This window comes from Amblyomma maculatum, unplaced genomic scaffold (assembly GCF_055883805.1).
Source record: "Amblyomma maculatum isolate TAMU_Amacu unplaced genomic scaffold, ASM5588380v1 scaffold_19, whole genome shotgun sequence".
Taxonomy (NCBI): domain Eukaryota; kingdom Metazoa; phylum Arthropoda; class Arachnida; order Ixodida; family Ixodidae; genus Amblyomma; species Amblyomma maculatum.
In genome coordinates, this window is record NW_028146744.1 from 6,939,144 (window position 1) to 7,083,322 (window position 144,179).

Sequence of the window (144,179 nt, forward strand, 5' to 3'; positions counted from 1 at the left end):
TGCTTCCGGCAAACCGATAACTTTAGGTAGATGCTTAGTGTTCATATAGAATTACAGTTCCTGAAAATCTGACGGTTCAGGCTCCAGAACTTTCAATTTTTAAAAAATTCTTAAACATTCCTGCAATAGACAATATGCATTACTAAGCATGCAAGACTGGATGATATTAAAGAACACATTAAAGAATATTTTTCTGCAGTACACCAGTTACAGGCACGCATACATTACTGCGGCCAGAATAAAGAAATAATTGCCCTGACAGAGTCAATCAAGCTATCTTCAATCAGTTCACTGAGGGAGATGTGTAGATCGCAGATATTCTCAAGGCTGTGTACGCATATAATATTCTCAAGATAACCGTACCATTTCAAGTTCCAGCTTTTTAGTTTTCACAGCTTTATTGCTTGCTGCATTCTACTATAAACAATTGCCTTAATTGTAATGTACCAAGGAATAGTTTTCATACAGTGCTCATTATAAATTAAAGATACCAGAACAACATGCACACAAACAAGAAAAAAAGAACGGGACAGAGCGCCATTCACAACTGATTTATTGTGCAGAATAAAGTACATATATATCTCACTGCCGGCATATGCGCAAAGAACCCATTGAGCATCATATAGTTTAAAATAAGATATGTTCAAGAAGCCCATGCCTCATACCACAGCCTCTTTCTCTGAGAAAGAATTTCTTGAACATAGCTTATGTTAAACTACATGATGCTGAATGTGATGTAGCTGAATGTGTTCCTTGGGCATGTGCCTGCAGTGAGATATATATGTACTCTGTTCTGCACAATAAATCAGTTGTGAGTGGAACTCTGTCCCGTTCTTTTCTTGTGTGCGTGCATTGTTTTGGCGCCTTCAGTTTATAATAAATAAACACGAACAAGCCCAATAAGAAGTTCTAGTAATCATACAGTGCATGCTTGTTCAGCTAAAAGTATTACAGTCAGCCTGCAATGAGCAATTGAGCAAGTACTAGAAATTTACTTTGCATAGGCAGGAAAATGTTATGCTAGATCTGAGTACAATGATATTGTACTTCCTTATCAACTAGCAGCCCACCAGGTATGCATTTTCCCTCATCACAGCTAATCATATGGCAATACCATCGGCAACCTTCCACGTGCAAGATTATATACAGTTAGGCATACATGGGTGATTTTATGTCCAGGTAACAGGTGTGGTGCTCGGGCAACTGATTTCTAAAAACCAATTCATAGTAGTTGTTGGTATAGAGAATAGTAATCTGCCTGAATATCTGAGGCCAAATATTATTTTCATTGCTTAAGCACACCATAAAATACAATGCTTGATGTGACTATGGGATCATAAAAAAACGATACATCTAGCATGACAGTGATTTTTCACTTTCACCCTATCACAATAAGTTCCTTGAAAAACCAGTTTAATCCTGAGCTGAAAAGTTGTTTCGCACACATTTTATATTTCAGTATCTATAAAATGTTGCTATTTTGTGAATATATTTCAAAATCAAAATTTCTTAACAGACTCACAAATTATGTTTTTTTTTTTAAAAATGGACAATATTTTGTACTCAAATTACAAGAAAGCACCAATATCACTCAAATTTAATGTGCAATACACGAAATGAGAGTTCACCTAAAATTACAAGTACAATAGCCCTGTTTACATGGACTCGACAGCACCGGGCTGAATCAGCGTTGAGTAAGCAAGGTCATCATTCTCGACCCGGCTGATGTCTACATGAACTCGCTTTCTAGTGAGTAAGTATCGTAGCAGAGCGTTGCATCGAGATTTGAAGTTATTGTGCAAGTTCTTACTCGTATTTGATCCCATTGCCTTCTACTATCGAGAGCTTCGATTATTTTTTATCGTTGATGAGCGCTAAAAAGCATTCATTTCGAGTGACACTCGTCGCCGCTCCAGAGGCTTTTTTATGGCCCAGAGTTCCCCATAACTAGACTCCCTGACTGGACAGCGTCTATATGCCTTTAGATAAGCGGGTCAAGCTAATTAACCTACCCCCTGCAAGCGAGTTAACGCAACCCGCTCCGCCGCCTATTTTACTCGACCCGACTGTGTATACATGAACCCCACAACTGATTTTTCACTCGACAGATGTACTCGACCCAATACTGCCGAGTTCATGTATACAGGGGTGGAACGCACGTGTAACAAGTAGCAATGCTGCTAAGAATCCAATCTGCTTTCTTCTGGCTCCCCATCCAGTTTTCTAAAAAAATATCATGTCTGACAAAGGAGGATATTTGGAGTTAAGCAGCTAAGCAACACAAGATCCATATGCTTGCTCTAACGCATGACTCCTCAGTGCACTTACAGTTGCAATTTGCTTGGTCATGTGGCAGTTCTCTAAACCGTCTGACTAGACATGACAATCAATAAAATAATCGGGGAATCATTCCTACTTTTATTAAGACATGCAAAAGCTTTTTGGTTGTTGACATAGCATTCAGAGACTGCGGGAGTTTGGCAGTTTTATACGTCTTATTTCGTTTGGCAGTTGCAAAGGGATGTAGAAAAAGAAATATGAGTAGGGAATATAAGGGGTGACAACATCCCTAAATGAAACTAATGGACCAATGATGCACACTGCCTATCTTAAGTGACGTCACTGGTAACATCAAACACAGAAAATCGTCCTTGAGTATGACAAATTTGAAGCCCAGGAGGTGAGTTGGTTTGTGGGCAAGTAGTTGGTAAAGGGCAGTCCCCCTGAGAGGTAGGCGGCAAGATCACTGCCACCCATTATGGGGAAAGCCCTGGCAAGCATGCAGGCAAAGGTGCACATATATAAGAGCAATAAATGTACAAGGAATGCACGCCTGAATGAGCAGCTGCACTAATAATTTCCTTTTGTCTTGCAGCCCACCCCTCCTGCACTGTAAGCAAGTCTGCTCTGTTTTCCGAACACAGAAGCATATGCAAAAACAAACAGAATGTCCTCTAAAATTTACAAAATTTGCACGAGTATTGCATGATGATCTCCTTTCTGCAAATGTCTTGCTCTAGGGTTACAGAATAAATTCATTGCAGCTGCGAATAAAGCGAGTTGGGAGCTAATGGCAAATCCCAATGGCTTGGGGAGAGAATTAATTATAATTGTCACTTTGAGCAAAGTAAATAGCCTGGTTTAGATCAAAGTAATATTACATCTACATGATTGAAGCCAGTGTAGGCAACCAGAAATGTACAAGCAGTCAGTAACTGCATATCTGTATGAACAAATACATACAGTGCAGGCAGCAGTAATGAAGGGAGAGTAGAAGGCAAATAACCTGAGCAATACTTAATGGTTTTCTTCTCTGAAACCTCAATACAGGCTTCCTGCGAATTCTTGTAATGCAAGCATAATCAAGTATGCTAAATATTCCATCACTTAAAGCACCTGCTCTCCCGTGTTACGCAAATGACAACTACTTCGTCAGTTCAGCAAGCTATGTCTGTTATTGTGCTATTACACCACAGGTTCACTCAATCATGCCTCAACTTGAAATAGTCACATACTGTTGAAATAAAGCAACGAAATATAGCACCAGCTATTAAAGCACTGCCAGGGACATGAAGGATATTATTTTCTGCATACTGTGGGCAAGACTTCTGAGCAAGTAAGCCTTGAGCTAAAAAGCTAGAAGAAGTCATATAGCATGCAATCATATAGAAAAAAGCCAGCAGAGCCTTTTTTAAAGCCTTTATATAAAGCAAAACAAAGGCAATGTGTCATACCTACCGAGGCAATGCTTCCTTACACACAGCATGTTTCATGGCAAGGCTCCCACAGTTGTTGACAGGTTATGCAGCACCAAAATGATGATAATGTTGTCTGCCTCACATTCACGCAGCACTCCTTTGATGGCAGATGATTGCTTGTGCAAAAGCAGTGCGATGATACAAGTGGAGCTGCTGGACTGCGGGCGTTATAGAGCAAAGAGCCCTAAATGCAAGGAAAGAAAGTCTCCATTAAATCGATGCCTCTAAATCATGATAAAAGCATACCACGGCTCTTCTCTGTTTAGTTAAAATATAATTTCAATTGAAAGCTGTCTCAAAAAAAGTACTAATTGCAACTATATGTTACACATGGTATAACATAGCTGTGCCAGGGCGGTGGGGCGATCAGTTAGCATAACGACCGGAAAATGCATACTGATGTTTCATGCAGTCTTGATGCTGGAGCAAAGTGTCATGGTGCGGAGAACAAAATTAAAAGCATGCACGGGCGCCAAACGTGTGCTACACAACCGACGCGACTAGAGGTGTGCACGGGCACAAATTTTGAGCCCGACCCGGGCCTCATGCTACAAACCCGAACCCGGCCTGGAACTGAAATTGTCTGAGCCCACCCAGCGCTCACACTGAAGGCTCCCGCCCTGCTGGACATGCTATAACAGACCAGTTTCAAAACCTACAAGTTGGCTTCCCTATGAGGCAGGAATTCATGCACAGTGGCGACAGAACCTGATTCAGGGATAATAGTTAGGTGCAGTACATGCATCTACCACAGTCCACGCTGCTTGGGATGCAGTTCCCCACGCACAGGCCATTGTCAGAGAAAGGTTTTCAGGCATTCTTAACACTGGAATAAAGGGGGGCGCACTGTCACCCTAGGGGTGAAGAAAGAAAATTTAGAAAAGGGACACTAACCGGAGAGGGTAATAGCGGGGCGACAATGGGCACGCGAATGATACTGTGACGAATGGGCAAGAGGTGCGGGAATTACCCTTCCCGTCAGGCGATGTGCTAGCACTGTACCCAACTATTACCCCAAAGTCTATGCCACCATTGTGCAGGAATGTCTGCCGCACCGGGAAGCTGACGTGTAGGTTTTGCAACTGATCTATTGCAGCTGAAGCAACGATACAGAAAGAAAAAAATAGGCCACAATCCCCGGCGATGCATCGCGCGACGACGACGATAACGCCTGTCGCTGCCGCTAGTGCACATCGCACAGAGCGAAGGACCTCAGCGACAGAGACGCGTTTTCAGCCTTGCTTTGTTAGCGCCGCCTCTTCGTTTAGTAAATGAGTATAGTTACGCTATATCCAGTTTCTTGCACTAAACAGCAACACTGATGAAATTTCTTGAAAAGCGTCGAGCCCCCCTCCCCCCTTCCCCCCCCCCCCCCCCCCAAAAAAAAAAAATGGTCCCAGCGCAGCGGCATGCTACTATACTGCGATGCAGACATGATTGAAAGCAGTGGCGTTTTTCTGCAACTTTCGAAAATTAGCAATATCTAGCCACACTAGCCTTTTTTGTTTTGCAATACTACCCTACCAAGCTTTTACTAAACCGTCTCCATGCGCTCATATATGCACGGATCAGACGAAATGAGCGTCTGCAGGATTTTCGCTCATACCGGCCAAGGGAAACAAACTTTGCATGCAAAAAAAAAAAAAAAAAAAACGAAGGTGAGTACCCCAAAGCCTTTTGCGATTGGCTGCCTCGCGAGCTGGTTCCAGCATCATGAGCGATTTCTAAAAACCCAGAACCTGGGCGACAGCGCCGAGCGGCAATGCTTTAGCGGTCCTCAGCTCACTGCGCATAGTGCTGCCGCGCGACTCTTGCGGTTAGCGTTTTATCGCACCAGACACGAAAATATATGCTTTTGCCCGGACTCCACCGACTCCGCCCGAGGTCACCCGAGGGAACCCGTGCGGCCGAGCCAAGTGACGGCTATACGCCGTTCCAGCCACTGTAACGCCGTGAATATCCGAAGTTGGCTTTTAGGGTTACGATGCTACGCAGTTGTTTACTTTAGGAAATCAGTACTCTGCAAAACAGCAACGGTTTAACTTGAAATAAGCTGCAAAATGATCGGAATCAAGTCGCGCATACTTGAGAACCACTTTTGAAAAGTTAACAACGTAAGAAATATGCTAAAAGAAGACAAATCGCCCTAGCACATGGCTTACGCAGCCTGCAGCAACAATGAAATGTAAGACCACGCTTGTAATTTAAAAAAAATGCTCAATCTAAGAGGCCAATATTTTGCTCCAATATACACAAACGCTTTATAAAACCTGAATGAAAAAATTTGAGAACTTACATGGAATATTTCTTGAAGAAAGAAGCATTTTCCGTGCGCGGTGCCACCGAACGTCGAGGCGAGCGAACGAGTGGCCGTTGGACGAAAGAACGGAGCGCCCTCTTTGAAACAAAATACAACTGCCGCCGTCATGCCGGCTAAGCGATTGTCGCGTCATCCTTCGAGCTTTTTAGTAATCGCTTTTTCAGCAGATCGATGGTCTCGGTTTTGTACCCTCCGTTTAGCAAGCGTTTCCTAGATGACAGGACTTGAATCTGCCTTGAACGATGCGCTGCTGTTGCTGCTCATCTATGTAGGGCTCTGTGCCAGCAGCGAAGCGCGTCGTCGCCCTGGAGAGGCGCCTAGCTGTTTTGTTTACAACACCCAAACCTGTTCAAGTTGTATTTTGTGAATGCTGTGTTCTACTACGAATAGTTTGCTCACTTTTAGCATACCAACGAAAATGCTTTCATACAATAGTGCTCAATCGAGTGGAATATTTCAATCACCCTGAAATGAGGATTTGAAGCAAGTTTGTTGAAAATTATTGAGCTAAGCATCTCAGTACCACGACTTGCCACCTCTTTATAAGCTAGTTGCATACGATTCTTACATTTTTTCTCATATATCCGCACCGTCAGCATCATTCTATCTGCTAGATTAGTCGTTTGTTGGCCCGATTCATTAGGCGCTTGTTTCTTTCTCAGTTTAGTTTCTTGCGTATATTTTATTGCCCAGGAAAATGCGGCAAAAGCACATTTCTCTATGCAACCTGTTGTGAGAGCACGGAAATGTTTGAAAGAAGTCTCCAGTCTGTTAGCGTTTGTCTTTTTATTACTGCGCAATTCCTTCCCCTGGGCGGCGGCCGTCCGCCCCTTGGACCCTGAGTGGTGCGTCGACCCGTCCACCGCTTTGGCGCACCTGCGTGGATTTCGACGCGCGCATACAACCTCGGACCTTGCTCGCATCGCATGCGGTGAGAGAGAGCGATCGGGGAACGACAGGAGTGCGAAGTGCGCGAGGACGGGATTGAGCGGTGCGGTGCGTCAGCACGGAGAGCAGGCGTTGGAAAACTGTGCGAACGAGCGTGTGCGAAACAAAGATGTGTCATTGTAATCCAGTTGTTAATATACCCATTGTACCTTTTCGTATTTTATTTGTGTTTCCAGTCTTTTCTTTCACATTTTTTTTCGCTCTAATGCTAACAAGTCAGTTTACATGTGGGTATCTTCTCTCCATACACAATATTTGTAAAAAAAAAAAAAACTACCTTCCCCGCGCACGCCTGTAACTGTTCCACCACGGAGGTAGTTAGAGAATAAATAAGCTTTGATACCGAATTAAGCTTAATTGTAAAACAACGACTGCTTTATTTAGTTTTTGAACTCTACAGTTATTCCTTCTTGCCATATGTAGCGCAAGCTTTGTATTGCAGTGAATGACGACGGATTCGCGAAATTGGGGGTGTGAATAAAAGCGGAGAAACGTTACAGACTTCTTTTTTTCGCACTTGTGCGAAAAAAAAGAACAAACAAACGAGAAATTCTAAAATTATGCTATCCATGCACTTGGCATGGCGTCGAATCAAAGTTGTTCTGCTTAGCTGCCGCTCTTGTATACTGGCCGCTACACGAAGCTATTTTGTGTTCCTATGAAATTCAGTGTGACAAAGCCCCCCGTGGATATATTTCGCGTTTCAAGTTCTTGTGAAATGTGGAAGCCGGCCCGCCGCCGTGCCGTGGACGACTCTATAGCTGGCTCTGCGATCATTTTTGCCACTGCAGTGATTTGAATATTCGTGGCTTGTTTAGCAAATAGCTGGCGTACTCGTTTGCCGAATGAGTGTTTCAAGATAATCATAGAGCATTTACCAGTACCGTATGTGTGCGATATTCCATCAGTGATTAATGCGCCATGGTCATTGCAGTCGTATTTTTGATTTTACACGTATGGAATGGTCTACTCTTGCAAAGCCTAAGACGTCAGTTACGCTAGCTGCACGTATGTCAAATAGGTATATGAAAGAAATAGAGCCTTAAAGTATAGCGGCTGACGCACTGCGTCGTAAATTCCCGCCCGGGCGGCGGCCGTGTGCACCTTGAACCACACGTGGAGCGTCAGGGCCTGCGTCTTGGATTGCATCGCACAGCGTGTAACCCGACAACCCCACCTGCAGAACGCATCCACTCTGGCAAGTCGGCGCCGCTGTTGCTGGCGCCGTGCCTCAATGTTTTTCTTCCTTTGTTTGTGATGTTTTCAATGCACCCTAGCAAGCAGCGAACAGAGCGTCCATATTTCGGCGCGAGTGAGTGCCCTCAGTGGACTGGAACAGAAGTGCGCGGTGTGCCGTCAACAACAGCGGACGCTTAAGAAAAAACAAATGTGCGAACGAGTGCGATGAAGAAAAGTGAAACTGTAACCCAGTTATTTGTTTCAGCATAACCTTAATATTATTCATACTGAGATTGTACGTGCAGTGTTTTCTCTCCATTTTTTTTCTAATACATCACTTCTTAGAGCGACAACGAAGCAGGAAGCGTCGATACGATTTGCCATATGTGGGAACGTTCATGCATGTGCGGACCGACGTTTAATTTACCGCTCAATAACCCAGCTTTAATTTAGATCACCATTGTTAAATCGTTTAAGCGAAAGTATGTGCTGCGATGCTTCGTATTCGTATAGCTTGAACGGCCAAGTGTATTTTTAAAGTGTATTTCGATGGAAGCGCGCTCGCCATAGTCGATCTGAGTCACGTACGAGCCTTAATAGGCCGACGCTTATCGCTCATTAATTGCATCGCACTGCATGCGTGTCCTGCGGTAATCGTCTGTTTGAAGCCACTATTGTTAAAACTGATACACTCGGGAGCAAAGAAATTTGCTAAAACTTTTGGAATTCTCTTCACCCAGAGCAGCAGGAATCGCCACGGGAGCAGCCATGGAAGAACCTAGACCATTGCCGAATAGAATACAAAAAATAGCAACCATTGCCTATGCACGATATATGACATGTCGTTTTGATTCTTTCTAATCTCTCGGTCGGCGTGGAGCTATTTATCGCCGCCGCCGCCCGGACCAGCAAACGGTGGTGAACTTATTTGATGCCATTGACCGATCGTCGGTCTCATCCAAATTCGTCACAGTATACATGTGGATTGATTACAGTGCCAGCTTAAGTCAATGAAGATCTAGTGTAAAAGAACATGGTGTAATCCCAAGCAACATCAACAACAGCTAGGTGGAATTAAAGCAAACACGACGGAAACCAGCACCGCGGAACTATAACTATTTAAACACGAGATTTCCGAAGCATTAAAAATTGCAAAGGTAACTTGAAAACATCGATTATAACAGCACAGTTAACGACTCCAAGTATTAAATGAGCCTGCCAACCGCAAAAGCACGCTACTGCGGTTTCCCACGGAATATTTCCAGCCACATGCTAATTTGCATCTAATATTGACCAGTAGGTGAAATAGACAAGACAATGTTGACTAAAATGTATGCCAATGCATCTGGCGGGACATGGTAACAGAACTAACAGTATTGTCCAGCATATGCCATATAATAGCCAACGTCAGTGGAGTAATGGCTAACGCTGTTCGATATAGCCATCCTTATGAAAGGGCAATGCCAACACCGTTGATATGTAAGGTATGCCAGTGTATATCTGACATTGGCGGGCCATTGTAACAGAGCTGACATTATTGTCCAGCATATGTCGAATATTGGCCAACATCACCGGACTGACGGCTAATGCTGTCCGTTATAGCCATCCTTATCTCATGGCAGCGCCAACACCGGTGATACGCCGGATATCCAGGCCCATCGTTGCCATCCTCGTATAATGGTACCACCGATATTGTGAGGGCGTCGGATATGACGGGCCAATGTTGTTATCATTATAAATAGGTACTAACAATATTGGTTACCAATGGAATCCTCAGGGCCAGTGTTGGACGTGTTATAGAATGGCACAACCAATACCAGCCATAAGATGGCAGCGCTGGGCCTACATAGGGCTGATCTCTGCCAACTCACTGACAATATTGGCCCGGGCTGTTGTGCTGCCTGGGGCCCGCCATTTCAAGGATTGTCTACGACTCGTGTGTGAGTGCATGTATAGCAAGCAGCGTGCGTTTCGCAAGTACACAGAGTGGAGTGCCCTGAGTGAAAGTTTGACGGAATTCCTTTGGAAGGTGGTTCTACCTCTGTTTCCACGGAAGAAGAAGATGAACAAAGATCAGCAAGGCAAGGTATTGAATTTCGCTGATGAAGATATACCTCTAGGTATTGATAAGATGCTGAGGCTGGGTCCTAAACATGCTTTTGAACCTAGAGTTGATGAGGCTGAACAGGTGACCATGTCAAGCTGTATTGCAAATAGAGTTGAAGATTCTAAAAGGTCGCGGTGCATCCATGAGTGCATGCATGTGCTAGAGCACACAAAAGAAGGTTTAAAGGAGAAACGGTGCCCTATTAACTATATTGCTAAATGGATGGCCTCAAGAGATCTCAGAGTTATACTATCAGATAAAGAAGGGTATTTTACTATTTTTTCTGAGAATCAGTTTCAAGAAAAAGCCGAGGCTGCTGTTGAGAAGAATTTCAAAAGGTTTCCTATGGAAGCGACCAAGATAAAAGAGAGGGCTATGGCTCTTCTAGGTGATCTGGGGCTTGAACGGATACGTGAACAGGTGAAGAAATGCAAGCAACTACATTTGGAAGTATTCTTTTCGGCAAAAACCCATAAACCAGATGTTCCGTTCAGAGCCATCGTATCTGAGAAGAGCACGTGGCCGCACCTGGTGTCCAAGTATTTGCAGAAGCTCCTTTCCTCGTTGACTTTATCAGACCCTCTAAGGCTACCTAACTCTGAAGCCCTTGTCGTGTTCCTCAAAGAACACAACCCAAGAAATTGTGTCGGCTTCAGCATGGATGTCAAGGATTTATATTATAGCCTTCCCCATGACTGCCTCCTTAAGCGGGTACAAATGTGCATTACAGAAGACAATAATGAATGTGACTTCATTGACGCCTCAGGTGTTAGTGTTGAAAGTTTCCTTGAACTTTTGAGGTTCTACCTGGAATCCACCTTCATAGGATGGAAGAACAAGTTATATACGCAGAAGGCTGGAGTATGCATTGGATCGAGTGTTGCACCGGTCTTGAGTGACATCTTCTTAATGTACGTGGACAGACACCTGAAGGATAACTTGGAGGGCTTGCATTATTCCACCTTCAGGTATGTGGACGACTTTTTAGTATTAACAGACCGTGAGGGATTCAATCAAAGAATGAAGGACATTATGGATGTTTTTACTGAGTGTGGATCTGGCCTGGAATTTACTGTTGAGAAACCAGTGGACGATCAGTTACAGTATTTAGATATTTTGATTCAATTCGGTGATGATCATGTTTGTTGGGAATACAACCCGAGATCGATGAAGCCGTTGCTAGGCTCCAATTCAGGACATTCGAAATTAGTGAAGAATGGGATGATAAACACTTGCTTATTAAGTGCGTTGACGAAATCTTGTTACCACGGCATGGGCAAGAGTTTTGAAAGACAAGTGAAGCGAATTGCAAAGGCCGGTTATCGCGAGTCAGTTATTATTGAGGCCAGTTGCCGGGTACTGAAGAACCTTAAAAGAACGCACAGACTGAAATCCCTGCCCAGCATGGGTGAGAGGAAGAGGAAGGTTGCCGTGGTACCGTATGTGCACAGGATTTCGCATGGCCTCAAAAATGTAGGCAAGAGGTATAATGTGGACGTCGCACTGACCGCCCCGCTCAAGATGAAGAGGATCTGCCCGGCTGTTCAAAGGGAAAGAGAAGAGAAGAAGCAAGAATGTGGGGTGAAACATAGAAACCCCTATGTTGGATGCAAGACAGGTGTTGTGTATAGGCTTCCACTCTCTTGTGGAGCCAGTTATATAGGACAAACCGGACGGTGTATAAATAAGAGACTACAGGAACACTGTAACAACTTGGAAATTGGAAAGGACAAAACGTTTCTAGTATCCCATTGCCAGTCATGTGAAATAATGAAGAAGGAGACGAAGAAGTGCACTCCTAAGTTTGACAGTGTTAAGATTTTATATCGCCACAAAGAGAAGATAACGAGAGAGATAGTGGAAGCGTATTTTATTTCAACGGACAATAAGTGTGTCAGCAAGACGTCTCTTGCGCTTTCAAGCAAAGAGGTGTCTTTTTTAAGTGATTTTTTAAAGTAATTTTTATGCAGCAGGTGAACCCAGGGGTTTTTCACGTGACTGTATCGTTTTCTTCGTGTTTGTTTTTCTGGGCCTTGGAGTAAACGGCTTAGGCTTAGTTGTGAGTCAGCGCATGTACTGTGGCTTTCTTGTTTCTTGTCCCTTGTTTTCGTGTTCGCGCTGTTTATATCAATACTGCTTAGAGTCCCCGTCTGTTCGTAACACTTCAGTATGGTAGAGTGCAGATGCTGCATTTTAATCAAACTGATAAGCACACAGGAGAGAGTGCAGGCAACCATTTCATCTGCGGGCCCATTAGGAAGACTACGTATTCAAACTAATGTTAATTGTTTGGCTGGAAAACTGGTTATGATGAATTTTGAGTTTTGCATTTGCTAAATTTAACGAATGATTTTCGTATGAAACAATGCATGCGCAGGATAGTCGATGGAACGAAAGCTCCAGGCAGTGCACGCTATTCTTCCGTGCAATCTTTGCATCCCAGCATGCGGAATTTATGGCGCAGTTGAGAGGTGACAGGTATCTCGATACGGAGGAGGCTGAGCAGCAATGTCAGCCCCCCTCGAAAAAAATTTCTGGCTACGCCACTGTGACTTAGTACCTGTTAAGTAACCATTGGTGGTGGAATCTGTGCATAGCCCTGGACTAGTTGTTTCAAATACCATGAATCATTTTGGAACGTAACGTCTTAACGGTGTAGTGACACCAACATTTGTGCTGTACCATTGCGTAGTAAACAGCGCGTCGTGATTCTGTATGTGCAGAACACGGTGTCAGGAGCGAGAAATGCATTCTATATTTATCGTATCATTGTTACGCGGCAATCTCAGTTTTGGTACGCAGTGTCCAGATTTTAACTTAAATTAGAAGGCATAAAATAGAAATGTCACGTGGAACAAAACCCGTGATGTCAACGAGTTGGCGCGTCGTCTGCTTATCATGCTTGTCTCTCATGGCGGAGTCGTATCGCGGAATCAGTTCGTGAACTGCGGTCCGCCAACATGATGTTGGCATCATATTGGCGATCCTGTCACACCGCGCCAACAACTCCGGAAACGTGTCGGGCGTGCCCGCCAACAGCTGCCACAAATGGCTTTCTGACAAGTGGGCAACACCGTTTGGCACCGCGAAAGCGATTGCCCGATGCAGCGCTGTTGTCAGGAACCACTCGCTTCGTTCAATTTCACCTAAATTCTTGTGCCATTCTAGATGCTGGAAAAAATGAAATAGCGGACAGGCCTCCCTTTAGTCTAAACTTGTTTTGACTATGGAGGAGGCGCGAAATTGCTAACGGATTGTTTGTACAGGTTTCGTGCACTGTTTTGAGCGCCTCTTTCATGTGCAGATTCGGTGACTGTAGAGAAACTTCACCATTTTTAGCGGTTGAAAACACCATCGAGTATAGGGAGCTTGCATTAAACGATGCATGCTGAGTAATCCGCCGTGTTGTTGTTGTTGGCGGGAGATGACGCAGCACCGCACTTCCAGACAGCTTTTTCTGCATGTAAAAAATGACCGCTATATTTACGCCCAAAATGCCGTAAAAAGTGCGATGGCATCGCCGTAAACGAAAAATACGGTACGATGATTGTATATTGTGCCGCACGCCTCCAAAATGAATTGAGGAAGAGAAGGAGGGAAGCTTTAGAAATGAGGAGCAGCTTCAAATGACCTTGACGGGCCTAGTGCGGTCCGCAAAAGTCGTGTCGTAGGGCCCTCTGAGGGTAAAAGCGTATTTGGTTCCACATTTTGTCATGCCTACTTACAGGTTTTGTATACGGGGCCGATGTGCCTCGAACAGATAAGTACAATGACAATAAACATGAATATATAGGAAAGAAAGGGGGATTATATGGGCTTGGGTGAGACCACGTTCGACAGACCTAGCGAAGGAAAATACCTTGTATTGGCGTTTCGGCCGCGGGATCGGCCTTCGTCTGAAGAAAAGAAAGGCGAATTTCGAACGTATATATCTGCAGTAATTGCAGTTTTTATAGATTCGGTGAGTCATGGATGAGTTAGCGTTATTCGTAAATTTGTATTCGTGACTGCAAGCTATTATGCGCCCCTTCCGTTTTTTAGTACGAGAGCGCATCTACCTATCGTGGTTTCGCGAATGACAATGTAACATGAGCCTACAGCTGAACTCTGTGGGGGGTAAGTAGGCATGCAACGCCGACAGTAATACAAAATTTAGCAGTGGCCTTGAAGGACAGCAATGCATGGTATAAGAGTGCATTGAGGTCCCTCCTAGAAACACCTCCACTCTCAGAATTTATGTGGCCCACCTCAAACCCGACCTAGCTAGCCCACCCTCAATATGAACTTGACCCTCCCCCCAAATTGGCGGCCTACCGCCAAATTTGAGTTTGATTAAGAACTACTGAGAGGACGAAAAAGATGTCCTGTTAAATTTAGACCACCTGGACTGAACATGAAAACATTGCATATCGCCTTCATCGAAACGCGGCCGCTTTGTTAAAAGAAGTTGCTTCTTAACACGAGCACTGTAAATGTATTTAAGGAGCGGAAAGAAAACGAACTCTAGAGCTGATTATAAGGAACCAATTTAAGCAAACGGTGAAAAGACATAATGAAAACAAACAGCGCTACACACATGGACGGAGGTGAAGAACCGGACTTTTGATGATGCCGCGCGGCACCGACGTGCGAGCCTTAAATGATCGCCGAATGCCGAGCGTTTGCCCCAGGGGCATCACTGAACTGTTAAGTCGTGGTTACCCCATACCGCCTCTCCTGTGCGGTGCGAAAAAAAAATAAAACAAAAAACACAGCGCATTGTTTCAGCGGAGCGCATTTGTAGATGTAGATGTACCAGCCTAAGCTGTGCTAAAACCTGCGATAAGGTTACGGTCGCCACACAGCGACGGATCCCTCTTTTCTGCAACCGGTAAATAAAGCAGCGTTTTGTTTCTCCCAAATGAAGCCATGAACGCGCTGTTTGAGAAAACGAAACCGCGCGCGCCAGCAGCAGACGCAACCGTATCTGCTCGCTTCCGCTCGGCGCGCTCCCACGGCCACATCGCCGACGGCTTCGCGTGACTCGCGTCAGCCTTCAGGCATGCGCATTGGCATTTGCGCAGAGCAGCGCAACGAGAACGTGCCCGCCAAATACAGTCGTTGGTGGCGCCATTTTGACAAGGCAGTCTGCATTGACGGCGCTGATTTAAAGTCCACGTTTTTTTCGCCACCTGCAGGTACGTCGCAATGTTTTGACAAACTGAATTGCTCGTAGTCGCATCGGAATGGTAGTGCGTGCTCGTGAACTGTAAAAAAACCATTTCGTCTCCCTGGCTTATTCGCATCACTTGTGCACTACGCCACGAACATTTTTTCTTGCTTTGGGGTTGCGCCACTATATACATTTCTTTTTTCTGCTTAGGTGTGCGTAGACTTGCTACGCAAAATTATTTTGCTCATAATGTTACAGTGCAAAATCCATTTGTACCCGTGCGCGTTAGTTGAAAGTTCACATTGTGCGAATATCGCTTGCCATTGTTGAAATTGTTCTCGAACTAGAATTGTGCAAAGCTGTTTACTTCTTTGAGTTTGCTGTTTTTAACTGCCGGATAGTTGTGCCCAGTGAATGGTGTGCCAGCAGCGTTAGAAGGGTTTATTTTCACGTGTGTTCGCGGTTTCGGTAGCGTTTCGTCGCGCTATTTTTTTTTTTTTTTTTGTTGTTGTTGTTTTTTAAACTAGCTTGCTCGCCTGTGTTGTCCCATAACCCGAAGACAAACTTCTGTCCTGGTTTGTGTTGGCTCTCCGAAGCTGAAAAGGGGCTTTTGCAGGGACTCTATTTATATATATAGAGAGACATCGAAAACATTTTGTTCATGCGAGCATGTTTTCTCCCCAATATCGAAATGCGGCTGCCGCATTAGCTCTCATGACTTGTTCCTACACGAACGCCTTATATGCATGTGATATCTATACTGGGTGTTGGTTTGGCTATCGCTGGCTAAATAATCGCTAATGTTAGGTAGCGAAGCATATTGCATATTGTTGCATTTTGCATACGGTCGTATGTTGAATACTGTACTCCTCAGCTATATTTTTCTTTCCTTGAATAATTTTATCTCAGAATGTACCAAAAACTCTCATTGTACAATTTACTGTCCAGCTACGTTTTTGTTTTCCTTTTGTGATCTTCAAAAGTGGAATGGCTCGTGCATCGCAAAAAAAAAAAAAATACGGCCGATTTGAATACTTAATCAAATATGAAGTAGGTGCATAGCACCGCTTATCCCCGCTATACCTCTCATGCATACACTTCAGCCATTTACACTCTCTCCAAAATCTTCCCTCAGCTCACGCAAGAGGTGGCCAGCAGTCACAAAGACAAACAGCGCCGGCGGTTGCTCGGTGGCCAAGAAAATCGCGTTTAAATATCCTTGTCGCAGCTTGATTTTTTGCGAGCCTCTAAGCGGCGTGTACCTTTCTGGCAACATGCCTTCGCTTGCAGTAGAGCATCCCGTTGCCCTGGAGTTTCTACCGCACGTTTCTTCCTCTTCGCTTCGGCATCCATTTCACGCCGACGCTCAGTGTCTTGAGCCGTTTTGTGAGCGCGCTCGGCACGTTTCCCGGTTCTTCGTGCTTCTAAATTCTTGCACCGTTTAGCTGCAACACCAGATTCAGTCGACTCACGTTCCCGCTGCCTTCGTAATCGTTGTGCTTCGGCACGTCGAGCCCGGCGAACCTGCGCCGTAATGCCAGAGGGACCGGCTTCGTCCATTGCGACGCGAAGCAAACGCACACACGCTTGTGCAACACTGTCCTGGGACGGCCGCCACCTCCGCAACTGACACACCCCTCTCTCACTATCGTACTCTCTAACTGGTCGCATCATGCTGTTGCTCCGCCCCTCCGCCCTCAGTGTTAGATCGCGGGATGTAGGCGTCACCACTTTCCCTTCCTCCTCTCAAGTTCACAGAGAGATGGATGGACAGAGAAAGAGAGAAGCTTCTACTACAGCTCCGCGGCTGCTCCACCTCCTCAATGCTGAGACGCGCGCGTAGCCACCTTCTCTTTCTCCGCTTCAAGTTCACGAAGAAAGAGAGAGTGAGCGGCTTCAGATAGACCCCGGCGAAATCCGTGATTGCGGCTAACTAATAAACGTTGCCACGGTTTTCGTGCCCTCCAATTTCGTTTGAGCGAACAGAAATCAGTTGCTTTGCCCATAAATTTGGGCGTACATAGGTAGGCTAGTTGGTGAAACATTTGAAAATTAAAAATCGAGCAGACATCGCCTTGCTGTTACCGCACGGTGTCATCACCTCCCTCTGTCCTGTGTATGCTGTGGTTTTTAATTTCCAATTGCTTTGCTCCATGCCCACCAAATCAGGCATCTGTGATATGAATGCCTGCTTATTACAAAGCAGCAGCTTTTGCTGCTGTTTAAGTCACATTGAACTAAACGGTACGTTTAAATAACATGAGCATTGTACATCGAAATGGTTTCCTATGCCAAATGAACCACACAAGCTGATCTGTATTCTTCAACAGTGCCTCTTCAATTGCATGGTTAGATGGCTGTCTGAAGTGCAGATTTGCTTGCCGCCCTCCTTTTCTCCTTCTCCTCCTCACAGTGCAAATATATTTATTGCAAAGCTTTTAAAAAGAGAAATTGCTCTGCAGGTCTCACACCAACAGTAGATATGTTACAGCGTAGAGGTTAGAAAATATGAAAACATTTCTGCATTAATTTTGCAGCTACCATCTATTTTACAGTGTATTGATGCAAAAATGAGAAAATTGTGCAATGAACATTTCACACCCCAGTGTGTATTTTACGGCAGAAAAGCTAGAAATTATGAAAACAGTGTAGCGTAAACTTTACGGGCCTTCGTTTAATTTACCACAAAGTACTGTGTGATAGAAATGCGGTGTCTAGTTTTTTCTCGGGTTATTGTTATATGAACAGGATACATACCGTATACTAGGAGTGTAGAGGCCACAATTTTTTTACGGCAAAATTCTGGCAGCATGAGCTGCCGATAACTTCACCTTAAAAACAACGGTGGATTTTTACAGCGTGCGTAATGACCGCAAACGATGCTGGCGCGATCGGACAGGCGGACTGTGGGTTTATCACTATTCAAAAAATGCGCCTGCATGAGTTCGAGAAAACAAAAAGTCCCTCTTGCGACGCAGACAAGAATGGCTCGCACGGGCCAGCAGACGTCAGGTCAACGCCAATCCGGTAAGTATCAAACTAGTTGCCAGGACTAGAAATCATGAATGTCTGCGATATCGATGGGCGGCAATAGGTCCAGACGCATAGTGCAGTGAGTCATGCGCGCGTTGCTTAAACGGGTCCGCGCCGCACTGCTTGGCATTTCTTCATAGCTCGCCCGATTTTTCGGGCACAGCATTGACGCATCCGTTCCTCAGAAATCTGAGACAACAGCCGCGTGTTTGATTCCTGGAGCATCGAAAACGACAAGACACTCGTTCAATTCAGCCTAGCATCGCTGCACGCCGTCTGCTGTCAAATATATGGTGGAATACCCAGCATGCATCGCTTCATACGAGTGCCCTATAGTATTGCTATAATTACTGTAATCGACTATTGCTTCCATTACAGGACACGCGTACAATCACCATGAGGCGTCGGTGTCCGTCGCACAATGCTGAATTCGGCCGTCGGCGGTACTTGTGCACGGCAAATCAGATCGTTTCAGGACGGTCTCCGAACACATGCCTTATCCAGCCTATTTTACTGAGAGGTGGACTTCGTAGTAAAGCTGTGAGGAATTACTTTCACCGTTGACCCGTTTCCGAATGCCGTCCGGCGACAACGACTATAGGCCTAGTGGCGAGTAGGGCAGACAGGCATCCAGCAGCGGAATTTGTCGGCTAGCGCCTCCACGGGAGACGCCGGTGCCGAAACCTCTGCTCTCGCGCAAGCATGCTGCTACGACTATAGCAGTCAGTCGTTAGGATAAATTCGTGTTTTTTTGTAAGAACGTCGAGTCCTACATCCACGAGCAGCGCTACTCTGCAGCGCCGCCCGGCCACTCTTGTCTCATCGGCTATGGTGACCGACAACGCCATCCGCCGACCATCGGCGAGAGAATTCACAAGTTTTAGTGAATAAAAATAGCCAGCAATACAGTTTTGGCTAAAGTGTCGTTAGAATGGTGCCACACTGGTACGCGCAATGAAGGACAAGACAAGCGACAGCAAGGCTGTGAAAGGTCGGGCTGTCTCTTCCGTCGAAAAACTGCAATGACGTCACAAATGCCTGATCATGTTTTTTTCAAGTGAATTTAGGTCACAGGCAATGAGCTAGCGATGGGTCGAGAATGCAAGAGCGAGTGTTCAAAATGGGATGAAAAAATCTATAATTTTTGTGAGTTTTATACTCTAGTGTGACGATCTTCACACACGCAAGCGCGCGCACAAAAAGGTTTCCACATCCTTTTAATTCGGCGTCTGTGCACCTTTAAATGGCCCCTGAAAAGCTACTTACGGTAATATTCTATATTGTTAAGGTTTATTTACAGAATGGTTCTGCGCCTTAGCCTGATAGCTTCCTCTTCTTCCACTTCTATCCCGGAGAGCCTCTTTTTGCACTTTGTTCTCTTCTGTTCGCATGCCTGACATTTCCCCCTTCGCAGACGAAGCCCCTGGGCTGTCAGTCAGAGTCCCGAGCGAGAGTGGCAGCGCTTCATTCTTGCGACATGAACTACCTGTGTTTTCCGAGAGGGGCGACCTTGGGAACATTGGCGAGACACGACGTAGTTCAACTCATTGATGCGTTTGAGCACAATAAATGGGCCTGTGTAGTACGACAACAGCTTCGCGGACAAACCACGCTTGCAACAGTGGTCACGTTAGGCAGACGGCCGAATTTCGGGGTTATGCGACGCAGCTTTAAAGTTTCGAACATACGACAGTGCTTGATCACGGCCGTGGGAGAATCCTAATTTTCTTTTGTAATTAAAAAGTTGTATACGTCCACCGCGATGCCCTTTAAGAGGTGGCCAACTCTGTCTTCGTCGGACATGCTCGGATCCACCGCTTTGCAGAGTTTTAAGACCTCTTCTATGTACATTGTGCATGTTTCACCAGGCGCTTGGGCTCGCTGGAATAAAGTCTGCTCAGCGCATTTCCGTTTTGCCGTGGTATCCCCGAAACAATTTCGAATCTCCTCTTCAAAACGCTCCCAGCTCGTTAAGGACGCTTCATGGTTCTCAACGCTTCATCCCAGCAATTGTACTTGCTCACCCGCTGGTAATTTTTTTTTTTTGTACGCAAACTTGCCATAAGGCATATTATATAAACTCATGTAAATGGTTTTCCGCGAGGAACCGGAGCAGGCTCCCGCTCTTAGCGTTGTCAGTGAGCCATTTAGAAAAGTCCTCTTCCCTTGTTGTGGTTAGACCCACTTCGCGCAGAATCTGTGTCCTTGATTCCCTTGTCCCTGCACAAGTCCATAGCAGGTGGCGAACATCCACTTCTGCAGCTGGTGTGGAACACTTTGGGCATGTGGTGGGTCAGATGTCAGCTTGCGGTTCCCATCGGCATTTAACCGACGGGGTAAGGGCCGCCCCAGCTCTTATCCTTCTAAGGGAAACCTCCTCCAATCTCGTTAAGTTACGAGGGAGTGGGAATGTACACGGGGGAATGAGGGCACGTGTACTTTTCCTTAAAGAGGATGCTAAAATGGAAACAGCGGAGCGGGCATCGAAAGGGAGCCTGGTGGGGGGCGCATTAGTGTGTGGAACTTCGTGTGTGAGGTGGTCAACTTTTCTCTGCTCAGCGTTCTCAGCATTGTCTTGTGTCCAATGTATCTGGATGCTTATCTTTGTTTTTTTATTGAGTGCGTGGATTTCCTGGGTAACACATAGCGTCTTCGTCACTTTCTTCAGTTGTTTTATGGCGGCTAAGGAGTCTGTATAGATGTGGGCTTCTGTTATCGAATCTATTTTATTTATGGCCTCCATAGCATCGCGGATTGCATAGAGTTCCATCACAAGCGGGTCCGGGTATTCTAAAAGATATTCTTTATGTACCTTTAGTTCCCTGTGTGTTGGACTAGAAGCTGCTATTCTACCGCCATTTTCTATAATTGATGCGTCCGTATATGCAATTAAGGTACCTGGAAGTGCATCAACCAGAGGTCGAGATGCCAGCTTTTCTTTGCGACGAAGCCGAGTGGTCTTGTTTGTCGTGATAGTAGTGAATTCCCACGGAGGGGGGTCAGCCATTGGTGGTGTTCGAACTGCCACTTCGTTGTACAAGGATGTTAAGGGCGTAACGTACTTTCGCTTCATATCCCTTGTTGCCTCTCGTTGTTCAATTAATTCTGTCAACGCATTTATCTGTGCAAACTCTTGGAGAATAGGGATAGGGGTAAATTTTGGTAAGGCCGTGATAGTGCGCATTGCGTTTCTATTTATTGTTTCCAATTTTGCCCATTGCCGCCTCGTGAGTCTTTGGAATTGGGCCTGGTATAGTATCCTCGGCTGTAACACTGATTGTACAAGACGTCTTGCCATGTCCGCTCGAGCTCCTCCTCCCCTAGACGAAATGCGTTTTATCAAGTTTAAGGAAGTCGCAGCTACTTTTTTCACCTTATGAAGCCATTGTGTTCCTTTGCCGGATTTGTGTATTTCTAGGCCAAGAACTCTCAACTCGTCCACCTCTTCCAATGCCTGATTTCCAATCTTTAGGGAGACTCTTTGCGTTGCCAATTGTTTTCTTCCATTCTTGTTGGCAACATGAATGTAACTGGACTTTTGAGGTGATAATTCCAGGCCTGCACTTTGCACGTGCTCATCTATGGTATTTAAAGCCTCTTGCAGATGCCGATTCTGTCTCTCAATTTGTTTATGAACAGACCAAATCGTGACATCATCTGCGTATATCATGAACCCCACTTCTGGTATTTTAGCTAATTTCGACGCCAATGGGATCAGTGCGATATTAAATAATAAAGGTGCTAACACTGACCCTTGTGGCACGCCTCTGTTCGAGGTGTAATTGCCAATTTGTTTTCCGTTTATCCGGATAGAAAACGTCCTGTCCTTAAGCAGATTATGTACTGCTTTTATGACCTGCAAGGGAATGCCCATACATTCCATGTTGCTAAGAATCTTGGCATGTAACACGTTGTCGTATGCCTTCACCATGTCGGTAGCCACTACAGTGCGCACTAGGTGGCTATAAGGCGACACGTGTATGACCTCTTCAGCGAGCACAGCCAGTCCATTTTCTGTCCCAAGGTTTGTTCGGAACCCAATTTGGCGAGCATGGTATTTTTTATTACTTTCCAACCACCATGACAGGCGGGTGGCTATCATCTTTTCATATATTTTGCAAATTGTGGGTGTTAGCGAGATAGGCCGCAAATATTCTAGACTTGTGGGAGGTTTCCCAGCCTTTGGTATTGTTACCACCACCGAGTGTTTCCAGCCGAGTGGAATGTCTCCTCCTTGCCATACCTCATTTACCACATCCAACAAGCCGTCAACTGCGGCTCCTTCTAAATTCTTGAATACTTCATAAGGAATATCGTCATGTCCAGGCGCAGTTTTACCATTCGCTTCTTCTATAGCAGCCAATAACTCCAATTTGGTAAATGGTAATGTTATTCCTGTTTTATCAACCGCATCCACTGTCGGTGAAGGCGCTGGATAATGTGCGCGGTTCGGGAAGAAAAGGACAGCAGCCTGATCTGCAAACTCCTCTGGTGTAAGCTGTAATGCGAGTCTAATACTTTCTGCATGATCTTTAACCTGCCGCCTCTTTTCCATGCCATGGAAAGTCCTCCAGAGGGCCTTGTTAGTCGTTCCTGAGCCCAAACGACTGCACCACTCATCCCATCTCCTATGAGCCAGCTGTTTTTCATACCGGCGTGCCTGTGCCGTCACTCTGTTTACCTCAATTCTTCTTTGCACGTCTTCAGGATGGCGACCAGCCTGTATCTCGGCCCGCTTTCGGCGTGCCCAAAGTTTTAGTAGGTGCAGGTCGGGAGTTGGCTGATCTTCGTTCACTGTAGTTGTATTGGTGTGATCCTTGAGTACCGTTTGAAGGGTGGTAACGAGAGTATTCGGGCTAACTGAATGCGTTCGAGCATCCTGCCGTACACCATCCCAATGTGTAACAGACGCTTTCTTTCAAATTTTCTTCATATGTCCCAAATTAAGACCAATACTAATGGGGACATGGTCACTACCCCACGCATCTAATTCCGCCTGCCATTGTGGTGCACCAGGGCCCTTCCACCACGTCAAGTCTGGTGAGCGTGTTTGTGTTGTAGGTAGTGTTGCGACTCCTGGATGATTTAGCAGTGTAAATTCCATTTCTGTGAAGGCGGTATGAACTTGATCACCCCTTTTAGAATCATAATCATATCCCCATACGGTGTGCGGAGCGTTAAAATCTCCACCGATTAGTATCGCAATTCCAGGGTATGAATGGCGAATATGCTTAACCCATCCAAGATTAAGTACTGCGTTTCTTGGCCGAGCGTACACGGACACTAATATAAGGGGCGTTTTGTTCGGACGCGTGAGTACAGCAACTACTTCCTGCTGAGTGTTGCACCACTTGCTCAAGTCAAGTTGCGTTTGGGGAATGTTGGCCCTAATATAAACGGCAGCTTTTCCTGGTGTTTCGGCCTCTGCTCTTGCTCGTTTATCAGGGATAGAAGGACACTGGTACCCTATATATCCTGTTATTGAATATAACCTATTGTGCTCCTGTATCAAGAACGCCCATTAATGTAGCTTGCCGTACAATAATTTTGTATTTATTTCCCCAACTTTATTAGAGAGCCCTCTGCAGTTCCATTGTGTAATCTGTTGCCACTTGTTTCGGCTACTTCTATCCATGATGTAAGCTGCTCTGAATGAGGTGTGTCAGTTGCGTAAGTGTGTCCAGTACCGCCTTCCAAATAGGTATGTTATCGGCAGGTTTACAATTCGGAGCATCCACTAACCTTGCTGTCGTACTGCCTGCAAGCGTTTCTTTCTGTTTTTCTGAGCTCTCCTTTCGTCGTTGGGCTATATGTGCTTTCTTTTGTCGCAGCTGTGCAATTTGTACTGAAAGCATCGCAATTTCTTTTTCTATTGCATCCTGCTGGCTTGTGCACTCTGTAAGGTCCGGAAAATCATCAGTAGTGAATGCCACTGTGCTCCGTTTTGTGCGTCGTCCATGTTTTAGCGTAGAAGCAAAAGATGCACTGTTCTGTGCAACCACCTCAACAGGCTCTTCTTCTTCTAGCGGGTCATCAAACAGCTCTTCGGCCAGAGTTGCAAATCTGTTTTTAACCATTAACGGTGCATATTGTTTATGTCGTCCAGCCCTTGCTAACTCGAGCTTTCGCTTTTTTGTCAGACACTGAGATGAAGTGATATCGTGATCATCAGGTTTGCATAGGCCGCATTTGAATTTCGCTTCTCCAGATTCAGTTATGTATTCGGGGTTAACTCCATATGGACAAGATTTCTGCATATGGGCTTCTCTGTAGCACCTGTAACAGTGAACCGGTCTAGGTTTGTACGTTTTTGGTCGCACTATGCGGCCGTTGTAGTAAAATCTGTCCGGTAGAGTATCTGGTCCCTGTAATGTGATGAGAAAAGTGCCTCTGTTCCCCATACGACGTGCGGCTAACACAGTATGTGTTCCTGATATTAGGTCTCTGGCCACCGTCTCCGGGGAATCTTGTAGGTCTAGGTCATAGAGGACACATCGCTGAGTATTTGGACCTGACGCAAAATACGTCTGGACAGGAAGATACTCCTCTGTCGTGGTTGGAATCTGTGTTACTGTGGTCATTTTGCGTGCATCCTCAATGGTGGCTAAATGTACTGTGACAGTATTAGATGCCCTGTGGCTTACAAACCCCTGGTAACCTGTGGTACCAAGCGCTGCGTCTATTACTCTCTGCGTTGTTCTGGTGGGTATCTTAGTGATATCAACCTGCACTGTAGGTCTGATATGCACTCTGAAGGATTTCTGCAAGGCTGGTGTTGGATAAGCAGATGCTAGCTTATCAGGGGCGGCCCTTACCTTCTTTGCCGGTGGTGTGTTGACTGGTGGCCCAGGTAGTTTGACCAGCCGGGGTGTCCGTTGAGAAGCGTTAGTGACGACTTCCTGTTGCACATCCATAGCCTGATGTGTATCGTTTAGCTCGGGTAGCGGCCCGAGCGTTGTCCTCGTATTCGAAGTAATGTCTACGTTACTCTGTGGCCAAGTGCTAGCTCCAGGTAAAGGCTCGTTACCGCAGCCTGCCGTTGTGCTTGCAGAAGTCACAGCGACTACCGGAGGGTCCATTGGCGTCCCCATTCTTGCCATATTATCAGAGCTGCGGCTCCGCGGAGTCCCAGTAGGCCTAGCAGCATGGCCGCGTCGGCATTTTGCAGCGTCTACCCGGAGGGCTGTGTCCTTGATGATCTTCTTGCCACGCACGGGTTGTTAGGCCTTTATGCTCTTCTTCAAGAGTTTGATGGCCGCTGTGTGGGCGCGGACTGCAGACGTAGTTCGAAATCTTACTGGACACGATGTAGCCACGGTGCTCAGCACGCTGGTAATTGGTGAGCCAGTCGTCCACGTCTTCGCCAGCCTTGCCAGAAAAGGTCCGCGGCTCACGGTAATGCTGCCATGCGGGTGCCGCTGGACCTGGCTGCCGTGCATCGCCGTCTTGAATCATTGTGGGTGTCAATGGGGGGAGCCCAGCGAGTCGTCGGCTCGAACGAGGTAGAGAGGTATCCGTGGTGATCTTTCAGCACCTTCCACCACACACCACACTCGAAATATGACAATATGAAGACATTAATAGACATTTGCAGGGAGCGTATAATTTACAAACAAAAATTCCGATTTCACTGCAGAATATGCATTGGAGAAATGCGTAAGCCTACGCGTTGCTGTTTCGTGCACGAGTGACAGATATTGCGCCTTTCCTTACCTGTAAACCAATTAAAACACGGCGGTGAAGAAGATCCCCAGGTGGTTTAAATTACTCCGTAGCCCTCCACTACGGCTCCTCTTTCTCTCTTTCCACTTTCACTCCCACCTTCCTCCCTTCCCTTACGGCGCGGTTGCGGTGTCCACAGAAAACAAGTGAGACAGTTACCGCGCCTTTCTCTTCCTATAAATAAATAAACACGGCGGTGAACTTACATGCGTTCAACGGAACACTGGTTGTGGTCGATAAGAGGTGCGCGATGTACCGTGTGCAGCAACCTCAGGCTTCGCATTTCTGCACTGAGAAACGTGACCGAAAGCTGAAAACATAAGCCGGAAATTGGCTGGCGGCCGTCTCGGCTCCCAATTACACACCTAATTGGTGCTAAGTAAATATCATAGAACGAGTTTTATACTGTAGGGCAAGCTCCCTTCCTAGGGCTAAGTCAAGATAGCCGCGTGCAAGTCCTGGCTCGTTCAACTGATGCCGGCGTCTCCTGCCTTCGTGCTAAGAGCAAGTCATCTTCACAATCACCCCCCAGGAAAATAGGGAGCCATCCTGGAGATTTAAGGAGACAAAATACGTCTCGGTTGAAGTAGGGCTTTAAATGAGGGACATGAACAGTCTCACGCCCATGTCGTCAAAGATATGGCGAACGCATGATGGGCTCAGTTGTAGTTGATGGGTGAAGTGCACTCAAGGACGAGGCAGGTTCCTTGGTATTTCGGCAGCAGCTTGCAGGAGAGGCCATATGATGTGCAACGCACATGTAGCCAAACACGGGCTTGCGGAAGAAAGCTGTCGGCGGCGTTGGCGGCGTCAAAAAGATTTTTCTCTCGCCCGTGGTCGGAAGGTGTGAACGGGCGGGCGAGCTACCTACAGTCCTCAGCGTGTCTAGAAGCTTCAGATACGGTGGTGGATTCAGAATAATTGGGACCGTAAAGAAGTATGTTGTCGGGTAGGCAAGGTGGTCAGGTTCATATAATATGAAAAATGGCGAGAATCCTGTAGCGGTCTGTGTAGCGGTGTTGTACGCATGCGTTAAGAAGGGTAGCAATGTCTCCCAGATGGAAGGTTGACAGCCATGTACTATGAGATGTCGACTAGTGTTGGGTTGAATCTTTCGGTCGCACCATTAGACTGCGAGCAGTAGGCCGTAGTAGCGCGATGTGCGATGTTCCATTGCCTCAGTAGGGACGAAACCACTTCAGATAAAAAATACGCGACCACTGTCGCTCATCAGTTCCCGCGACGATCCGTGACTAAATATCAAATTGTTTGAGATGAAGGCGACAACATCGCGTGCCGTAGCAGCAGTTTGAGTGACGGCTTCGGCGAGCGGGTTAGCTGATCTACCGCTACAATGAACCAGCGGTTTCCAGCTGCGGTGTTAGGAAGCCGGCCGTAGAGGTCAATGTCGACTCTGTCGAAACGCCTGGATGGACAATAGAGAGACGCATGGGACCGGTCGAATGGCAATAGGCCAGCTTGCGGCGTTGACAATCAAGGCATGAGCGGTCGAACTTTCAAACGTGGTTGTACATTCCTGTAATAAAGCAGGCGAAGCAAAGTGTAAATCTTGAATGCTCCAGCTTGAGTGGCTTGCGGGTCAATGGAGATATAAAGCGAAGATTTCAATCGTAAGTGTCATGGAATGACATAGCCATTTGCGGCAGGAGGAAAAATATATTTCGGTGGTATAAGAGGTCATCACGAATTGTGAAGTGAGCAGCGTGGCAACAAATTGGACAACTTGAAAAGGTCGAAGGGTTCGAAAGGAAGGCGAGAAGGGACGCGATCCAGGTATTTCTGGGCTGCTCGACTGCAGTGTTGTTCAAAGGCAAGGCACTGCATTCGATGGAGAAATCTCAAACACTTTCAGTGGGCAGAGGGGAGAGAGAGAATGCGTGAGCGTCGTTATGCTTCCTTGCTGATCGATGCATCGCACGAATATCATATTCCTGAAGCCGAAGGCCCAGCGAGCGACGCGGCCAGTGGGAACTTTAAGGGAGGACAGCAAACAAAGTAATGGTGGTCCGTAACGACTTTGGATTGTCGGCCGTACACATAAAGGCGGAATTTCCCTATTGCCCAAACTATGGCTAGACACTCCTTCTCAATTACTGAGTAGTTTAGCTCTGCTTTCGTTTGGATGCGACTCGCGTAGGCTAAAACATAGTCAACACACCCGCGTTTATGTTGCGCTACAATAGCACTGATACCTACGCCGCTGACATCAGTGTGGATCTCAGATGGAGCATCAGGGTAAAAAGGCTGCATTACGGCGGTGAGGTAGCAGTTCGCGCAGTGTGCTGAACGGTTTTATTGCAGCGCGATTGAATGGCGGTGCACGGTAAGCACCGAACGACGACGCGAAGATGGTGAGCGGCAACGAACAGATGGATGGCATGTGGAGTGCAGGGCTCAGAAGTCGCGGTTCGGGTAAAATACCGAGGAGGGTTGTAACCGTACACTTCGTGGTCGGCTTCGTCAAAAGAAGACATGACGCCTTCGCGGCAGAGGCGCATGGCATGTACAGTGATGCCGAAGGTGTAGCAAATCGGCAGATCTGTCGTGTTCGCAATGGTTGGAAACGGGGGCGCGAGTAAACTGCTGGAGCGCGAAATACTCGAGGGGGAGATGGAAAAGAAGTAAACACTGACGGTGGCTCTCCGGCTATTTCAGCATAAGTAAGCGGCGCTGTAACAGGAGGCGCAACAACAGCAGTCGCGGCAAGGGGAGGTACTGCAACGGGAGGCTTGTGGCAAATTGACGGCATGGCCCCTGACTTTGCTCCCGGATTATGTGTTGAAGTGTCGGTGCCATATTTAATGGTGATCTCGGAGACAGCGGAAGCTACGACAGCTGCCGAGAGACCTCCTTGAAGAGAAACTACTGGGTCTGGATCATGAGAGAACTGCTGACTTCTTTCGTCCCGTCCATGTTCAGTCTAGGCCTGTGCTGAGCGGAGCAAGAGAAGACACGCTCTCGACGCAACTCGTCAGAACTGTGGCACAGATTGACAATCTGGCTGACGGAAGTGGGGCTCTTGGCCACAAGCACGTGAACGGCATCATCCTCAATACACTTGGGCGCATGCCAGATGCGGTCAGGCTGTGTCATTTATGCATTGATGCGCCTTCATAGGTCGATGACGTCATCAATGTAGCTTGTGAAGCTTTCACCAACCTGCTGGGAGGTAGAGCGAACGCGCTGCTCTGGGTGAAGTTTGCGCATGGCCGGATGCCCGAAGTTATTAATAAAGGCGGTCTTAAAAGAGGAGAGAGGAGGAAAGAGGAGAGAGGAAAAGATAGTCAAAGTAGCCGAGGAGTTCTGTACAGATCTCTACAGTAGCCAAAGTAGTCAGGACCGTAATGAGATTGGCGGTAGGGAAAAACAGTCAGACGTTCCACCAGTGACGAAGGACGAGGTCAAGAAAGCACTAGAAACTGTGAAAAGGAGGAAATCAGCCGGAGAGGATCAGATAACTACAGATTTGCTAAAGGACGGGGGGGATATCGTGCTAGAAAAGCTGGCCACCCTGTATACGCAATGGCTGGTGTCATCGACGGTACCGGAACCATGGAAGAATGCAAACATTATCCTCATTCACAAGAAAGGGGACTCTAAGGACCTTAAAAATTACAGACCAATCAGCTTACTGTTTGTTACGTATAAGGTATTGACTAAGGTAATCGCTAATGGAATCAGGACAACATTAGACTGCAATCAAGCAAAGGATCAAGCAGGGTTTCGGAAACGGTACTCTACTATCGATCATATCCATACCATCAATCAGGTGATAGAAAAATGCTCGTAATATAACCACCCCTTATACATAGCATTCATTGATTACGAAAAAGCATTTGACTCAGTTGAAACCTCGGCGGTGATGCAGGCATTATGAAATCAGGGGGTAGACGAGCCGTACGTGAAAGTGCTGGAAGATATATATAGTGGCTGCACAGCAACCATAGTTCTGCATAAAGAAAGTAACAAAATTCCCATAAAGAAAGGTGTTAGGCAAGGAGACACAATCTCCCCAGTACTATTCACAGCTTGTTTAGAGGAAGTATTCAGAGACTTGGAATGGGAGCAGTTAGGAATAAGTGTAGATGGAGAATACCTCAGTAATCTGCGATTTGCTGATGACATTGCCTTGCTAAGCAACTCGGGGGATGAACTGAAAATAATGATTGATGACCTAGACAGGAAAAGTAGAAAGGTAGGCTTGAAAATCAATATGCAGAAGACTAAGGTAATGTTCAACAGCCTCGGGAAGGAACAGCAGTTTACATTAGGTGGCGAAATACTGGAAGTAGTAGGCGAATATGTCTACTTAGGACAGGTAGTAACCGCAGATCCGGACCACGAAAAGGAAGTAATAAGAAGAATACGATTGGGATGGAGCGCATTTGGCAAGCACTCGCAGATTATGACTAGCAGCTTACCGGTATCGCTCAAGAGGAAAGTATACAACAGTTGCATCTTGCCTGTACTCACCTATGGGGCTGAAACGTGGAGGCTAACCAAGAGAGTTCTACTTAAGTTGAGGACAACCCAGAGGGCTATGGAACGAAAAATGGTAGGGGTAACATTAAGAGATAGAAAGCGTGCAGAGTGGGTCAGAGAAATAACTCAAGTTACCGACATTCTCGTAGAAATTAAGAAGAAGAAATGGACACGGGCAGGACATGTAGTGCGAAGAGAGGATAACCGATGGTCGCTGAGGGTAACAAACTGGATTCCAAGGGAAGGAAAGCGTAGCAGGGGGCGGCAGAAAGTTAGGTGGGCGGATGAGATTAAGAAATTCGCAGGGGTCAAGTGGATGCAGCTAGCACAGAACCGGGTTAAGTGGAGAAATATGGGAGAGGCCTTCGCCCTGCAGTGGGTATAATCAGGCTGATGATGATGATGATGAAAGAGGACCAGGTTGCGAAGTCCGATTCGCGGTTTTTGAACCAGAGGTTCGCAACAGCCGTCACGTAGAAGACGACATCTGTCAGCTTCATGCTGCCGTCTCACTGGTTGTGAGCTCTCACCCGGTCGTAGGAGTGCAGCCAGTCCTCCAAATCGTGGTCGTCCGTGGCACTGAAAATGGCAGGAACCCGTTGACGAAGCGCACCGTAGCAGGCTGCGGGAGGCGGTGACGAAGCGCTTGGTTAGATGGCGTCAGATGCGATTGTGGTACCAATGTTACGACTGCATGGCTGTAGAATCAGTCCTCGCACACTCCACCAAGAATATAACGAGCTTTATTGTGGTGCTAAGTCGCTTACTAGGACTAAGTCAAGATAACCGCTTGCATGTCCTGACTCGTTCAGCTGGTGCTTGCGTCTCGTACCGGCGTGTTGGTGCCATTTCACCTTCTTCTTTGCAATCTAATTAACGGAAATCAACAATTTTGCCACTTGGACATCATACCTTGACACTCTACCGGATGGTATCATTCCTTTTGCGATATAATGACTAGTTTTTTTAAAGCTCAGACAAGGTTACGCCATGCGAAGCCCACCTGTACATAGCCATACAATGCTTACGCATTAATATGGGTGCATGGCGTCCACTCGCAACCACGCGCGAACCTCCCTGCAGTCTCCTATGGAATTCCTGGGCGCACCCGCTCATTGGACGCTCCCAAGTTACGCGGCTGGGGCGAGACCTGATGGGTGCTGTCGCGACTTGTTGACTTCTTTTTCTTTGTGCCAGCGAAGGGAGAGTTGCAGGTAGACAGGACGAGCATCCTTCTCAATTGCCCATAATGGTAATAAAAGTGCCTTTTGCGTTGCAATTTTGCGTTGCAATTTTGCGTTGCCGCGACGATTGATGGAATGCCTATTGCTCGTGCGCGTTTTCATGGGCCCATTAACACCAAACCTGACAGAATCCCGCATTGTGGACATTTACTTATGTGGCATTGTTGCTTATCCTTTTTATTTGTGGTGCGCAGTAATATGTTTATCAAACGCCAAACATTATGATGGTGTCATTTGGGAGCTGTTGGGGTTTGCGAAGCTAAACATATTGATCAGTAATGTATAGCACTTTGATAACCCAGCTGACATGCTCCATGCAGGTTGCGTCGTTTCTCTGGCCGCTGTCATCAACTATGTTTGAAGAGCCCGAGGGCAAGACGGCCATCTTCGTGGCAACCATAAAAGGCCAAGAAGGGGCGTGGCGAGTTCTGCACGCCGAGGTAGAGTGTCTTCGCAACAAGCTTGCACAGGCTGAGGCAGAGCTGCAGCAGTTGAGCGACCTTCCTAAGCATATGCAGGTAGAGTGTTCATTGAAACTTCAAGTTTTGCACTGCTGCAGGAAGGGAAGATACATTGTGGGGGATGCTTTGTGTTGAATAGACTTTGAAGGCTCCGCCTTCTAGAATACGGGTCCGCGAGCCATGGTCTCGCCCGACGAGTGAAAAACCGTCTTTCTTAAAAACACCGGTTTATCCGGATCAACAGAAAAGTATTTAATAAAAAGGAAACAGCATTGAAAAAAAACTGCGCTGAAAACATGTCGTCGAAGTGGGCGACACTTCCATAGTGCCCAGCGGCCCATTTGAATGTAGCGCACAAAGTGGCCGGCCGCCACTACGTCCGGTCTTGCTGAAAGGCGCGCGATTTGAATGCTAGCATGCGCTGCGCTCTTCCCTGCCCTTTTGGCGCATTATTTTCGTTTTACATGGTCTGCTAGTGTTTCTATTTATGTTCAGCATGCATAACAACATGAAAAATAGATTCCCAGTTCTCTAAACTGGCCATCAACGCAGCTGCGCCACAGACTTTGCAAAACAGTATTGCAGAAAAGACTGCAAGTGCTCTGTGAAATGAACATTTATTTTGCTCCATATAAAACACATGAGAGATGCAACCGATGTAGACGGATGCATTGACAAAACGTGGCATACATTAGGCGATCTGCACTGTACAGAAAAATAAAACTGCACAAGGCGAGAAACAGCACTTAGGTGGAGACAAAAAATAGCATAACGTTGATTTCCGAATTAAGGCAAATGATATGTAGCAAAACAGGCATTATACATAAACTACACAGCCCCGTCGCGACTACCATAGCAAGGGTAACTTGTATTGTTCAGGGCAGAGAGGAGTACTGACGCTTGGGGGAAGGCAGCACCGCTCACTCGTCGCATCTGCCGTGCTTCGTCTGCAGTCCGTGGGTCCATGCAGTGCTGTTGGAAAAGGAATGAACATGATGCAGAAGGTTGCAATGAAATCTAAGGCCACTGCACCGCGCACACATCGGGGCATGCGGGGGCGTACTGAAGACTTGGTGAGCAGCAGTTATGGTCCGGAACAGAAAAGCTGTCATTCGTAAAATTGATACAAAAGCTACTCTTGCAACGTAGAGGTCAAGAAATGCAGGCTAACCGAACCTATCTGAAAATGCATTTCTACAGCGAGTGAAATAACAGCCACTAAACTAACAATATCCCTCAAAAGCACTGAACAGCTGAAGCAATGAAGCTTGTAGCATAATAAAACATTTCTCACTTTAACGTTGTTCCGTTCAATGCAACGCGACACCACGCAAAACTAACCGTTCGTAAAACCGCGGCCTGGCCTCACCGCGGCCGTCGAGCGCGCCATGTTGGCTTGCCCTTCATACGCGACTTTGGGAAGCGCAGACCACCGTGCTGAGCTAAACTGCGCGAAATGCCTCGCACTTTGACAAGAATTAAACATATCTTACCTTGCGGTTGCCCTGTTAAACGCGACACCACGCAAAACCGCCTCACGCGATGTCACGTCACCGCGCGCCTTGTCATGCCTGTTAGCTAGCCCTTCACGCGCGACTTCGTGAAGCACAGTCGCCGCCGTACTGAGCTAAACTGCCTGAAATACTGCGCAGTTTGACAAGCAAGTCAAGAATGCAACATTTCTTACCGTACCGCCCCTCTGTTAAACGTGACACTTAGGAAAACTAGCCGTTCGGCAAACCGCGTCAGGCCTGGCGGCATCGGCCGGCTAATACGCCATGTTGGCGCAACGGCGTGCCTTGGTGCCTTCACATGCCACTTTGTGAAGAAATATACTAAGAAAAACTACAGAACTACAGAAAAGTACTAGTTCCGTAGTTTTTTTCGACTGGGCTGCGTCGATGGCACCTGGATCGATTCAGGCAGGACAGTTAGTGACTGGGTCAGCTCTCCCGGCGCTTGGCCACGTCTGTGCGGCCTGGCAGCTGAATCGTGCGATTACCAAAACACCCTCCCCTGCGTTGTCCTGAATCTGCGAATCGGAGGAAAAGTTGTGCCCGGGAGCGACACCCACGTCTCACCTGATGGCGATACCGTTGCATCCGAAGGCGGCGCCGTTGCACCCGAAGGTGACACCGTTGCACCCGAAGGCGACACCGTAGCACCCGAAGGTGACACCGCTGCACCCGTAGGGGAATCCCATGTTGCACCCGGTGGCGAGACCCACGTTGCACCCGAAGGCGACATTATTGCACCCGGTGGCGACACCCACGTTACACCCGAAGGTGGCATTGCTGCACCTGTACGTTACATCCACGCTACACCCGTTGGTGACATCCACACTGCTCCCGTAGGTGCATGGTAGACGGCAGTTCCTGCAGGTGGTGTCCGTGATTTGCGCGTTCTGACTTTCGATGGCCCAACTGCTGCCACACAAGGAGTCCCAGTGCCTGCGTACTGCAAGAAGACACGGGGCCCCGTCTGACCTGCCACCCCATGCAATCGGCTCGTCACCTGAGGAGGCGCATGAGGGCTTGTGACCCCGTGCAAGTCGCCAGCCCCCGTACGGCAGCCTAGCGTCACCAGGCTGCGTGCTGCCGATGATCCAGGCCACGCACAGGACGGCTTAAGGCAGGTCTCCGCCGGGGGAGATGGTTTATACTGGAGCTCCGCCAGGAAAGATGCCTCAATGCGGGATGCTTCTCTAGCCATGTCATCGAAGTCCGCGAACTGACGACGCCGGAGATATGGCTGGTGCCTTGGATGGCACCGATGTATGGCATTAGCCACCTTCTCTGGCTCCGGAACTGCACGATCTGCCCGCTCATGCAGCTCTTGAAAACTGCGCAAAAACTCTAACAAACCCTCCTTTTCGCGCGTCCTGGTGCAAAGCTCGTCCTTCATACGGATGACATAGTCAGGCCGCAAAAACTCTTCTCGAAAGCGGTCTCTAAAATCCTGCTTTGTTGTGAACGGCCGCTGTCTACGTCTCCAGGTTGCTGCGGAACCTACCAAAGCTACAGGGAGCACACGCGTGACCAGAGCGCTGTCCAAAATTGCCATTGCCATCTCATAATCTTCGATTGCAAAAAGAAAATCGCAAACAGATTTCTTGTCTGCGCATCCTTCAAACCTTGGCCCTGCCAAATTCAGCTGCAGCTGATTATCGCCATACAAGGGAGTGGACGTTAACGAAACTGCCTCGCTTGCTACCATTTCTCTGAAATGTGCCTTTGATTCAAGTAGCTCGGACAGTAGACCAAGAATTCCGATACCCAAGTTCGACGGTTCGCTTTTCCTGTCTTCTGATTGCTCATGTCTGGATCCCGCATATGTGGGAGGTCGAACTGTCTCTGTCAACTGGGCGCTTGCACCCAGTAAGTCCGACACCGCTACGCACGAAACTGCATGAACCTCAAGCTGTGACATTCGCGGGGCAAGCCAAAGCTCGCGCAGAAATCACGTTGTGTTACTTAGCGGTTATTAGCTAGTCGTGCTGAGGATGATGAAGTGCAACAGACTCCGAGAAGAAGACGCTGAGTGTGGTGAAATCGGTGCTGTCATCAACGCTATATATATATATATATATATATATATATATATATATATATATATATACCGGGTGTCCCAACTAACTTGAACCAAGGGATACAAAATAATACATTTGAGGTAGGTCAGTGAAACCAATTGCATTCAACTGCCAGCCTCATTGCGCACTACAGGCGATTTTTTGTTTTGCAATTACTTAATTAGCTAATTATGTTAATTTGTCTAATTGATTAAATATCGACTTTAGACCAAACATGTGAATTGGAAACTTGTAGAGCACCTTCAGAAACCCCCATTCCATTAATTGCGATAAAGAAAGTCTCACGTGTATCTTTTTTTCTGGGCTCAAAAGAAAGCCCGCGAAATACAAATAATACCACGTGACTAGTGCATTTGTGCGCCGCGATTGTTGTGCTCTCAGTCGTGGTTTGAGCGAACGAAATTAGCTGCGGCCGTGTCTCCTTTGCCCCGTTAAAGCGGCAGGCCGATATGCCTGCGATGGCTTCTTCACCCGCGTCTGACAGCCGGCCCACGTGATGGTGCAAGTAGCACCGAGAGCGGCGAGGCGACACCACCGGGATTCTAACAAACTCTCCTTCTCTCCCATCAGCGAACTTTACGGCAAACGGATGAGCGATAAGGTATCAGCCACTGAATCTGCGCTTACAGGCTTGGGTAAAGGGGCGAGATGACATCTGATTTGACTAAAATTAGCGCGGCACCTTCATTTGCCGTTCTTTATCGTCATCCACCTGTCGTGATGTAGGCTGCTGCGGTGCACAGGTCTGGCCAAAATCGCGGTGGCGACGGGCGAGCTCGCTCGAACCATCGCCAACATTTCTGCCTGCCGCTGCAACGGGACCATCGAGTCACGGCCGCAGCTGATTTCGTTCGCTCAAACCACGACTGAGAGCACCACAATCGCGGCGCACAAATGCGCTAGTCACGTGGTATTATTTGTATTTCGCGGGCTTTCTTCTGAGCCCGGAAAAAAAGATACACGTGAGACTTTCTTTATCGCAATTAATGGAATGGGGGTTTCTGAAGGTGCTCTACAACATTCCAATTCACATTTTTGGTCTAAAGTCGATATTTAATAAATTAGAAAAATTAACATAATTAGTGAATTAAGTAATTGCAAAACAAAAAATTGCCTGTAGTGCGCAAACAGGCTGGCAGTTGTATGCAATTGGTTTCACTGACCTACCTCAAATATATTATTTTGTAACCCTTGGTTCAAGTTAACTGGGACACCCGGTATATATATATATATATATATATATATATATATATATATATTGTCACGCGCTTCCCGCGGTCCTTATTGAAGGTAGATGAGGTTTGGCGGAATAAGCAGAAGAGGACGAGGAAGCTGGGTCTGTCCGCTGTGGTGTTATAATCTCCAGCGCATCCTAACATCTGTGTAAATAAACGTCTTAAGACGTGTGGTGGAGTTTGCGGGCTACAGATCACCACGGAACCTCTCCTACTTCGCCGAAGCAGAATTACTGGTCTACCCCCTACAGACGGAGATGGCGCAAGCAGATGGTTCAACGCAGCCCACGCCAGCAGCTCACCCGACCACCGCACAACCTTATCGGGAATCCCGGCACTTCTATGGCAAGCCCGGGGAAGACGTGAATGACTGGTTCACCCACTACAATCGGGTGAGCAAATACAACCGCTGGGATGCGAATACCAAGTTGGCGAATGCGGTATTTTTTCTTGAAGAAACTGCGCTAACATGGTTTGACAATCATGAAGCATCTCTTACCACCTGGGATCGCTTCATGAAAGAAATGAGAGCGGGATTTGGCGATGCCGATGCTCGAAAAAAGAGCGCCGAACAGACTCTGGCTCAACGAGCGCAAGTACCGGGGGAGACCTGCACAGCTTACATAGAAGAATACCTCAAGCTGTGCAGAATAGTTGGTGCTCGGGTGACTGAGGAAGACAGAGTGGGTCATCTCCTCAAAGGAATAGCGCAAGACGTGTACAACTTTCTTATCTGCAAGGACGATTTGAATACCACCGCTGATGTAACACGACACTGCCGCACGTTTGAATGTTTGAAGCGACGCCGTATCATTCCCAAGTTTGGTCGGTTGCCTAATTTGACAACTGTCGCCGGTTTGGATGTGTCTGAAACGACAAGCCTGGCAGACACAATTCGCCAGATCGTCCGCGAAGAGCTTCGGAGGCATGAAGATATTGGGGGCCACGTTACAGCCGTCTGCAGTGGCACCTCTTCGTCAGACAATAGCCCATCTTCTACCTGTTATGCTCCCTCTGTTACGTCTCCTTCGGACACCCGATGCTCTGCTGCTCATCGCCCGAACATCCAGCCTCTCACCATCAATGCCTACAACAGCGAGCACTCTCATCCTCCTCGTCGACCACATCCAGAGCATGAAGCATTTAATCCAAGCGACGATGAGCCTTATTAATCGAAGGAACGTGAGCCGCCAGTGTGTTATGCCTGTGGAATGATCGGCCACATTTCGCGTTTTTGCCGCAACCGCCGTCCGTACCAGCAGTATCGCCGACAGTGGGTGAACTCCCGTACAAGGTTTCCGTCTGACAATGATGATTCATATAGAAGAGCACCTAGCCGGAATGAGTACAGAGCAACAACTAGCCGACAAGAACGCAGAATAGTGCGGAACCGAAACGAATCACCGGCCTCTGACCGTAGCCTGACACCACCATCTCGGCGCCTACGACGCTCCCCTTCTCCCCTACGACGGTCGCCACCTCCGGGAAACTAGTGAGTGCGGCCGATGGAGGTAAGGTTGCAAATGATTCTAGCTTACCCATGCATCTGCCCATTTCGATGTTAAGGAACCAAATTGAAGTGTTTGGGAACGGTGTACGTGCTATGGCGTTGTTGGACACAGGTGTAACCATTTCTATTATAGGTCTCGCTTTTAAAAACTGCCTTGGTCGTAAAATTATGTTTGCTTGGGATAGTGCGGCAACATTGTGTGGTGTTGGTGGCGAACCGCTTAACCCACTTGGAGTCTGTTCCGTGAATCTTCTTATCGCCGGCCACACATTCCTAACTGAATTCGCTGTACTTGCTCGATCAACGCATGACGTAATTCTTGGACTCGATTTTCTGGAGCAATGGGGGGCCACTCTCAACTTTCGCAACGAAGACATTTCTGTGAGCACTCGAATTGAATCTGCTCTGCGTGAAAATTTGCGGACCAATCCTACCACGCTTTCGGTTTCGGACGACATAGTCATTCCTGCAATGTCAGCAGAGTTTATACAAGTTGTTAGTTCCAGCTGTGCCAGTGATGCATTCGACGCTGTGGTTGAACCACTCAGCCTCAACTGCGCGAAGAAAAGTATTCTGATTCCCCGCTGCATCATCTCAGTCATGAATGGCCATTCTTCTTTGTGGACGACTAACTGCTCAGTTGACTCAGTTGAAACCTCGGCGGTGATGCACGCATTGCGAAATCAGGGGGCAGACGAGCCGTACGTGAAAGTGCTGGAAGATATATATACTGGCTGCACAGCAACCATAGTTCTGCATAAAGAAAGTAACAAAATTCCCATAAAGAAAGGTGTTAGGCAAGGAGACACAATCTCCCCAGTACTATTCACAGCTTGTTTAGAGGACGTATTCAGAGACTTAGAATGGGAGCAGTTAGGGATAAGGGTAGATGGAGAATACCTCAGTAATCTGCGATTTGCTGATGACATTGCCTTGCTAAGCAACTCGGGGTATGAACTGCAAATAATGATTGATGACCTAGACAGGAAAAGTAGAAAGGTAGGCTTGAAAATCAATATGCAGAAGACTAAGGTAATGTTCAACAGCCTCGGGAAGGAACAGCAGTTTACATTAGGTGGCGAAATACTGGAAGTAGTAGGCGAATATGTCTACTTAGGACAGGTAGTAACCGCAGATCCGGACCACGAAAAGGAAATAACAAGAAGAATACGATTGGGATGGAGCGCATTTGGCAAGCACTCGCAGATTATGACTAGTAGCTTACCGGTATCGCTCAAGAGGAAATTATACAACAGTTGCATCTTGCCTACACTCACCTATGGGGCTGAAACGTAGAGGCTAACCAAGAGAGTTCTACTTAAGTTGAGGACAACCCAGAGGGCTATGGAACGAAAAATGGTAGGGGTAACATTAAGAGATAGAAAGCGTGCAGAGTGGGTCAGAGAAATAACTCAAGTTACCGACATTCTAGTGGAAATTAAGAAGAAGAAATGGACATGGGCAGGACTTGTAGTACGAAGAGAGGATAACCGATGTTCGCTGAAGATAACAAACTGGATTCCAAGGGAAGGAAAGCGTAGCAGGGGGCGGCAGAAAGTTAGGTGGGCGGATGAGATTAAGAATTTCGCAGGGGTCAAGAGGGTGCAGCTAGCACAGAACCGGGTTAAGTGGAGAAATATGGGTGGCCTTCGCCCTGCAGTGGGTATAATCAGGCTGATGATGATGATGATGATGAACTGCTCTAACGAATCTGTTGTATTACCGCGTGGTCTAAAACTTGCCAACTTTGACAAAGACACTTTTAAATCAGTGGCCGTGCTCAGCACAGACAATTCCCAGCCTACCGCATGCTAAGAAGATGAGACAAAATTTCTTGCCATGATTAACAAATCCTTGCCAACAAGTGACTGTCACAATTTAGTGGAAGTTCTGGCGAAACATGCTGCGGCTTTCGATTTCTCTCGGGACTCGCCCCCACAGATTCCCATTTTCCGTACTCAGCACCGAATCAATACTGGGAATGCTGATCCAATCCGTCAGAAGCCTTATCGTGTATCCTCATCAGAGTGCCAAACAATCGAAGAACAAGTTGGTGACATGCTGCATAAGGGCGTCATTCAGGAATCGTCTAGTCCGTGGGCTGCCCCTGTGATTCTAGTCAAAAAGAAAGATGGCACATGGCGATTTTGTGTTGATTATCGACGGCTGAATACTGTTACCAAGAAGGACGTGTATCCCCTGCCACGTATTGATGACGCCATTGATTGCTTATATTCCGCCTCCTATTTTTCCTCAGTTGACCTGCGGTCAGGCTATTGGCAGATCCCCATGCACCCGGAAGATAAAGAAAAGACGGCATTCATCACCCCAGACGGGCTATATGAATTTAATGTGATGCCGTTTGGATTATGTAACGCTCCAGCCACGTTCGAAAGATTCATGGATAGAGTTTTGTGCGGACTGAAGTGGCACATTTGTATGTGTTATTTGGACCATGTAGTGATATTCGGGACTACTTTTCATGAACACAACAGTCGATTAGAGATTCTCTTAGAGTGTATTGAGAAAGCTGGTCTGGTACTCAATTCCAAGAAATGTCCTTTTGGAGAACGCCAGACTGTGGTACTTGGACATCTCATAGACAAGGATGGAATCAGGCGTGATCCGAAAAAGATCGAAGCTGTCACTTGTTTTCAAACCGCCGAAATCGTTAAAACAGCTCAGGAGTTTTTTGGGGCTTTGCTCCTATTTTCGGCGTTTTGTTCCGATGTTTGCTGATCCAGCATATCCTCTTACTTGTCTTCTGCAAAAAGATGTGCCTTTCAAGTGTACTGCCGATTGTGACTCCGCCTTTCGCCAGTTAAAATTTATTTTGACATCTGGGCTTGTACTACGCCACTTCTGTCCATCAGCTCCAACAAAACTTCACACTGACGCCAGCGCAGTTGGAGTTGGTGCTGTGCTCATACAGCGCCACAATGGCAATGAACATGTTGTTGCACATGCAAGCCGTTCTTTGAGCAAGGCTTAGCGTAATTACACAGTAACTGAACAGGAATGCTTAGCTGTTGTTTTCGATGTACAACGGTTTAGGTCATATCTTTATGGATGTGCATTTAAAATTGTGACGGACCATCATTCCTTATGTTGGCTTGTTAACCTTCGTGACCCCTGTGGACGCCTTGCGCGGTGGGCTTTGCGCCTTCAAGAATTCAATTTTACTCTGTCTTTTAAGAGTGGTCGTAAGCACGGTGATGCTGACTGCCTTTCACGGTTGCCACTTGTAACTACTGATTGCGACAATGAGGTCTTGGATGAATATATAGCTGCTATCTCCACAAGTTGGCCTGATGTTGGTGAATTCAAAATTGCGCAGCGGAACGACAACGAGTTGGCGCCGCTTTTTGAACCCCGGAACCCTACGACCTCATTCTGCATTCGTGATGGTGTACTGTACAGGAAGAACTACTCGTCAGTAGGTGCGCGGCTTCTTCTGGTAGTTCCTACAAGTCTTAGGTGTCAGGTTCTTCGGGTAATGAACGACGATGCCATGGCTGGACACTTGGGTTTCGCGAGGACATTGCACAGGACTAAGGAACGTTTTTATTGGCTGAAGATGCGTCACACTACTCAACGTTATGTCGCCAGCTGCCTCCAGTGCCAGCGTTTCAAGCACCCAACCTGCTCACCGCCGGTTCATCTTCAACCTATAACGCCACCACGAACCCCATTCGAACAGGCGGGAATTGATCTTCTAGGGCCGTTTCCCCGTTCCTCCAACGGAAACCGCTGGGTCATAGTGTGCGTAGACTACCTTACGCGGTACTGTGAAACTGCTGCTATACCGTCAGCCACTGCTTCTGATGTCTCGGCGTTCCTCCTACGGTCCATCATTTTTCGATATTAGCCTCCTCGTGTGTTAATAAGCGATCGTGGCCGACAGTTTACGGCAGAAGTTGTAGAAGAACTTCTTCGCCTCTGTTCATCCCATCTTCGCCATTCAACTCCTTACCACCGACAAACAAATGGTCTTACCGAACGCACCAATCGTATCCTTAACAATATGCTCGCAATGTATGTCGACTCCCGCCACAAAAACTGGGATGAAGTCCTTCCATTAATAACATACTCATTTACACTGCTAAGCACGAAACGACAGGCTACAGTCCGTTTTTTCTTCTTTATGCATGACCTCCACGAAGCACTTTGGACGCGTTTCTGCCTTTCTCACTCCCTGCTGAAACTTCACTAGCGCATACTCTCTCTTTGGCTGAAGAAGCTCGTCGACTCGCTAGACTTCGCACTCTAGCCTCCCAGGAACGCTACAAGCAACGCTACGACAAGCGTCATCAAGATGTTAATTATGCCCCTGGTGACTTGGTGTGGCTTTGGACGCCGTTGCGTAAGCGCGGCTTGTGCCAGAAACTGTTGCACCACTATACTGGCTCTTTCGTTGTACTGGAACGCCTCAGCGCAGTAAACTTTGTGGTCTCTCGCCTGACCACCCAAGGGCGTCGTCCTCGGAAGACTCGAGTAGTCCACGTGGCCGCATGAAGCCCTTCTATCAACGTGACGAACCTTGAGACTCGCCCGGCGGGCATCGTCTGCGAAAGGGGCAGTGTCACGCACTTCCCGCGGTCCTTACTGAAGGAAGATGAGGTTTGGCGGAATAAGCAGAAGAGGACGAGGAAGCTTGGTCTGTCCGCTGTGGTGTGCTAATCTCCAGCGCATCCTAACATATGTGTAAATAAACTTCGTAAAATATATATATATATATATATATACAGTCGTGCCTCGTTAATATGGACACTTTGGTTTCTGACCAAAACTGTCCATAAAGCGAGTCATCCATAATAACGAGTCATAAATAAAAAGGATTTTATTGAGAAAAAGAATTGTAATTAACGACTGCTTTTGTAGATAACGGTGTACACTGGACTCAAGATTTGACAGAACACGGCCAATTTTGAGTGCAGTTTCGTTATCATAATTTTCTTTGAAAAATTTTAGTGCAGTCTGAAGCGACTCGCGTACCATGACACGCGTGATGGTGGGCTTTGTGTTGGTCGAACTTTCGAGCACGAACTCCTCACCGGCCGATGAATCAGCGTCCGAATCTCTACTCACCGCCACTTCCAAAATGGCCTCGTCACTGAGCAAAGCAGCCGCTAAGTAGCTGCTTGAGATTCTTCTGAGGCGAGGCAACAGCCAAGCTGTCGATATTAGTCCCTCACGGCTTGGATTGACTGAGATGGCTTTTGCCGCTTGTATTCACAGATTGCTTGCTTCGCGCCTACGTTCAGCTCTGTTCTTTTGCGTTTAACGCCCGCCATGCCAAAATCCAGACTCAAATTTAGGGTTACAGGCTCCTGATGCTTTGCACTCTCTTGCCTAGTTAACCTTTCTGCCTTTCCGTACTTCTGATTCTCTCTTTTTTGCCTTTTACTGTTTCAGTAAGGAAGCGAGGGAGCCTAGTTGGCAAGCTGCTATGCAGAGAGCTATCAAACATCCCATCTTCTTGGCGCCATTTCTATGTGTTCCTATAAAACAAACACTGCAAGCTGAAGTACAGTTTAGAACGACGGCTAGCCGACTACGAAGAGCTCAGACCTTGTCAAGGCCGCATCATTGACTTAAAGTGAAGCCGACATGCGTACCGCCTGAGGGGCAAAATGTGACAGTTCGGCAGCGCAACAGGGACGAAAACCAGGAGCATGAGAGGGAAGCATAGATCATAGATGGATTTATTGAAAGGAAAAGGCAGAGAGGTTGGCTCGAATAATTCAAATCTGGCCTGCTACTCTGCACTGGGGAAGGGGAAGGAGAGAAGAAAGAAAGTCATGATGGGTGACGATGTTGGAGAAGGCATATGAAATGTACATACAAACACAGCAGCTTGCTTTACAAGCGCGAATCAAGTCCGCTGGCGCTCAAATAACGGCAAAGAGCACGCACTGCCTGGACGCCCTTCCCCTTGTCCTGCCAAGCGCCCAGCAGCAGTTCCTCCGACAGAGGCCTCTTGTCTAAACGCTTCAAGGAAGCAGCTAGCACATTTCTTTCGTTCGCATACTCTGGGCACACCAATAATATATGGTCCACAGTCTCTGGGATGCCACAAGTTGAACATTCCGGTGAGTCCATATGTCCAATTAAATGTCAGTATTTGCGCGTGAAAGCCGCGTTTAAACAAAGTCTATGTATCAAGCATGCCTGATGACGCGGAATATCACGCGGAACATTAAATTTAAATGTTCGATCGAGCCTTCTTAGACGGATGTGTCGGGCGTCTGGTTGAGCCCAGTAAGCTGCTGTAGCAATATTCATACAACTCTTTAGAAGACATGTCGTATCCGCTCTTGAAAAAGGCACAGCTGTTTGGAAGCCATTCATGAGTGCGCTTTTCGCTTCAACATCGGCCTGCTCATTCCCATGGAGACCGCAGTGAGCAGGGATCCATTGAAACATTATCATGTGGCCTTGCAGCTGGGCAGGTGTGATCAGCTCCATAATGTCTAGTGCCAGGGACTGATAGGCAGTGTGGCGTAAGAAGTTTTCCAAAATTTGTAATGCAGTCTTCGAGTCCGTGAATATACACCATTTTTGAGGTGGTTCCCCACATATATAGCGAATAGATTCCCGAATGGCTACAAGTTCGGCAGCGGTTGATGTAGAGGTATGTCCCAAAAGGAAATGCAGAGTCGTTTTCAGAGCTGGTATGACCACAGCTGCAGCGGATGCCTGTGCTGACACAGATCCATCGGTGTATACGTGAATATAATTGGGATATTCTGACCAGATGTGTGCCAGAGTAAGTTGTTTGAGTCCACTAATTGGTACCATTGATTTCTTTAGTATTCCGGGAACACGAAGGTGCACCAAAGGTTTATCCATCGTCCATGGTGGTTGGGTGGGACGATATGGGATGGCATATCCTGTCGGTACTTGCGACTGATGGCAGCGGAGTGCACTTGTAAAACTGCAGTCCGGCCTCTCATCCAGAATCTTGCTGAGTGGGTAAAAAGGGTGTCTTGTAAGTGCTCGTAAATATACACGAAGTGGTTCGTGTGACAAGTATATGGACATTGGGCGAGCGTGTGCCTCTTCAATTGTGCCTTTGTTAGAGATGCATCTGGGCAGTCCAAGGCATATTTTCAGTGCCTGCGCTTGCACGCTCTCTAAAGTCCGCAAGAAGGAAAGGCTCATACTAGAGAGTACTGGGAGACTGTACCGCTTCCAGAACGGGACGCCCGGTCTCGGTTGCGTGCTCGTACATCGCCTTTCTTTTGTAGCCCTACTTTGCGAGTGTGCCTTAACTCTCACCGAAAAGCGTTAACGGTTTCATGGAACATATACTGTGCTTTGGGAAAGAAAACTTCAGTTCTCGCCGCCCCTGTAGGCACTTGTCTTTCTTTCTGTCATTTCTTTCTTACGCTTTTACCGGCATCTCTGTTTCCGTTCAGCAGAATTTATTGCAACCACACGTTGCTGCTTTCCCGACTGCAGCGGCACTGCCGCTGCACCCAGAAATCTCCTGGTTCCCCCCTTTCGCGGTCTTTCTTACGTCGCGACCCCCGGTTTGCTGTGTACGTTCCTCTCCGCTCTTGCACTCCCCCCCTCTAAAACGGCGACACACCCGCTTTGGTTCTTTCCAAACCCACAGGATTCGTTCAGGCATCCGGCCGTATCGGCTGTCGCGTAGGTTTCCAGGCGGCGTGCCCTTTTTTAACTTGCGTTCGGACTCCTCTGCTTTTTTTCAAGCACTGTCCATATTACCGAGGCAAAAATACATAGGCTCAAGTGGTCAGTGTGCATTCTTCTCCTGTCCATAGTCCAGACAGCAAGTTTCCATATCAACATTTCCATATACATTGAAAAAGTTTCATCCCCAGAAAAACTGTCCGTAATTCGGGTCATCCATATTAACGGGGGTCATATTAACGGGGCACGACTGTATATGAAGGAAAGAAGCCAACAGTCGGCGAGGCTAAGGAAAGCATTTAGAATCGTACTTTGTCTTTTTTTTTAATTTTTACTTCGACAATTGCATAAATTATTAGTGTAATCTCTTTAGGGGACAGGTAATAAAACACAAAGTACAAGGAAAAAACAACGGGCCGATGGTGGGAACCGAACTATGACCTCCGAATATCACGTCCGGTGCGCTTCCAGCTGGGCTACATCGGCCGCTGTTCCACCTTGTACTTTCTTGGCTATTATTCTCACCTGTATACCAACCTTGAGAGTGTTCACCGGGTTCGGTTCCCACCATCGGCACGTAGTTTTGCCTTCTACTTTGTGTTTTATTATCCGTCCCCTAAAGGGATTACATTACTAATTTATGTGATTACCGAAGTAAAAATTAAAAAAGACAAAGTAAAATCCTAAATGCTTTCCTTGGCCTCGCCGACTGTTGGCTTCTTTCCTTCATGTATTATAACGAGCACCCTCATAATTCCCCTGCATTTATCTGCTTGTTCATGTGTATGTGAGATGTGATAGTTGGTGCCTGGTGATCAGGCGTGCTTAATATAAATAGGACACTACTCGCATACGGTGATACTAACCTCGCTGACAGAAAGGTTAATGTGGCTCATGTGGCCTGCTTTGCTGCTAAGTCGACAAAAAAAAAAATCCAACTGTGCACTAATTTGGGTTCAGGTTACATTTCAATGTAGTGTACCTATATCGCAATAGGCTTGATATGACCGCTTATAGCTTCCTGAGAACAGCAGCGATTTAACATAAACAGATTTTGGCCTAGCGACTCTCAGCGAGTGATATGCTGCTATAATTGTACTATTTTGAGCTATATAATTCAGTTCAACATATCTGGACCCACAGTAAATATTATGTGAGTAAGGAAATTGTGCGTATGTCAAGCTTATAAGTCAAGTACGCTTACGGCAGTGTTCTCCTCCAGTTGAAGTGATACTTTAGGCGACTCTGCCAAATGGGACTACGAAGTGGTCGTGTACAAAAAATAATGGCAACTGTAACGGATAACAAGCAGAGACACGGCCGTTCTTTCGAATGCCCTGTTTTATTCTATCTTCCTCGGCTTCTTTCGCTCCGCTTCTGCGATCTCTACTTCATCTTTGTTGTCTCGGCATCAAACTCGGCCACGACTGCGGTCCTGAAACGAAGAGACACCACAGTCCTTTACACATAATGCGCTTCATGACGGGGAGGATTCTACGAATGTCTGTGAATACCCGAAGACGACAGAGGTCAGTCATGTACCGACGCACAGGGATCATATAGGCACTGCAAATGGCTGTGGCCGTAATAACAGTTGCGCTGAACACCAACGCTTTAAGCGAACCATGCGAACACTTTCGCTTCAGCTCTGGCGGTCATGGTAGTAAGAAGAGGTATTCCGTCCATAACCTAATCAATCTTGCAGGCGAACGACCCTTCTCTTCAACCGCGACACGTGCACTGCGAAATTGTTTCTCCTTCGCCCATCCAAACCTGCCTGAAACGCCGCAGTACACACACGTCACTTATTTTCACGTAAGCGCTCAGTGATTGCGTAGGGCTCATAATAGTTCGCGGTCAGCTTACGCCCTGTTGATTGTAGGCCGCGTCGCATCCAGGCCTCGTCTCCAACTCTATGTCGGCGGTCATAGTTACGTTTTTGCGCCTATTGCGCACTAGACGCTCTTTTCCCTACTTCCGACCTGATGCGGTGACAAGCTGCCTGTCGTTGTACAGGGGTCCCGATTATGATAGGTGTTTTCAAGTGGCACGTTCCTGTAGGTTTAGGCTGTTGTCCGATGGTTCTTCGGTGGTTCTCCCTGCTCTGGAATTGCACTCGTGATGCATCCACTGTGCTGAGGGAAATGGAAAAAGCTGCATGGAAATGCTTGGTCCTACTGCCACCGCTTCCACCGGAAGCACTGTGCCCTGCACAGCTTCTCTGGGTACGCCGATATGTGTGGGTTCGTTCCTTCCCGACGAACTGGTGACCTTTCTGCGCGCGCTTCACGTCTATCACACTAACATTGGCAGAAGTGAAGCCGTTTTTTCCTGGTATCCCTTCATATTCAACTTCCTGCCCTTTCCGGATGCGGCGGAGTTCACGGGAGTGTTGTATCGCGGTGCGTGAACAAAAATGTCTTCGCCAGTGTCAGTGCGGTTGATGCAGCCGTTGTCGCCGATCACGTTAAACCACTTCACTGTTCCACTCATCCGCTCTCGGGAAACAGAGGCTTCCTTCGCGTTCGGCACCGCTTCCTGTTGTTGTTGCATGCGATTAGCCTCACCTTCTGGATCCTTGTCCACAGGTGGACTATGGGCGGTACGGCATGTGCGGATCTGCACTTCGCCGTTTTAGATGGATAAAGCCATGCATGGGCGGGCAGAATGCTCAGGTGCTGCTAATGTCTCGGCGGCAGCAAGAACCTCGCGACGACTGGCGGTGTCTGCAAGGCGGCCGCCCTGTGGACAAAGATGGACAGGCTTTCGCTGTGGCGTATTGCCATTCCCTGAAAACTGCTGCAGCGGAAGTGCCGGGTGGCGTAACTAAAAAATAAAACAACGAAAATGAAGTCAATAAAGCTATATGCTTTTTCGTGTATACACTGCAGTGCAGAAATTAAAATGTGCGCGCAATAAAATAGTTTGCTTGATTAAAATTGCTGGAATAAAATCCTCTGATCACGCCAGTTGCGTCCGTCGCGCCATCTTTAGTACGTTGAATCAAAACGAATAAGAGCGCATTTAAAAACCGCACTACCCGTCGCTTCTCCGGTGCAATGGATTCACACCATGTACATGATTGAAAGACATGTGTTCGATTCCTCTAGGACCAAATTTTTTTTTTTCAATTCACAACTATAACTTATGATCATAATTCGTGAGGTATGTTCCCCTTTAGGTTGCATAATACCATGTTTTTTTTTTGTTCTTAATAGCAGCAAAACCAGTCGCGAACGCAGCCAGAATGTGACGGTATGACAACGGTTACCTATACAATTACCTTCATCGTAATCAATTCCGGTCGTCAGTGAGTGTACGTTACCCTTAGGTTGCGTTCAGAGACAGCCCTCAGCAACAATTGTCTTTTAACATGGTTTAAACTCTTTTAAACGGATTTACGCTGCGCCGATTTTTCAAGTTAAATTATTCAATGTCGCAAAGATGGCGCGACGGACGCCACCGATGTATTACACTCTTTACAGTAAGAACGAGAGAAAGAAGACGGTTTGCACGGTATGAAGAACTGAACAAGGGTATATGGGGTACGCCTCAGTTCGCAGGTAAGCCAACGTTTCGACAAGTGGACTTGTTTTAGTCTGGGCAAAGCGATCATCACTGGCAGAGGTTTAAATATGCTTTTGCTTCCGAAGAAGATAAGCTGGGGAGGGGTATGTGGTGCGAAGAAAGTAGGTCTTGAAGTAAAAAAATTATCTTCAGTATGTATTTATCAGCCTGGAATCACGGATTCTGTGGCCTGCAAAATAAGTAAAAGCGGCAGTACCAGGAAAAACTGCAATACCAGGTAGATGATTAGTCACCACTTAGGCGGGTTTGGTGCAGATATACCTTACAAAGGGTCAGGCTATAGCCTGTCCCTTTGCCTTGTATGCCTTATCAGGGCCCTTTGCATATATGCAAAGGGCCCTGATAAGGCATATATCTAGGGGGACAATTCTTAAAAGGTAGGGGGGTGGGGGAGGACAAAGTCACAGTATAATAACCGCACAGTGAACCACAACTGACATAAAAAAAATAATCTCAAGTATGTATCTCAACCTGGCACCAGAGATCATGTGGCCTGCAAAAGAAGTAAAAGCGGCCGTACCAGGAAAAACTACAGTACCGGGTAGATGATTAGTCACCACTTAGGCGAGTTTGGTGCAGATACACCTTACAAAGGGACAGGCTTTGCGAAGGGCCCTGATAAGGCATATATCTAAGGGGGACAATTCTTAAAACTTCCTGCACAGGTGGGGGGGGGGGGGGGGAGAAGTATAAAGTTCCAGGATAATACCCGCACAGGAAACCGCAACTGGTATGAAAAAAAATAATAAAAAATGTTTGACGACTAATTCAAGCAACAAGTAATAAGGAGGAAATGTGTTTAGAGGAACATGTAAGGTTATGCTTTTGCGGAAGGGAATAGAGTGTACATGCGTTGTGAATTAACTGTACGATTAACGCTATGTGGGATTGTTTTCCCAAATAGTTATGATGCAGAGGGAATATACCTAAGGGATTCGAACATTCCCTTCGATATTATTTATTCCTGCTGGCTCCAATGTTCTAAATTTATGAATTAGATATGACTCTCTATATTTTCTGTCCCTTGCAGATTTAAAGCCTGACTGGAGAATATGTAATTTAATTTCTTCGAACTAAGGGTCTTTCTGATTGAAATGCTGGGAAACTGCTTTCGGGAGGTGTTTGCCTCCGTCTGTCCAATGTCCATAATGCCATATATTCATTGGTTGCCCTGTCTCTTCGATGTACAGTTTATGACAGAAGGAGCATTCTAGAAGATAACGTTTGAAGATGTGCAGTTAAAGCCTGAATTTATGTGAAAAGTGAAATCGCTTGCATTACTTTAAACCGTGGTGTCTTTTTGTATATGACTGCACGTCTTACATCTAGGTCGAGAGCAAGGGTGTGGTTGTGTCGAATGCTTGTGGTCGAGTTTAAAATGTACTAGAATATCTCTGAGGTTTGTGTTACGTTGGTATGTTACCCTTGGTGCCTCCGGAAATATTTTCGTCAGGCATTCATTACACGTTAGCATGGAATGGTATTTCCGCAGAATATTGTTTTTGTTTGGAAGGGCATTGGAGTATTAAAGAAGGCTGGCGTTCAGTGTTGGCCTTTGGTCGTTTCCTGAGCACATCGTTGCGGTTTAATGTGCTTGCTTTTTCGAGGGCCATATTAAGGGAGTTACCGGGATAGTTCCTCTGGATTAGTGTTGCTTTCAGTGAATGTAGTTCGTTTAGGTAGTCACTATCATCGCTACATATTCTTCTAAGTCGTGTAGCCTATCCTACAAATACTCCTTGCTTACAATGTCTCGGATGATGACTCGTAAAATCTAGGTATTGTTGCTTATTCTTTGGCTTTCTGTACAGAGAATTTTTAAGTTTTCCATTTTCCGCTGACACCGTGGTGTCGAGAAAGTCGACTTTTAGTTGCGACAACTGACAAGTGAATTTAACGCTAGTGTGATGATTATTAAGATGCGAGACGAAGGACTGAAGTGATTCTGATCCATGCTGCCATATCATGAAAATATCGTCAATACAGCGAAGGTATATGAGTGGCTTTTCCGGGAACAAATTTAGTATATTGGATTCTAGAACTCCCGTGAATATATTCGCGATACTCGGCGCGAATGGAGTACCCATGCTGGTTCCAAATATCTGCAAATAATAGGATGAATCAAACACGAAATAATTTAAAGTTAGGACTAGTTTAAGGAGTAAGATATAAACTTCAGAGGCATGCAGATGGTTATTGTTGATTAATACTTGGGAGAGGGCGTCGATACCTTCATCGATAGGAATATTAGTGTAGAGTGCCGCTACGTCAAATGTGACAAGTATACAATCAACTGTAAGATTGGTGGTGTTATCAATAGGCTCAATAATTCGGAGAAAGTGAGGTGTGTTCTGTACAAACGAAGGAAGCTGGGTCGGGTGGTCTGCTAGGTGGTGATTTAGGAATATTGAGAGGTTTTGTGTGGGCGTATTATTGTTAGAAACAATTGGCCTTCCTGGTATGTCTGTGGTAAACAATGCTTCAGCGGAAACCTTATGGATCTTGGGCAGTAGATAAAATCGACCTGCTTGTTTGTTTGACGGCTGAAGAAATTTATAGTTAAACTCAGTAATCAGTTCCCTGGCTAATAGATCTCTTATTTATTTCAGGATGACTTCACTGAACTGTTCTGTCGGATCGGTATTCAACTTTTCGTTGTGACAAGAGTTGTTAAGCTGTCTATATGTCTCTCTTTTGTCATTTTCAACAGGGAGAATCACTACGCTACAACCTTTGTCTACAGACTTGATAACTAAGTCAGTTCTAGAAGCTAGGTTGTCAAGAGTTGCTCTTTCAGTTATAGAGAGGTTTTTGGGCTTTCGAGCTAGCTTTGTTTTTCAATAATTTCTTTTGAGACGGATTTAATGTATAGGTCTAGTTCAGGGCTGCGTTCTTCATCAGGAAACCATGTGCGGGGGCCTCTGAGTAGGTTAGAGGCTTCCGGTACATTGTTTGGATTTTCAGCGAAGAATTCCTTACTCTTCTTGCGAACTCAGTTATATCTCGGTGAAGTTCATATTCATTAAAGCTGTTATTTATTGGGCAGAAGGTCAGGCCTCGCCTTAGAATCTGTTTATCACTATCGTTTAGAGATTTAGAAATGTCAATAATGTTGCTATCATCTTTGTACTGTCTCGTAGGTGATATCTGTCGTTGTTGTGAAACTGCAGGAGGTATTCTCCGCTGCCAAGATGTGTCATTATCTACCGACAACTGATCCCTTATGAATTTACGCTGTTTTTTAACCTGGAGTTTTTGTTCTTTCCTTTCCACGAATTCTTTTAGTACTTGATGCTCGTGCGCGGTTAGTGTTAGTTTGGCCATTTGGTCTTAAGTTCATCTACTTTTTTCATGATAGTGTTGTTTTAAAATGGCTATGAAAGCTAATGACGCGTCATCTAAAATATTTTTTTCAGCGAATGGATAGCTCACGGCCAAGTGCGCCGAGAGCGTGCTTCCCATTTATCCTAAGTCCTTTCGGATCCATTGCTTTTGTTAAATAATGTTTGTAACTATCTAAATGCGATATGTAGTTACTGTGCTTTGCTGATAATTTCCAGGCAACAAGAAAAGGGCGACGTTTATGCTGGGGAAGATCGGCTCTAGGAGTGAGTCATTTCTTCTTGTCTCTACGTGGCCGGCCTTCCGAAGCCAGCTCCTCGGTACGTACGCCAACAGTGACCGCCGGGAAAATGCGGAGCGTGCCCTGACCTCTCGAGTTCAGCGCCAGAACGAAGGGGTCGCAATGTACGTTGAAGACGTCATGCGTCTTTACCATCGCACCGACCCGTCCATGAGTGAAGAGAAGAAGGTGCGGCACCTGATGCATGGCGTCAAAGATCCGCTTTTTTCTGGCCTCGTGCGGAACCCGCCCACCACCGTCGCGACGTTTTTGGCTGAAGCTGTGATCATGGAGAAACTGGTACAGCAGCGATGCAGCCAGTATGCTCGGCCACTGAATTCCCTCTCCGCACCACCGCCGACTGATCGCGCCGACAACAATCCCGGGGCAGAACTGAGCTCCCTTCGCGACCTCATTCGCACCGTAGTTCGCGAGGAGCTGCAGCAACTTCACGGGACATTTGCCCCAGGTCCGGCTTCTCTGGCCAGCGTCATCCGTGAGGAGGTCCAGAACACACTTACGCCACCGATAAGCGCAGTCGTTCAACCGCCGCACCCGGGCCTCACCCAGCCGATGACTTATGCTGATGTCACACGCCGCCCGGCCCTGCTTCCTACTCCTTCGCCATACACTCCGCCCGAGGTCTCTGTACATGCTGCGGAACCGCGGCCCCGCTGGGCAAATCGCCGCCAGGCGCCCCGAATGACTGATATCTGGTGCGCTCCAGATAACCGCCCTCTATGCTACCATTGTGGCGAGGCTACTCACCTCTACCGGTATTGCCCTTATCGCCAGATGGGCCTGAGAGGATTTGCTCTCGACAGCCCTCGTCCACGACCTGGTCAACGGCCTCAGGACATCGCCGAGTACGTCACCCGCCAGCGTAGTCCGCCACATTCTCCTCGTCGTGAGTCGCGATCGCCTTTGCCACGCCGCTCTTCGCCCTCTGGGCCACATTCTACCGCTGCACACCGTGGTTCATCGAGCCCTCGTCGGGAAAACTAGCTGCGGTGAAATTTGGGGGCGAGGCCGCTGCACACCGATTCGCCGTAAAGCTTCCACCGCCGGACCACTCAATTCGCCCCGACGTCGAACGCCGAATTTCGGTCCAGTTTTCGCCGCACAGACCAGATCAGCCCGACGTCGTTCGCATCGCCGACCAGTTATCACCGCCGTGTCGACTGAATCGCCCCAGCGGAGACCACACAACTGCCGCTCAGCTTCCGCCACCGCACCGCTTGCTCCACTCCAACCCGCCGTGAGCACTGAACCGCCCCGAAGCCGACCACACAACTGCCGCCCAGCTTCCGCCGCCGCACCTCTCGCTTCACTCCGAACCGACGTCGACAGGCCCTGGTCGGGGCCGGGTCTCCCTGGACATCTCTGTTATCGTCGACGACACGAAGGAGGTCAGTGCTTTAGTCGATACGGGAGCTGATTATTCTATCCTTAACGGGCGGCTTACAAGGACGCTGAGAAAAGTAATGACGCCATGGAACGGACCAGACATACGTACGGCCGGCGGACATGTGGTTGCACCACTGGGTATGTGTACGGCTCGGGTTACGGTGTGAGGCTACACATTTGTCGCAACGTTTCTTGTTCTATGCGAATGCTCTCGCGATGTTATTCTTGGCATCGACTTCATTCGTGAGCACGTTGCCACTATAGATCTTCCGAATCGCTTGGTGACGTTTTCCTCTAAACTAGCCGCCAAAAAGCATGAGTACCGTGGGTCCCACTCCGCGCTGCGAGTCGCCGATGATATCCTCACAGTGCCACCACGCGCCAGCATCCTCGCCAGAGTTACCTGCGACGAGCCACATCACGGCCTCCGGGTTGTTGAGCCTAATGTGTCTCTTTCACTCGCCGTGGGAGTTTCTGTGGCAAGAGGTCTTTGTTTTTTTCGTGGCAGAAAGACGGAGGTGCTCGTCACCAATTTCTCCAATGAGCATAGACATCTGTTCCGTGGCACTGCGATAGCTTACGTTGACCATCTGCAAAAAGTCGCCGAATGTTTTGCTTCCGAAGAAGCTACGCCTAGCACCGAACCGGATGATGCCGTACATGCCGTCGACATCAATTCTAGCCTTTCCTCTGCTGAAAAGAGGCAACTCCAGGATCTATTGCTGAAGTTTCGTGCGTGCTTCACGTCTTCGTCTAAAGGGCAGCAAACGTCGGTCATTAAACACCGGATTATCACGCATGAAGGCACTCGACCTATTCATCAACAGCCCTATCGTGTGTCTCCTCGGGAAAGAGAAGCTATCCAACAGCAAGTCAAAGAGATGCTTGCCGATGGCGTCATTCAACCGTCAAGCAGCCCAAGGTCGTCCCCGGTCGTCCTTGTCAAAAAGAAAGACGGAACACTGCGTTCCTGTGTTGACTATCGAAGGCCTTACGGTGTGACAAAGAAGGATGTCTATCCGCTGCCACGGATCGACGACTCTCTTGATCGACTTCGCCGTGCCAAGTACTTCTCCTCGATTGACCTCAGGAGTGGTTATTGGCAAATCGAAGTTGATGAGAGGGACCGTGAAAAAACTGCCTTCGTGAATTCCGCGTCCTCCCATTCGGGCTCTGCTGCGCTCCTGCCACTTTCCAGCGGATGATTGACACTGTGCTCACAGGTTTGATGTGGCAGACATGCCTTGTTTATCTCGACGACGTGATAATCGTTTCGCCGTCGTTCACGGAACACCTACGCCGTCTAAGAACTGTTTTCGAAGCTGTTTGGTCTGCCAACCTTTCTCTCAAGCCTCAAAAGTGTCACTTCGGGTTCACCGAATTGATGTTCCTTGGCCACATCGTCAATGCTGACGGCATCCGAGCTGACCCCGACAAACTTACTGCCGTTGCTGCGTTTCCCATCCGCACCAACAAAAAAGTTATCCGACGGTTTTTAAGACTATGCTTCTATTATCGCCGCTTCTTTAAAACCTTTGCACAGATGGCCAGTCCTCTGACACTACTGACTCGAGATGACGCATCGTTTTGCTGGGGCGCCGAGCAGCAGATGGCTTTCGACGAGTTACGACGCCAGCCCCAGTCACCCCAAATCCTGGCACATTTCGACGACGACGCCGACACGGAGCTACACACGGATGCGAGCAACGTCGGCCTTGGTGCCGTTCTAGTTCGGCACCAAGACGGGGTCGACAAAGTAATTGCCTACGCCAGCCGTGCACTTTCACGTGCTGAGTACAACTATTCTACCACCGAAAAACAATGTTTGGCGGTAGTATGGGCCGCTGCCAAGTTCCGCCCGTACCTTTATGGCCGATCGTTTCGAGTGATCACTGACCATCACTCGTGTTGGCTGAAAAACTTGAAGGACCCTTGCGGTCGCTTAGCACGTCGGGCATTGCGCTTGCAGAAGTATGATTTCGTCGTTATTTATAAGTCCGGCAGAAAGCACACCGACGCTGATAGCCTGTCCTGCACTCCCGTCGCCCCTCCTCCGTCAGACGCAACCGACGACGATAGCTTCTTGGGAGCAGTCAGTACGTCCAGCCTCGTTTCCAAACAGCGTGTCGACGCCGAGCTGCTACTGATTATCGACCATTTCGAAGATGGGCACCCTACAATGCCCCGGTACCTTGCTCGGGGGCTGTCGTCGTTCTGCCTCCGCAACGGGGTGCTTTATAAGAAGAATTCTACATCGAGTGCAAAACATACTTGCTAGTCATACCGGCTGATCTAAGGCACGAAATCCTTCTGGCCTGCCACGACGAACCAACTTCCGGTCACCTTGGCTTTACATGCACCCTAAAGCGAGTCCGGCGGAACTGTTACTGGCCACATCTTACTCCGAGTGTTAGACGGTACGTCCAGACTTGCCGACAATGCCAGCGGCGAAAGAAACCCGCGCTCAAGCCATCCGGCATATTGCTATCTATTGAACCACCCCTCACCCCATTCGAGCAAGTGGGCATGGACTTCTTAGGCCCATTTCCTTTATCCTCCAACGGAAATAAGTGCATCGTAGTCGCCACACACTACCTGACACGCTACGCTGAAACAATGGCCCTTACCCGAGGTACTGCCGGGGAAGTTGCTCACTTCTTTATGAATGAAATTGTGCTTAGACACGGTGCACCGTCGACCATTATTACTGACCGAGGCACGGCATTTACAGTTCGGCTACTGCGGGACACTTTAAGTCTCAGCCATACCGATCATCGCACTACAACAGCCTATCACCCATAAACAAATGGCCTAACGGAACGACTCAACAAAACGTTGGCGAACATGATTTCAATGTACGTTGACGTTGAACATAAAACGTGGGACGAGATCCTGCCGTATTTCACCTTCGTCTACAATACGGCGCAGCAGGAAACCACACAATTTACACCATTCCGTCTCGTATATGGCAGGGAGGCCCGCACGGTGTTGGACGCGATGCTCCCGTGCGGGGATGAAGCGGTCGAACCCGCTGCCGCCCGTTTCGCGGAATAGGCCGAGCAAGCCCACCAGCTGGCCCGCTTGCACATCAAGCAGCAGCATGCAACCGATGTTCGATACTATAACCCTCGGCACAGGGAAGTACACTTCGAACCAGGGGACAAAGTATGGGTGTGGGCCCCCGTGCGCAACAAAGGCTTGTGTGAAAAACTGCTACACCGGTATTTCGGACACTATAAAGTCCTGCGCCGCTTAAACAGTGTTAACTACGAAGTTGTTCCATATGGAAGAGTGACCGTCAATGTTCGGCGTCAGCGACCTTAAGTAGCGCACGTGGTCCGCTTAAAGCCGTACTTTTCACGTGACTGAGCGCAGTGTCAACTTGAGTTATTGTACAGTTCACCTCACCCCTAATTTTTTTTTTCTCTTCTCACCTTGACATCGACATGGGACGATGTTTCCCTTTCGCGGGGGGGAATAATGCCACGTGCCTAGCGCCGCGCGGCCGCCGTGCTGGGTGCCGACGACGACTAAGTGTTGGCTCGAGAGGCGCGCTGGTGCTGGACACTGTCATCGCAGCTAGAAGAAAACCTGACTCTCGGGTGTTGCCTTCACGGTACCATCTACCTTCACGGCTCCCTGTCTTGAGTCGTGGCTTGAGTCGTGATAGAATGGCCTTCGAAAAAGCAAGCACTTTAAACCACAACGATGTGCTCACGAAATGACCAAAGGCTAACACTGAATGCCAACCTTTTGTAACTAAATACTCCAATGCCCTTCCAAACAAAAACAATATTCTGCGGAAATACCATTCCATGCTAACGTGTAATGAATGCCTGACGAAAATATTTCCGGAGGCACCAAGGGTAACATACCAACGTAACAGAAACCTCAGAGATATTCTAGTACATTTTAAACTCGACCACAAGCATTCGACACAACCACACCCTTGCTCTCGACCTAGATGTAAGACGTGCAGTCATATACAAAAAGACACCACGGTTTAAAGTAATGCAAGCGATTTCACTTTTCACATAAATTCAGGCTTTAACTGCACATCTTCAAAGTTTATCTATCTTCTAGAATGCTCCTTCTGTCATAAACTGTACATCGAAGAGACAGGGCAACCAATGAATATATGGCATTATGGACATCGGACAGACGGAGGCAAACACCTCCCGAAAGCAGTTTCCCAGCATTTCAATCAGAAAGACCCTTAGTTCGAAGAAATTAAATTACATATTCTCCAGTCAGGCTTTAAATCTGCAAGGGACAGAAAATATAGAGAGTCATATCTAATTCATAAATTTAGAACATTGGAGCCAGCAGGAATAAATAATATCGAAGGGAATGTTCGAATCCCTTAGGTATATTCCCTCTGCATCATAACTATTTGGGAAAACAATCCCACATAGCGTTAATTGTACAGTTTATTCACAACGCATGTACACTCTATTCCCTTCCGCAAGGGCACAACCTTACATGTTCCTCTTAACACATTTCCTCTTTATCACTTGTTGCTTGAATTTGTCCTCAAACATTTTTGATTACTAGTATTTTGTTTTCATGTCAGCTGCGGTTCCCTGTGCGGTTATTATCCTGTGACTGTACTTATCCCCCTCCCCCCCACCTTTGCACAATGTTTTAAGAATTGTCCCCCTTAAATATATGCCTTATCAGGGTCCTTCGCAAAGCCAGTCCCTTTGTAAAGTGAATCTGCACCAAACCCGCCTAAGTGGTGACTAATCATCTACCCGGTACTGTAGTTTTTCCTGGTACTGCCGCTTTTACTTCTTTTGCAGGCCACAAGATGTCTGGTTGCCGGTTGAGAGACATACTTAAGATTATTTATTTTGTTTTTCATGTCAGTTGTGGTTCACTGTGTGGTTATTACACTGTGACTTTGTGCTCCCCCCCCCCTACCTTTTAAGAATTGTCCCCCTAGATATATGCCTTATCAGGGCCCTTTGCATAGCCTGTCCCTTTGTAAGGTGTATTTGCACCAAACCCGTTTAAGTGGTGACTAATAATCTACCCAGTATTGTAGTTTTTCGTGGTACTGCCGCTTTTACTTCTTTTCAGACCCCAAAATCCCTGGTTCGAGACTGATAAATACATAATGAAGATTTTTTTTTTACTTCATGACCTACTTACTTCTCACCCATTCTCCCCTCCCCACTCCTTCACACCTTTCTTCGCACCCACTTTCCCCTCCCCAGCTTTTCTTCTTCCGAAGCAAAATCGTATTTAAACCACTGCAAGTGTTGATCGCTTTGCCCAGACGAAGACAAGTCCACTTGTCGAAACCTTGGCTTACCTGCGAACTGAGGCGTACCTCATTTACCCTTGTTCAGTCCTTCTTCATATTCTTTACAGTAAGTACTTTTATTCCGTAAAACTATTTTATTAATATTTCATTTCAGTTTCCGTACTGCGCTTCATGCTCGAGCAAAACGTATACGGTTGTGTTTTATTTTTGAGTGATGCACCCGGCACTTCCGTTGCTGCATTTTTCGGGGAACGGCAATACACGTCAGTGTCCAGTGTAGTCATAATGGATGCGCGGGTGGCATCGTGAAGGCCGTCGACGATGTGCTGTTTAGCAGCGGGCACGGGCCACTCGATATTGCAGGCCTGAAGAAGACGGGCTTTTTCGTAAATGTATAAGGCGACGTCTTCATCTGGAGCCTGGCGCCGCTATCTTATCGCCGAGAATTTAGCGTCGTACGCACTGGCCAAGGGTGTAAAAGCAGCAAGGAGGGCAGAGCTCCAGGCCGACCGAGTGGTTGTAACGACGGCCTTCGTACAGGTATCATGCGGCACAACGGAGATGGTCTTCCACGACGGCGAGCGTGGCGGCTGGAGACCAGGCGGAACGCCGAGCAGCAGCGTCGACAACTTGAATCCACGCTTCGGCGTCGTCAGAAAAACCACGGAATTCCGGAAGCTGTACCGGCGGTACTGGGCACCCAGAGGACAGCGAGGCGCAGCCAAGCGCTGTAGTAAAAAAGGCGGATAACTCCCGCAGAGTGGAGAGAGCTTCGGGAAGGAGTGCCGCCAGAGTCGAATCCGCCGAGGAAACATGGACGCCATTCTCGGTGGGAATAGAAGTTCCGGGCGCCGAGTGAGCCGGTCGTGCGACTGCCCGGCAGCTTCGAAGGAGGAGCATGTCGGGAAGGTCCGGGTCGGGCCCAAAGTTGGCCCACTGCGCTATTGTAACGGAGAACAAGCAGAGACAAGGCCGTTGTTGTTCTCTAATTTGATGGCCCATACCCACACAGGGGATCGACCAAGAATTGGCCAATCCCTCTGTATGGATCTCTACTTCATTTTTGTTGTCTCGGCATCACACAACAGTCAAGGACCGCAAACTTTGAAAATCTGATAAAAAAAAGCACGAACTTTAAGATGGATCTATTAAGTGCTGTAGGATAAATAATTTATCATATTCTACATTAGTGTGAAGTATGACAAAAACAAAAAATATAAAACAAATGTTATTTGTTTCAGGCACCCTTAAAGCAAATAATTTAATTAAAGGTTGCTACAATGAAATAGACTTACATTACTATTTTATTACACACTACATTTTCCTCCTTTGAAATCCAGTATTTCCAGTGTCGTGAGTGCAAAAGTATGGGCATACGGATGGTGGCAGGTATCAGGTGACTCAGCAGGAGACTGATGTGTCCACGGGTTGTGTTCCTCGGGTTAGCGCGAAGCAGTTCTCAATAGTTAAAGTGGCTGTTTCTACACAAGCTCTTCTAAGAAGCTTTAAGAAACATTGCGTGAATCACCATTTTTAGGGATGCTTGAATTCAGTGTACATTTGCGACCGAGTCTGTGAGAACAGAACGCGAATATGCTGCTGCTGAAGGGCTCCAAAATCTGATGCAATTTCACAAACATCTCCGCAGATGAAAACCTTGGTTAAATGAAGGAGTATCGCAAATGGAACTTTATGAAGAAGACGATGTTGAATGTTTTGCACTTGAACCTGATGACGACGACGTCTGCTGCTCAGCGCGAGGAGAAACGATTACTTGGCGCCATATGTGGATGGTACGGGTGCTAGGTGCAGAAATAAAGGAAATTACGCAAAAGTCGCAAAATGAACGCAGTACCACAATGATTCTAAGCCTTGATAAAATCCCATGTTAACAAAAAACGGAGACATTACTTACGAGGACAGAGTGTCGTATTCATAGGTATTTGTGTGCACCATCAAATCAAGGAAGAAGAAACGTTTACGAGTTCCAGATAAAGAAAACGAAAACGGGCCCTCGACGGTGCGCCTCGATCTGTCTCCTCTGTTATTCTGCTGCTGCATAGCCGCTACCACCACGTAAGAAGCAACATCCACTCCTACGCGTTCATCGTTGTTTCAGAGTTGAATTGCATCGCGCTTCAGCAAGGGCTTGGCTGCTTCGAGCCACATATAGGCTGATGCTTGATCATCTCCCCAGTCACCCCAAACAGCTAGCACTCTGACATCATGAAGGTGCGATGACATTGTGAAGGTGCTGTACTGTTGAAGCCAATAATCCGCTAAATTTTCGAAGTTTTATCAGGCACAAGCGCTTGTGTGGCCGCGTACAGCGCAGCCAACTAGCTACAAGGCCCTCCACTGTGGTTTAGCACTCCCTGTGATAAAGAAGTGTTGCACGAGCGTCCGCGGGTTAGAGAACGATATAGAAAGGATACACAACGGCTTGATTTAAGTCGATTTCTTCGCCGGTCTTTCTTGCTGCTATTTGCGATACAGCACTTCTGACAAGATGCCAACACAAGGGCGGTGTAAATTAAATAGCAGAGTTTTGCTTTTAATATCATAGGTGTTCCTTTTCGGATGCTACTAAGATAATGAATTGCAAGTAATGGCAGAGAGATAGCGGCTTGGGCATAGCGCCGCATACTTGAAATGTGAAACCAGCTGGTTGAAATATGTGTGCGTGGCCTTGTGAACAAGGTTATGCAGTGAGCTGCAGCGAAAAGTAAAAAAATACAGCAAAATTGTGACAGTGTTGGTAAAAAGTAATTGATGTTGCTGCATGCTCTGAGAGCAAGCGATTTTGAGGTGCGAAGTAAATTGACAGCGCTATATTGAATGTGTTCTCCGTTCTTGCCCCGTTGCTTGAGCTGCGTACGAATACTTTCTCATGCACATATGTTAAGCTTCATTTTGAAACAAAAGCTTTCTGAAGCGACGTGATAACTGCCTTCAAATGGAAGACATTTCGCATCGTTTTGGCTTCAGTGGAATGTTCTCTCGTTTCTCGTATTTGTTGTTCTTGAAATGGTGAACGGTTAAGGAGGATGCAAGGGAAATATCAAAGGGCCATGAAGACCTGGAAAAATCTTTAAATGAACCCTAAAACAGTGTTTACTAATGTTATAAAAGGCACATGAGTGATCAGTGTTCTATTATTCGTAACCGTGCAGGGAAAAAAATATGCTTGCTTGATTGTCGTCACCGAAAGCGTGTAATAAATATTACACTCCTCTTGTGGCCCTTCAACTGCTTGATTCGCATAAATGCACTTAGAATATATAACAAAAAAGAGGGCCCCCCCGCCACACTGCGCCCGTGTAATTTGGCCAGGCTCAAAAGGAGTCTCGGCCAGACATTCTTCACTGTACCCAAAAGGGAAAAGGGCTAGAAAGTACGGCCGGTGTGGTGTGTTTTGAACTCGTTCCGAGAAAGCAATGTTTCCAAAAATATTTGCTAATGAAAGAATCCAGCCGGAGCTTATAAGATTGAAAGGAATTGACAACAACCACCTAACTACAAATGTGCTGCTTTATGGTGTGACTGTAGACCGACACCGTCTCTACAAATAAATGGGGCGCTCGCGACACCGGAGAAGACTGGGGGTGAAAAGTAGGCTTAGCGCCCTTAGGCATACATGGAAGGGAAAGATTTCAAATCAGTTTATTTCTTGGGGCGCCTAGGATGTCATCTTTGGTACAGAGCAACCATGAACAGCCTAGAACAGATTATGTAAACACGGAACGCCATTTCAGATGCACAGTAATTTCAAAACATCGCGAAATGCATGGTCGTGCCAGTTGGGAGGGTGACACATAGAAACACATGTAAGCACAACTTCCGCAATATATTTCTCATTTAGCAGAGCACTAGAGAAGGTGGCCGATCGTTAAATGCAGGTTAGTGTTTTTAAGAAATGTGTGACGAAATATGTACTTCATTTCGAAGGCAATCTATTTTTACAGAGCCGCTAAAATATCTATCGCAATCCCGTGCATACCACCGAGAGGCTCTTTACCCCCTGGGTGTTTCCGCAAATCCCGCAAGCATTTCTTGCAGCAGATATGCTGCCGTATCCGCTGAATTTGCTTACTAATAACGGTAGTTCAAGGTGTGCAGCGTATGGCAAACTTACAATCACAAAGCAGCTATCAAACGTCAGGGCAAGGGAATAAAAGAGAACTGCCAAATGCAACGGACAGCGGCGCAGATGACGCTGCTACGCGCGGCTGTCTATCGCGCAGTATGAGGATTGCCTTTAAATGAAGAGGTTGTGTCATTTTAGCGGCAGTGTTTATGAGAGAATGTAGTCTGCGCCGCAGCATATAGGACAAGACAAAAAGCTGTCATGATTCCGGGAAGCATACAGCGAACAGCCAATTTTTCACTGGTCTGTTAGTGCTTACAGTGCACATTTAACTAGCCACTTAACAAGTTTATTGCATTCAAAATGACGTAGCATACTTCGTCACACTTTTTCTTCAACACATTAGCTAATTTTCAACCACCTGCCATGATTATTGGTGTTTTCTGAAACCGAAAAATTGTTTTGATAAACTTAATTTGCATGAGTTTCTATGAGCCATGCTCCTGACTTGGATCGCTGCACGTTTCTCAGTGTTTTAAAAACATTTCGCCCATGTAATAAGGCTTCACAGCTTCACAATAACTTCCCGGATATTTATAATTACTTTGCATCGAATGAAATTATCATAGGTGTAACGCAATATCAGAAAACTCCTTTGAAATATTTTAGTTCTATGCATTCCTGTGGCCGCTGTTTTCTTTTCAACCCCAGTTGGCCCAGATTGACCACAGCAGTGCCACCGCATCTTGCTGACGTCACAAATCAGTGTTGGTTTATAAAGATTATTTCAGGTTTTTGCCAGCCAAATTTGTAGTGGTTGTCTCACAACTGCAACCCAGCACAATGTGCCGTCTACCTGTCGTGCAAGCGTAACAAGCTGACTGCGATCCCCAGCCAACAGCTATTTCATCCTCTCAGAAGTGAGAGCTAGAACTTTTGTCTGAGCGAGGCTAAGGTGAAAGCATGCTTATACAAGGCGACAGCCGTATGTCACTCCAGAAGCAAGTGGCACCTGTGAAGAAAATGCGACTACTTATATGCGTCGCCACACGAGACCACCTTCTACAACAGGATTACGAGTAGACAGGGCATCGCTCTTCCGGGAGCGCTGTGGCCACAGCAGGAATCGGGTGCAGAGGGGGTCGCCGCAGTGCATCCCGGGAACGCGTTTTCGCATTCATGCGTGTTGGCAATGCGACTGGGGTCTCTGGTTTATATTGATTTCTGATAGAGGTGTGCGTGCTTTGTTATTTCATATTGGGACAGTGTTTAAAATAGCAGTTTACGATTTAGAAAATAATTTCTGTACCGTTTTTTTTACACTGGTTACATAAAGATGTTGTCCACTGTATTCTCAGAGGGGACTGCATTTAATTAAAGGACCACTCAGAAAACGCAGATACGCGCGATTCGCGCTCGTCTTTTTTTTTTTTTTTTTTTTTTGTGCATGTAAGCAACTTTATCTGCGTTCTTTAAAGAGCAGCGCAAGCTGCTTATTTAGTAGTGCTGCTAAGCGGTAAAATGCTGGTGCGCCTCATCGGCTTCCACCCTCTCAAGAAAAAGACATTCGACAAGTTCACTTTGGCTGCATTTTTCTATTATGTAACTAGTATTGCACCGAGCTGTCCCATTTATTACGCACAAAAGCAACTATATCCACGCTAATATATCCTGCCTAGCTAGAATGCGTTAACTCTACTGTGCTCATTAGCGAGTTTTGCGTTCTGCTTGATTGATATTTTCCTAGCAAAAATCTCCAAACCAAAAACCAATACCTTATTGGGTTATTCCTGCTAATATGCCTATTGGTTCCATATGGTTATTGGTTCCATTGAGACATTGGTACCATTTGGGGTATTGCTACCATCAGGCTATTTATCTGCGGGTGCGCTGGTTCTATAGAAATTAGGTTGTATAAATTGTATGGAAGCTGCTTGGAGCACGAAACCAAATGCGATGGCAAATATTTCAAATTACATATCATATTGTAGCACTCTTGTCTCTATGTAACACAACCTTTCTAAGCCCAAGAAATGGTGCACACGAAACAGGCGGCACTTCCACACACACTCCCTTCTTATTCGTCCAACTATCCTGAGTTTCTCATCTTCATTATTCATATGAACTGTAACGTTTGCCCCTCTTTCGCAAACGAAGCCCCCCCGGGAGAATCAGGTGTTGTCACAAGAGTGGCACTCCTTCCAACGGGCGACATGCGTAACCTCAGTTTTTACCGAACGTCGTCCATTGGCCGTAAGGCGTGCAATCCGGTAGTTAAGTTCGCCGAGTCGTTCTAAGATCATGTATGGTTCAGTGTAGCGTGCAAGCATTTTTTGGTGTACGCCGGGCTTTCTCATTGGCTAATAAAGCCAGACTAGGTTACCGGGGAAGTCGATGATCTGGCGTTGGTGGTCGTCATAGCGAGCTTTCGATCGCTCTTGTGTTGCCATAGTCCTCAGTCGGGCTATTCGCCGCGCTTCTCCGGCCAAGCGAGGGGTTTCGGCTAAGCACGGGTCGTCTTCAGTGGAAATAGGAAGATGGTGTCGAGGGTGTGTCGAAGGGAGCGGGCGTAAAGGAGGAAGAAAGTACTGTATCCTGTGGTCTCATGCCTGGCAGTGTTGAAGGCGTATGTGATGAGTGGAAGAACACAGTGCCAGTTTTTATGGTCCGATGCGACGTACATTGAAAACATATTCGTGAGAGTTCTGTTGGCACGTTCAGTTAAACCATTTTCCTCAAGGTGGTAAGGGGTCGAATGTCTGATATGAGATGCACATAAACGGAGAAGTTCTTCAATTATATCGGCAGTAAACTGGCGACCTCTGTCACTTATTACAACTGTTGGGGGACCATGTCACAAGATGACTGAATGCAGCATAAACAGGGAAACTTGGTATGCTGTAGCGGCGAGAAAAGCGGCTGTCTCAAAGTAGCGAGTTAGATGGTACACACATACAACAATCCAACGATTGCCACCGGTACCTTGGAAAGGGACCCAAAAGGTCGACTCCAACTTTCTCAAATGAAGCCTTGGGCAGCACTACAGGGTGAAGCATTCCGGGTGCAACACCAGTAGGATCTTTGTGACTCTGGCATTAAGGACAGCTGGCAACATACTGATCAATCGTTTGGCGCATCCGCGGTCAGTAGAATCGCTCCTGCGTGCGGTGCAAAGTTCTCGAAGATTCCAGGTGTCCCGAAGCTGAATCATCATGCATGACGCGTAAAATAGAAATACGTATACTTTCAGGTACTACCAGAAGAAACCGATGGCCAGTGTCTGAGTAAACTTTCTTGTATAGTAGCCCATCACGGAGAAAAAACTGGCTGTTCAAGGCTGGATCCTGAGCAGCATTCAAAAACGGCTCCAGGTGCTGGTCGCTGTGTTGCTTTGTTCGAAAGGTGATAGTATCGAGAAATCTCGGACATAAAGCAGCGACGTAATGGTCGAAGTTGTCCGCGTCGCATTCCGTTGTGGCAAGTGGCAACCGGGAAAGGCAGTCTGCATCTGCGTGCGTGCCGTCGGCCACTTTTGTATGAAATGCTGTAGTTGTATTGTTGCAAGCGAAGTGGCCAGCGGGCCAGGCGACCAGACGTCTCACGGAGATTGAGTAGCCAGCATAGGGAATGGCGATCGGTTACTACTACGAAAGGCCATCCGTACAGGTAGCAGCGAAATCGCTGCACGACGAAAACAACCGCGAGACATTCCTGCTCAGTGATAGTATAGTGGCGCTCAGACTTGCTGAGAGTCCGACTGGCGTGAGCAATCACATGTTCACCGTCGTCATAGCGCTGAACGAGGACAGCACCGAGGCCTATGCCACTTCTGTATGTACTTCAGTTGGAGCAGGAGAGCTGAAGGGTCGTAAGATAGGATGTGATGTTAGGAGGAACTTCAGTTGTCGGAAAGATGAGTCGCATTCAAAATTACCACTGGAATGGAGCGTCTTTATGTAGCAGACACGTGAGGGGGTAGGCGACATCTGCAAAACGAGGGATGAAACTTCGGAAATATGAGCAAAGGCCAAGAAACCTGCGGAGCTCCTTCACATTCCAAGGTTGCTGAAACGCGACAACGGCTACGGTCTTCTGTGGATCAGGCCGGACGCCGTCACCATTGACGAGGTAACCAAGCACCAACGCCTGTCGGTCACCAAAACGGCACTTCTTTGAATTGAGAACACCAGCTTGGCGCAAGCAGGCCAGGACGAGGACCAGGCGGTCGTTGTGCTCTTTGAATGTACGGACAGAAAGCACATACAGATCTCCCATTTCAGGCCACGTAGTATAGAATCCACGAATCTTTAAAATGTTGCGGGCGCTTTGCACAAGCCGAAAGGCATAACATCAAATTCAAGCAGTCTATCGGGAGTGATGAAGGCCGTCTTCTCCTTGTCTGCTGTGTGCATTGGGATTTGCCAGTATCCTGACCGCAGGTCAGCAGATGAAAAGTATGATGCAGAATACAAGCAGTCAATGGCGTCATCAATGCGTGGAAGCGGGTAGACACCTTTTTCGTGACGGAATTCAAGCGACGGTAATCTACACAAAATCTTTATGTGCCATCGTTCTTGCGCACAAGAATTATTGGAACCGCCCAGGGACTGCACGATTCCTGAATGACACCCTGGTCCAACATTTCACGTACTTGCTCATTAATGACCTTGCGCTCGGACGGCGCCACACGATACGGTTTTTGGCGAATTGGATGCGCATAACCGGTGTCAATTCGATGCCTGGTGCGAGACCCGGGAAAGGAGCGTTAACTGATAGGCTTCGAAAAGTAAAAAATGGATGAATACTTCAACAGCTGATCTTCCAAAGCATCACGCTCTGTGGCGTTCAGAGAATTACTAATCATACCACGCAGTTCAACATTCACTTGGGATGGTGCGACATTCCGCTGAGGTGCATTCACAACCAAGGCCACTGATATTCGCATGTATGAACTGTAAGAGGCAGGCTTCATTCCAGCTGCTAAAAGAACTAGTTGCATGGAGCAATTAATGGTCCACAATCGTATGCAGCCTTCGGTTACCGACACCAAACAATTAGGAACCAGGAGAGATTTCTTCGCGCAGTTCAAATAGTTTGGTGTCATGGTCGCATCAAACGTTTCGATCGCACGACGAGAACATGAAACCGGAATGTACTCAATACACATCGGAGGCACAAAAATATCGTCGGTCACGCACAGCACATCTTCACAAACAAGAGGTCCCTCGAAGAACTCAGGCGGTAGGCAGTCGTCAGCACTAATCTCGCCCGTGCGGCAGTCTACGGTTGCGCCACACATGCGCAGAAAATCTATACCAAGAATTACATCATGTGTGGATTGGGGCAGCACGGTGAATCCTGCAGAAAACACGGTTCCTCCAAGACACACCTTGGCACTGCACATTCCAACGGGATACAACAAATCGCCACTAACTCTATGAAAATTTGAATTTCTGTCCCAAGGAAACATCACTTTGGTCCCAGCAAGTTTTTAAATGTTAAACTCATAATCGATATTGTCGCACCCGTGTCCACTAACGCCACTGTACTGTACAAATACCATCAACAGACACACATATCTTATTTTTGAGCATAGTCACGGAAGGAGGTATTTCTGCGAATAGCGAGCTTTCACCGGCGGCCTCACCTCCATTGGCCGCGGCGCCTAGTTTTCTAGAGGAGGTGACTGGGAAAGACGCCGCGGGGATTGCGAGCAGCGGGCACGAAAAGCGGGCGGTGTAGTCAGACTCCGGTCGGAAGCCGGGGAGTGGTTCCTCACGCCACCGGGCTGAAATTTGCCGTGTGGAGGAGACGACCAGTACCGACGGGAGTACACTGGTCGGGTCTGGGTACGTTGGTCGGTCATACCGCGATGGTTGACGACTGCGGAATTGTTTTGAAATGTGGCCCGGGATGCACACCGGTAACAGACAAGAGTAGGCCGTAGAAGGGGTTGGTCCTGAAAGGATTCGATGTCATGGTGTCGATAAAAGCCAGGATCGCGCTGATCTGTGAACCGGAGTGCTCGTCTAGGTCTTCGCGGTCGAAGGTCGTTACGCTGATCAAGATGTCTAGAAGAAACAGGGCTTGCGAAATGCTGCCGTGAGCATTCATCGAAAGAGGCAGGGTGTGCTGTGTGAACAGAAGAAAACTCAGGCTAAGAATGCAGATTGTAGGCAGGTTCACAAGGAAAAGATGGGCGGTAGGACACTGGTGACGTGTGCTAGCAGCTGGAATCGAGCCGGAGTCTCTTCACGAATGATCTGCCGGACAGTTGAGGTAAGGTCCGGAGGAACATGCTCGTTAACGCAGGCTATGGTTGTCACATTGGCAAACCTTCCAAACTTAGGAGTTACTCGCCGGGTCATTAGTGCTTCGAATGTGCGGATGTGACAGAGGACAGCGGAGACAGTCCAGATATCATTTTTGGCGATTAGGAAGTTGTAGACATCAGCTGCGGTGCCCTTCAAGAAGTGCCCAACTTTGTCCTCATCGGACATGCGAGAATCGATGGTCCTGCACAATTTGAGAACCGCTTCTCTATAGGTTGTGCAGGTCTGAACTGGTAGTCGGGCACGATGGCCGAGTGTCTGCTCAGTCTCCTTCTTGCGCGCTGACGAATCACCGAACCACTGTTTAAGTTCGATGACAAAGCGTTCCCATGTCGTCAGCATGTCCTCATGGTTTTCCAACCAGACAAGGAGTGTCGGTCAGGAAGAAAACGACATTGTCGAGCTGTGTGGCGAAGTCTCAGCGGTTGTGACGGCTCACCCGTTGGTAGTGGAGGAGCCAGTCATTTACGTCCTCTCCCGCTGCGCCAGGGAAAGGACGAGGCTCTCGCTAAGGTTGATAAAGGCCGGAACTCGCCTGATTTGAAGTGGCAAGAAGCACTGGGCTGTGTTCAGTCGGCTGCGGCATTGGAACGATCAGTGGCAATTCTCCGACTATGCTCCAGGGGTGCGTCGATGGCGAAATGGCGTGGGATCGAAACCGCACTCTCCACTAAAGCACTCTTGTCTCCATGTAACACAACCTTTCTAAGCCCAGGAAATGGTGCACACGAAACAGGCGGCATTTCCACGCACACTCCCTTCGTCCAACTATCCCGAGTTCCTCATCTTCATTATTCATATGGACTGTAACAATATATTTTATATGCTTACATACTTTCTGTAAATCTCATTGTCATGTTTTTGTCTTGGACGCTGTGGTAATGCTACAGGTTATTTCAGCTCCAAACCAGATGATGTCACTAAGTTAGCTGCAAGGAAAAAAGTATTGTTCAGGAAGGCATGCGACAGCATGCTGCTGTACTTTAAGAAGGGACAATTTTGAAACCAGCTACTCAAGAACGACACATGTGGTGAGAAACCACACATGGACAGGTAAAGGGCTGTGCAAGCATGTGGCCGCTAAAGAGCATTTTTTCCTGAAGCATGAATGCGTGCGGTCACCAGTACACCACAAGCAAGTTGACAGACTTCTTACTTCATGGGCTTTACGAGCTTTGTCACATGAAGCATGGTGGAGTCCAAAACAGCTTACACAAAGCAGATCGAACCCGCAACCATATGCAAATTAAAAGCACTTATACCTTGATCGGCTGCTACCATGACTTGTCCCCAAATCTTCCATTACACCCCGTAAGCAAAAACAAAATGTCAGAAATAAGTGTTGTCACAAACCTAGAGTGCACGCGCTTTAAGGTGGTGACGCAAAAAAGACAGCAAAGCACTCATCGCACCAAGTTGTGAAACTGCACATTAACAACTGCAAAGCATAAAAAAATGCCTAAGAGTTTATGGATTCTTTTAAAATGTGCTACTCTGGGCTAATACAGCAATATTCGCAAAATGATTCTGGCTACAGCATCAGGCCAAGCCAAGTGATGAAAACATATTTAGCAGTAATGGTCAGATATCAGTACTGCACAATCTACGTCAAGCGAAACTATCTGTAAAAATAACGTTCCTCTCACAAGCTGGTATTTTTCTCAAAAGACTCCACTGCTACGTCATCTCGAACTATAGCCAGCCTTTGTAAATGCAACGTAATGCTTTGTAAACCAACACTGTGCCTCACAGAGGCGGGGCGCGGCATATCATACAGTGACGTCACGTATAAACCTCACCAGAAGTGTGGACCAAATTTTTTAAACCACACGTTTTTCCTATTTACACATTTTTTACCTGGCTTTCTAGTTTTAATTAAACCTAACTTCCAGCGCTTCACGTCATCACAGTGAATTCGCACAATTGTGATTATGCAGTGACAGATCTCAGGCGCATTCAAGTCGGTTTTTTGAGGGCCGCAGGTAAGTCTCAATGTAGCTCCACAGACATCTCATTTCAATCTACGGAGAAGTTATCACCTCATGTGAGATTCGCTCGCATGATATCAGCGGCTGTCATCGCTGCCAGACTGTGATGGAAGCCATCATGACCATTTGCTTCGTTGCTTGCCGTGCCTTAAATAGGCTCTCGAAAATTGGCTCAACTCCAATCAAACTTTAGAACACTTACACAGGGCGGGATGACCACACTAGAAAAGTTTTATTTACCGAAGAGTTGCATTTTCTAAGCCTTATAGAATTCGCTTCATATATTTAGTCTTGCAGATGTTTTGATACCGCCTATTCTGTCCGCACCTACGTATACATTTCAGATGAAATGCAGAAACCTCGTTCATAATGACGGCGACATTTAAATTATCTTAACAGATAATCATCGCAGGATTCTAGGCGCATCGAATCTTTGTAAACACGTGTTTTCACTAACCGAACTTTCCGTTGTCACTCTATAGTGAAGTCTAGTCAAGACTTTGAAACAGCTACTTTTGCTTTCTGGAGGATAAAATCATAGGCGCGGGAACGATGGCGCCTACTGTGCTGAAAGCATGCATTCGTCAAATTATATGGCATGAAATAAGTGACAATCAAAATTACTGCTATTTTCATTGTTTTTAATATTTTCGCAGTGCTTCGCATCAGTGGTGTAGGTGATCATCAGAACGCGCGTCGTCTGCTGCGCTAGCAGACAGCAGCAAACAGACATTATGCCCTTGAGATAAAAATTTATCACCGCAAAAGATACAATTCCTCACATCCTTGATACTTGCGATACCTCATAGCAGCAGCCAACTATAGCTGCAATCGAATCAGTTCGCTGTGAGTTCACCTACACCTTTTGGTACGCTGATAAAAGCGGCAATCTCCGGCACGAAGCAGCCAGGAAACAACCAAACACGATATGTGATCTATTTTGTATAATAACGCAAATAAGACACATTTATACACGCTAAACCAATATGGATGGTTGTGCTGGTTACCCATTGCCGCACCAGTATGACCAGCACCCATTTGTGTAATTAACACGCCAAATATATCTATGTATTGGACCAAAACCTATTGTCAAATAAATCAATTCATATTTGTAACAGGCCCATACAAATTTAGGTAACACCAGTTAAATCTAAATAAGGTTCCCACTGAACGAATAAATGTTCTTTATTGGAATCATGCAAATCTGTATTGGAAGTGTTTCTAGGATTGACATCGGGTATAACGAATATGGGGCCTTGATTATAAAAACGACACATGCACACCACGCGACTTCGGATATACCGAACATGCAAGCTTAGTGGTAACGAAGAGAGATGCATACAACATGATCTTGGATATAACAAACACTTATTTGATATGGAACGACAAGCACGCCATGTGCTAGGAGGGATGAAGGTTTTTATTCATCGGAGCTCCTTTTATTGGCAAGCCGTGCATGCGCACTACCGATAAGCTTTTCAGCGCCGAGTCAAAACACTCCTTTCAATTCTACTTTTTCGTTCTACTTCTATCCCCAGCGGTCTGATTGCCATCTGACTCGCATGCCTCGTCTTAGAGGAACGGGGCAAGTTGGCTGCGGTTGTTCTCCACTCGGCATATTGACGAGTTGGGGCTAACAGGAGCAGATCTCTCAGGCTTTTGCCCGCGGATTCAGCCTGTAGGGTTGTTGGCTTGCTCCTCTCTCTGTCTGGTTTTGCTGCAGCTTTCAAACCCGTATTGTGATCTGGAGCTTCTCCAAGGTGTTGCTTTGCGAACTCGGAATTTGGGGCGAACCACTTCGCGATCAGAAACAGGAAGCGTAGCCTTGTCTTGTCTTGTGATCAACGTGCACAAAACGTTCTTCACTGGCAACACTTACGATGTACTTTACGGCACTGACTCGTCTGAGAATAATGCCGACTTGCCATGCAGAATCACGTGGTCTGGTCCCTTTAACTAGCACTCTGTCTCCTTTGATCTCGCGCCACCGCGAAAATGAGTGCGGCGTGTCCAGTGTCCCCAGCCGGTCACCAATCCGGGGATGCAGCAGTGAATGCGCGCTCTTGTTGTCCAAGAAAGAAACAGCTCAGTGTGGTGTCCTCCCGTTGCTACACATGGCCCTGGAGCCTCTTGATGGACGCTCGCTAAGAGATATGAAAATTCTAGGCCACTGGCTGCGGCAATCCTCGGCAGTGTAGATCTCCCAGGTCTCCCAGGAACTGCTCTGAACCTTAAAAAAGCGCTTGCACAATTTGCTGTGATTTCCTGACTATAAGATTTCACGTATTTCCTGATTATGCTATGCAGACTTAATGCATGCATTCCTGTAACTCTTTTACCATTCCCTTTTACATCCACTCACCCCTTCGCCCAGTGGGTGTAGCAAGCACGTTTCTTTCGGTTCACCTCCATGCCTTTCCTTGTACTTTTCTGCCTCCTCCTCCACTAGCGGAAAATGAGCTGGTCAACTTGGTGCTGGACAGACCTTCGCATCCACTCCTTCTCGTCATTCTGCAATTGTTTTTGCATGTATTTCTTAACAGTCTGAACCAAACGTTCTGTAGTGCCATTTGACGCCGGGTGATAGGGTGCGTTGTTTGGTGGCGTATCCAAAGGGATACGCCACCATTATCTATTACCACTACATCTGGAAGACTGAGAGTTGCTGGAATGGCACGCAGCTTTTCCAGTTTTTTCGGCCATTGTAGTAGTCATGAAGACGTTCTCAGCCCATGAAGGGAAGGTGTCAACAAGAACAAGCAACCAGTTTGGCTTGCTGTACGAAACATCGAGGTAGATCCTTTGCCAACGCCACGTCGGCCATTTACATGACATTATGTGCAGATGTGGAGCGGAATTTTGACTCAGCTGCCAAGTCGCATACTCTCGCACTCTTTTTTCGATATCCTTTTTGCTAGGCCACCCCCGCCCCCCGTGGCTGCTTCCCAGCAACTTCATTCGACTGGATCCCAGGTGACTCTCATGCATACGCTTCAAGGCTGAACGTTGCAAGGAACTCGGACCGACAGCACGCTTGCATCACGTGGTGCAACCACGCTAAATCCACAGCTCATGACGTCTTGCAAAAAAAAGGTGCTAGTTCTTTCTCGCGTACTTTTGAGGGCCAGCAATTCAGCAAGTAAAACATGCCTTTCGATAATACTGGCTCCATTTGAGTCTCCTTTTTAATCATTTCAGCTGATAAGGGAAGGTCCTGCACCACTGAGAAGAACTAAATGTAGTAACTGGCATCATATTTGTTCTGCAATGGAATGCGTGATAGCGCATCCACCTTTGCCACAGATTTTCATTTGCCATACTGCCAGATGTAGCGATATGCAGCAAGAAAAAGCATCCATCTTTTGATGTAAGCGGCTGCAGATGTAAGACTGGGCTTGTCAAACCTTAATAGATTCTTCAGCAGTAAATGATCTGAGTAGAAGTTTGAATTCGCCGCCAAAATGTACATTCGGAATCGTTTTATCCGACACGCGACTGCCAATGGTTCTTTTCCCTAGTGTGAATACCCTGCATCGGCTTTTCTGATGGTTTGTGAGGCGTGCATAGTCGACCTTTCATGGCCGTCACTCACCTGAAATAAAGCCGCCCCAAGACCATAGTCGAATGCGTCTGCCATAACCTTTAGGGATCGTAGGGATCGTAAAATGTTAGGACACTATCTTGAGTGAGCCACATTATGCATTCTTGAAAGCAGTTTTTTTGACCTTGTGACCAATTCCAGGGCTGGTTTTTCTGAAGTAAGCGGTCCAAAGCTTTAGCTTGGCCGACATCTTAGGAAGAAGCATTGAATAAAATGCTAACATCCCCATACGCGCCTTGAACTTTGTTTGGCGCTTCCTGGCGTTTCTTCACTTCCTTAACTTTCTAAGCACACGGATGGAGTCCTGTCGGTCTTACAATATTTCCTAAGTATCGCACAGATCTGTCTCGAAAAAACTTGCATTTCTCTTGCTTCAGTCGAACTCCATTGCTCTGGAACCTTCCATGCAAAGCTTCCACCTAACTAAGACGTTCACGCAACAATCCTACCGCAATCAGAAGAAAATCACGCCGTCCACTTCCATGAGCATCTCATTTATTATGGGCTGGAAAATTGCAGAAGCACGTGAAATTTCGTAAGGCATGCGCACACACTTAAACAACCCTAGGTTCGTGTAAATTGTGAGTAGTTTTGGGGAGCCTTCGGGCACCTGGATTAGCTAATACGCGGTGGTTAGACCCAGCACCATGAACAGTTTCCTTTCTACTAGTACCATAAAGATTACATCTGGTTAAGGTAGTGGATTGTAGTCAGTTTTTATAGATGCTGTAATAGTAACCTTGTAGTCTCCAAACAAGCTCACCGTTTTTTCTGCTTTCGGTGCGGTCACCATAGGTGTTGCCCAGTCTGTTTGCAGAACTGCTTCCAAAACCCCTCGTTCTTGCAATGTTCGAAGTTCTTGTTCAAAAGAATGTCTCTGCCCTTAAGGAATAGCCTTGGATTTGCAAACTACTTGCGGACTCCCTCTATTAACGCGACTCGGGCTTTATAGGGTTTTATCAAACCCATTTCTGAAGACGACACATAGTAGTACAGTTAAATATCAGGTTCTTTTCTTCTTCTCCTCCTCCTTCCAGTTTCATTCCTCACCCGATTACATAGACTATGCACTCTAATTACAGCACACAGAATTTATTTACAGCTATATGAACATCGCTGCACAATTTCTCTTCTGTCAGGGAGCGGCCTCTCGACACGGCACCCGAAAACAGTCTCCCTTTTGCAGCGTCGCTCAGACTCCTCGGATCTTCTTCCCCTCTCCGGGTATTCCTCTCCTCCCGTCTTCCGGAGTCACCGTAGCAGCAGTCGCAAGCTCCTATCGAATTCCTGGAAAATCACTCGCTGGCACGGCGGGGGGGGGGGGGGGGGGTTAAGGGTGGATCGGGTGACCTTTCGAGAGAACTGCTTTTCTACGGCCGTAGCGCTGGCCATCCGTGCGGCCATCAGATAACTACAGATTTGCTGAAGGACGGGGGGGATATCGTGCCAGAAAAACTGGCCACCCTGTATACGCAGTGCCTGGTGTCATCGACGGTACCGGAACCATGGAAGAATGCAAACATTATCCTCATTCACAAGAAAGGGGACTCTAAGGACCTTAAAAATTAGACCAATCAGCTTACTGTCTGTTACGTATAAGACTTCAATCAAGCAAAGGATCAAGCAGGGTTTCGGAAACGGTACTCTACTATCGATCATATCCATACCATCAATCAGGTGATAGAAAAATGCTCGGAATATAGCCAGCCCTTATACATAGCATTCATTGATTACGAAAAAGCATTTGACTCAGTTGAAACCTCGGCGGTGATGCAGGCATTGCGAAATCAGGGGGTAGACGAGCCGTACGTGAAAGTGCTGGAAGATATATGGTGGCTGCACAGCAACCATAGTTCTGAATAAAGAAAGTAACAAGATTCCTATAAAGAAAGGTGTTAGGCAAGGAGACAGAATCTCCCCAGTACTATACACAGCTTGTTTAGAGGAAGTATTCAGAGACTTTGAATGGGAGCAGTTAGGGATAAGGGTAGATGGAGAATACCTCGGTAATCTGCGATTTGCTGATGACATTGCCTTGCTAAGCATCTAAGGGGATGAACTGCAAATAATGATTGATGACCTAGACAAGAAAAGTGGAAAGGTAGGCTTGAAAATCAATATGCAGAAGACTAAGGTAATGTTCAACAGCCTCGGGAAGGAACAGCAGTTTACATTAGGTTGCGAAATACTGGAAGTAGTAGGCGAATATGTCTACTTAGGACAGGTAGTAACCGCAGATCCGGACCATGAAAAGGAAATAACAAGAAGAATAAGATTGGGATGGAGCGCATTTGGCAAGCACTCGCAGATTATGACTAGCAGCTTACCGGTATCGCTCAAGAGGAACGTATACAACAGTTGCATCTTGCCTGTACTCACCTATGGGGCTGAAACGTGGAGGCTAACCAAGAGAGTTCTACTTAAGTTGAGGACAACCCAGGGGACTATGGAACGAAAAATGGTAGGGGTAGCATTAAGAGATAGAAAGCGTGCAGAGTGGGTCAGAGAAATAACTCGTTACCGACATTTCTAGTGGAAATTAAGAAGAAGAAATGGACATGGGCAGGACATGTAGTGCGAAGAGAGGATAACCGATGGTCGCTGAGGGTAACAAACTGGATTCCAAGGGAAGGAAAGCGTAGCAGGGGGCGGCAGAAAGTTAGGTGGGCGGATGAGATTAAGAAGTTCGCAGGGATTCAAGTGGATGCAGCTAGCACAGAACCGGGTTAAGTGGAGAAATATGGGAGAGGCCTTTGCCCTGCAGTGGGTTTAATCAGGCTGATGATAATGATGAACAATCGCATCTCCCTCGGATGCCAGCGTGCTCTTCGGAGCACTGAGAAGCTCAGTGTCAACAGTGTCTACGTCTGTTTATTTTGTTTCATCAGAACGCACCTCAACAACTGCCTCCTCCTTCTGAACTTCGACCTCACTGCCGCCTTTCGAATCTACCAGTGTGCGGTCTAAATTTTCCGCTCTCTGGCCTTCAAAATTTTCTGCGATGGCCATCCCGTCATCTAAACTCACCGCTTGTTTCTTGCCGTCCGCCACTGTCCTAACAACTTCCTCGTACTGCAAATTCGCCGCCGCCAATTCCATTTCTGCAATTTTTAGTTTCAATTTCAACAGTGCCATCTCGTCGGCAAATAACTACCCCAAGCCTCCGCTGACGTCTCCAACCTTTGCGCTCGTCACCAGCTCTATCTGCCCATCTCCTGCACCCCGGCGCCATCCTTCCCCGCTGCGGCCCCACAAACTATGCCCCACAATTGTCATAGCGCCCCGCGGAAGAGGGACCTAGAAGACACCAGCCTGTGTTGCGCTCCGAAGATGGCTTGGCTCGCTGGTCAGCACCCGAGGTTCACGGCCCAGCAGTGGCTCTTTCATTGTCTCGCCTCATTCGAGTCCGGTGGCCGGTCCGCTTCAAATCGGGGTATACTTGCCGACTGCGCCAGTTAACTATCTGCTTCTTTTCTTCTTCTGCTTCTGCTTCTTCTTCTTCTTCTTCTTATCCTTCCAATTTCACTCCTCTCCCGATTACATAGACCATGCACTCTAATTACAGCATACAGAACTTATTTACAGCTACATACACATCCCAGCACAATTTCGCCTCTGTCAGAGGGCGGCCTCTCGACATGGCACCCGAAACCAGTCTCCCTTTTTCCGCGTCGCTCGGACTTCTCGGAGCTTCGGCCCCTGTCTGGGTTCTCTTCCCCCGTCTTCAGGCGTCACCGTAGCAGTAGTCGAAAGCTGCCATCAAATTCCTGGCAAACCAACCGCTGGCACCGCTGAGGGTGGTTGAAGGAGGATCAGGTGTCCTCTCGGGAGCGACAATTTTCTACGGCCGACATCGCTGGCCGTCCTTGCGGCGCCAGCCCGCAGACCTGCTCTCACGTTCGGACAATCCAAAGGGAGGCGTCAGCCACGACCGCCCGGTTTGCACGCAAACACACACATACAAACGCAATCAAATACACATACACACACACGTCGCAGTCTTTCCAGCCGTTCGTTTGTCCTGCCCGCGATTAGGCAGCTTCAAACGCACTCTGAACAAGTACTTTTGAAGCAATTTCGCCCAAGAGGCGATCCTGGTACCACGACCACAGGTAACGTTTTTGTTGGCACCTCATATTCGGATGTTTGCTTAGCTGCTCGTTCGAAGCGGCTTGCGCTTGAGCGGAGTGTGTACCTTGTCGTGGACTCTTAACGTACCCTCGCTCATTCATATGCATATCTGCATATTTTCGCCTGTACTTTATAGGGAGGAAGCGAGTGATTACTTCCTTTCACGTGAAAAAGTCTTTATTGGTCGTACCCCTGCTCCGCTTCTAGCACATCGACTGCTTTCCCTTTTCACTTGATGCATTTGTTTTCCAAGTGTTAACTTTCTTCCAACACTGACATCTTATATTACAATACCTACATATGCTAGCATCGTGTTTGTCGCCGCATCGATAGCTGGTACCAGTCATAAAAAAATGTGAAGATAAGCTCAATTTGGTTTGTGTTGCCCGCGGCTTTCGTTGCTGACTGCGTTTACGCCCGTTCCTGTCGACTCGCTGCCCTCCGGCGGGATGACTAATTCGATTCATTCTCCGCAATACCCATGCTTTTTGCCAATTCACAATCTTTCTCGAAACTCAGCTTTTTCATATTCAATAGCGCTTCTTGAATTGCAGTTTTCAAGAGCCCCGCAAGAGACAAGCCACGCTATGCGTCGTCAAGACAATTCCCAAATGCGCACTTGGCCTCAAGGTGTCGTAGTTTAACGAAAAACATTGAAACTGACTCTGTTTCCAACTCGTACCGGTGGTTGAACTTGAACCTCTCCGCAATTATTTGACTCCTCGGCGTATAGCGCTCTTTAGTATATTCGCTAGGTCCATTGATCCGGGCTTGCATGCACAATCAGGGCTTTGAGGGGCTTGTACGCGTTCCTCCCGACGACGGTAATGAAAGCGGACTTGTTCAGACTGTCATTTCCTGCTTGTACCTCCTTACAATAGCAGGTAAAACGTTCCACGTACGACTCGAGGTCCTCTTCTCCACCTTCCTCATCGGTGTCAAAATCCCAGAAATTGTAAATAATTCCGCCTCTTCACCGAGGCCGTCGTCCTGCGGTGCTGGTCGCACTATCAGTCCGGATCTCATCCTCGTCGCCCGTTGATATGGAACGACACGCACGCTATGCGATGGGAGGTTTGAACTGCTTTATTCATCGGAACATGCTGCTCTGATAGGCAAGCCTGCGTGTTTTCTGCCATCGTCTTGAGTGCTAAAAAAAAAGGCTTTCTACTAGCTATTCTTCCTTTCATACGGTACTGAGGCTGCTTAGGATTCGCGTAGTGGCTAACATTGTCTAAAGCGTCTATGATACCATTCTTTTTCCAATGTAGCTAAAAATGGAAATGATATACTGAAGACGAAATATGGACTCACAGATGCTATTACTCGAAAGTATTCTGGAATTCAGCGCATCCGCTGTGACCTCAGCACCGGTTAATGATATCTTTGCACTTCTCACGCTTATGAGGTCGCAAATGCACCCCCTCAGTGATCTGCACTGAAGTTTGAAATCAAGGTCAATGGGTAAATGTATCAGAAAATTGCGAGATGAAGATCTCCTGGAAGGCAATAAACAGTCAGATTCCAAACCGGATGCTGCTGAGAAATGGCGAGATGCGCTTAAGGTATTGCCAATCTTCACTTCAAAACCGTACTCTATTTTCGCTGATGTTGCCCGCTCAACTAAATAACCTACACTCCTATGTTAAATACTCGCGATTCGACGTTCAGCTTATCATTGCATTAGCCGGACATTTGTGTGAACGAATGAATGTGCATCAATGTGAAAGTTTTTGTTGGAAACGACTTTATTTATTTTAAGGTGCACTCCCTGCAAAGGTTCGTCCACTCTGATTTTCCACGACTCTGAATTTGATGTCAGGTTTCTTTTTTATTGCCTCTTTTTTTATTACACAGCACCGTGTGTAGAACAATTAGCTTCATTGCATTGGTGATCCATTGAGGCCATAGGGTTCATGGTAATAGGGTTTTTCAGGGGATTCGAGGGACAAAGACGCTGCAGTGAAGTGAACAATTTGCGTGGAATCGCCATTGACCTTGCTCCGTCTTTTTCGTACCTGCAACTTTATCGATGACACTGACACTGTCCTCCAATGTTTGACTGTACTTTCCAATTTCACCACTGCCCTATATCGCCCCATAAGTTTCCTCTGCCCGCGCAAAGCCTTGTGAGAAAACGGCGCTGTTAAATCTTCGGGTGCATTGTAATCGCCAGCACCACCATGCGAGGCTAGGCTAATGTCTTGGAATCATCGACTGAGCAGCTGATTGAACCCGAATTAAGGCAAAGGCGAAAGCTATGGCTGTTTGTATTTGGCGTTTGCTGGTGTAGCTACTTGTGTGAATGTTTAGGCATAAGTGGGCTGTCTGTGCATAGTGGAAAGAGAAAATTTAGAATTATCTTTATCCTGAAGTTATGGTACTACCAATGCCAAAGACAAGATATTTGAGGGATTTATTGGGATCTTACACTTGTAATTTCCGTGCTTTGCCACACCTAGAGAAAGCGAATACTTTGCACTCCACAGAAGGTGCGGAAGTGACGTCAGCATATTCCACTGGGACCAAGATGACAATATTAATCTTAAACTATAAACAAATTGTGCTCAACAAACTCATTTGTGTACAATCTAACGCTCCGAGATCAGGTCCTGACGAAGGGCTAGCTGTTTGGCCATGCTTTCTGCCCCACTGCTTTGCATTTTTACATAGCGCGCCCGATTTTTCAGTCATAGCATCGACGCATACGTTCCGCAGAAATCTGCCGACATATTCCACGCACGTAAGGCCGCGCACGAACAGCCGCGTGTTTACTTGGGGGACCATCGAAAACGAAAAGACTGACGTAATATTCAGCCTAGCTGGCCTGCACGCCGTCTGCTCGCAAAAACATGGCGGATTACCCAGAATGCATCGCTCCATGCTAACTCCTTGTAGGGTTTCCCACAGGTAACTGTAATCAACTATTGTTTCCATCCCAGGACACGCGTACAATCACCATGATGTGTCGGTGTCCGTCGAACAATGCTGAAAGCGGCCGGTAACACTCATCGGCGCTGCTTCTGTGCAGCAAATTAGATTGAGGACGGTCGCCGAACACATGGCTTATCGAGCCAATTTTACTGAGAGATGGATTTCATAGTAAAGCTTTGATGAAAGACTAGACTTCCACCGCTGATCCGTTTCCGAATGCCGTCTGGCGACATCGACCAGGCCTAGTGACGAGAAGGGTAGGCAGGCGTCCAGCAGCGGAATTTGTCGGCTGGCGCACCCACGGGAGGCGCCCTTGCCGAAAGCTCTGCCCTCACGCAGGCATGTATAGTACTACAGCATCCAGTCGTTATGGTATATTGGTGGTTTCTTGTACGAACGTCAAGTCCTACATCTGCCAGCAGCGCTACACTGCAGTGGCGCTCGGCCACTCCTGTCTTGTTGGCTACGGCGAACGCCAACAACGCCATCCGCCGACCGTCGGCGCGCCTTGGGCGAGAGCGTTCACATGTTTTAGTGAACGACAATGGCCAGCAATACAGTTTTGGCTAAAGTGTCGTCTGTGCGTTACAACGGTGCCACAGTGGTACGCACGGTCGTGATGGTAGAGCCGTAAGGAGCAGATAAACAACAGAAAGGCTGCTCATGTCAAAGGCTTTGCTAATGGTAACCAATTTTAGGTCATCGTCTCTTCCGTCGAAAAACTGCAATGACGGCACAAATAGCTGATCATGTTTTTTCCAATGAATTTAAATCACAGTCAATGCGCTAGCGATGGGTCGGGAACGAAGAGCGAGCATTTGAAACAGGATGAAAAAATCTTCTATACCTTTTGTGAGTTTAAAACTCTAGTGTGATGATCTTAGAACACGCAAGGGATGCGCATAACAAGCTTTCCATATCCTTGTAATTTGACGTCGGTACACCTTTAAATAGTTTCTGAAAAGCTACTTACGGTAATATCCAAGGAAGACATCCATAAAGATTAGCGGGGAGCATATAATTTATAAAACAAAATTCCGAGATCACTGCAGAATATGCATAGGAGAAATGCGTAAGCCTAAGCGTTGTTGTTTTGTGCGCGAGTGACAGATATTGCGCCTTTTCTTACCTGTAATTCAATCACAGAACGGTGGCGAACTTTGATGCGTCCAACGGTACAGTGTTTCTGTTCGATAAAGGGTGCGCAATGTACCGTGTGCAGAAGCAACCTCAGGCATTCGCATTTCTGCACTCAGAAACGTGGTCGAAAGTTTATAATCAATACCGGAATTTCGCTGGCTGCCGTCTTGGCTCGCACTTACACACTTAATTGGCGCTAAGGAACCATCATTGTGGGACAAGCTCGCTTACTAGAGCTAAGTCAAATTAGGCGCTTGCAAGTCCTGCTCATTCCGCTGGTGCTCGCGTCTCCTGCCTTCGTGCTGAGAGCAGGCCACCTTTAAAATCCCCCCCCCCCCCCCCCCCCAGGAGAATAGGGAACCACACTGGAGACCTAAGGGGACAAATACGTCTTGGTATTAGTAGGGTTTGAACTGAGAGACATGAACAGTCTCATGTCGTCGAAGGTATGGCGAGCGCATGATAGGCTCAACGATGTACTTAACGGGTGAAGTGCGCTCAAGGACGAGGTATGTTCCTCGGTATTTCGGCAGCAGATTGGAGGTGAGGCGATCTGATGTGCAACGCACAATATAGGCAAAACGGGCTTGCTGAAGAAAGCTGAAGGCGGCGTGGGTGGCGTCAAAAATATTGTTCTCTCGCCCGTGGTCGGAACATGTGAACGGGCGGGCGAGCCACCTTCTGTCTTCAGCGTGTCTAGAAGCTTCAGGTACGGTGGTGGATTCAGAATAATCGGGATCGTAAAGAAGTATGGTGTCGAGTGGTGAAGGTGGTCACGTTCCTATAATATCAAAAATGGCGAGAATCCCATAGAGGTCTGCGTAGCGGTGTTGTACGCATCATTTAGAGGGGTAGCAACGTCTCCCAGATGTAAGGTCTGCAGCCATGTATAATGACATGTCGCCTAGTCTTGGGTTGAATCTTCTGGTCGTACCATTATACTGCGAGTAGTAGGCGGTAGTAGCGCGATGTGCGATGTTCCATTGCCTCAGTAGGGACGAAACCACTTCAGATAAAAAATACGCGACCACTGTCGCTTGGCAGTTCCCGCAACGATCCGCGACTAAATATCAAATTGAGTAGATGAAGGCGACAACATCGCGTGCCGTAGCAGCAGAGTGAGCGACGGTTTCGGCGAGCGGGTGAGATGGTCTACCGCTACAATGAACCAGCGGTTTCCGGCTGTGGTGTTGGGAAGCGGGCCGTAGAGGTCAATTTCGAGTATAAATCTTGAATGCTACAGCTTCAGCGGCTTGCAGGTCAATGCGATATAAGCCGCAGATTTCGATCGTAAGTGTCGTGGAATTATAAGCCGCCATTTGCGGCAGGTGGAAAATTAATTTCGGCGGTAGAAGAGGTTAAAACGAATTGTGAAGTGAGCAGCCTGGCGACGAATTGCACAACACCTTGAAATGGTCGAAGGATGCTAAAGGAAAGCGAGAAGGGAAGCGATCCAGGGATCTCTGGGCTGCTCCACTGCAATGTTGGTCAAAGGCAAGGAACTGTAGTCCGTAGGGAAATAGCAAACGCTTTTCGCGGGTAGAGGGGAGCGAGAAAATGCGTGAGCGTCGTTATGCTTCCTTGCTGATCGATACATCACATGAATATCATATTCCTGAAGATGTAAGGCCCAGCCAGCGAGGCGACCAATGGGACCTTTAAGGGAGGACAGCCAGCAAAGTGCTGGTGGTCCGTAATGACTTCGGATTCTCGGCCGTACACATAAGGGCGTTTTCCTATCGTCCAAACTATAACTAGGCAACTCTGCTCAATTACTGAGTAGTTTAGCTCTGGTGTCGTCAAGGTGTGGCTCGCGTAGGCTAAAACATTGTCAACATGTCTGGGTTTATGTGGCGCTAGAATAGCAATGACACCTATGCCACTGGTATCAGTGTGGGTCTCAGATGGAGCATCATGGTCAAAATGCTGCAATATGGGCGGTGAAGTAGCCGTTCACGCAGTGTGCTGAACGGATTTCCTGCAGCAGTGTTGAATGACGGTGCATGGTAGGCACCGAAGGCCGACACGAAGATGGAGAGCGGCAACGAACAGATGAATGGGATTCGGTGTAAAGGGGCTGAGAAGTCTGTTTTCAGATAAAATAGCTTGGATGGTTATAAACGTATACTTGGTGGTCGGCTGCGTCAATAGAGGTCATGACGCGTTCGCGGCAGTGACGCACCGCATGTCTAGTGATGCCATAGGTGTAGCCAATTGGCAAGAAGCCTAGTGTTACCCTTGTTTGGAAACGGGGGCGCAGCTCAACCGCAGAAGCGCGAATGGCTCGAGGGGAAGATGGAAAAGGAGTAAACACTGGCGGTGGCTGTCGGACTATTTCGGCATAAGTAAGCGACGCTGGAACAGGAGGCGCGGCAAGTGGAGCGACTGCAACGGGGGCGTGTAGAAAACTGACGGCCTGTCCTCGGACATTTGCTCCCGGATCATGTGTTGAAGTGCCGGTGCCTTTTTTGATGGCGGGCTCAGAACAGACGGAAGCTACGACAGCTGCCGAGAGACCTCCTTTGCGGAAAAACTGCTGATTCTTTACCATGAGAGAACTGCTGACTACTTTCGTCAAGTCCATGTTGTTCAGTCTCAGCCTGTGCTAAAAGCAACAAGAGAAGACATGCTCTCTACGCAGCTGCTCATACCTGTGGCACAGGTTGATGATCTTGCTGACGGAAATGAGGCTCTTGGCTACAAGCTCGTGAAAGGCATCGTCTTCAACACATTTCAGTGCATGCATAATGCAGTCAGACTCTTTCATTGATGCACTGATGCGCTTTCACAGGTCGAGGACGTTTTCGATGTAGCTGGTGAAGATTTCAGCAACCTTCTGGGAGTAAGAGCGAACGCGATGCTCAGCGCGAAGTGTGCGCATGGCCCGATGCCCGAAGATTTCATTATAGGCGGTCTTGGAAGCGGACCAGGTTGCGAAGTCCGATTCGTGGAATTTCGAACCAGAGGTTCGCAACATTCATCAAGTAGAAGACATTTTTCACCTTCATGCTATCGTCCCACTGGTTGTGAGCGTTCACCCGGTCGTAGGAAGGCAGCCTCTCCTCCACATTGTAGTCGTTCGTGCCACTGAAAATGACAGGAACCCGTTGAGGAAGCGCACGGGGGCTGGTTGCGGGTCGCGGTAAGAAGCGCTTGGTTGGATGGCGTGAGATGGCATTGTGACACCAAGGTTACAACTGCGTGGCTGTAAAATCAGTCATCGCACACTCCACCAAGAATATAATGAGCGTTATTGTAGGGCCAGATCGGCTACTAGGACTAAATTAAGATAGCCAATTGCAGGTCCTGACTGGTTCAGCTGGTGCTCACGTCTCGTGCCGGCGTGTTGGTGCCCGGTCATTTTCTTTTTTTCAATCTAATTAACGTACATCAACCATTTTGTCACTTGCACACCTTTCCTTGACGCTCTATCCTATGGTATAATTCTTTTTCGATATATTGACTAGTTCTTGTTTTAAAGCTCCGACAAGATTACGCCCATGCGAAGCCCGCCTGAATATAGCCATACAGTGCTTGCGCATTATTATTATTAAGTGCTCCTGGCGTCCACTCGGGACCGATTAGGTGCCCGTGGAAATATTGGCCCACCTGCTCATTGGACGCTCCCAAGTTATGCGGCCGGGGTGGGGCATGCGAGGTGCTGTCCCGACTTGTTGAGTTCTTTTTCTTCGTGCCGGTGAAGGGAGAGTTGAAGGTAGACAGGACTAGCATCCTTTTCGATCGGCCATATTGGTCATAAAAGTGCATTTTGCGTTGCGGTGACGATTGATGGGAAGCCTATTGCTTGTGCGCGTTATCATGGGTCCATTAACACCAAACTCAACAGAATCCCGCATTGTGGACATTTACTTATGTGGCAGTGTTGCTTACCCCCTTTATTTGTGGTGCAAATTTTGCAGGGATACGTTTGTCAAATGTCAAACAATATGATGGTGTCATTTGGGAGCTACTGCGGTTAGCGAAGGTAAACGGATTGAGGAGTACTGTTTTAGTGCGTTGAGAACAGTGCTGGCATGCTCATGCAGGTTGTGTCATTTCGCTGGCCGCTGTCATTGTCAACTATGTACGAAGAGACCGAGTGCAACATAGCCATCGCCTTGGAAACTAAAGAAGGCCAGGAGGCGGAGTGGCGAGAGCTGCACGTCGTGTTAGAGAGACTTCAGAACAAGCTTGCAGAGGCTGAGGCAGAGCTGGAGCAGCTGAGCAGCCTTGATAGGCATGTGCAGGTAGAGTGTTCATTGAAACTTCTAACTTTGCATTGCTGCAAGAGGGGAAGATACATTGAGGGGGGATGCTTCTTCTTCAATAAACTTCAAGCTTTCGCCATTTTTCGGTTCACAGCACACAAAACAGGCTGAAAAAAAGAATTCACATCCGCACGGGCAGCCCTTCAACATGTTTTTTGTGTGCTTTCTTCAGTCTTGAATCTGTACCAATTTGCGCCGTTTACGGTTCTTTTACTTTTAGCTCATCCTAAAATTTTCCATGGAGTTGGCATTTGGTACAGTTTAGGCATGGCGACTGTTTTCCTTAGAAATGATTCTGTGTTGCGCATTATCAGCACCAGTGGAAGTTGAATTTTGCGGTGCAGGGAGCAGCGCAAACATCTTGCATTTTTACGTAGCGACAAGCCGCCACATTCTGCAACAGTGAATGGCACACCATTCCAAGTACCGGTCATGGATTTGTGTAGTAAAAAATAAAATCAAGGAAGTAGTGCACTAAAACTAAGCACTTCGGCAGATTCTTCATCTTACACTTAGCCCCTCCGCGTAAAATCTCAGTTCTAATGACGGAATGGTGCTGCTGGGACCAGCTTCCTTCCTTGATGAAGGCGTACTGTAAACATACAGAGCAGGCAAACAAGATGAGCTCTGGAATGGTTCAGACTACTAATTTTGAGTGCCGCCCTCATTGGAGAGCCTGACGCATGTGGCTGTGCATCATATCTCTTTCCAATCATATTCGCTCTATGCAACGCATCCATCACCGCTGCCACACTCATGGCAGCTCAAGCGGTGTGCCACCACTGACACCTGCAGAAATTAGTATGGTGTTGCACTCTGTGGTGTAACCTTCACGCTTGGTCATTTATTTCCTTTTCCTGCATATTGTCATGCACGTAGAGAAAATGCTCTCATTTTTCTCTCTAAGAGAAAAAGAGGTTTGAAGCATGTGTTTTCCTTTAGTGCTCTCTTTGGTGCTGAAGGTTAAATGTATACAAAGCAGCAGCAACAACTCAACTAATTTTTTTGAGCGTTCAGGCTTCGAGCATTCAGCAGGTAGCAGCTTCCATTATGACAAAACATTCCGAAGTGCATAGTATCATCAACGCATGCAGTATAGGAAAACCCATAAGCCACCTTCTTGCTTTTTTTTTTATTTTCGTTCCTCAGCTCTATTCTGTTCTGTTACATGTAGCTTAAAAAGGTTTTTTTTTTTTTTCAGTGATGGTTTTCGTGTGTCCTGGTAAATCCGTATTATAAGTACGTTTATGGATATACTGCAGTCGCTTCCAGATATATCAAATAATTCTTCTATCAAATTGCCAGACTATTTCTTGAAAATCGTACGTAAAGTTATAGCAGCGTTGGCATTTATCAAACTTTGATTTAGGGGAACATTCAATATAAAAAATGGCTCAATTATCAAAGGCGCTTCTGAAATGACTATCACGCATGGATGTGAATCTACTGCGCATCGTTGGGCAGCTGCTGGCAGCAGAACTAGCGTATTATTACTACGTGTCAATGTGCATAATTCAATATAGTGTACCAATAACATAATAGGCTTCATATGACCGCTGATAGCTTTGTGAGAAACGCAGCGATTTAATATAAACAGAGTTAGGCCTAGCGGCGCTCAGGGAGTGATATGCTGCTATAATTGACCTATTTCGCATTTTATAGTTTAATTCAACATATCTGGATCGACAGTAATATTGTCACGTAGCGGTGACGAGGTTGGCGACACAAATGAAGGGGTCGATGATTGCACTAAAGAAACTCTTTATTTGGGCTGACTTGCGCCCGCAAAAGAACTAAGCAACTCGGCGGCGGCGATAGAAACAAACGTGCTCGTCGATCGTCGAACAAAGAATGCCCGTCACACTCGGCAACGCTCAATTTAAAGGCTGCACAGAACAATCTAGATAACGTCGCAAGCAGCTACCAGCACGGGCTGGAACATTGTGGAAAGACAAGCGAGTGGCCGGAACCTTCGAGACAGATCTCGGTGCGTCTTGCGCTACAACAAAACTGATAAAGGTGTGACTCGCGACATCGAGCAGTAACAAACAAAGATTACGGAACTGATACGCGGTCCAGAATCAGAGTGATAAGCCTGTATGCCGGCGGCTGTTAAAAAACAACAAATACTGTTTTGAAGGTTTCGCGGCATTACTCCCTCTTAAAAAAACATCGCCTCTATGTTCCAAAACAAAGAAACTTAAACACAAGCACTGCAAAGTTTAAACACCACAAATTCTTTAACGCGCGTAATATGGCTTCAGTCGTACAACATGTACAATTTCTGGGCGTGCGCGTCGCCGTTGTGATGCTGAAGTTCCGTCGAGAATAACTTCATAGTCCAGTGGTCCGACGCGGCGAATGATTTTGTACGGCCCAAAGTATGGACGCAACAACTTTTCACTTAATCCGCGGCGGCGAATTGGTGTGCAAACCCACACTTGGTCTCCTGGATTGTACTCTGCGTGGCGTCGTCGTAAATTGTATCGTCGGCTGTCGGTGCGCTATTGGTCTTTAATACGCAGCCGTGCGAGTCGTCGGGCTTCCTCTGCACGCTGCAGGTAGGCGGCGACGTCGAGGTTGTCCTCGTTTTGTTACGTTCGGCAGCATTGCATCGAGCTTCGTCATGGGCTCCCTGCCGTACACAAGCTTGAACGGGGTCGCTCTGGTCGTCTCCTAGGGCAGTGACTCTGCGGCTGTCGGCATCAACTTCAAGGTCACTTGTTCGCGTCCTCGCATTGCACGTGGGCCTTAGTGTCCGATCTCGGCTCCGTCGTTTCTTCAGGTCATGGCCGGGGCATACCGTTGTTACTTCGCTGGGCGGCGGTGTCTGCTTGCACTCTGGTCGTGTTGTCGTCGGTGTCGTCGTGTGGAGCGGCGATGAAATGGTTGCATCGTCGTTAGTGGTCGTCTGCGGCGGAGGATGTTCGTCTTTTCGCCGTTGAGCAACCTCACCTCCAAAGGTTGCTCTGTTTAGATTCCCCTGCGCGGACTTGGGGACCTTCCGCGCATACTCTCATCATAGGTACGGCCTGGCGACGCAAAGCGGGCCCTGTACGGCGATGGAGATCTGAACCGACGGCTTGGTGGCACAATCTCACCGCTACGCAGATATTTGTCAATTTCTTGTGGTCGTTCACCTGGGCGTGGTCGTGGAGCGTCGGCTGCAAATCCGCGGAGACCGATTCGTCGGTACGGGCAGTGGCGCAGAATGTGGCCGGCCTCACCGCAGTGGAAGCATAATGACCGGTTGTTTGCAGTCCTCCAGGCGTCGCACTTCCTGGGGTTTAGGGGTCGTGTGTAGGCTTGGCGGGCGGGGGCCAAGGGGCGGTTTTCAGGAACAGGGCGGTAACGGCGAGGGCTCGGAAAGTCATCACGTCGGGGCGCAGGGCGACGTAATGCACCAGCGTAGTTCATCGCTGTTGCCTCTTGTGCTGGAACAGCCGCAGCCGTCGTTTCAGGAATGCCCAGCGCCTGCTAGAATTCTTCACGGACGACGTCCGCGAGCGTCGCCCCCTCGGGTTGTTGCGAAGATGGCATCAATCGGCGGAGCTCCTCTCGCACGATCTCCCGGATGAGGTCCCGAAGGTTCTCTCCGCTTGCAGATGCGCTGGGGTAGTGTCTTGGGTAGTCTGGCTGAAGTGGTCGCTCGTTGTGGCGCATCCGGGTGTCCAACGTCTTCTCGATGGCAGATGCTTCCGTTTCAAATTCCGCGACGGTTTTTGGCGGATTTCGGACAAGATTTGCAAAAAGCGATTCTTTAGCGCCTCGCATTAAAAATGTGACTCTCACTTTCGGTTATGTTCGGGTCGGCGCGGCGAAAGAGGCGCTTCATCTCCTCAACGTACGCCAAGACAGGCTCGTTAGGAAGTTGCAGTCTTGACTGAAGGAGGGCCTGGGACCTTTCCTTTCGGGCGATGCTTGAAAAGGCAGTCAAAAACGCTTCCTTGAAAATCTTCCAATCCTTCATAGCTGCCTCATGATTTTCGAACCAAACTCGGGCATGTCCTTGAAGAACAAAGTAGACTTGCCCGAGTTTCGAGGCGTCGTTCCAGCCATTGAATTCTGCAACACGATCGAAAAGGTCCATCCAGTCTTCTGCATCTTCGTCCGGTCGTCCATGGAAGCAGGGGGGCTCACGGGGTTGAACGAAAATAACCGGTGCTGTAGGCTGGACCATTGTCACAGTCGATGTTTTCCGAAATCGAATGGGGTCAGGTAGCAGACCATATTCTGGCTGTAGGTCTTGAAGTCGGCGGCTGGCTCGGTGACCTGTAGGTTGGTCTTCCAGGGCGACAGGAACACGGCTTGGGTCTTCGCTTGAAGGATCAAAGGCTGCACCTCCACCAGATGTCACGTAGTGGCGACAAGGCCGTACACGCCAAAAGAAAACACAGGCGTGATGGTACTGAAATAACTCTTTATTTGGGCTGACTTGCGCCCGCAAAAGAACTAAGCAACTCGGCGGCGGCGATAGAAACAAACGTGCTCGTCGATCGTCGAACAAAGAATGCCCGTCACACTCGGCAACGCTCAATTTAAAGGCTGCACAGAACAATCTAGATAACGTCGCAAGCAGCTACCAGCACGGGCTGGAACATTGTGGAAAGACAAGCGAGTGGCCGGAACCTTCGAGACAGATCTCGGTGCGTCTTGCGCTACAACAAAACTGATAAAGGTGTGACTAGCGACATCGAGCAGTAACAAACAAAGATTACGGAACTGATACGCGGTCCAGAATCAGAGTGATAAGCCTGTATGCCGGCGGCTGTTAAAAAACAATACTGTTTTGAAGGGAGTGATATGCTGCTATAATTGACCTATTTCGCATTTTATAGTTTAATTCAACATATCTGGATCGACAGTAATATTATGCAAATAAGGAAGTTATGCCTATGTCAAGCCTAAGTTAGGTGCGCTTAAGGCAGTGTTCTGCTGCAGTTGAAGTGATACTTTAGGCGACATTCTGCCAAATGGGATTACGAAGTTGTCTTGTACAAAACATAATGACAACAGACAAGGAGCGCTAACTTAGAAACAGTTGATAAAAAAAAAACAAGAACTTTAAGATGGATCTTTTTAGTGCTGTAGGATAATTAAGGGAACATATTCAATATTAGTGTATAGCAAGACAAAAACAAATACTATAAAACAAATATTATTGGTTTCAAACTCGCTTAAAACAATTTCATTAAAAATTGTTCGCAATTGAAATAGACTTACACGAATATTTTATTACAGACTACAATTTCCACCTTTGAAATCGAGTATTGCAAGTGTCGCGGGTGCAACATTATGGGCATATGAAAGGCGACAGCTGTCAGGTGACTCCGCAGGACACTGCTTTGTTCACGGGTTGTGTTCCGTCATGAGACCACAATACATGGCTGGAGAGATTGGAATCGAAGGCACCGATGCCCTTGCAGCGCGAGTAAGGCCACTGAGGCATGTTTATACGGTTTGGCCCAAGCGGGTTTTTTGTATGCATGTACGATTGCCTTCCTATAATGTGGTACCTTACTACTGTATGCTAATGAGAATGTGTGAGATATTAGAGACAAAAATTAATGAAGTAGTAATTAGAAAAGCTGCGTATAAAAACGTGCATCTATAAGGTGAACTGAAGATGGAAGCCATTAATACCACCACCTTCATAAGCTTAAAGACACAGCTTAACTGCCCGTAATTTTACTTAGTGTCATAACGACAGGCGAGATGATGCGGGTGAAATTAGGAGTTGTATTCACCTTTCAAAGCTTGTCGACTGCAGCGTTTTAGAAGTTGCTTCTGATTTGGTTGGTTGCAGGAGCTGGAAACGGCAGTCGAGGACTTGCACCGCGAGTTGATTGACAACCAGGAGAGCTGCATTGATGCCTGGAAAAAGCTTCTCTAAACGTCTAGCTGAAGAACAGCGAGGAATCAGCTGATTCTGTTTCAGATATCTAAGAATACACTGTTGCTTTGAGTTCGGCTATATGTTTTTCCTGTTAACTTTGAAACTGAAAATACGCGTGGTTTTACTTTTTGTGATTTAGCTGCTTGCCTTGTAATTAACACCGAGTTGGCATTGAGTGGTCGGTTTTATTTATTATGCTGCTTGGTTATTGCGGGACTACAGCGTTTCGATTTAATGTCATTTTCGTGTAATTTTAGAAGTGTTGCCATACTTGCAGGAATAGGTCAAACGATAAAACAAATTATGCTATCGTCAAAACGATAAGCCACTTCCTCTTGAGTTCGTGTTGGGCTAGAATACGGATCCTGCGGAGTGCTTCTCGCACCTAAGACGCTTAATCCTTCGTGCTTACGTTTTACACATAAAGGCTTATTTAATTGCTTTCTTAGGTGGTGTAGAAATAAAATGGGTGCATCTCCTGCAAGAGGAGAGTGGTTCAAATCTTGGTGCCCACCGGATTGAAAAAGCCATGTCCCAATTGAATTGCGTAAAGAGGTACGTGGTGCGACCAGATGCATGTCAAGACCTCCAGAAATGCTCTCCCTCATGTGAACAAAATCTGGTCATTCTGGTGCACTAATGGGAAACAACCTGCTATTAATGCAAACTAAAACTCCTGTTTAAGTCCACAACGATTGTGGACCAAATAACCAAGCGGCGGCCAGACATGAGAGGGAGTGGAGGAGGCTGAGAATCCTTTCTTCCAATAGCCGACCGATGGAAACTGGGCCTGGCAACATTTAGCGTTGAGCCCTAGCCAGCGGGGTTATTTTAACAGGGCTGTTGGAGAAAATAGCGGGCATTAACTGGCGTATCAGAGTTTAATGAGGCCAGAAGACAAATGAGGCATATACTATAAAGGGCAGGTATGTATTGTGTTATCAATTTTTAGGGGAAACAAAAAAGAAATATGAATAGGGCTTTTTGTCGGTACGCATACATCTGGTAACATATATGAGCTCTATAGCCTTAATGAGTGGATGGGAGGCAACCTAATTAAGTTTAATAAGCAGTTTAAAGTGCAGTGTTTGCAGGTCTATATGCCTATATATGGTCATGATGACCGAGCCGTCAAAATGCTTCTATGAAGCTATAGAATCGGCAATTGGGAATGTAAGAGCAAAAATGCAGTGTGTATTAACTAGTGAGTGGGTTCTATGCCATATTAGGTATAGCAGGACAGTTATTAGTTTATATCGCACAATGCAATAACGAGCGAATCATGAATACTTCCTTCAGTTAAAGGAAGAATCGAAGGTGGACGCAGCAAACTCCTAACGTAAAGATTATAATAAAATAAATTGCTACTGTGTCCTCACCCTTCCATTGCGCAGGTTGTATACAAGTAACCGGAAAGGTGTGATTTAGTAACCACATGACGATAAGGTCTCAAATCAATCTAAATTTGAAGAGGGAACGGAAAATCATGTAAGAAAGAACTCTGTCAACGAATTAGCGGGAAGAGGGAAGGTAGACTACTTCAGAATCTCGCTACACGACAGACGTTGAGCTTACACAACGTTTGGGGGCGCCAAATCTCCAACTTAGACTCTTAATACTTACGCAATATTAAAATTGAAACAGAAATAAGCAAGCAGACAGGACCTCCTAGTACAATTCGCAGCTTGCTTAGAGGAGACATTGACACTTGCATGGGAGCATTAATGGAAATCGGTCAAAAGAGAATACTTCGAAAATCTGCGTTTCGCTTTTAACATTGCCTTGCAAGCGAACTTAGACGACGAGCTGCAAAGGATGACTAATGACCTTGGCAGGGAAAGCGGAAAGGTCAGCCTGAAAGTATAATGTGCACGCGGTTAAGGTAATGTTAAACAGCCTCAGAAAGGACGTGTTGTTTTCTACTAAATCGCGAAGGTCTGGGAGTGGTAGACAAATGTGTGTGAAGCTAGAAACCGCAAATACGTGCCTTAAAGGGTAAATAACAAGGAGAATAAAGTTGGGCTCGAGAGCATTTGGCAACTGCACTCAGATTATGAATACCAGTTTGCGGAAGCTTATAACAATTGCATATTAGTGGCAGTCACCTCAGGGCCAGCATCGTGTAGGGTAAGAATGGAACTTGAAAATGGTATGTCTAACGTGAAGAGATAGAGCGTGCAGAGTGGGTCGGAGAAATAACTCGAGGTAATGCCAATCCAGCAGAAATTAAGATATGGGCATGGGCAGTACCCCTAGTAGTAAAAGAGGACAACCGATGGTCTAAAAGGATGACAACTTGGAATCCAAGGTAAGGAAAGCGAAAGAGGGATGACAGAAAATTATTTGACAGAAAGGGGTTAATGAGTTCCTATTGTTCTAGTGAATGCAGCTAGCTCACTACGTAATTTTGGAGGGATATTTGAAATGCCTTCGACCTGCAGCGGTTGTACACAGGTTGCTAGGGATTAATTATTCAATTAGTTAATTTTCTAAGTTGTAAATATTAGGTTAAGATAATAAATATAATTTGCAAATTTGGACGGCCACTTGAGAAGCCCGTTCTATTATTTACGGTAAAAAAGACCTTCCTTGTATATTTTTATCTCAGCTCGAAAGAATGCCCAGGAAATAAAGCAATCGTGTTCATAACTGCAAGCATGTAGAAACCGACGCCGCCAGCATCGCACATGTGTTCACTACTGACCCTAGACGTCATGCTTTGGCTTTCGGGGCACGCACTGAACGACCTAAGCCAGTTAGACGGCATAGCAACTTAAATTTATGAGCCTTTAGAAACTTCAATGTAGGTACATTATATATTCATCATTTCTCTTAGGTAGTTCCTGATATGGTCTTTTGTTTCTCGAAACAACTTGAATTTACCAGCATTACCGATACAGATCCGAACAGAACATGCAATCTATGGAAGAAACCCGGGCAACGGTTAATGTGTAGTGAGTTAGTATTCCGTCGGCCAACCCACTCCGCTCTCTGGCTGCAGCCACGAAGAAGAACCGTTGTCACGGCTACCAAGTCAGGCGACCACTGCGCCGGCTGTGTGCGGATCCCCGCTGTGGCCAGAGTTTTCGCTCACTTGGCTGCTCTGTTTCCTTTATCTTTGTCATATGCCTTCTTTTCTGAGCGCTCACAAGGGGCGGCTGCTTCAAAATCGCGCCTCAGGTTTATGGCGCTGGCCGCTGAACGCCAGGCTGTGCGCGGTCAGAGAGAAGAAGAAAGTGCGGAGCTCAAAAAAAGGAGGAGAAACAAAAGCCGCGCAGTGACAGCGTCCGCTGTCGTTCTCATAATTTAGGCACAACCAGGTGCATTTCTAGAGAGTATTTTATTGCTCAGCACAACGATCCTCTTGAACGACCGGCATAAAGAGCAGCGAATGCCATTTTTTATCAACTCCTGCAACGATCCATACATTTGCCTGTGATCGCAGAATCGATTCTGTTGCTTTCGATGCAGTCACGAATCAAGATGCACGCAATGTGAGTGGAAATGCGTCAAAGAACGCCTTGCGTTCGAAGGTGTCTCCTATGCACCTGGAATCCATACCTTATTTTCGTGCGCCACCGTACGTGCTGGCTCAGTGGCTGGTAATATAGAGCTTATTAGGAAGACCACGGTGACTGCGTTTTGAGCGAGGTCGATCGCATTGCGCTCGTGAACCTTGCGATATCAGCTAGCTAAGGAATCTCCTGGGGCAACTTGTAAGGCAAAAGGAAATGAAACAATGATGACATTGAAGCGAGAGTAGCGGGAGCGTGCCAGCGCGCAATGCACATTCAAATGCGTCTCTTCGATGACCTTGTAGACCGAAAGAGTGGCATTAGCGGCAAGTTTATTGCTTCTGGCCCCTCCCTCCCTGCAAATTTCACGAGGGGATGCTCAAAGCATTAAAGGACGAAGCAGCTCGTTCGCTCCAAAATGCCGTTGCCATAACAGACAAAAATTATCGGGAAAATACGCGCGGAAAATATTATCGAAACTGTGGCGCAACCGTTCCTTGTTCAATGCTAAGAGTGTCGTCATGCCATTCCGTTTGACCATCTTCTACTCTCGTCCTGTGCGTATCTGCCCTCTGAAGGGTGACCCACTCTAGTTTTGTCACGTTCATGCAAGCTCTGTGTTAGGATGTGAGGCTGATAATAAGGGGGGCATCTGTGTTCGTTGTAACGGGCGCACTGAATATTTCGTGAAGAATTTTACGAGAATGGTATACAGCGCATTGCGTCGAGAAGCTGTCCCTATCGTCCCCTGCTTTGGCTCGGGTGTTGTAAGGAGTTGCCAGAAATGTTTTATATGTGGCCTGTAGTTATCGATAAGTGCCAGCTAATAGATACGAAGTGCAATGAGTGATTGGTGGTTAATAATAAGGCCAGTTGCTGGCTTGATTATTAATTACTGAAGTGTATTTAAAAACTATTTATGGAGCAAATTTATTAAAAATATATTGAAACTAATGATACAAAAACAAACAGAAATAAATAAAAAAGTAAAGGAAAGAAAAAAAATCGAAGAAATACGACAAAATGCAAATAATTACAAATAGAAAAATACGACGCGTTAAAGGTCCACAGAAAGGGGTCACAAAGGAGGATAAACAACGCCATAACACTGTTAGTTATTGAACCACCCATCATTCTCCCGCAAAAATTTTCGATCTAGCTTGTGCAACGCCAGAGATATCGGCGATTAAAAATGACCCTTCCAATTTTCCCTCTCAACTCGTACGCCGAAGGGAGCCATAAAAAAAAAATAAAGAATACAACCAAGTTCAAAGCTCCGCGCAGACATACGTCACTTCGACGAACTTCCGGTTGCCGTGCGCTCGCTCGTTGGCGTACTCGCGTCAATCCGTCCTCGCTCGCACACGCCCGAGCGCCCGAGTTCGCCAGTTCGCGCAGCGACGGTTAGTGTAACCGCGAACCCGTGGTTACCCTATGTTACACGGCGGACCAAACCATGGTTAAACCACTAACCGCGGTTATCGCAAACCGAGCTTGACGACCTCGGTTTGCGTCGTTAACCGAGGTTATGACGGCATCTGCTGACGGAAGCTACTCGTCGGCGCCCGAGTGCGCGAAACGTACGAGCGGGTCTGCTTCACAAAGTTATTCATTTGCCCATTGTATCACGTTTAAAGATCGATGTATAGAATATGGTGCCGCCCGACGTCTTCGATTACGGCCGACAGCGCAGCGACTGCGTACTGAAGCCTTGTCTTGCCTGTAGTATCGTTTGAACGGCTTCTTGCTGAGCAGAACGTCAAAACATGCGCGGCCTTAGCTATGAAAGTACACGAGTTTGCAACGCTTGCAGCACGGGATGCCGCGAGCAGGCTGAGGTACGTTACACAATTACCGCGGGGGTGGGGCGCGCGAGCGCGGCGAACGACGGCGCCGTGCGTGACCGTCCCTAGTCGTCGCTAGGCCTAAATTGTTTCGCTTCGAAGCCGCGGCGGTCGACGCTTTGGAACAAGATCAACGCTGTCGTAAATCGTCTACTTATGAAACTGCCTTATAGTGAATCATTTCCTGCCATAGTAAAATAATTATAGGATTAACTCAGCCGACGCATAGCTATTACGAGCAGATCGGATCAGCCGAAATGGGCTTGAGCAGAAACTAGCGTGTATCGCGGCTATCGCTCGTACCAGCAATTTGCTGCTGGTCAGCGATCCTCACGAGGGCTTCATACTTGATATTCGGCTCAGTATTCCAGACGCCAACAAATTTTAGCACGCTTTATTTCGCACATCGGTGCTAACGATCCGCCGTGTCGTTCGCGAACGGTATGCGGGAGGAGGGGCCACAGCGGCGATGTTTACGGCGGTCGAGGAGGTGCTGCCATCGTGCGGTGCTTGACCGTGCTGTTGACGCCTCGTCGGACGACACTCCGGTACTCCTGAAACTACGTTATATAAATAAGATATTTGTAAATGCAGCTTCGTTCTGCCGATCCCTGCGTCGCTTCGGTTGTTGTACTTAATGGGCAATGGCCACCAAACCGATAAGGGCGGCGAGCTGTGTAACAGCCCGCACAGAGTTCGAGCAGCGCACGAGCAGACGACTTTCGCAGCTACCGGAAGTGTGTCCGTGACGTCATGGCTGCAGTGGCCGCAGCGAATGGCAGCTTCTAGCAAGCCTTGCCAGTCAACTTACCCGTGACGTCACGGGTCAAGGAAATAGTTCCATGCGATACCGCCAAGCGACATTCTCTCTGCCCGCGAATTTCAAAAAACGCTGTTTTTAAAAATTAATAATAAATCGCTGGCTTTGTTCCAAGGAGTTATACTTTGCGCTAATGCTCAAACGATGTATTCCACACACTCAACACGTTTGTCAGTGCCTTCTTGGGGACCGTTTCTGTGGACCTTTAAGTCATTGCGTCCTGTTCTGGCGTAGCTAAAAAGCAGATGAAGAGAGAAAACGCAAGAGATAGCGTCAACTGCTACGGCGAAGTTTACGCGTCGTAATGTTTTTAATTCCTAATTTCACAGCACCAGGTGAAATTCTTCTAATATAGTATGTCCGAAAGAAGACGAAATATGAAATATTATGCATTTAGTGCATTAGTGAAAGCATTCTCGCTTTTATTAGCGCCGGCCGTAGCTCTCAATACAGACCTTGGAGTGAAATCAATCTGAATACTCGTGCCTCTAAAAAAGCAGCCACCCGGTATAACTTACTGCTGCTCGCAGAAAGCCAACAGTAGTCGTTCTCATTTATCTGGGGGTAGTCACTGACTTCCTGAGTTACGCCTTCGCGACCAGTTAGGATACCTGCAATGCAAAGGAACGCGCGCCATACGGACAGGCACGTAACGGCGCAATAAAATTCCACCATCTACTTTGGAGCATGGCAGCACGTCTATGACAGCCAGGCTTTGGGTTTCATTGAATTTGTGCTGTGAAGTGCGAGTTTAGGTTAAATGCAGAGTCTGCATTGAAAAAATTAATAAGCCTGAGCATTGCTGCTGCACTCGATATATGTCGCGCCCAGTGGAGTACTGCATACTGAGCCAATTTCGACAGCAGCTGCGTCTTTGACGACATTGTTTAGCAAGCACCTGTTGTTATATTTTTACAGCAAAAGCCTTCCGAAGCTAATGATGAAAATCTCGCTTCGGCGAGATTTGTCCGCGAAAAGTGTGAGCGAGATTCCTCGAGTAACATATACTGCGCATTTCCTTTCCTGTAAACCAACTATAGAACGCCGAAGAACTTTGATGCGTTCAACGGAACCTTGATTATATTCGAAGAGTGGAGTGCGATGTACTGTGTGCAGCAGCAATGCTCAAATCGGCACATTTCTGCCGTGCTCCCGGAACTTCTTCATTCTTCTTCGATTAAACGACACTTTACACGCTTTCGGATCCTTTTCATTCGTTTATTCGCCTCATTCATGTCAAAAAATGCCCACTTCCGGTTTTGTAATGTCCACATAACTATGTCGTCGACATAACTGCGTCACTATCCCTACGTGCGCATAGGTCACGTAACCGGAAGTGAGGTATCATGTGATCACTTTGGACGTCGCAATAGGACAGGTCAGCTATTTCGACATCTGACTGGCTTAATTGGCAATATTTCATTAACTAATTACTGCACATGCACCAACGTTTTACTCTGACGGCATTTTTATCCTCTACCGACTACAACCATTAGCTTTTTTATCGCCTCTCACTTCGACGCAACACTGCCGACCAAGTTCTGTGAAAATGTCATCAAACACACGAGCTTAATGCTTGCACATTAATAACATGGTTTGTATTGGAATCACGGGCAGAGAAGGCTATTGTTGATGAGGCTCTTTTCACACGAGCTCTGTCCAGAACCGTTAAGGAAAAATGCCTGTTTCTCCATTTCTTTACCGTGAATTCGGGTAGCGCACATTAGCGATCCAATCTGTGAGAACACACCGCGAGTACGCTAACGAACTGAGGTGCTCTAAAACTGATGCAATGTATCCCCGCCGATGAAATCCTAGGGTAATTGAAGGAGCGTCGCAGAGGGAACTTCATGAAGACGACGATATCAGTGCTTTGCACTTGTAACTTTATCAAGACGACGTAGTTTACTGCGCGAGAGAGTGTTCACACGCGACGTTATCTTATGCGGCGATAGCATAGTGCTCTCGGAGCTGGGCACGACGATTAAGATGGCGATATTTGCTGCACAGCGCGAGATGAAACTTCGAAGCACAGGAGTACTTGGCGCCATATGTGGAACGCGTGAGGTTACGTGCAGCAATAACGGGGGCTAACGGTAAAATCTCAAATTGAACGAACGTGATCTAGAGCCCCAATAGCTTTATCAGATTTGAAGTTGAGGAAGTTGGAGCCAGTGCTGACGAGGACGGAGCTTTCCGATTCATTGGTGTTGGCGTGCAATATAAATTAAAGGAAGGTAAACAGAAGAGCTGCGCCTTGTATTTATAAGACGTTTACAGGATTCTGTTCCAGAATTTTTAAAACGTTCTGTAACAAAGGCGAATCTTTCTCCTTGGCGCAAAAAATTTTTTGTTCAAGACCGAACATTATAGATCAGTAATTATTACCTATTATAAGACTGATAGAAATAAACTCATATCTTGTTCTTCTCGACATGCTACTCGCCAAAGACACACTCTTACTGTAACCCAGATTTCCTCACGTAAAATTACTTTAAAATATTTATTCTCCTCCCGTACTATAGTCGATATGAATCAGCTGAAATTAACGTTTTTCAGCACTAACATTATCTGCATTTTTATCAAGTACAGGACAACGCTGCTTCTTGTATTATTTACTTTAATTGCTTCTTTACGGTAACCTTGTGTGCGTAATTTGGACTTTTTGTAAAGTACTTTATTCATCTTTAATTATTCTCAAGCTCTGCGGTGAATTAGGCATTTTGCTTTTCATTGTATAACCAGTGCTAAGTGCTTTTTTGTGTGCATGGTATGGTTCTCATACATTTCGGTGCCATCCTGATAATTTCACTGTATGGTGATTTCAGTGTTGCAAATAAATAAAAAACGTTCACAAATCCAAAAAAAAGAACGAGCACTAGGCTTGTTCGCCTCGATCGGTCTGTCTCAACGTGTCCATCGGCTGCTGCGTAGCAACTACCGCCAGGTAAGAGGAACATCCACTCCTAACCGTTTTTCGTTGTTTTTTAGTTGATAAAAATCACGCTTCAATAGGGGCTTGGCTACTTGGGTGCATATATAGGTTAATACCTGCTGAGCGCCAGAGTCACGCAAAGCACGTAACACCTGCGAACAGGGACTTCAGGAGAATGTCATCGTGATGGTGCTGTATCCACTGACGCCAATACTCGGCTAAATGTGTCATGTCTGTTCAGGCGTACAGCGTAGCCAACGAGTTACGAGGGTCACAACTGTGGTTTGCCAATCCTCCTGATAAAGACAATGTTGTGCGCTCCGCGCACGCTAGATAGATAGCGAAGAAGAAAGAATTCAAAAGGTTAGAGTTAAGTTGATTGCTTCGTTGCTCTCTTTCTTGAGGGTAGTCTATGATGCAACATTTCTGACTCCAAGGCAACTGGGCAATTTTCTTGGGTTTGGTTCTTTGGCAACCTTTCTCTCAGGGATGTTGCATTATGTGTGCTGTGACGTAAAAATCATCGCTTTATTTTTAATCATAGGCGTTTCGCTCTAAATGCTGGTAAGAAGATAGCGAAGTAAATTTTAGATAATTGGCATAGAGATAGCCGCATCGGCCTAGCGCCGCAATGCTTACAGTGTCCACCCAGTATGTCGCCAGTATGCCCCGCTGGTGACCCCCCGTTGCTGCACATGGCCCTGCAGGCTCTTGATGGACGCTCGCTGAAAGAAATGAAAGTTCTAGGCCACTGGGCGTGGCAATCGTCGGCAGTGAAGGTCTCCCAGGCCTCCCGAGCACTGCTCCGCGTCTTAAAATAAAGCGCCTGCACAATAAGCTGTTATTTACTTACTAATACTGATTTCGCTTATTTACTGACTGTACTATACAGACCTAATGCATGCATTCCTGTAACTCGCTTTTATCACTACCTTTTACATCCATTCACCCCCTTCACCCAGTGCAGGGTAGCAAGCCCGTTTCTTCCAGTTAGCCTCCCTGCCTTTCCTTCTACTTCTCCGCCTCCTCAAGTAGCGAAAAATGAACTGATCAGCGCGGTGCTGAACAGACCTTCGAATCCACTCTTTCTCATCATCCTCGAGTTGTTTTTGCATGTACTTCTTAATAGTCTAAAACGAGCGTTCTACAGTGCCATTTTACGCTGGGTGATAGGTTGGAGTTGTTTTGTGGCGTATCCCATTTGCCAACAGGGACATCGCAAATTCTATTGATGCGAATTGAGGGCTAACATCTATTGCCACTACATCTGGCAGACCGAGGGTTGCAGGAATTGTACACAGCTTATCTTGTTTTTTGGTCATTGTAGTAGTCATACAGAGTTTAAAACCCATCGAGGGAAGGCGTCGACAAGAACGAGCAACCAATTTGGGTTGCTGTACGCAACGTCGAGGTAGATCCTTTTCCAAGGCCAAATCGACCATTCCCATGACATTATGTGCAGATGTGGAGCGGAATTTTGACTCAGCTAGCAAGTAGCATACTCTCGCACTGTTTCTTCGATATCCTCAGTCTGCTTAAGCCACCACACGTGGAGTCTTCCCAGCAACTTCATTCGTGTGGATCCCGGGTGACTCTCATGCATAGCGTTTAAAGTAACACGGAAAAACAGCACGCTTGCACCACGTGATGCAATCACGCTCAATCAACAGCTAATGACGTCTTGCAAAACAAGCTGCTAGTTCTTTCTCGACTACTTTTGAGGGCCATTGTACAGCAAGTGAAACATGCCTTTCGATAATACTGGGTCTATTTCAGTCTCCTTTTTAACCTTTTCAGCAGATAAGGGTAGGTCCTGAACCGCTACGAAGAACTGGATGTAGTCACTGGTATCATATTCGTTCTGAAACCGAATGCGTCAGAGTGCATACACCTATGCCACAGATTGCCATATGCGATACTGCCGGGTGTAGCAATATGCAAAAAGAAAAATCATCCATACTTTCATGCAAGCGGCTGCAGATGCAGGAATGGGCGTGTCAAGCCTTAAAGTACCATTCAGCGGTAAATGATCTCACTAGAGTGCGAAATCAATCCTAAAATGTATTTGTGGAATAGTTTTCTCCCAAATACGACTGGAAACCTTCTTTTCTTTTGTGCGAATACCCTGATTTGGCTTTTCTGAGGGTTCGTGAGACGTATGCAGTCCGCTTTTTGTAGACGTCAGTCAATTTAAATGACACCGCCCAAGACCTTAGGCGGATGCGTCTGCCACTAAGCCTAACATATTCCACGGATCGTAAGATGTTAGGACACTATCCTGAGTGGGCCACATTATGCTTTGTTAAAAGCAATTCTCTTCGACTTCTGACCTTGCTGGTTTTTATGAAGGAAGCGGTGCAAAAGCTTTAGTTTGGCCGACATCTTTGGAACAAACATTGAATAAAATGATAACACCCCCAAATGCGCCTTCAGCTTTATTCGACGCATCTGGCGTTCCTTCGCTGTCCCAACTTTTATCTGCGCACGGACGAAGTCCGTTCGCTCTTACAATTGCCTAAGTATCGCACAGTCTCGAAAACACGCATTTCTCTTGCTGCAGTGGACCTCCATGGCTCTGGAACCTTCAATGCTTCCTCCGAAGTAAGGCTTTCATGCAACGAACCTACCGAAATCAGCACTTCCTCCTGGAAGCAAACCACATCGTCCACTTCCTTGCGCATATGATTCATTATGAACTGGAAAATTTCAGGCGTACTTAGAATTCCGTAAGGCATGCGCACACACCTAAACAACCCTAAATGCATGTTAATTGCGAGCACCGTTTGAGAGTCTTCGTGCGCCTGGATGTGCTGATACGTGGTGGTTAAGCCCAGCTTCATAAACAGTTTCCTTCCTGCATAGTACCGTAAAGATTACTTCTGGTTAATGTAACGGAGAGTGTAACGGATATCATATGGGAGGATGATATCAGAATCAACCTGCCAACTGTTGCGTTCACGATACCAATAAATAAAGTGTTTCTCTCTCTCTCTCTCTCTCCTAATCCATGCAAGCACTTCATACGGCATGGTTAAAGCCGGATTTTATACGTGGAATCAGTCAGGTCTCTTGATCCGTCCTTCTTTGAAAATCCAAGCTTCAAGAAATTTATTTACACAACTGCGAACACTTCCTTTCACTCAGAGTGCGACCTTTCGTCTAAACACTCGAGTTCAGTTAGTCCACATCGCCGCCTTGTTCAGAGCCACCGCTGCCCTCTGACTCCTCCTTCCTTTCTCTCCTTTCACTTTTGTCTACGGCCTCCCGAGCTCCGCCGATTCCTTCTTTCCAGCCGTCCTTTCTTCTTCGCCGTTACAGCGGTTGGCCGCGAGCGCAATTCTCGGAAAGCCCTCCCGCTGGCGTGGTCGCCTTGTCTCATTTCGAAGGCGATCTTTTGCTGCTGCCAGCATCTTTCTTCTTGCACTGGCCGTTCGAGAGGTATCAGCCACCAGACCTCTTTAAAGGTTTGAGCGGTTTGAGCGGTTCAGCGGAAAAGCGCGTCTACCATTACCGTTCGCGCGCACTCACTAACACGCACACATCCCCAATGGCAGTCGGTTTTTAACGCGGTAGCGTTAAGGAGCTCGTGTCGCAGAAAAGCCGGTGTCGTCAGTGGCGTTGGCCGTAAGCGATAAATCCCGGCATGCACTTCATAAATGGCAAATACAGAACAACCCGTCCTCGCAATCTGCGGCGCTGCCCCGACACGTGGCGCGCCACTCGCCCCTGACATTTCGCCGTGCACCCTCACGGGTTGTAAAATCAAGCGTCTTTCCTTTCTTTAGATCACTATCTTCACTCACCCGCTTCTCCCCTTCGGGCCGCGGGGGTACCGGTGCGAGGATGCCCCAATACCCTTGCGTTTAATAAGTTTTCTCGCTCTCTCCCCTTCCAACATCCAGCGTGCGTCACTCGAACAGTGGTGTTTAGGCGACGCGGCTCCTCTTTCCGCTCACAGCGCGATTGCTAGGTGCAGCGTCTGATGCCGGACGCCTCTGACGTGATCGCTGCGCCGTAGCGCTTCTGCTGGGAAAGCGTCCCCTGCGATGTGTGCCGAGCTGCTTCCGAGGAATAAAGCTTCTGCGTGGTGCTCCCAAGCGAGATAGAGGACGATCCCATCAAGGCGTCAGCCCCATGATCGCGTCCGCCTTCATGGCGCGTCGCTGCCCGGCTTTCTCCCTCCGAGACACCGAGTCCTTTGGTTCGTTCCGCTTGCTCAGGCGCACGTTTCGTTGCAGCGCCGAACACTGTGTGACTCAAGAGCATACCGAGCGAATCAGTGGGCGGTGCGAACGAGGTGCAATAACGCTATCGCGTTCCACTCTTGAAGGCGAAGCTTAAGCGTCCTCCAAATTTTTTCCGCTCGTGCTGCCCGCGGCCAGGGCAATGCAACCGCGCACTTGACGCGTGGGCTGGTAGCTTACGCTATCGCTTCATACTCTTAAAGGCGCAGCTTCAGTGTCCCCCGTAATGTTCCAGACTGCCTGACTTTGAATAGATTAGAATGAATCTGAGTGGCATACGCGATGAACTGTCCCAATCGATAGTGTAATAAAAAATGCAGGAGTGAAAAAACGAGCAGCAAAAGGCGGCTGACATGGTATGATGGGCGAGGTGTTATAAACAGTTTCCTTTGATGTTAGATATGTTTTGGACAGAATTTTCATTTCAAAATATGTGAACCTCCCCCCTCTTCCTTCCCCCCTTCACAGGACGAGCTTGCTGGTATAGAGTTACTTCATGAAGAGATGAACGATGAGATTGAACGCAGTGTTTGATTTCACTTAGTGAGTCAATCAATCAGTCATTCAAAGAACGAATCTAACTTCATTTCCCTGACTAAAAGACGTAGAAAAAGCGGTTTGAAGAAGATTAGAGAACTAATTGACTGAGCGGACAGATATTTAAATCTTAGAAAGCTCTAAAAAATTACGAACTTTCTATACGGAAGGAGTGCGGCTGAAGTAAACCTGTAGACATCAGAAAGTCCTGACGAGGTTTGCGCCCTGTTAAGCGGTATTCACACGGGGGATTCTGATGAGGATGGATGTGGAAAGATGTGCACTACGTCACGGGCTGGGCAAACTCGCCCCCGCTCCCGAACGCGCACTTTCACACGGGCGATGAATTGTCGCCGAAGAGAGACGTCGACTATTTCAAGCCGCACGCAGCAGGACAGGAACGCAGAAATACACAAGGCAGCCGTTTCTAACCTACTGACGTTTCTTTATCAGTAGGGAAACAAGTTCAGTGAAAAAAGCACGCAAAATAAAATAAACAAACTCGTCCGAAATGGAAGGGGCCCGGCGTAGAAGAGTCGAATACAAAAGGTCCGGGTGGGGTAGATCTTATCAGCTCGCACCCCGCGGCGCGCTTCTTTTTCGCTCTCGCTAGCTACTGGAAGGTGCACTGCGACAACCTCTTGAAGGAATTTTCCTTTGGAGGGAGAGCGTAGGCACGCGGCTTGGACCGAACGGACGCTATGTGGCTAATTTTACTGGTGTAACCCGCATAAATTGGCAAAAAAATGAAGTCCAGTTTCTGCCCTTTAAGTGCTGTTGTGAATTGCGAAGCGTATAATACTGTCGAAAGAGCGCTCTTCTTTAGTTATCATGTACCAACTGGCCTGGCTACTCTCCTTGTTGCATAATACCAATTTCTATTCTCCCTTGGGGCAGCTAGAATCCGTCGTCTGCGGGTCATTACATCTTGACTTGCCCTTGCTTTTTATTGCGCTAGCATTACAAGGATAACGTGAGGGCCTGAGCTGGGCTGTTGTGTATGGCGTCAGCTGCGTATATCAGGGGAGCCCAACATGGGTTTCAGAAGGCCACCTGATAGGACAAGTGGCGCTTAGCTTAACTGCTGCACCCCTGCCCCAGGAGTGGTATAAGGAATCGTGATTTATGAGCCTGACTACTGGATTATGAGAAAACTGGCCACCGTGGCAAGGGGCAGTTAAATCGGTGGCGAGAGTTGGCTCGGTGTGAGCAAACTAGGCATCAAAATCTCAGTCTCGTAGCTGTGTTTGAAATACCCACCTGTCTGGGCAGGGATACTTGATTTAAGTGGTGCACGTGGCATGCCGGTCTGCGAAGTGATACGCAAAGAGGACCAAGTGTAGAGGCCACCATCACAGCCATCACGCCTTCGTACTTACAGCCATAAGTACAGCTATTAGTGCAGCAGACAGAACAGCTGACTGAAACGTCGACAATTATAAGTACATTCATAAGCACTGCAGAACATTGCTAGCACATTCTGGCCTGCTATGACAGCGATTGCAGAGTACTGTGTGGAGTTTTTAGAGGAAACTCGGCCACTTGGCAGGTGTGGATGCTTTTCACATATTGCCGCGTGCCTCGCGGAACCGAGAAAGAAGAGAACGAAACAGTGCAGTGTGTGGAACTGATCCGTTCTGTGTTCGCTGCCTTGTACTCGTTACATTTTCTGGTGGAGCAGCTGGGTACGATTTCCCTTTTTGCTGAGTTCAACCCCTCAGGGCAACCGAGAGCCACCACGGATTTGACACCGGTCCATCGCAGTTGCAGCCGCCGCCTTCGAGGTCAGTCGCCACAGTTCGGGTCTCTTTCCTGCATGCCTGTGGACAAAATGCATAGATCCAACACGAACATTGATCCTAACGGAGAGTCTTCACCCCAGTTCGTCGTCCTCCAGTCTCGAACGCCACCGTCCTTCCATGGCGAGCTTTATGAGGACGCTGAAGACTGGCTGGACCAATTCGAACGGGTCGCCAATTACAACGGCTGGGATGAGCAAAGGAAGCTCTATAATGTCTACTTTGCTCTCGAAGATTCAGCGCGGACGTGGTTCGTGAACCACGAAACGACACTATCAACATGGGACCTCTTTCGTCGCCAGCTGTTGGCGACCTACACCGCCAACGACCGAAGAGAGCGTGTGGAGTCGGCGCTGCAATCTCGTATCCAAGCCCCTAACGAGAGCATTGGAATGTACTACGAGGACATGAACCACCTTTTTAGGCGTTCTGATCCAAATATGTCAGAGGAGAAGAAAGTGCGCCACCTAATGCGCGGGGTGAAGCAAGAACTATTTTCTGGGCTTGTGCGCAATCCACCTGGCACGGCATCAGATTTTCTAACGGTGGCCCACCACGATAGAACAAACACTTCGACACTGGGCTCAGCACTATAACCATAACGTGTCCGCCATGTCACCGGTCGTCTATGGTTCCGGCTTCAACGGTTCTGATGATGCCTTAAGGGAGCTTATTCGATCTGTGGTCAGAGAAAAGCTGAGACACATTCAGCTACAGGGTCTAACGTCGTCGTCGAGGCTTCCATCACTCGCGGAGGTCGTTCGCGAAGACGAGAAGCAAGCCGTCCCGGAACAGTCTGTGCCTGTTGTGCAGCCACTGCAACCGAGTGTGCCAACGTACGCGTCCGTGCTTCAGCAGCATAACCTCTGTGATCCTCCAAGAGGGAACCCCACTGTGCCTCATCCAAACCAGCACCATAGTGGGTACGACTCTCCCAGAGCCAGATTGAACCCCCCTATTCTTGATCCAAGCCCACGCCATCCTCCTCTTCTAGCCGAGGCACGATTTCGAAGGACTGACGTCTGGCGTGCCTCTGACAATCGGCCTCTTTGTTACCATTGTGGTGAGGCCGGTCACATGTTGAGGTTCTGTCCGTACCGCCGCGCCGGACTTCGTGGCTTCCATCCGCGTGCACGATGTCCTCGGAGTGGTGAAATAACACCCGAAATCGAGGAGTACCTGTCGACGCATACGAATCCTCCGGACGTCCCACAATACGGGTCCCGCGTCATTACCTCTTCCCGTTATCGTTCTCCAAGTCCACGGCCCTCTACATACCGCACTAGCCGCTCGACGAGCCCCCGCTCCCCGAGGCTTCCGGAAAACTAGGAACAGCGACCTGCGGAGGTAAGGCCGCTGACGAGCGAAGTGCTGAACATCCACCATCAAGTTTAGTACAAGATAACGGCTATCAGACGGCGTCATGTAACGATGAACCTGAGTGCGCAGTTTCGGACATACCGGTTTCTATCGACGATTTTCTCATTACAGCTTTAGTTGATTCGGGGGCGGACTATTCAGTTATGAGCAGTGGGTTAGCCAGAAAATTGAAGAAAGTTTTAACCGAGTGGACTGGGCCTCAGATCCGAAATGCAGGGGGACACCTTATTACCCCGGCTGGAAGATGTGTTGCGAGAGTTGCAATTGGCGGATTTATTTATGTTTGCGACTTCGTTGTTCTTACCCACTGCTCGCGAGACGTCATACTCGGCTTGGATTTCTTACAGGCTAATGGTGCGATAATTGATTTGCAAGAATCACGAGTGACATTTTCGCCGGGCCAAGCCATTGCGAGATCTAGCGTCGACGGTTCATCAACGCCCGCCTTACGTATTACAGCTGCTGACGTTACGGTCCCGCCACGGTGCAGCATTGTGGTCTTGGTAGAAAGCGACTCACCATGCGACCGAGACGTACTGGCAGAGACGAACGTGGGCCTGCTTCTTGAGAAAGGGATCTGTGCTGCAAGAGGACTTCTTCGCTTGCGGGACGGTTGTGCGAAGCTCTGGATTACGAATTTCGGGACCGAGTTTCAGCACATTGCGAAAGGAACGGCCATCGCGTATGTTGCCGACTTTATTGAGCCAGAGAACACCTGTACTCTGGCGCCGCCGTCGCCAGCCAGATGCAATGCACCAGACATTCTATCAACTGTGGACATTAATCCCAATTTGTCGGTGGTTGAGCGGCGGCGACTCCTAGACCTCCTTCAGGAATTTGCTGGATGCTTTGCAACGTCTTCGAAAGTTGGGCGTACCCCAGTAGCCAAACACCGCATTATGGTTGACGCGGAGACCAAGCCGATTTCCCAACACCCATACCGAGTGTCGTCAACGGAACGAGAGGCTATTCGAAGCCAGGTGCAGGAAATGCTTACCGACGACGTGGTGCCGCCGTCTACCAGCCCCTGGGCTTCGCCTGTAGTGCTGATGAAAAAAGATAACACCTTGCGTTTCTGCGTCGATTATCGTAAGGTAAATCAGGTAACGAAACGGCACGTATACCCGCTCCCACGTATCGATGACGCATTGGACCGGTTACGCAATGCCAAATATTTCTCATCGCTTGACCTCAAGAATGGCTACTGGCAGATAGAAGTGGACGAAAGGGACAGAGAGAAAACAGCGTTCGTCACCCCCGACGGCCTTTATGAATTTAAAGTGCTTCCTTTCAGTCTCTGTTCTGCACCAGTAACCTTCCAGCGAATGATGGACACCGTTCTCTCTGGACTGAAGTGGCAAGCGTGCCTAGTGTATCTCGACGATGTCGTCATTTTCGCGGCTAGTTTTGAGAAGCACCTTGACCGACTGCGAATGGTACTACAGGCATTGCGTCTAGCCCAACTGATGATAAAACCACAGAAATGCCATTTCGGATTCCAGGAGCTCCGCTTTCTTGGCCATGTTATTAGTTCTGAGGGCGTGAAACCGGATCCCGACAAGACTGCTGCTGTGAAAAATTTTCCGCGCCCAACCGACAAAAAGTCCGTTAGAAGGATTTTGGGGCTTTGTGCCTATTACAGGCGTTTCGTAGACAATTTTTCAGTGACTGCCGAGCCTCGTACGCGTCTTACCCGAGACAATGTTCCTTTTGCGTGGCAAGATCATCAAGAGGATGCTTTCAACGAGTTGCGCTGGCGACTGCAGGCCGCCCCAATACTTGCCCATTTTGACGAAAACGCTGCTACGGATACCCAGCACCTCCACCAGAAAATGTAACGAGTACAAGGCAGCAAACACTGAACCGATCAGTTCAGTATGGATCTTCTGGGCCCTTTCCCAACGTCCGCATCAGGGAACAGATGGAAAGTATAGTGGCGACGGACTACTTAACGCGATATGCCGAGACACAGGCACTTTCCCGTGCAACTGCTGCAGAAGTAGCCCAGTTTTTTCTTAAGACCATCGTACTGCGCCACGGCGCCCCATCGGTTATTATCACTGACCGCGGTACAGCCTTTACGGCTGAACTAATGCAGGCTCTCTTCAGTCTTACCTGCACAAGTCATCGTAGGACTACTGCTTACCATCCACAATCAAACGGACTGACCGAACGCCTCAATAGAACACTTGCAGACATGATTTCCATGTACGTCGACGCTGAGCATCGAACGTGGGATGAAGTCCTTCCGTATGCAACTTTTGCATACAATATGGCTCAGTACGGCTGAATACGGCTGATATCAAAGCTAATCAATAAGCGCAAGGTGGCCGATATAAGGAAGTATAACATGGAGAAAATTGAGCATGCTGTAAAGAACGGGCAAAGCCTTAAAGCAGTAAAGAAGAAATTGGGCATCGGCAAAAACCAGATGTATGCGATAAGGAACAAGGCGGGCAACGTCATCACTAATATGGACAAGATAGTTAAAGTAGCCGATGAGTTCTATACAGATCTCTACAGTAGCCAAAGTAGTCAGGACCGTAGTGAGATTGGCGGTAGGGAAAAACAGTCAGACGTTCCACCAGTGACGAAGGACGAGGTCAAGAAAGCACTAGAAACTGGGAAAAGGGGGAAATCAGCTGGAGAGGATCAGATAACTACAGATTTGCTGAAGGACGGGGGGGATATTGTGCTAGAAAAACTGGCCACCCTGTATACGCAGTGTCTGGTGTTATCGACGGTACCGGAACCACTGGCCACCCTGTATACGCAGTGTCTGGTGTTATCGACGGTACCGGAACCATGGAAGAATGCAAACATTATCCTCATTCACAAGAAAGGGGACTCTAAGGACCTTAAAAATTACAGACCAATCAGCTTACTGTCTGTTACGTATAAGGTATTTACTAAGGTAATCGCTAATAGAATCAGGACAACCTTAGACTGCAATCAAGCAAAGGATCAAGCAGGGTTTCGGAAACGGTACTCTACTATCGATCATATCCATACCATCAATCAGGTGATAGAAAAATGCTCGGAATATAACCACCCCTTACACACAGCATTCATTGATTACGAAAAAGCATTTGACTCAGTTGAAACCTCGGCGGTGATGCAGGCATTGCGAAATCAGGGGGTAGACGAGCCGTACGTGAAAGTGCTGGAAGATATATGGTGGCTGCACAGCAACCATAGTTCTGAATAAAGAAAGTAACAAGATTCCTATAAAGAAAGGTGTTAGGCAAGGAGACAGAATCTCCCCAGTACTATACACAGCTTGTTTAGAGGAAGTATTCAGAGACTTTGAATGGGAGCAGTTAGGGATAAGGGTAGATGGAGAATACCTCGGTAATCTGCGATTTGCTGATGACATTGCCTTGCTAAGCATCTAAGGGGATGAACTGCAAATAATGATTGATGACCTAGACATGAAAAGTAGAAAGGTAGGCTTGAAAATCAATATGCAGAAGACTAAGGTAATGTTCAACAGCCTCGGGAAGGAAAAGCAGTTTACATTAGGTAGCGAAGCCCTGGAAGTAGTAGGCGAATATGTCTACTTAGGACAGGTAGTAACCGCAGATCCGGACCATGAAAAGGAAATAACAAGAAGAATAAGATTGGGATGGAGCGCATTTGGCAAGCACTCGCAGATTATGACTAGCAGCTTACCGGTATCGCTCAGTAGGAACGTATACAACAGTTGCATCTTGCCTGTACTCACCTATGGGGCTGAAACGTGGAGGCTAACCAAGAGGGTTCTACTTAAGTTGAGGACAACCCAGAGGGCTATGGAACGAAAAATGATAGGGGTAACATTAAGAGATAGAAAGCGTGCAGAGTGGGTCAGAGAAAGAACTGAAGTTACCGACATTCTAGTAGAAATTAAGAAGAAGAAATGGACATGGGCAGGATATGTTGTGCGAAGAGAGGATAACCGATGGTCGCTGAGGGTAACAAACTGGATTCCAAGGGAAGGAAACCGTAGCAGGGGGCGGCAGAAAGTTAGGTGGGCGGATGAGATTAAGAAGTTCCCAGGGGTCAAGTGGATGCAGCTAGCACAGAACCGGGTTAAGTGGAGAAATATGGGAGAGGCCTTCGCCCTGCAGTGGGTATAATCAGGCTGATTATTATTATTATTATTATTATTATTATTATTATTATTATTATTATTATTATTATTATTATTATTATTATTATTATTATTATTATTATTATTATTATTATTATTATTATTATTATTATTATTATTATGACGGCTGAACAGGAGACAACCCGTCTTGCGCCATTTTAGCTAGTCTACGGTCGTCCCGTCACAACAATGTTGGATGATATGCTAACCATAAGTCACGGCGACGATGCCACCAACGCCTATGCGGACGTCGACATATTTCTGCAGCGGGCCGAAGAAGCGCGCCAGCTCGCACGGTGCCGTATTCAACGTCAACAACACCGCGATGCCAGTCGGTGCAACCTCCGACACCGAGACGTTCACTACCAGCCTGGCGATCTTGTATGAGTGTGGACACCAGTGCGCCGTCGAGGACTCTCGGATAAGCTGCTTCGCTGTTACTTTGGGCCATATGAGGTCATTCGACGTCTTAGTAACGTGACCTATGAAGTTGTTCCTCGGGGTCAACAACCCTCAATACGGCGGCGCTCAAGTGCTGAAACTGTTCATGTAGTGCGAATGAAACCGTATTATGAGAGGCAATGATCGTCTGCGCGTGTGCAGGGTGCCCTGCTTCTCCTGTGTGCATATAACTCGAAGACACTCCCAGCGTCGAGTCGCCGCTTTCGAAGAGGGGGGGTAATGCCGCGTGCCTCGCGGAACCGAGAAAGAAGAGAACGAAACAGTGCAGTGTGTGGAACTGATTGGTTCAGTGTTCGCTGCCTTGTACTCATTACATTTTCATTAACGGCTAGAGGAGGAGCAATCACCGAAGCTTCTGATGGCAAGACCCGCCAGTTCATCAACACTACTGCGAGTTCGTAACTTTAATCGGTGGGTGTGAACGAAAGGGACCTAAGTTCATAGTATAGGTCAGGAAACCACTTTTTCTTTATTTTAAAGCTTGGTACTTAATTCAAATTTGATTATGTGTACAGAGAACCGTCCATTACATGAATGCTATTTTCACGATAAGCGCCGAGGGCGCAAACGTTGGCTTGCGTTGCATTGTGCTGTGTGAGGGCGAAACCTAGCAGTGAACTTGTTTGTTTGTTTGTTTGTGGGGCTTAACGTCCCAAAGCGACTCAGACTAAGAGACGTCGTAATGGAGGACTCCAGAAATTTCGACCACCTGGGGTTCTTTAACGTGCACTGAGTGCCACTGACATCGCACAGCACACGGGCGCGTTGCTTTTCGTCTCCAAAGAAAAGCGGCCGCCGAGGCCGGGATTCGATCCCGCGTCCTTGAGAACAGTAGTCGAGCGCCCCAGCCGTGAACTATTCCAGGTATAATTTGCTGACGCAGCTGGCAACTTCGGGGCTTGCCGTGGTGAGTAGTTATAGTTCCTGCTAGAATATAAATAATATAGATATCATTCAACTGGGCAGCGTCACACTTTACTTTGGCCCCTTTACTTTCCGCGCCCACGGCTCTGTATAGCGATCAGCCTGGCCGGCCTAAAAGGCACTCGCTCCCACTTTCGAAGTGCTGAGGACCGATTCACAGGCTTCTTCCCTGTCCGGTTAGCCCCATCTAAAATTTGTTGCGCGCTGACTGCAAGGTCGAGATGGCTCGTAGGTGGCAAGCCGATAGCTGGAAGCAGGACGGCTTGCGCAGGAGCTGCAGTGCCGGCCTCGAGTCCCACAGGATGGTGTAGAAGCCTAGGGGATGACCAGTCTCCAGGTAGTCTGCTGCCAGGTGGAGGCCCGCCAGCTCAGCTGCAGGAGAGCTACCTGGAAAGGAGAGCCTGCAAGAGCTGGACACCCCCACCTGTGGGGCCGAACATAGCCGCTGCAGCCTGGCCCGTGGAAGGCAGGACCGAGCCGTCGGTGAAGAGGAGGGTGCTCCCTTTGCACTCTTCAATCAGGGCTGCGGTGGCCTGGCCCAGGGCAGCAACTGGGGAGTGGCGCTTGCTGACCCCTTCCAGGTCAAGGATGACCTGTAAAGGAGGACGTGTTGGCGGAGGAAGGAGGATGGAATACCCTGGGGCGTTTCCGATGAAGTCCTTGTATACAGCCGTCAGTAGTCCCATCCGTGAATGGGGGGCGCTGCGCAGCCGTGCCAGGAGGAAAGCTCCGTCAGGGGCGTGGTGAAGGCGGTCCACGTGAGTGAGGCCTCTCTGGAGGAGCTGCAGGGTCAGGGGGTAGACACCGGCTTCCGCCAGTGTTGCCGCAATCCTAGAGCACTGCGTTGCTCCCAGCAGGCGTCGGGTCCATTTCCTGCGTGCTCCTTCCAGGATGTTCACTCTGGTGGGCCTGAGGGAAACAAAAGGGAGGGCATAAAGTATGGAAGAGGTGGCGGCCGCCTCAAACAGCCGGATTGCCCATGATGTTGAGCAGCCGTTGCCCCCTGCAAGAAGACGTTGGGCTGCTCGGCCAATCCGGTTCAGGTGAACCAGGTAGGCCTTGTCTGCAGGGATCCATGTGAGGCAGTGATCGATCACAAGCCCCAGGTACTTGACCTGGCATCTCCAGGGCAGGCTGGTGCCGTCGATCATCAGGGTGGTTGCATGGGCTGACGCTCGTGCTCCCGAAGGGTGCACCATGAGGGCCTCCGACTTTGTGGCAGAGAGCTTGAGCCCCCTGTCGAGAAGGAACTGCTGCACGGAGTCGAGGGTTCGTTGCATGGCTTTCCTAGCAGAGATCATCCTCCTCCTTGGGGCCCGGACCCAGAGCGCCACGTCATCAGCGTAGATCGAGGTCAGCACTCTGTGGTCCCGACCCTGTTTGATGGCGCTCGGGAGACCGGCCAGCTCCAGGTTGAACAGGAAGGGGCTGAGAACAGACCCTTGGGGCACTCCGGTGTTGATGGGGCGAGGCGAGCTCAGGGTCTGTCCAACCCGGACCTGGAGGGTACGATTGGAAAGAAAGGCTGTTATGAAACGCCGCAGGTTACCTGTGACTCCCAGGTCATCCAGAGCCTGTTGGATGGCCTGGTGTGATAGATGGTCGAAGGCAGACTCGACGTCCAGAAGGGCGTTAGTTCGGCAAACTGGCACCACGCGGCGTACCTTCGTGAACTCCTCCTTTCCCTTTTCTTTTGCCCTTCCCTCTCTCGCCTAAGGGAGGACACGAGTAGCGGCCAGAGCTGCCGAGCTCAGCGGTGGGGCTTTTTTACGTCGCTTCGCAAACGGGAGGGTGGGGAGAATAGAAGGAGACTGCACCACGCACTTACTTTTTTTGCGCCCCTTTTTTTTTGACGCTTGGCCACCGACCACCACCACCACAGCGGGTGGGGATGCATGGGCACGGGGAGACAAAGCTCACGCGCGGGCACCAGTCCCTTGCTTTCTCGCCACTAGCATCGTCGCGCGCTTTCTCGCCGTAGCAGTCTCCACTGTCCGAGCGGAGCAGCGAGGAAATCGAGTCGGCAAAAAGGCTGGCACAACGACGATCGCGTCAGCGCTGCACTGGCGCGTTGTATGTACAGTCCCAGTCATAATAATATAGAGCATGCCTCAGTTATAAAAACTCTCGCCACGCGTAACCTAGCGAATATTAGGAGGTAAACAATTGCATATATTAGTACATGCCGCCGATGCATACACGGGAAAATTGCGTTTCAAAAGGAATAAAAAAACAATACCAATTACGACTCCGAAAATTATTCACATTAAATTACAATTACTTCCGATATGTAATTAATTTATTCTCAGATTACTTTCCAGTTATACATAAAAAACCAAAACGAAAACTAAGTGAACGAAACTACAACCACTCTCCAGATCGCATTTATTACCACTTTATTTAAGAAAAGCACAGTAGAGGCTTTTAAAACGTGCGTGAGGTGTGGAAAACTGCAGTAATATATTTTCCGTAATGGCAACGAGCTGCCGAGTCCATACTGCGCCGCAATATTAAAAATGTAATGTCAATTCAATAATGCCGCTCGATGTCCCAAGAATTCGACTAATTTCTACTTCTAGCTTGAAATTTAGAGCTCACTGTTTCGAATTCCACAGCTTCCATACGTTTTTTTTCTGCATATTTATAATAAGTTTTCCAATGATGCTGCATTATTTATTTCGCATTGATGAATTCACCCCCCACCCAAAAACACACACACACCCCATGTTTTCATTTGTGTGGGTAGTGGCTGTTGGCTCCCCTTTTATGTATCTCATTGCGAGCCCCTCATTGTGCTTTAATTTTCATCGGCGCACCATTGCATACAAACAAATCGGCTCTGTCTGGAGCTCCACCTGGAACCAACCTAATTAATCTAAAAACGTTGCCTGGAACCGAACTGCCATGACACTTTTTGTTGGGATACTATATGATCAGTGGGTTCTCGGTTAATTTTGCTTTTTTATCGTGAACCGCTGGTATCTGGGCGCTGCGCACTACTTTTTTTTGCCAACTTTGAGCCGTGGGCCTAGAGTGCTGCCAACGTTTTTAGATTAGGCTAAAAACGTTGAGTGCTGCGGACCAGGCCGAGCACATAGGGTGCCTGTTTGGAGCACAACCTTGCGACCCAACAAACAAACGAAACAAGTTGAGTCGCGTACGCAGAACTCCTTGTCAGTACGCCCCGCGAAGATAACCACAAGACGAAAAGGGGCGGGAGGGGGGGTAGAAAACGTAAGCAAACAAACGAAAAACAAACAAACAATAGACCTCTCCCTCGAGTAAACAACGTGACGTCACGGAACGCACGTGCGACGACTGCAGCGCTCTTCGATGCAGCGGCGATGGGCAAAATCCGTCGTTTTTCTCGGCCGCGGCCGTACTGAATGCAGCGGCGCGTGCTTGTGTCTCGATTATTTCTTACGCCGTGGTCTCGACCAAGGCCCATTCCTTGTCTCGACTAGCCTCCAATGCGTTCCTGTGTATTCCAAACCGATGGAGCTGCCTGAGTACGCGATGTTATTGCCTGAAATCGCTCGCCGGCGGTATGTTGAAAAGTTAGTAGTCGACGGGGACCAATACCCCGACCCCTTCCTTTTGAAGGACTAAAAAAATGACCCCAAATTGTGGCCGAATGTTCGTTTTGGTGACATATGCGTGTATCTTGTTCAGACGCCCGGCCCTAGCTACGCCACGGATAGCTTGAAGTCCTATCGCTCGTTGAAGGCTTACGTTGTTGTTGGGGGTCTTTGGGTTATTCTCGGGGGGGGGGGGGGGGGGATACCGGACACGGGTTATACCGGCCTTAATTCGCGGCGGCACTCTTGGTGTCCGGGGGGAAGGGGAGATGGGATGTTGGGAGGGGAGGAGGGTCATCATCGTCGTGGAGTCGCTCTCGTCGTCCTTGTCATCGGCTCCGTCGTCAGCGCTGTGGCCAGCAGGTCAGCAGGCCCGGTGGTGGACTACAGTCGTGCAGCCAGGCCGGACTCCTCCAGGAAGGCCAGCAGGAGCCGGTGGGCTGCCAGGGGGCTCCTGGCCGGGAAGAGCAGGTGGTCCTCGGTGGCAGCAGGAAGTCCAAGGGCCCGGTAGCCTGCCTCCATTTTGCGACGGTGGTGGGCGTGTGCCGGGCACACACAGAGGAGGTGCCCCAGCGTACCTGCATCACCGCAGGAGGGGCATGCTGGGGAGGGGGCCCGGCAACGGACATACAGCTCCGTGGGCGTCCAGGAACCTCCGGTGCGGAGGCGTAGGAGGAGAGCTCGCTCCCTGCGGGCGAGCTTGTCGGACAGGCGGTGGAAAGTCCTCCCCTCGGCGATCCGCCGATCGGGGTGCAGGGTCCTCACGGCCTTCTTGAGGGGGAGCCTGGAAAAGTCAAAGGCAGATACATGATTAGTCATACTTACCTGGTCGGAGTGGGCCGCCTTGGCAAGTGCGTCGGCCTCATCATGGCCCGGGATCCAGTGCAGCGAGATGACGAAGCCGGCATCCTCCAGGGCCTGGAGGCGCGCTCGTAGATGGCAAGCCGATAGCTGGAAGCAGGATGGCTTGCGCAGGAGCTGCAGTGCCGGCCTCGAGTCGCACAGGATGGTGTAGAAGCCTGGGGGCTGACCAGTCTCCAGGAAGTCCGCTGCTAGGTGGAGGCCCGCCAGCTCGGCTGCAGTAGAGCTACCTGGAAAGGAGAGCCTGCAAGTGCTGGACACCCCCACCTGTGGGGCCGACATAGCCGCTGCAGCCTGGCCCGTGGAAGGCAGGACCGAGCCATCAGTGAAGAGGAGGGTGCTCCCTTTGCACTCTTCAATCAGGGCTGCGGCAGCCTGGCCCAGGGCAGCAACTGGGGAGGGGCGCTTGCTTACCCCCTCCAGGTCAAGGGTGACCTGCAAAGGAGGACGTGTTGGTGGAGGAGGGAGGATGGAATACCCTGGGGCATCTCCGATGAAGTCCCTGTATACAGCCGTCAGTTGTCCCATCCGTGAATGGGGGGCGCTGCACAGCCGTGCCAGGAGGGAAGCTCCGTCAGGGGCATGGTGAAGGCGGTCCACGTGAGTGAGGCCTCTCTGGAGGAGCTGCAGGGTCAGGGGGTAGACACCGGCTTCCGCCAGTGTTGCCGCAATCCTAGAGCACTGCGTTGCTCCCAGCAGGCATCGGATCCATTTCCTGCGTGCTCCGTCCAGGATGTTCACTCTGGTGGGCCTGAGGGAAACAAGAGGGCATAAAGTATGGAAGAGGTGGCGGCCGCCTCAAACAGCCGGATTGCCCAGGATGTGGAGCAGCCGTTGCCCCCTGCAAGAAAACGTTGGGCTGCTCGGCCAACCCGGTTCAGATGACCCAGCTAGGCCTTGTCTGCAGGGATCCATGTGAGGCGGTGATCGATCACCAGCCCCAGGTACTTGACCTGGCGTCTCCAGGGCAGGCTGGTGCCGTCGATCATCAGGGTGGTTGCATGCGCTGACGCTCGTGCTCCCAAAGGATGCACCATGAGGGCCTCCGACTTTGCGGCAGATTGCTTGAGCCCCCTGTCGCGAAGGAACTGCTGCACGGAGTCGAGGGCTCGTTGAAGGGCTTTCCTGGCAGAGATCATCCTCCTCCTTGGGGCCCGGACCCAGAGCGCCACGTCATCAGTGTAGATCGAGGTCAGCACTCTGTGGTCCCGACCCTGTTTGATGGCGCTCGGGAGACCGGCCAGCACCAGGTGTAACAGGAAGGGGCTGAGAACAGACCCCTGGGGCACTCCAGTGTTGATGGGGCGAGGCGAGCTCAGGGTCTGTCCAACCCGGACCTGCAGGGTACGATTGGAAAGAAATGCTGTTATGAAACGCCGCAGGTTACCTGTGACTCCCAGGTCTTCCAGAGCCTGTTGGATGGCCTGGTGTGGTAAATGGTCGAAGGCAGACTCGACGTCCAGAAGAGCTAGAAAGGCGACGTCGCCCATGTACTGTGCCTCTCCCAGGGTGGACACCACATCCGCGATGGAGTCCGCTGTGCACTTGTGTCTCCGGAACCCGGACTGGCTTTCAGGGAGAAAGTTCTTCACCCGTGCGATCCAAGAGAGGCGCTCCAGGACCACGGACTCCATGCCCTTGCAGGCTGCAGATATCAGGGACACGGGGCGGTAGGACGAGAGCTGCTTGGGGGGGCTTCTTCCCCTTGAGGATGGGGACCACGATGGCCGTAGTCCAACTCTCGGGAAGGATGCCGCTTTCCCAGATCCCGTTGAACACCTGCAGGAGGCGGGCCTTTTCTGGGGAGTCTAGGTTGCGCAGCATTTGGAGGGTGATACCATCAGCCCCTGGAGCTGTCTTTTTCTTGGACCGGTTGAGGGCCCGAAGAAGTTTGTGGGTGGTGATGGGATCCGAGCACTGAGCAGCGACCATGGAGGCTGCTGCGGGAGGAAGGGGGTGGCGAGTCTGAGGCTCACGTAGTGGGGGGCTTGGAAGAGGGCCGACTGCAGGACGGGCGGCCTTGGACAGGTGGTCGGCCAGCTCCTCGGCTAACACTTGGTATGACACCCCTCTGGCAATGGCGGCGCCCAGAACAGGATGGCGGTTGAAGGTCACCTGCAGGAGAGATCGGAAGAGACGCCATGCTGTCGCTGTCTGTCGGGCGGTTTGAAGCTTGTGGCAGAGGCTGGCCCAGCCTTCTCGACCCCGTCGGTTGACTTGTCGGCGGCAGCAGGCGTCGACCTTCCTCCATTTGGACCAGTCCTTGGGAAGCTCCGTCCGCTTGGCTGTGCGTTCCGCCCTTCGCCTAGCTGCTCGAAGACCCAGTAGCCGGAGGTCAGGCACCGGGGTCAGTCTGGGGACATGGCCAGTCACGGTGGCACTCTGGGCACATTCTCCTAAAAGGGTTAGGAAGTCACCTGCGTGCGGGATACCCTTGGTCAGCTCCCTGAACTGAGACCACCTCGTTACCCGATACACCCTGTCTAGTTGTCGACGCTGCTTGGTAGGTGTCAGGTAGATGGGGAAGTGGTCGGAGCCCAGGGAGTCTGCCGCTCGCTCCCAGGTGTAGAAGCAGGCCTCTGTCAGCAGGGCCAGGTCGAGGATGGACGAGCATCGAGGCCTGATGAAGGTTGGGGCCGTGGGCCTCAGGAACCGCATGCCAGCGGCTGAAATGGAATCCAGCAGCTTCTTGCCCCTGGCTGAGGATGTCTGGCTCTTGCAGCGGAAGGGCATGTGCGCCAAGTTTTCATTGCCGACGCTGGCTTAAAGTGCCGATTTTAAAAGCTAAAGTGGCGCCGTCACAGAGGACCACCGGCAAACTATATGAAGCCTGGACGCTTCTGCACAAGGACGGAATCGTACAGGCAGCTCACTGCACATGCATGGCCGGGTAAGCTGTGTTCGGTGTGACGTCGAGCAATAGCGTTTTAACAGGTTACTTTGATAGGCAGGAATATGAATTTATGCGGCAGATTGGAAGTGCAGTACACGCAAATCGTCCCGCCAGAATATATCCTTCACGCGTGAAATCAGCCTGCGATACGCAGAGCATAGGATCTCGTATTTTTTGATAGTATTATAGGGTTTTCGACGTCGCTGGTTCGATCCCGGCCGCTGTTGCAGCGGTGGTCTCTCGATGGGGCCAAAGTTGAAAGCGTGCTCTTGTGTCGTGCAGTGTCAGGCCTTAGGTGGCCAAAATGCTCCGGATCCGTGTTATGCGACGTGCCTCACAACCCATGTGCCGCCTGAGCACTTCAGACCCTGCCTATCTAGCCTTTACGCTTGCAAGTCTAGCCTTTACACTTTTAAGTCATACTATGCTACCAGTTTGCTACAATTAAAATGTTTATTACCTTCTACCATCCCTGTGCACGCTGAACGTTTTCTAGAGGTTCTGGCACTTTAGTTGCTGCAATAGCTCGAATGGTAATCTACAAGTTTCAAAGTGTCCGCGCTCTTGTAATGCTTGATATTTAACAGTAATAAACATTTATCTTTTAGTTTAGCCACGCATGTAGCTTATTTACTTTTCAAAGTGGAAATGCTCGTTTCATCTGGACTCATTCGGTCCACTAGTTCACAGCTTTGTGAGTGGAACAACCAGTTCCGTGAAAGTGTACGTAACAATTTTTTTATTCCCTCGAACTACTTGATCTTTATTACCTTAGTTTTAGCTTAAACTCTCTGACAACTTACCTTACTAGTTGCTACTTACCATTGAGATGAGCTGCATATATATGAGCTCAACAGAGGTTGAGTTGAGCACCCTTTTTGAGGAAACATGAAAAAATGTTAACGAAGAAGGTAAATAATGAGGTACGGCTTGCCTTCTCAAAGCCCCTACTTCTATGGGTATATACAAAACAACCTGCAGTCAAACAGTTTTATGTAAATCACCAGATAGTGTAATAAGTCCAGTGAATAATAAACTAGCTGAACTCTAGAACAAATCAGCATGGGCAAGTTCCGCAGATCCGGTCTGTGGGCTTCCATTTATCTCGGCGCAGTGCGTGCACACACACTTTCAGATTTTCGTCCCGTGGAAAACGAAAAAAGCGTATACCAGAGCCTTTCTTGGCGCGGTTGGTGCATCCTACTGCACAGCAGCTCGTAGGCATTACGATTCATGGTCGAGGCAAAGGTCCTAATGCCCGCAATGAAGATTATTGTTGCTCGCGCAGCGAATCTCTATGCGAGCGCATGCATTCGGCGACTGTTTTGCCCATCGGCGTCTGCGGCGCAAACCGGAAACGTCACCACCGTGACGTCACTCGCATCGCGTGACGTACCCGAGGAAAGGTCTATAAAGCAAGGAAGAGAAGCGGACGCCACGCACGCGGAGTGCGCGTGGGAAAAAAAAAGAAAAAAGTACAGAAGAAACGAAACTGTTTGGGCGGTCATCAACACACGAAGGGCACGCGGCGGATGTGTGTGCACACACATTCCTGCGGTGTTAAGAGAGGCGATCTTTAGGACACGTTTCAATTTGCTCTACACACTTTTTCCACAATATATCGGTATGCTATATGCCTCTGTGACCTGAAACAAATTGTTGCGAGTTAGCGCTCGTGTGTATCCTGTCCTTCCTGGTCCTCACCTGGATGTGCGCTTATGATTCCATGTCATGTATTACAAGCAAGCCCAAACTGAAAGTCTCAAGAAGGCACCGAGCCCATCCCGGAGCCCCTAACCATTTCATGCTTACTATTACTGTCGATTATGGGAGAGGCAGATAATTGTTGACGTCATCGTTCCCATAATGTTGATTTTATAAAGTCGAACCCCGTCATAAAAGGCATGGATATAACAGGTAGTCGTATATAAGAAACACCGTTCACCCAAATGAATGGCACCCATATGAAATTTATTAATTGGACCTTTGCTTTATTAGACATTCGATGCAAAAGACAGTCGGCTATAAAGGACAAGTTAGCCTTGAATTTTGGCATACTCAGTCTCGCTTGTAACAGACATTTTTACATTAGGTGCGGCACCATCGATCGCCAGGTTCAGTTACAGCTATAATGAAAACAAAAAAGAGAGACACGCTTGCGTCATGACGCTTAATTACAACTTCAGTAAAAAAGAAAAAGCAAGTCAGTCGCCTATGAAATGACTAAAAGAAGCACCTGCAGTAGGAATGCAACGTAGATAAGCTCCTCAGGCTTGCCGCGAGGAGCACAAGCGCGACTGCACATGCGAGCTTCTGCGCAAGCTTACCGGGAGTGCGTTGGGTTCTCCAATTATTGGAGCTTCCTATCAGGGATATACCGTAGATGTTGTGTCCGCTAGTTAGAAGAATACAGCGGGAACTGTCAATTACGTTGACTTTCAGTATAAACAACCATCTATCCGTGAAGGATAGACAATTGGGTATTAATTCACATTGGAAATGTGCAGCGCAAAAAGACACAAGTCGAAAAGAAGACGGATAGACGTACGCTGACTCGCAACTAAATTTATTGGAAAGAAACACATTTTTATACGTCTTTCAAGCGATTACAAGAAGCCTATAGCACTTGCGCGAAGCCCATTGCAAGGGGTCAAAACATATTGTTACGATGAAATAGCAAAGGGGTGTTTATTTACAGTGATATGGCAGTGGGATAAGGTGAAGCCTACTAGCCCCAGGCACCAACGCTTCGTCTTCCTCTTCTGTCCCACCATCACCATTCTTCATCGTCGTCATTAGCGTGACATTTCCCCCCTACTCAGACGAAGCCCTCTGGGCGTGTTCGTGAGTCGTGCAAGGCTGACACGGCTTCAAGCGGGCAACATGACACAGTTCAGTCTTGGCAGACCGGCGACCCGATGCTGTCAGGCGGGCTATTCCATAAGTTAAATCACTAAGGCGTTTGATAACCACATATGGGCCGTCATAATGGGCCAAGAGTTTTTGATGTAGGCCACGGCGCCGAATTGGACGCCATAGCCAGACTAAATCACCTACAGAGTACGTGACCCGCCGGTGACTGGCATCGTATCGCACTTTAGAACGTTCTTGTGAAGCACCAGACCGTAATCGGGCGATTCTCCGAGCTTCTTCGGCGAGACAGAGGGTCTCAGCCAGGCAGGGGTCTTCACGGCTTGTGAAGGGCAGGATAGTATCCAGAGAGTAGCGTGGCGGTCTGGCATAAAGCAGAAAAAATGGACTGTACCCAATCGTCTCATGCGTGGCGGTATTAAACGCATACGTGATGAAGGGCAGTATGGTGTCCCAGTTCTCATGCCCTGCGTCCACATACATGGCTAGCATGTTGATAAGCGTTCTGTTGACGAGCTCAGTCAAGCCATTTGTCTGGGGATGGTATGGCGTCGAGTGTCGTAAAGTTACGGCGCATAAACGCATGAGCTCTTCAACAACATCAGCAGTGAATTGTCGGCCCCGGTCAGTGATGACAATTCGTGGCGGCCCGTGTCGTAAGATGACTTAGTGCAGCAAGAAAAGCGACACCTGATGCGCCGTAGCAGATGGAAGAGCGGCGGTTTCACAGTAACGTGTGAGATAGTCCACGCAGATTACAATCCAGCGATTTCCATCCACGGACTTCGGAAACGGACCTACGAGGTCAATGCCTACTTGATCAAACGGTGCTGTCGGGGTCTTCACAGGGTGCAGCAAGCCAGACGGAGTTGCAGTTGGACGTTTGTGGCGTTGACATTGCTTGCAACTGGCAACGTATTGTTCAACCGTCGAGCGCATTCTGGGCCAGTAAAATCTTTCTTGAGCACAGTGGAGTGTTCGAACCGATCCCAAATGCCCAGAAGTTGGATCATCATGCATAACACGCAATACGTCCGTGCACAACGCCTTGGGAACTACGAGTAGGTATCGCTGGCCGACAGGCGAATAACTCTTTTTCCATAGGAGGCCATCATGCACACAAAAACGGCTTGTAGGTACGTTGGCTTGGGCAAAGAGAGGCTGCAGACTGGTATCATTTTGCTGTTCCGTTTTGAAAACGTTCGTGTCGGGGAACGCTGGCTCGAGGGTCGATATATAATTGTCGAAATCGTCGCTTTCAGGTCCAGTCGTGGCCATTGGCATCCTAGAAAGACAATCCGCGTCTGCATGACGCCTCCCGCTTTTGTAAACCATGGCAAAGTCGTATTCCTGTAACCGGAGGGCCCAGCGTGCGAGGCTACCACATGGGTCTCGAAGGTTCCGCAACCAACAGAGTGAATGATGGTCAGTTGCGATAGTAAACGAATGTCCGTACAAATATGAACGGAAACGCTGCACAGCGAAAACTACAGCTAGGCATTCCTGTTCGGTGACTGTGTAGTTTCGCTCCGGCTTGCTCAGGGTACGACTTGCGTACGCGATAACATGCTCTCGTTCATTGTGCCGTTGGACAAGGACTGCACCAAGACCGATTCCACTAGCGTCCGCGTGTACTTCTGTCATTGCAGTAGGATCGAAGTGACGTAAGATGGGTTTCGATATTAAAAGAAACTTCAGTTGACGGAATGACGCGTCGCAGTCTGGTGTCCAGTTAAAAGTAGAGTTTTTGTGGAGAAGGCATGTCAATGGGTAAGCAACGTCAGCAAAGCGATGTATAAAGCGTCTAAAATACGAGCACAACCCTAGAAAACTGCGCAACTCCTTCACTGTCTGCGGGGGTTTAAAAGACTCAACAGCGGCAGTTTTCTGGGGATCCGGCATTACACCATCACCATTGACAAGGTGTCCTAGCACCAGCGCTTGGCGCTCTCCAAAGCGGCACTTTTTGGAGTTCAGAATTAGGGCGGCGTTGTGCAGGCAATTCAAGACACGTACTAGACGGTCATTGCGTTCTTGGAAGGATTTCCCAAATATGACGACATCGTCCAGATAGCAAAGACAAATGTCCCATTTTAAGCAGCGCAAAACTGTGTCCATAAAGCGTTCAAATGTAGCTGGCGCATTACACAGCCCGAATGGCATAACATTAAACTCATAAAGGCCATCTGCCGTTACGAAGGCTGTTTTTTTCTTATCCGCAGGGTCCATTGGAATTTGCCAGTAGCCAGATCTGAGATCAAGACAAGAAAAATAGGACGCACCAGAGAGGCAGTCGAGGGCATCGTCTATGCGAGGAAGAGGATACACGTCCTTTTTCGTAACAGAATTTAGACGCCGATAATCGACGCAGAATCGCCACAAACCGTCTTTCTTGCGTACAAGAATAACAGGGGCAGCCCAGGGGCTAGATGACTCCTGTGTCACCTTTTTCTGTAGCATGTCCTCCACTTGCTCATGAATGACTTTGCGCTCAGATGGGGACACGCGATATGGCTTTTGACGAATGGGACGAGCCGAACCAGTGTCGATGCTATGATGGGTCCGATGTGCAGGGCGAGAGGTTGGTCCATCTGTTTCAGAAAAGTCAAACATAGGCGAAAAAGGTAGAAGAATATCCACAAGAGTACGGCGTTGAGGTGAGCTAAGATCGGCGCTGATCATGCGGAAGATCGAAGTTTCATCAGCAGGCAAAGGTACGGTGGCACTCGTAGCATCTGTGACCAAAGCAACGACGTGGGGCGCATCGGGTCCACAGGAGGCAAGCTTCAATCCCGTTGGTAAAACTGCGGGCTCGGACGATGGGTTGATGGTCCATAACAAGGCACTACCATGATGCACGGATATCATACAGTGAGGGATAATTACATTTTTCTTCAGGCATGCTGAGTGAACTGGGTGCACCATGGCCTGGAACGAAACCTTCTCAAGAAGTGGAACGGACACGGGGACGAACATGGCAGACAAGGGTGGAACTACTGTGTCTTCGGTAATACTAAAAACTGTTTCTTCATCACGGCCACTTTCAAAAAGTGTCGGCAGATGCGAGCCATCAAAATGAACCTCTTGACTTCGGCAGTCCACGGTAGCGCCACAAAACTTCAAGAAGTCCATTCCTAAAATGATGTCATGCGTAGAGTGGGGTAAGACTACGAATTCGGCTTGAAAAATTGCACCACCCACAGACACTTGCGCACTACACACACCCAGTGGCCGCAACGCCTCTCCACTCACACCACAAAACGTTGAAGCACGGTCATATTCAAACATCACTTTGCGTCCCAACAAGCGCCTAAACTGATTACTCATCACAGACACAGTCGCACCCGTATCCACCAAAGCTAATGTACACACACCATCAATAAACACACGAATTTTGTTTTTGAGCATTATAGTTGGAGGGATGTTGGCACACATGTTACGATGAAATAGCAAAGGGGTGTTTATTTGCAGTGATATGGCAGTGGGATAAGGTGAAGCCTACTAGCCCCAGGCACCAACGCTTCGTCTTCCTCTTCTGTCCCACCATCACCATCCTTCATCGTCGTCATTAGCGTGACAATATCATACGTCATAAACACCGGATGATAGATTTTTGGGGGATGTTTTCCTCCCATCTCCCGTGAAAACTAAGGCCAAGATTATGAATTATCCAGGAACGACACCTCCTTATCTACTAATATAAGAAGGCTGGCTTAAACATTGCGACTGTCTTTTTCGGATCAAGTAGGCTTCCATCAGCTCTCTTGTTGTTTTATCTCGGTGTCGAAATAAAATCTTAGTGTTCGCAACTAAAGGGCGGCAGTTTTTTTTTTTTTCTTGCTCTTTTCATCTTTTACACAGTTGCGACAGTTCGTCTTGTGTCTTTTTGCGTTGTACCTTTCCAATATGAACAATCTCTCCGGTAAATGCGAAGAAAGCGATCAGCTGGTGCTGCTGACGTAGACACACCATTGTGACTGAAAGCAAGACATAGCCAAGCCAAATAAACAATAAATAAATAAACAAGACAAATAAACTGCTCTGGTTACTATTATACCATGGTTTCAACTTCACTCAGAAATGTCCTGTTAGCTTTTTATTTATTTTTCATCGCAGTAGCGACATTCACAAGTTTGTTACTCACAGCCGATGTTACCCGTTGACAAACAAGCAAAACTTTCCGAGTGATATTTCTGCTGGTGATGTTTTATAGTTATGGTACTTCTAGCACCTTGGTGGTAAGCTGGCTACATTCACAATAACGTGGCGCTTTTTTTTTTACTTGAGTTCGTTACGAGACACAGAACTTTTTCCGGAGTTGGGAATCGCTAGCTGCGGCGCCACGTCACATCGTGATGGCACTTTCCAATCGCTGCAAACGCCTTTCGTAAATAATACGTGGGTGCGAGGTGTGTTGCAGGAGTGCGAGGTGTGTTCAGTATGTGGTGGTCCACCAGGGAAATACAGTATGTAAATGAAAGCGATAATAACGCTTATGCTAAAGGATATATATTTCCTTTTTGCCATTTTACCCATAGGATGCCGAGGTCGAAATAAGGTCTGGTTAGAAAATGGGATTGTGTACCCTGCTTATAAGGGACCTCTGATATTGGAGATAAAAAAACTGCTCCCCAGTGCACGTATCTTATAAAAGGGTTCAACCGTAGTTGTAAGATTTGCAAAAGGAGTCTCCAAGAGGTTGAGAAGTGATGCACCCCGGGAAACAAGGGCACAGTGACAGTGTGCTATGTCTCTCCACGTATAGGGCCGTATATTTTCGTTGTGTAATACCAACTAGCCCAAAAGCGCCACTTTAGTGAACTCAGATTAACACCCGTGATCAGAAGCCAAATTAAAGTTTATAAAAACAATTATGCAGTCAATGATGCTGAAAGCAGGGATACCGAGTGCTTGGGGAAGCATCTTTGGGTGGAGGAAAGGAGGGCGTCTAACGGACCAAAATCAAAAATCATTCAGGGGAGCTGCAGGTTGCCGCTAATATTCTATAATTGCTTTCACCTGCCTTTGCTGTGGCTGAGTGAACTAGCTGCTTTATCGACGTAATGCTAGTACTGGTTTCGTGTCTGGAACTTATCTGATATGAGCCAACCATGACGGATAGCTGCGCTGTTCACGAATTTTGTGACGGGGGTGAGACACTCCGCTACAAGCTGAAGAAACAACGTTTTGTTCGACGATGTCTCTCGCTTTGTGCACGCTGAGCGTTCGTGAAATGAGCGGCCAGCAGTGACAAAAAACACTCTCGAAGTTTTTCGGGAACTTTGGCTTTAGCGGACTGTGGTAGAAACACGATCTTTAAGTTTAGGAACTAAGGTTGTGGAATTGCCGACAGACCAGTAAGGATACTCCCCCCATAGACACGATCACCACAGTGGCGTGGCCAGCAATTTTTTTCGAGGGGTGCTGGGGGGGGGGGGGGGGGGGGGACGCTGCTGCTCAGCCTCCTCCGTATCGAGATACCTATCACTAACATGTCAGCGCTCAACTTCGCCATAAATTCTGCATGCCGGGATGCAAAGGTTGCACGGAAGAATAGTACCGCCCAGAGCTTTCGCTCCATCGAGTATCTTGCGGGTGTATTGTTTGAGATGAATTTTACTTGCTTAAGTTAGGAAATGCAGAGCTGAAAACGTCATAGGCAGTTTTTCAGCCATACAATTAACATTAATTTGAATACCTAATCTTCCTGACGGACCTGCAGATGAAAGGGTTGCCTGCATTCTCCCCAGTGTGCTTATAACTTTGATTATAATGCAGCATCTGCACCCTAACAAACTAAGTGTTACGATCAGCAAACCACTTCGACAGACTTTCCACCGGAGCATAAATAGCGGCTAAAAACACCGAGATTCAGTGCAAACAAGAGGCCCGAGAGGGAGAAGACAGCGCGGCGTCAGAAGAGCGAGTTCTTCACGCATTCAACTTCTGCGTGCTTTGTAAGCTTGGCTGATAGTATGGCTTGTCTCCTTTGTATGGTCCGATGAACGATTTCAGAAAACTAAATGCACCTTTCGCTTTTTTATTCCCGCCAACATCTCTTTTTGAGCGGGAAAAAGACATACTGGAGACAAAGTCCAGATTGATTTCCGGCTCTGGTGGTCGTTTTGGTCTGCGCTGTATGAGAGTACGAAAAAATTTCGTGGGGGGCTGAAGCCCCATAAGCCCTCCCCCTGGCTACGCCCCTGCACCACCACTGCTCTCGCAAAAAGCTGCACAGAGCACGAGTAGGATTATTTCTTGGTTCTTTTACATAGTTGTCAAACACACATGTACCACTGCTTGAGTTCGATTGTTCAGTTTTAATTTAATTGCTCCAACGACAACATGAGCATGTAAATTTAATTCACTATTCCCGTACGACAGACATTACGTCATTACTCTGTTCAGCTGAAACAAAACATGTCGTCTGTTTAAAATATAAGCTGCACTTTTCATAACTCCAGTGCTGTGTAGTCTTAAATTTACAATACAATGTTTTTCTGAAGTTAACCGCAATGCTGCGTGGTGCTAGAAGTAATTTTGGCACTGTGTAGCCAAGTGTCGTCCGCGGATCCCTCGGTGGAGGGAAAAGGAGGGGAAACTTCTGGCGTCGGTGTACAAATGTCTTTCCTTCCGAGCGCGCCGTCTTTCTTCCTCTTCTCTGTGTTTATGAGCGCCTCATTCCTGCCGAGTCGGTCTGCAGATGCTCTGGCCTTGAGCGCGAGAAGCATCCAACAAAAGGGGCGAACAGAAAAAAAAACAGACGGAAACCTGCGAGCAGTGTTTCGGAATGTACGCTCGCTGGCAAGTGCTAGTTTGTTTTCTCGCGGATCCTAACTGTTGGGCGGAAGCCTGGTGGGTTAATGTTTTCGTAGTTTCATTTTTGTCCGTTTTTGTAAAGTGGAGTCTCACATTTCAGCGGGTTCGCAGTGGGCGGTGAATTGACTTCTATTTTCAATATTTAGAACTTGTTCGAATATTGTTTGTTATGGCTGTCGCTGGTCTCATTGCCTGTTTGCCTCAGGGTTTGTGCACGTTCTCCGGGGTATGTATTACGTTCTGGACGAGGTGGTGCAATGGCTGTACTGCGTGGCCAAAAACGATTCCGTCAGATAGATAACGTAGCCCTGACGGACTTTTCTTGAGCTTTGACGTTGGTCACCTTACATGAGCTTCTGGTTTTGCGCGAGTCTGACAGTATACAAGCTTGAATTCGGCTTTGCATGCACGAGTTGGAACGTTTAGTTGCACATGGTCGTATTTTTAGTAATCCTTTCATGTTATCGTTATGTTGACAATGTTGTACAGCTTGAAGTGATGGTTGCATAGTGTTTTATGAATGTTATTCGAAGTAACTGTCATGCGAGTGTCATTGAGAACGGAGGCAAGGCGGCAAGGCTCATTGCTGCATCTAGTGCAGTGAGGGTTGTGCTGTCTTTAACGACCGTTGCTGTGCTTATTAACACACGAAGAATTTACGAAGTGGAGCATGAGATCATATTCTGCTTGATTGAGAGCGTAAGTGCGTGGTGAATTCTGAATGTGTGCCTTGAGCTTGCTCTCCGCCCTCAACTCTCGCGGTGTGGGTAAAAAGCACTTACACCTGCGTGCGCGCTCATTGCCATCAGGCCGGTGCATTCCCAATCTAAAGGGGTCTTGTTCTTGACCAATGAGATTCATGTAGTCGCAAAGTGGCGGATGCCCATGCTGCTTTCCGAGAACCAAACGGGAAAAATAATAGGGAAAAAGGAAAAAGTAAAGCTTTCTAGTGCAGTGCAGTGGGCTCGGCAGGCAAAGGAAACGCAAACTGAGGACTATACCGGTCTATTTTTGGCCGCCAAGTGGATGTTGGCCGTCTACGTGGATTTTTCGGTGTGGCGCCCAGGGACCGCTTCAGCGGGAAGCTTTCTTCCATTCTGTTCATTATTCGTTACAGCCTGCCCTGCGAGACTCTCTTATACGATGGTTATCGCGCGTAATTTTTCAGGGCTGTCTTTCTTGAAAATTACCACGGCGAAAACCCAGCCATTTTCAAGCGTAAGCAACGTAATCTGAACGAAAATACCTCCATAATACTGCTGTTATTACTTAGTGAGCTCTACCGGTCTAGTATATCTTGCGCCTTAAAACGTGCTACATACAGTCTACCTCAGGGGTCTTTTCTGGCATCTTTATTGTTATTAATACATAGCAACACTATTGTTCATAAACTTTCACGCAAAATCCGCTTGTACGCACAAGACTGCATCATGTGCAGCCCGACACTCAACGAATACAACAGTTGCGCTCAGTAAACGATCTAGACAGCTTCCACCAATTGACGCGTCACGGGGAAATGGACGTTCAATTGAAATAAATGCAAGTATACTCAATTGACTAGAAAACGTGCATCAAGAAGCTCAACATACGGTTTAAATTCAAATCCTTTGGAAAAAGCTTCCGAATCTAAATTAATGGGCGTGCATACAAAATATGACAGTTCATGAATAGCGCATGTCGAATATTTAACTAGCAAAGCATACAGGATATTGAATTTCTCGGCAAAAAATTTCACACAGCCTGAGATGTAAAAGAGTTGCTGTACCTCCCACTTATTACACCAATTCTTAATAGTGTCAGCACAGTGTAAGATCCACGTACGGTAACATTATCAGACTCTTAGTACACACTCAGAACCATGTAGCCCTTTTTTTTTTTTTTTTTTTTTTTTTTTGGTAATGGCTACAATTTTCAACACAACGTTTCAGCAGTGATGGAATCTTTTGGCTGGAAATTTTATAGTACTGCTATTAGTAGGCGGATCTGTTGCGTTTTGATAAAACTGGGATTGATAAAGCTGTGTAGGCTGCTACTAGATCTACTAAGAAACTCCCAGCCAAACTTCTGAAACGCTTTGTGAAAATTGTAGAACAAAGCGGGTTACACGGTTTACGCGTTCTAAGATATCTGATAATGTAGCCATACGTGAATCCCACACGGCGCTGACATATTCAACAATTGATGTAATATATATGTGTGAGGTGCAGCAGATATTTGACATGTGAGGCTGTGTGAAATTTTCGTCAAGATATTCAATACCATGTGTGCTTTGCTAGTTGCATATTCTATATGAGTTCTCCATGAAATGTACTCTATAATATACACTCTAGGGCATTTAATTTCGGGAGATTTTTCAAAAAAATTGGAATTTAAACAGTATGCCGAGCTTCTTGGACTACGTTTTTTAGTCAGTGGAGCATATTTGCATTCATTTCAATTGAGCGTCCATTTCTCCATGATGCGTCATTGATGATGCTTTCTAGATTGTATAGATCTGTAGAGCTCAATAAGTAACAATAGCACTCTGATGAGTTGTATTATGAAGGCATTTGTTTTCAGCTTACGCTGCTTACGCTTGAAAATGGCGTGGTTTTTCATTGTGGTAATTGTCAGGAAAGACAACTGTATAAATGACGCGCTGGGGCCGTTTAAGCGAGTCACGCAGGGCAGGCTGTGAGTAATAATGAAAAAAAAATGAAACAAAGCTTCCCGCTGAAGATGTCTCTGGGCGCCGCGCTAACAAATCCACGTGGACAGCCAACATCCACTTAGATACCAAAGATAGGCCGGCATGCAGTCCTCAGTTCGCCTCTTCTGTGCGGCCCGACTGCCCACCACACTGCACTAGAAAAGTTTGCTTCTTCCTTTTTTCGCCATTATTTTTTCCGTTTCTTGCTAGGAAAGTAGCACGGCCATCGGACACTTCCTTACTGCCTGAACCTCACAGGTCAAGAACAAGGTACTATTATATTGAGAATACACCGGCTTGATGTTGATGATGAGCGCCTCGCAGGTGTAAGTGCTTTTTACTCACGCAGCGCAGGTGCGGTGTGGAGCGTGCCCAAGGCACACAGTCAGAATTCTCCACGCACTTACACTCTCAATCAAGCGGACAATGTCCGCATGTTCCATGTTTTAAATTCTCTGCGAGTTAGAAAGCACAGCGACGGTCATTAAAGATAGCACAACAGTCGCTGCACTCGCTGCACATGGATGCAGCAATGAGTCTTGCCGCCTAGCCTGTTCTCAATTACACCCTCTTGGCACTTATTTCGACTTAGTGCTAACATTTACAAAACACTCAGGCCTTATAACGCTGCCAACATGTTGATAACATGAAATGATTATTCAAAATCGAACCGCGTGGATCGAAAACTAAACATTCTAACTGTAAATGCAAAGCCGAAGTCAAGCTTTGACAGTGTCGGACTCGCGCACGACCAGCAGCTCATGAAAGGTGACCAGCGTCAAACTTCAAGAAAAGTCCGTCGGGGCTACGTTATATATATGACTGAATCGTCCTCAGCCACGCAGTACAGCCATTGCACCAACCTCGTCCAGCACGCACTGCACACACCATGCAAGGAGCACGTGCGCAAGCCCTGGGGCAAGAAGGTGAGACCAGCGACAGCCATCACAAACAAAATTCGAACAGTACTCTAGATATTGAAAGTAGCAGCCAGCTGACCGCCTACTGTGCGCCCACTGAAGAGCAAGACTCTACCAAAAAAAGATCAAAAGTAAAATAACGAAAACACCGACCCTCGCCCACCAGGTTTACGCCCAACAGTAGGATTCGCTTGAAAACAAACGTGCCCTTCCCAACATGCGCACATTCCGAAACACTGCTCGCAGGTTTCTCGCTTTCTTTTTTTTTTTCGCCCCCTCTGGGGGATGCCTCTTGCGCACAAAGCCTCAGCATCTGTAGACCGACCCGGCAGGAACAAGGCGCTCGCAAGCCAAGAAAGACAGCGCGCTCGGAAGAAAACAGCTTTGTACTCCGACCTAAGTAGCTCCCCCTACTTTTCCCAGAAACAAGGGACCCCCGGACGACACTTGAAGAGAAGGAAAATTACTTCTATAGCCTCACGCAGCTTTGAGGTTAACTTCACTGTAACCTTGTATTGTAAATTTAGGACTACATACCACTGGAGTCATGAAAAGTGCAGCCTACATTTATACAAGCGACATGGTTTGATTCAGCGGAACATAGTAATGACGTAATGTCGTAGAGGAATACTGAATTAGGTTACATGCTTATGTTGTCATTGGAACCGTCAAATTAAAATTGAACAATTGAACGCAAGCACGGGTACATGCATCTGTATGACAACTATGTAAAATAACTAAGGAATAATCCTACTCGTGCTGCTCTGTGCAGCTTTCTGCGAAAGCAGTGCTGGTGGTGTCCATGGGCGGGATTATCCTTACTCTGGTTTGTCGGCTATTCCGCGACCTGAGTACTTAAACTTGAAGATCGTGTTTCTACCACAGTCCGCTAAAGCCAAAGTGTCATCGCGATGTGACTTGGCACCGCAGCTAGCGATTCCCAAATACGGAAAAAGTTATGTGTGTCGTAACACTACACGAACTCAAGCAAAAAAAAAAAAAAGAAAGCGCCACGATATTGTCAATGTAGCCAGCTTACCACCAAAGTGCTAGAAGCAGCCAGAACTATATTAAACATCACCAGCAGAATTATCACTCGGAAAGTTTTGCATTTCCGTCAAAAGGTAGCATCGGCTTTGAGTAACAAACTTGTTAATGTCGCTACTGAGACGAAAAATAAATAAAAAGCCAACAGGGCATTTCTGAGTGAAGTTCAAATCATGGTTGTATAGCAATCAGAGAAGTTTATTTGTCTTGGGTAGAACAGAACCACTTCTGATATGTTGTTTGTTTTGGTCTTGGCTTTGCTGTGTCTTGCTGTCTAGTCACAATCAGTTAGTGCTGGGGGGGGGGGGGGGGGGGGACGCTGCTGCTCAGCCTCCTCCGTATCGAGATACCTATCACTAACATGTCAGCGCTCAACTTCGCCATAAATTCTGCATGCCGGGATGCAAAGGTTGCACGGAAGAATAGTACCGCCCAGAGCTTTCGCTCCATCGAGTATCCTGCGGGTGTATTGTTTGAGATGAATTTTACTTGCTTAAGTTAGGAAATGCAGAACTGAAAATGTCATAGGCAGTTTTTCAGCCATACAATTAACATTAATTTGAATACGTAATCTTCCTGACGGACCCGCAGATGAAATGGTTGCCTGCATTCTCCCCAGTGTGCTTATAACTTTGATTATAATGCTGCATCTGCACCCTAACAAACTAAGTGTTACGATCAGCAAACCACTTCGACAGACTTTCCACCGGAGCATAAATAGCGGCTAAAAACACCGAGATTCAGTGCAAACAAGAGGCCCGAGAGGGAGAAGACAGCGCGGCGTCAGAAGAGCGAGTTTGGCCTGCGGAGATTGCGCATGTGGCGTCACGCTCCCTCCTAGCTTTTTTTTTTAAGGCTTTTATTTCTTCACGCATTCAACTTCTGCGTGCTTTGACAGCTTGGCTGATAGTATGGCTTGTCTCCTTTGTATGGTCCGATGAACGATTTCAGAAAACTAAATGCACCTTTCGCTTTTTTATTCCCGCCAACACCTCTTTTTGAGCGGGAAAAAGACATACTGGAGACAAAGTCCAGATTGGTTTCCGACTCTGGTGGTCATTTTGGTCTGCGCTGTATGAGAGTACGAAAAAATTTCGTGGGGGGCTGAAGCCCCATAAGCCCTCCCCCTGGCTACGCCCCTGGTCACAATGGTTTGTTTATGTCAGCAGCACCAGCTGATCGCTTTCTTCGCATTTACCGGATAGATTGTAGTTTATACTGAAATGCAACGTAATTGACCATTCCCGCTGTATTTGTTCTTCTAACTAGAGGACACAACATCTACGGTACGCCCTGGTAGGCAGATCCAAAAAAAAAAAAATTGCAGTTTAGTTCTAGTTAACCCTAGTTGAATTGCGAAAGCAACGGCGGAAACTTCTTTTGCCAGCTACATTATTTGCCTATCACGATCTGTAAGTGTAAGGTGCTACATTATTGGGGACGCTTAAGCTCATTCTTTAAGGGTATAAATGAGCTCTGAGTGAGCTCTGAATTTCACGTTCGAAGTAGAAATTAGACGAATTCTTGGAAAGTCGACATTATGCACTCTGTGTACCGTTGGACAGATTCCATATCTGCTCTGATGGCGTCCAACAACATTCACGCGCTCCACTCAAGGCGAAAGTTCTTACGCCAAAAAAGTTTTGTACTTGCTATAGAATCAGGTAACAGCGCAAAAAAACATGGACGAGACACAAGAGCAAGAACACACAACGAGCGCTGCTGTGTGTTCTTGCTCACGTGTTCCGTCCATGTTTTTTGCGCTGTTACCTGAAGATGCGGACCTGGCCGGGCTCTGGCTTTCGGGTAAGTCCGAGCATGTGCAGTGCTTGAAAGCCCCCATCCGCGTGGAACAGGGATGCGAACACAGTGTGCGGGTGGCATTCTTCGCTTGTTCTTGTTTCTTGCACATAGTTTTGAATAACGCAATTAGTGCATATAGTTCTTGCTTTTCTCCGTGTTATTCTCCTACTAACCTCTTTAGTCCCTTTTATTTACCATTGACCACAGCTCAGGTACTTACGGGGTAAAACAGCAGCTTCTACGGTCGACAAACATTTTTTTTTCGTGTTTATCTTTTTGTGTAACAGCCGCTTCAGAACCTGCAGCGGCTCCTTTGGAGGCTTTAAGTGCCGTGAGTGCATTGCCGGCGCAATGACTGTCAGTCACCAATTAAGCTCCTGTTCTAAGCAAAGCTTTCCACTGAAAATGTACTCTGCTTTCCGCTTGTAAAAAGCGAACGTTTGGACCGGTCCTCTTTGTGTTGTCGTGGCTGCTTCTGAACAAACAGATTCTCCCATTGTTCAGCACTAGAGCAAAGATGCAGGCCGGCCGCTCTCTCCAAACGGTCGCACCCTCTTTCTGCCTGACTATTCTTTGCTCTTGTGGGACCCCAGTCAACCGGCTTAGTGTGAAGAGGGGGACAGAAAGAGAAAGAAATGGGGAGTCTTCTTACTAAAGAAGCTTCGCTGCCTGTATTTTTTGTGCATGTTGGCTCTGTGCGGGACCAAGCTTTCGCCACTGACTCCTTTCCGCTGGCCTGCGCCCCTCGTGTGTCCTACAAAGGAAGAAAGCATTTGCAGCCGAGACAGGCAATAAAACTGACATCTCTTGATTTAAAGCCCAGCTTATTGCTCGCCTGACGAGCCTGAAACATCGGAAGCCCAAGTAAAGAATGTGGGGCCGAAACGTCTGCGCTTGACCTGAAGCAAAAGAACTGGTGTACAAACTTCCTCCTTGCAGCTACCAAGAATTCGGGCACGCGACCAGCTGCAGAGAGAGGTCGCGTGCATTTCCTTAACTTCACGAAGGCTATATTAAAAAAAGAAAAAACGAAAAATAAAACCCGGAGATGTCTGTCTCCGCAAAGTGGGGTTCGGACACTTGGGCCACTGCGGGCAGGGAAATTGCTTTTTTCTTGGAAGCGTATTCGCACATTGTGAGATTCCCTGCGGAACGCATGGTAAAGGGGCTTATCCTCGGGTCTTGGTTTATTCTTTTTTTTTTTTTCACTTTAAAACCCAGCTACGCCCCGTCACAGGCACCAGAACAAAGAGCACCATACTGTCACTTTTTTTTTCCCTGCATCGCCATTCGTTTTGTCAGTTCTATGTGACTGACATGGCTGCCTGACTTGGCCTTCCCGATAACATATTGATGTATGACACCCAGAGTCAGGACAAATGCGCGAAGAGAACGAAGGGGGCAGCATTCGAGTGCTTTAAGTAGGCACGATTTACTGCCCAGTTTTTATGGGTAGAGAGAGGCGCTTCATGTACACATACGGAGAAACGAAATGGGACATGGGGCTGAATCGTGCTTTTGGGAGTAGCGAACATGCAGTGTGTATATTTATATCCTCTAAAGAAGCATTCTAAGCTACACACGCCTGCCCTCCTTGCTCATAGCGTAGCACAGGCGGCGCACTAAATTTGAGATCAAGAAGAAAACTCTCTCTCGTCTGCGCAGTGAATAAATAAACAAATACATATATTAGGCTCCAGGGCCGCGCGACACACACACACACACACACACGCTTGCGATGCTGAGAGCTAAATATCTAAAGTCAGTGAGACTGCGGAGACGTCTCCGGCGAGGGAAAATACATCAATCAGGTACAGCAGGACTGAAGATAGAAGAAAGCACTCCTGACTGGCAAAAAAGGCGCCAAAACTACGCCCGAGGTTATTTAAGAGGGCCTGACGTCTTCGTCCGCTTATTCCTCCATGTGATAGTCTGCCGTTCTGTGCCGTTGTTTCTGCACCATCTGGGGAGCTCGATTCACAACATTTGAAACTCTCAAGGATATTGCTACATTGCCTGACATAAGCTGCATTGCCTGTATAAACCGTGAGCATATTTATATTCAAATTACGTCAACTTTTGCTGACTGATATTCTTTGCTAACCGACGAGAAGTTTGCCTTCTTTTTTTTTTTTCTTAAAGCATTGCTTGTTTTATGTGTCCTGTCTGTGGTGAAATATTTTTAGCTACATTCATATTATAGCGACATCTGTAGTGGACTGTTTAGGTTGTATATGTAACAGCAATACATTGTAATGACGCGGTGATTCTGACTGCACAAATTTTGTTTCCGATTGTTGCGTACGTGTAATAAAATATTTTATGTTCGCACTATATTGCCCTTTTCAAAGCGAACTGCCTTTTTTTAGTAAAGCTAGCAGCTAGCGTAACAGGGGCGATGCGGTTGACTGCGACGGCATGGACAGAGACCTATTCCACTGCTTCGAGTGCCTCCTCTAAAGGGTATACAGTAGAACGAAATGTAACTTTCAGAGCTTGAAATGTTTGTAAATCATAATTATGCGCGTTTTATTTATAATAAATAATCTATATGTGCACTCATTTTAAACATGTTTGTTTTATTTGCATGAAAAAGTTTAAAAGTTGTGCGTGAAGAACTTTAATGTTTACAAATTTGATTGTGCGGCTAGGTTTCGCTCCGTTTGCTAACGGCGGCCACGTTGGAAAATGTTTTTCCGCTAAAACAAGGCCAGGATAATATTCATCACAGTAATACAACAGGCCATAATTTTTTAAAAAGAAATCGAAGATGGTCGAGTCCAAAGTCTGGATGAGTTGGCTTGGAATGACCCCGTAGACTCTACAACCCGCATTGCGCTCTGAGCCTTGCGCAGGGACCTCATTAAAGAAGGCGTAACTATTAGCGCAATGAAATTAGGCAGTAGGTTTTTAGTGATTATGAAAGCTGATGTACAGGGTAATATGTGGACAAATTTTAAGAAATACAAAGTATTTTCATTGTTGTCCGAATTTTCCATTGCGCAGCGTTTGTTGAAGTTAGCCCGATCATAACGCTTAATCGGAAACGTTACATAGGAGCGCTGGCAGTTTGATAGATAAGTTTCCATGAAACATAATGCGCATTACTGCTGCTTTGTAGTAACTTCTTTTTACTTAGATATGCAAAATAGCAAAAAAAAGTCATTTCCTTGGGCTGACATTTCGTTAAAAATTTCGCTATAAAAAAACAAAATTAAAAATAACTGAGCGGAAATAAAAACATTTTGATATGTAGTCGAACGATTTTATTTACATAATTTTAACATTTTATGTCATTCATAAAAACTTAGCCAAACAGCAGAGCATTTAATCGCGGCGCTAGACCTCTTGGCCATTAATTATACCCGGTGCTTATAGAAAACAAGTATGGACTAAAACCAGTTGCAGATCTCTTTTTATTTA

The 144,179-nt window shown here is 47.6% G+C and overlaps 1 protein-coding gene across 2 annotated transcripts; it reads left to right on the forward strand.

Moving 5' to 3' along the window:
- Positions 1–15,343: 15,343 nt before the first annotated feature.
- On the forward strand, positions 15,344–95,093 carry LOC146171621 (uncharacterized). Of its 2 annotated transcripts, none has more exons than XM_084586402.1 (4): positions 15,344–15,489; positions 32,287–32,406; positions 88,566–88,766; positions 94,594–95,093. In XM_084586402.1, the coding sequence occupies exons 2-4, from the start codon at positions 32,320–32,322 to the stop codon at positions 94,678–94,680; spliced, it is 375 nt and encodes a 124-aa protein (XP_084442528.1). In that variant the 5' UTR covers positions 15,344–15,489; positions 32,287–32,319; the 3' UTR covers positions 94,681–95,093. The 2 variants fall into 2 exon arrangements, with proteins under 2 accessions (XP_084442528.1, XP_084442527.1); XM_084586401.1 differs by having other exon boundaries at positions 32,287–32,484; positions 94,594–95,085.
- The last annotated feature ends 49,086 nt before the right edge of the window (positions 95,094–144,179 follow it).

Excerpts from the sequence above, each read along its gene's own strand:
- LOC146171621 (XM_084586401.1), top strand. The coding sequence starts at position 32,320 with ATGTTTGAAGAGCCCGAGGGCAAGACGGCCATCTTCGTGGCAACCATA. Across the intron at positions 32,485-88,565 it reads ACCTTCCTAAGCATATGCAG|GTTGTGTCATTTCGCTGGCC; the intron begins GTAGAGTGTTCA and ends ATGCTCATGCAG. Across the intron at positions 88,767-94,593 it reads GCCTTGATAGGCATGTGCAG|GAGCTGGAAACGGCAGTCGA; the intron begins GTAGAGTGTTCA and ends GGTTGGTTGCAG.